Source organism: Pocillopora verrucosa, chromosome 9, assembly GCF_036669915.1.
Source record: "Pocillopora verrucosa isolate sample1 chromosome 9, ASM3666991v2, whole genome shotgun sequence".
Taxonomy (NCBI): domain Eukaryota; kingdom Metazoa; phylum Cnidaria; class Anthozoa; order Scleractinia; family Pocilloporidae; genus Pocillopora; species Pocillopora verrucosa.
The window spans coordinates 12,497,941-12,639,026 of NC_089320.1; the positions used below are offsets into that span (position 1 = coordinate 12,497,941).

Genomic DNA, 141,086 nt, shown 5'->3' on the forward strand with positions numbered 1-141,086 from the left:
TGCTCTCAATAATGGAAGCAGAGGACGATTATGTTGAAGTGCCCATTCTCCTACAAAAAATGGCAAATTCTGCATCCTCGACTCAATGTATATAATTGATAGTTCTGTTAGTAGTAAATTTGATTGTAATATCATTCTGTAAGACTATATATTTTGTAACTTTAGCTTGTTTTTTTTTTTTTTCAGTAGTTCTTATTTATCCAGATAGTTTATTTAGTTACTTTACAATTATTATATTATCTGTTATGACTGCTGTAACCTTTCCTCTCCGCCTGCCTCGTCTAGCTTTTGCTATTTGCGGGTGGAGATGGCAAAATGATTTGCATGAAATAAAGTATAGTGTGTGAGACTAGTGTGAGCTTAAATGTTTGGTTGCATATTCTCCACACTGTTCTCTTTACATTTCCTATGATATTAGAAAGAGGAATATGTTTCGTGATCAAGAAATTATTTATAAGCAGGCGATAGTTTCCTTTCTTCTCATGACCTTAAAGTTTGATTCAGTAGTGACAGTCACTAGTAGTGGTTAAAGGGGTAACATCCCCAGAAAATGACATTATTTACTAGTTTTTCAAACTTAATATGGATGGAATCAGGGAATGGAAATCTAGTTACATCTTTTTGTATTCCAAATGTAGTTTTCGATTACCCCCATTTCTTCTATTCATAAACATTCACCTACCATTTTTCTCAGACTAAATGAGGTTATACCAGATATATCATACATTATACTGGGATTCTTTTCTCTTTTTTTTCTTTGGAAATTTCTCTTGCGTACTTATTAGTAGAAATCTCGGGAATGGAACGCCACATGGAATGGCTCAGATAATAGCTCATTCTTAAAACGAAATGCGAGTCTTTTTACAGCTAGGCTCATTCAATATCATGACTTTTTCGTTCGCCATGTATGAAATGTACCATATATCTTTCCCTTTTCTCTTTTCCCGCCATATCATGTCGGCAGTACAAACTGTATAGCTCAACTAATAGAAAACAGCTGCATTTTCTATAGCCTCTAAAAACCCTATCTTTTTGTTGGAGGTTAAAAAACAAAAGGTAACTTCTTTTTGCTTTTTGAAGGTCGTTCATCGGGATTTAGCAGCTCGAAATGTGTTAGTTGGAGAAAACAGAGTGTGCAAAATTTCAGAATTCGGACTGTTACGTGGTTTGCAGGAAGATATCTACACGAGACGGACTCAGGTTACTAAAATTACAAGTACTAAGATGCACGATGAAGGATACTGTGATTCTTCATGAAATGTTACCTTTGAAATTGACGTCTGTAAATACAAAAAGTACTGACGAACGAAAGTACAAAAGTCTGACTGAATGGCTCTAACAATTTGCTGATGAGTTGATTTCAATTTTCAGGCCTGACTTCCAATCAAATGGATGTCTCCGGAATCCATTTTCAATGTTGAGTCGACACGATGAGTGATGTGTAGGTTGATGCATTTATATGAAGTATAAGTATAAGTACAGTGTCAAGTTCAAAACGAAGTGTTTAGAACTCACATCCTTGATTCATGATTTTACTTCTTTAGCGGGCTTCTTGTTGTTTGAGTTTTCTTTGAAAGTTGTGTAAGCTTTAAGTCTGATTATAATTTCTTTATCTAGAATCAGCAATGATTAATATCTTCTCCCTTAAACTGTCATTTGGAAGTATGTAAATTATTACCAAATCATGTCACGGTTGAGTTGGGGTGTCACACGAACTGATATTTAGTTCGTGAAAACCGCTGAGAAACATTAGTTATCATGAATATTAGCTACGAAGAACACATGGATTTAGTTTGCTGATGAAGACAACAGGAAAGTTAGACAACCAGCGTTTTACTTAGTGTCCTTCCCGTCAGCGACATCAACTGCATATATTATTTCAGTCGCTCTTTAGTGAACATTAATGCACATGACCTTTCGTCGCTGAGAAACCACCGCGGAAGCCTATTGCTATTACGCCAATTTGTCCTCAACCTGTTGTAACGGTAAATTCTTTTCGATCATCCATAAATCTCCGATCAACTTGGAACAATCAGTCAATTACTGGCAGCTGGTAAGTATACTCTCTGTTAGAGAACATTAGATTACTCTTCAACAACGACAGTTAATTGAGTCAATCAAGGGCCACTAGCTTTGTTTCATTGTTTAATCTTTTAAAGTTTTATTGTCGCTTCCTAAAGAACGCTGTTTCCATCTATTCGTCGTTTATAATCGTAATACCAACTCTTGGGCGTTTTCTAAGTTTGAATCAACGAAAGCAATAGAGAAAACACCGTTTCTCAAAGGGAACAACACCGAACACTTTGAACATTTCCTTGTCAGGAAGTCGATCTGTCTGATGCAAAATATTTGAAAACTTTGTTGGCTTTTGACAGTATTTGGATTGCCGCATTAACAAATAGCTGTTGCTTTAAGGTTTTGGTTGATTAAAGGCATCGCCATTACGGTTGTTCTCTTCACTTTCTTGAAAGTTCGGACCTGAGTAGGTGTTTATTTATGGACCAGAGTAGGTATTTATTTATGTACGTTCATTCAGACTTCGAATTCGACACTAAGGACAGGTCAGTCTAGGTACGTACATGTAGATAATTGATAAGTAGGGTTCTCGCTGACCACTTGTCTATGGAAAAAAATTGAAAATGAATCCGGTTGCTCTTTCATACGGCGGAAATGGAGAAAAGCTTGGACAGAAGCATATTAATGAGTGATTTAAGAGAAAGCAACATGAATCTCTGTCACGCCACCAGGTATCCGTTTCATGAAGTCACTTCTCGATCATAATTTTAATTTGTAAAATTGTCGTGGTTTTTGTATTCTGCGTGGCCCGTCATTTTGAATTTAAAACTGGATTTCTTTCTGTAATATCATTATCAAAAAACGTTACAGTTTAAGCAACTTCCATTGTCTTTTCCTTCATTTAGTTGAAATTACCGTGGAGGAATGAAATTGAAGTGAGACGTCTTTCCGATTTTTGGAAAGCATTGTAGAATTAGTTTCATTCCGACCTATGTGATGCTATGTTAAACCGACAGTGCAGAAAGGAAATTGTAGGGCATATCTCTGACTGCTAGGTAACGATTTGTCCGTAAGTGACTTTATGCAAACAAGCCAGACTTTAAACTGATACCAGTTGAGACATTTTTAGAGAAATTGAGGCTCATTTTGATCAAGACGTCAGGCGACAAAATATCATTACTCAGGACTGAACGTCTTATTTACATTGACGACGACTTAATTCGATCGTTACCAATACTGTAGGTAATAATTTTTTTTTTAGCTGTCAGCTTTTTAGGGACACAAAGAAGAAACAATCTGGAAATGAATCGAGTAAGTCAAAGGCGATTCTTCGAGTTCTTTCATGGGTTCCTTTAATGAAAAGCCTGTACTTATGTCCTCAGGACACTTTGCCGATTTTAAATATTGCCAGATGAAATTAAGTTTTTCAGTTTTATCGTCAAACATCGTATAATTTTGACTTATCTGAAATACACCGTACCACAACCAGCCATTCACAGTAACTCAATAGCGAGATGTTAATGTACATTACGAATCTAACATTGTCTATCGGCCCTCGGCAATTTACCTATTCCAACTAAAATTTAGTTGGAATAGCCAACAACAATTGCTTGGCGTGTGCATGTGCGATTAAAAGTTACCAATCAAGCTTTCCGTTTTTACAAGAATGACTTGGGTCGCTTTTAACTACAATTTTTAACCAGAGCACAACCCATGCTTCAGAATATCATTTACGTGGGTCTAGTTACACCGGCAGGCAACGTCCAACACCCCATAGGGCAAAACATCTTTCTTCAAATATTTTAGCGTTCTGAAAACTCACCATGTTTCTCCGTTCTGATAACTCACACGAGACTTTCGACATTGTTGATCATAGCATTTTGAAGGATGCGTGTCACATACTAGTTTAGTCCTCAGTAGCTCACCCGTAGAGTCTCTGTGGTCTAGTGGTGGAGCATCGGTACGCGGCATTCGAAGGTCTTAGGTTCTATTCCTAATGGGGCGTCAGGTTCTGTTCCTCATCCCAAGCTCGTGACAAGACGAAAAATATCTGTATTCATGTTAAACAAGTGTTTCCATCCTTTGAGACAGCCGCCTATTGATAGGTACCTGTTCGTTGGTATGTTCGTATGTAGCCCAAGCAAAGTTTTGTAAAGAATCAAAAAGGCTCACTCAGATATTCATGCCCAACTTGACCTTACGCCTCCAATGAAATGGCCCCCATTTTATATTCATGACTATTTTGATGCAAAAGGAACGATCGAAAGAAGCGTCCAGGAAAAAAACTATGCCAACTTCACGGACCGTCCACTAAACCTCTAAAACAGTTAAACTCAATCAACAAAATCCCTTCATCTCCTTGATTGCGTTTCTGGCCTTACATCATTTAAAAGCTTATCAAGATCTTAGCCCTCCTCAGGGGATCAAAAAAACTGGTTTGTTGGGTTTTCTTTAGTTGTATGTAGAGATAACATATTTCATTTTCTTGATTCACAACAATGCACAACATATGCTTTATGGACCACTCGTTGGTCGCAGTTTTCACTCTTCTACTCTTTGTTACTCTTTCATCAACTGATCAAAGTATGGAATTAATAAAGCCTCATGTTAAACTGACTGAGGCCATAACTTGATTAATTCTGGAGCCCTACACTGTAGGACCTGAGGTCTCGTCAATTCCGTTTGCAATGTGGGCACTTTGAATAACGGTCTTACAAAAAATCGACGCATTTTCTAACGAAAGGGTGATAGTTTTTTCTTTGTTTTACCTGAGACCGCGTCGTTGCTGAAACCGAACAATCTTTATCAAAACAACTTGGCTACTACGCATGCAGTCGTTGATCAAAAGGGGTGTGTAGTTGTGACTAAGTGAGTGCGTATGTGAAATTTTTTACTCACACACCATCATTTTGAAAATTATCTTACACCAGCTAAAGAGTACTATCTTTGTGTCTACGTGACCACGGGGCAGACGGTGTGGCAAATCTCGTGTCTATGTCTGCGGTTTGCATATTCTTTCGAATTCTCTCCCCGCCAACCCTCTTTGTGCAATAACCCTCTGTGATCAGTGACCAAGTTACTCTGTTCGGTTTGTTTGTTCAATCGTTTCGACTAGTGCAGGAAATTCATGAACACAGAATCAAACCAGAGTAAACTCAACACACGGTTCAGTGTAATTGTTAAGTTTTGTTGAATCGGAAAAAGTGTACAGTTTCACTTTTAACCTCTTCACATCTTTTCTGTTAAGTAATTTTAGAGAAAAAGCCAGCGTCAGGAGGAACATGGATTTGGGACCGATCAAGAATACAGACTGCAGCTGGTGGGCCGGCTGGGGTACGATTCTATCATTTATCTGATGTAAATTAAGAATGCAAGTAAAGAAATGATCCTCACAAGTGAGATGCAATTAAAGTAAAAAAGACTGAAAAAAAATATATGTAAAATTTCAAGCTTCGACCAGATACGAGTCTGCTTCTCCTGGATATATGTTAGCGGTGCCAACCAACTGAACTACGAAACAACGTTTCGTGGGCCAAGGGAAATTTGTGTGAGCTCTTCATTCCCGAAAAGTAATCTGATCACAGTCGTGATGTATTACAATAGATTATAAAGTTTAGAATTGTACCTAAATATTGTAAAGGTAATAGCATTCCTTTCAAGGTTTATGGGGGGATTTTAGCATCGGAGAGGCCTCGCAATGAGACTCAAATAGGTTGGCAAGCATTATCTTTCAAATACCTGTCACTCAATTTTGCTTATTTTGATTTTGATTGGTACTGCCTCCCTCGTTTTTAAATGTGAGAAAACCTTAAGCGGGACTCGTCTGGGTTTTAAACTCTTTCTTCTCCTCAATTTTTCTGTGAATAATAACCCTAACTACAAATGAGCCTAACTACAAATCTTGAACCAGGGAATATTAAACCACAAGGTTCAGACTGGTTGGCAAAAATTATATTTCTTCAACTGTAGGGGGTTGAGGGTTTAAATCTATACTCAAGGAGGTCTCAAGAAACAAACCTTTTTTTTTTCGTTTCCTTATCTTGTTTAAATTTTTAAAAAAATTATTTCTAATCAAAGCTAAGAGTTGTCTATAAGCAGTGTTACTTTGATAATTTTTTCATAATTTTTTTCTCTTTTACTATATTCACCTCTTGTTAAGCCATATGTTTACCTTACGTACTGTAGGAAATTACATACACCAAGCTCACAACCGGAACTGCTGCTAAATTCTTTCTACTTTATTGAATTTGGACTCAGTCATTGCAAAATGGCTTTTTCCTGGGGATTAAGCTAATTAAGCTCATTCTTTAACCACTTCACGATTGAATTGAATCATTTCAACTGGTTATTTCTAATAGTGGACGAAGCTGACATATTACTCAACCTGTGATATTTCTCTGGATTCATTTCCGCAACCAAACAACTGGCTTCGAAGTGATCCCATCGAAGTTCACAGTGGTGTTAAAACAGTCCTCGTTACCATTGAGGACAAAACAAATAACTGTTCGTCGTATTCTGACAAAGGAGGGAAATATCGCAAAAACTATTTCCACCTATACGAACATCAGTCCTGGCAACCAACGAGTCCCGACCCTCTAGCGAACAATGCTACATATGACAAGATTGCGAAAACAGCTGCACCAGCTCTGGGAATCAAAGTAATTCAAACCTTTCGTGTAGATGTTAAAAGAAAGTACATCGTTTTGGCGTTTAATGACCGGGGTTCATGTAGCGTCCTTTTCTCCGTCACCGTTTGTTATTATGTCTGCCCAAGATTGACTCATATAAGTAGCTTGGTTTTACTACCTCAAACAGTAGCTCCAGCCAACAACTCAAAGCCAGTTTAAGTTAATTGTGTCACTGCTGCCTTTCACAAGCAAGGCACTCTAAGTCTGGATTGTCAGAGTGATGGGGTCTGGAACATCAGTTCACTTAATGGAAGTTGCATATGTCCGGAGGGGATGGAAAATGCAGGAGGAAAATGCGAAGGTATACCACGTAATATGATAAATTTAGATAACGTGGCAGTGCGGTTTTAAATAATGATCTACAAACCAGTTAAACATGACAATTAAGTTATATCAACTGCATTGTTAATGCAAATTGGACACCCTAAAGAGTTTCTAAGCTGATGTTTCGAGCGTTAGCTCTTCACCAATCGCTCTGACGAAGGGCTAACGCTTGAAAAGTTAGCTTTGAAACTCTTAACTCAGTTTTTAAAACCAAAATTGTTGTTATACTCCCCCACCGACGCAGCACCACAGTTTGTTTAAGAACTTATCCCGTTTCATAGACTAGTTTACATTGGTGATATAGTGTCATTGACTTGTAGAGTATTTTAGGCCGACAAAGCGGAAAATTAGTGGGCATGCTTGTAACGCGCGAGAAATTGTATGCGCGCAAAGGTATTGTATGAACGACAATACCTCTATGGTAACCCTATTGTAAAAAAAACGGTAGCAATTTAAAATTTCCCACTACTTGTTTTCATTTTGCGAGTATAAGTTCAAACCAAAACAGATACGGTTGTCGTTTTCAGAAAATTTTTTTGGAACCCTCTCAAAAAAAATGTTTCAGAAACAAGTGTGAATTTAGGGAGTGAGGTAGAGCATCCGCAACATGGCTACGAAGTTCGTCGCGACTGCTATCGCTTAAGCTGTCTGAATTAATTTAAAACAGCTTACGGTGAACTATTAGTAAAAGAATGCTTCTTACCCTTCAGACCTATCCATAAAAACAAAAGAACATAAAACGATGCCCTTTTCATTCCCCAACGAAATTTATTTACGCTGGATCCATAAAACTCTCCTCGAACGCGCCAAATTCGCTGGGCATGCGCACTCGTTTTGCCACTGTATCTTTCAGACCAGGAAATAGATAAGAAATGCGCATAAGTTTTTTCAAAGTAATTCATTTGCATTCAGTGTAAAATGTTTCCATCTTTAATCATCTCTATTCCTTATTGGCTTATTCTTCCCATTTTAGTGTTTTACCGATTGTTTTTTTACACCGTGCATAAGCATAAACATAAGAACATGGACACTCTGCCTTGTTGTTTTGCCAACGCTTGTTCTTTCCTTGTTCTCGCGCTTATGTCGCCGATTGAAACAACATGCTTATGTTTATGTTTAGGCTCATGCTTATGTCGCAGTGCAAGCCAGCCTTTTAAACCGATGTTTTAACGCTTTACTCTCGTTTGAGTTAAGGTTACATGTCGCTGAAACACCTCTTAGAAAAGTGTGAATTAGAATTAATAAGCGCTTGGTGTAGAAGGTGACAAGCGAATTATTTTTTACGTCAAGGACTTTGTGATCGTCATTTGAAGCACAAACTTATCAGCATTCATCAGTATTATTTATGTGTCAATTTAATTACCAGAGTGTCCAGAGGGACGATACAACGATGAGAGTGGCTTAAATTGTATAGGTACAGACGCTGTTTTTCGTTTCTTTTTCTGTGAAGAGTTAAAATATTCGTAACACCTTTTTTTAACAATTTAAATAATAACGATTCCGTTTGAAAAGCTCGAAGTATGATATCTGTGAAAGATGAATATTTTGAACCAATGTCATCTCCAATGTCTGTGAAGTCGCAAAAAAGAGAGAGAAAAAAAAGAAAAAACGAAACAGTTGCTTGTGGTAAATCTCAAGCCCATCGAACAAACCGACGTCTTTGGAACGTTTCCATAGAAACTGCTAAAATAAGTATGAAAAAATTTTTTTTTTGATAATACGTTTTGACAGAGAAGCTGCTTTGTAGAAGAGTTAGCCTTAGTTACTGCGTGGTCGCCCAGTTAAGAAGGGCAGAGACAGATGTTCTTAGGGTTAGGCCCACGAATCTTTCGGCATTGCTGATCCTAACAGTTCGCAGAACGCATGTCAGAAATGAACCCAGTAATGGCCTGTAGCTAGCCCATAGATTCTCTGTGGCTCAGTGCTAGAGCATCCGAGCGCAAACTCGTAGCATCGTGGCGTGGAATCCGAAGGTATGAGGTTCGATTCCTCATAGGGACTAAGAATTTTTTCTTTGTCCCAAGCTCGTGAAAAGACCCAAAAACATCTTTCTTCCGTAAATACGTAGTTTCATACCTTAATAAACTCTTTGTTTAAAGGGTTTTTTTAAATTATTTTCTAACTACATTCGCTTATGAATGCGTCTGTCTTTAGAAATACCATCTGCCCCCCAAAACGTCAACGTTATCTTTGTCAACCAAAGCACACTGGAAATACAGAGGCAGCCTCCTGTAGAAACTGGGGTTCAGACCGATGTGTTTTATGAAGTTGAATGCCGTCGACCATGTGAAGGTGAAGACAAAAGCAAGTGCGTAGATAAAGCGTGCGGGAGTGATGTCATTTTCAAACCGAGAAAGGATGGCTTGAACATTACTCACGTTATTGTTGGAAACCTCACTTCATTTGTAAACTACACGATAACAGTCTACTCAAGGAACCGAGTGAGCGATTTGTCGAAAAGAATACATAGAATTCCGGTGAACTTCGCGGCAATTACCATAAGGACTAACGGATCACGTAAGTTAGCGAGCAAACTAAATGGAATACCATACAAACTCTTATCTGACTGCCTATTTCTCTAAATAATATGCACTTAGGGTTTGTTAGAATTTAATGGCCCCATCGATTTTATTCACAAATTGCACCATTTTTCGCTCTAAATCGTATTCGTTTCCCAGTCAATGAGAAATCTTTTCTGAATTAACTAATTAGAGGAAAATGAAAGACAACTTTTGCACCTTCTTACAAACCAGCCCATCACTGAATCAATACGATATTTGTACAACTGAATAATTATTTCTTTGAGCGACTGAATTTTGCGATTTCAAAATGAATGTAATAAGGTGGTAATTGAACTTCATGTCGTGCAATTTCTTATACAAATTGCTCTTACCATAAAATATCAGAGGTGATTCTACTGTCGAAGTTCATGACGGCTTATTTTTCTCTATTTTAACAAACAAGTTCCAGGTAAACCGGAAGTGACTGTTGGACAACCGGAGGAGACTGTTGTAGTATCTTGGACTCTAAAGGAAAAGAACGGCGTCATCAAAGAGTATCACGTGACTTATGTAAATGAGGATGATGCTTCGGAAACCAAGACTCTCACCACAAAGAAAATGGAAGCGCAGTTTGATTTGAAGGCGGGAAAACTTATCAATTTCAGGTCGGGCAAACTCTCTCATAAGTTTGAATTAACTTAAGCATCAGTCGAAATTGCTTCTTATGCTCGTGAGGAAGAAACCTTTTAGATAAATGCTTTACTATTACCTCCCTAGATATTTGCTGTAAACGACATCGGAAGGGGCCCTGCTGGGATCAAGACGTACACGCCAAGAAAAGGTTAGGTTGTTCATCGTTGTTGAGTCAATCGGCTGTAAGATTGACACTATCAAACTATCACCTAATGTATCTTAGTTTTCACATTTTCTTTCAAACCATTCCCGTCAGTGAAGTGGAAAATCAAATCAACTAAAATTGAATAAAGCTTATTCAAGTTTTTAGTTCACATACTGGTCTACAATGACAACAACTCAATCCAGTTACCGACCACTAGACCTTAATTAAGTTAAGGAAGATTCGTCTTGTGATCTTTTACAGTTTAATAGACAGGAATGATTGTGAAGATATTGCAAGTCTAGACAATCAATGAAGGCATGAGGATAAACCGGAAAGGAATGAGGAAGGTTACGGATTGAGAAGATCATCACAGCTTGTCAAGGACAAATTTTATAACTAATCCCTTAAATTGTTTATTTTGTTGTTGTTGTTGTGAGGCGTAAACCTTAAAGTGGCTCCTTTGAGCAACAATGAATGAACGAAAAATAAAATTAAATGAAAGAAATAATGACAGAAATGCGAAGAATAACGATTGGACGGAAAGATTAGAAATTATGTATTTGAAAACCGTATAATAAAATTCAAGCTAATTTTCTCTGATCGAAAATTATTAGATTTCATTTTTTCCCGAACATTCTGATTGAAAGATTGAGTAATTACTGTCGTGATTAAATGGTTACAGATAACTCGAAGAAAATACAGCTTATTGTTTACGCAGCTGGAGGAGGAGGAGCACTGCTGCTCGTTATACTAATAGTGGTCATTGTTGTCTTTGTCGTGTCTCGTAGAAGGTAAGTATTTTGCAGAAAAGGAGGTGTTTTTAATTTTACCTTGAGATCAGGTCTTGATTTCATTAAAATGGGAGCGAAAATCAGTTATTGTCTTTATCTAAAGTATGGTGCGATGTATATATTTATGTGTGTTAAACTAGGAGAAGTAAAAAGAGTGTAGAGGAAGCCTATATGCAGGCCCTTCAGCAAGGTAAGACTATTTGATATTAGTACAGCTAGCGTTGTACCTCGAAATCTGCGATCTGATTGGCTTTGTTACTCACTATCCACACCTAGCAGACAGCGAGTAAATTGGGCGGTAGTAAACAAAAAAAAGTAAAATTATGGAATTGTCGCGTTGCCCGGATCAGATTTGAACGACTAGCAGATTAACATTATCACAACTAGAACATTCGCTTTGATTAATTATCACCAATAATAATTTTCTCGATAGAGGTTTCGGTTCCCTTCTGAGAATAATCAATTTAAGATTATTGCTCAATTAATTTACAGAGTTTCTGCATTTTCGAGTGACATGATTAACGCTTGACCAATTAGCGTGTATTTACGTTTATAATCACCTGGCTTGTTGCAAATAAATATGTGTTTCCGCTCTCTTCTCTTTCGCTTCTACTCTGTCGAAGCCACTTATACAAATGGAACTGTGCAGTTACCAAATCATAATATCATTGCACTGAAAGCAAATCATTGACGTCTTTATGCCATATTGGCCATTCAAGGACAGAAAAGACATTACCTCCTTTAATTGCATACCGTAATTGAGATGGTAGTTTCAGAGGTGTGATGTAAGTCAATATTTCCTGAAACTTTCCATTTTTAGGTAATGAACTTCAAACCACGAATCTTCGAGACCAGCGAACCTACATCGACCCTAACGACTACATCGACGTACAAGAACATCTGACATCATTCACGACTGAACTAAAAAGAAGTGACATCAAACTCGAAGGAGTTATCGGACAAGGTAAATGTTTAACCTAGATCAATATTGACGATAAGTTGACTATTGTTGAGTCAGGGAAGGAGTAGGTTCGCAGTTGCTCAGATGCTTGGATTGATCTTTTAATTTTAGTATATATTGATACGTACAGGTTATTATATTTAGCTTTTGCGCAGTTGTAATACAAGTGTTTGTCAGATAACTTTTCGTTATCAAAGGTGTTTTCTTCTCTAAGGGAGTTTGCGGATGTCTACAAAGGAATATTAAAGTCTCGTGAAGGCAAAGGAGTGGTTGCTGTCAAAGTCTTGAGGGTCAGTCCCGTCATGCATTGCTTTGATAAGATGGACATCGTACAGCGTAGCTTAAATCATTCAGTCAGATTAACTCTACTTATCTTTTGCTGATACGTGTAAATTTGCGTTCGTTATTTCGTCCTCTCAATTATTCTTATTTCATATCCCACCACTGATGACGAGATTCATAAATCTAATATCATGAGAGAATGTCGATGTTACTATGATAAATGCACTATTTCGTTGAAATGTTCCTTTTTCTTTATTTCAACCTGGTTCCAGCGAGAAAAATCAGAAAGATTTTCTTTCCGAAGCATCCTTAATGGGCCAATTTGATCACCCAAATGTTATCCGCCTCGTCGGAGTGGTGACACGAAGTAAGAGGAGAACTGAACAATCTTTATTGAAGACTCGACAATGAAATCATGAAGCTACTTTGTGTCAGTTTTAACATACGGTTATCTACAATGATACTAGATTTAAAGTTGAATTGATTTCCATGCTTTCAGGTAGACCAACGATGATTCTAACGGAATTCCTGGAAAGTGGATCATTGGATCACTTTTTACAGGTTCGAGACTTGCATCTAGTTTTCTGTGTGCTTCGCTACGCTTCGTTTGCAATAGATAGGAATAACGAGTTGGTTCTTGATCTCGCCTGGCGAGGGTTTAACAATATTCTTCTGTAAAGAACAACAACAACATCAACCAAAAACAGTTACTCAAACCTAATCAAAATACAGAAACAAAGTTCTGATTGGGAGGCTTGCGCTTGTAACTGCTCATTTTGTGTCATAAACACCTTATGAGGCAGTAATTGTAGTGTTTTAAAATTGCAATAATGATGCACTTTACGGAAACCCTTTACATCTCTCCATCAACCTTCCTAACAAAGAAAAAAAAGAAGGCCTTGTAGTTCTTCCAAATTGTCCTCCCTTGATTTACGTTACGGCTACAGAGCAATTGAACATGTCGTATCTTAACCACTTGCATTCGGAAAAATCCAGGGTATTTAAATTTAGGTGGTGGACCCGGAGGACGCAGAAAGATCTTACGTTACAAAAAATGAATTGAAGTGAAAAAGCTCAGACAAAAGGGAAATTCAAGGCATTTTTAGTCCTTAGTTAAAAACGCTCCCTTAAAAATCGTTAATAATTTATTTATACATTATTCCAGTCCTAGTGCAAATAAAAATGATGACGAGTTTCCTACTTCTAACCTCGTCGACTACGCACCTAGAGTTAGCAGAGAATGGAGCCTCCATTGATCATTTGGCCGGGAGGGGGAAGGGCTTATAGAGGTACAACTGTAGCTCATTGATGTACCCTTCTGATTATATTTTCATACTTCTGCGCTACAAATTAACGGGAAATGTAACTTTAGCGGAACTAAAAAGCGTTCACAACATTTATCACTTCTGCAAACTCAGCTGAACCTCTACCTTCGCTATAAACTTTAAACCTCTCCAAATCTCTGGCTGCATTGTCAAATGAAGTCTCTTTTCAGAAAAATCTATGACGATTTTGTACCTGTATCCATGAAGTACCAATATCTAAAGAGCAAACATATATTAAAACTGTCAGGAAAACTTCGCTCTCGAACACATAATGGCAAGTTTGTTTTCAGTAGTTTCTTACCCTCAAGTTTTCCGCCATCTTTGATTTCCGCTGTACATACCAGCTACTTACCACTGGCTCAGTTACGACTTGGCAAAAATGGCGGACAACTGAACCAGGAAATTTAAAGCTCGTTAAATGTAATGTGATGCAACTATTTTAGAAGTATGTAGATTATTACAAAATCATGTCACGGTTGAATTGGGAAATCACACGAATTGATATTAGTTTCTGAAAAACGCTGAGAAACATTAGTTATCAAGAATATTAGCTACGAAGAACACATGGATTTAGTTTGCTGATGAAGACAACAGGAAAGATAGACAACCAGCGTTTTGCTTAATGTCTTTTCCGTCAGTGAAATCAACTGCATATATTATTTCAGTTGCACTTTAGCGGACATCGATGCACACGACCTTTAGTCGTTGACAAACTACCGCGGAAGTCTAATTGCTATTACACCATTTTGTCCTCAACCTGTTTTAATGGTAAATTATTTTCGATCATCCATCAAACTCCGATCAACTCGGAACAATCAGTCAATTACTGGCAGCTGGTAAGTGTACTCTCTGTTAGAGAACATTAGATTATTCTTTAACAACACAACGATAGTTTATTGAGTCAAGTGAGTGGTTTATATCATTGTTTACTCGTTTAAAGTTTTATGATCGCTTCTTTAAAGAACCCTTTTTCTATTTATTCATCGTTTATAATCTTAATACATACTCTTTGACGTTTTCTAAATTTGAATCAGCGAAGGCGACAGAGAAAACATTGTTCCTTTAAGGGAACAACACCGAACGCTTAGAACATTTCCTTGTGAGGAAGTCAATCTGTCTAGTGCAAAATATTTGAAAACTTTGTTGGCTTTTGACAGTATTTGGATTGCCTCATTAACCGGACCAGAGTAGGTATTTATTGATGCATATTCATTCAGACTTCGACGTTAAGGACAGGTCAGTCTAAATATGCACATGTAGATAATTGACAAGAAGGGTTCTCACTGACCACTTGTTTATGGAAAGAAATTGAAAATATATCCGGTTGCTCTTGCATACGGCGGAGAAAAAATGGCAAAAAACTTGGACAGAAGCATGTTAATGTGTGACTTAATTGAGAAAACAACATAAATGTTTGTCACACCACCAGGTAGCCGTTTCATGAAGCCACATCTGGATCAAAATTTTCATTTGTCAAATTGTCCTGGCTGCTTTATTTTGCGTGGCCCGTCATTTTGTATTTAAAACTGAAATTCTTTCTATAATACCATTACTAGAAACGATACAGCTTAAGCACCTTCCATTGTCATTTTTTTTTTCGTTAAAATTACCGTGGAAGAATGAAATTGAAGTGAGAGGTCTTTCAGTTTTATAGAGTCAGTTTCACTCTGACCTATATGTTGCTAGGTCAAACTGACAGTGAAGGCAGGACATTGTAGGGCATATCTCTGACTGCGTAGATTTGTCCTTAACTAACTCTAACTTTAACAGTAAAAGATATTCTAATGCAGCGGATATGCAAACAAGCCAGATTTTAAACTTATGTCAACTGAGACATTTAAGAGAAATCGAGGCTCATTTTGATCAAGAGACGGTCAGGGAACATAATATATGTGACGTAAATGAAAGTGATCCTCGCAGTTATGTGCACTACTTGGGCAGTAGTGAAAATAAGGCCTGAAAAAAATTCAGGCATGACCTTTGCGATACTGGTGCAGCGCTCTACCAACTGAGCTATCAAGTCAACTGGGAGTTGGCTTGTTAGCTCAGTTGGTAGAGCGCTGCACCGGTATCGCAGAGGTCATGGGTTCAAATCTCGTAGAGGCCTGAATTTTTTTTCAGGCCTTATTTTCACTACTGCCCAAGTAGTACACATTACTGCGAGGATCACTTTCATTCATGTCTTTATCGGAAATTTATCATCACTTTTCGAATAATCTTTCGTATAATTTGGATGAATCTGAAATGCGCTGTACATAATTGTAAGACTTCATAAGCAGTTGTTCATTACGTATCAAACATCCTACAACGGCACACAGCGATGTAATCCTTTCAGCTAATTCTCTTACATGCACCCAGTGCTTGCAGCGATCATTTTTTTCAATTTTTAGGGCAACATGGCTTATTTTCAAAGTTCCATCATCCTTTAAAAAGGGGAGGGGGGTGGGGTGGGGTATGAAACAAGCTGCTTCCTTGTAGTTACTTTACCTTTTTTCACACAGGTATAATGTATTTGATATCTTGATTCAACAACAGATCAACGTTCATCATATGCTGTATGGATCACTTTTTGGTCACAGTTTCAATTCTTCTACTTTTTGTGACCCTTTCATCCTCTGATCAAGGTATGTGGGATCAATAAAGAGGGTTGTAATGAGGTGATGGATTTCACGGCTGACGATTAAAAATTTGGCCATTTTACGGCTAACGGTTGATTTTTCCGTTATGGTTAAATTAAAAAGTTTTACGCGAAAATTTCTTAACGACTTATGGTTAAAAATTAGTCCATTTTTACGGTTAATGTTTGTCAGATCAGAAAAGCTGTCAAATTTACACAACTTCATTAATAACCTTTCAACACATTTCTCTGTAGTGATTTTAGAGAAACAGCCAGTACCAAGTAAGAGCTGGATCTGGGAATCATCAAGGTCACTTAGTTCATCCGGTGGGCCGGCCGGGGTATGATTTTATCTTTTAACTGTTGTTTAGTCATCTGAGTTTAGTTCATATTCTTCAATACTCTTTTAATATTTTTATATGTATTATTTCACAGTGGACGTGAATTTTACATGGTTCTTAAGCACACTTTTCTTTTAAATAAATACTGAAATGAAGCTTGAGAAGATCCTAAGAAAATAACGCGATCTATCACAACATTTTCTTTTCTTTCGTATTTTTTCCCTTTCCAATCAAAAACTATCTTTTTAAGCTGAAAATTTTCAATAAGGAATGCTACCGTCCCCTTTCACACGGTTTTAACCTCTCGTTTAGTCATAGGTCTACCGGTACTTCAAGCACTGAAGCTGGAAGTTAAAACATGGATGTTCTCAATTAAAACCCCCAAAACACAATGCTATAATGAATGAAATCCAGTGTTCCTCTGTTACAATCGAAAATAAGCTCTTTTTTTAATGGATAGAATCTAATAACCTCCTAATATATTATTTCAACTGACTAATAGTGGGTGAGGCTGACAAATTACCAAACCTGTGATATTTCTCTGAATGGACACCCACAACCAAACAACTGGCTTCGAAGTAAACCTATAGGGATCCACAGTGGAGTGAAAGCAGTCCACATTACTATTGAGTACCTAACTCGTAACTGTTCGTCCTATTCTGACAATGGAGGGAAATATTGCAAAGAGTATTTCGACTTATATGTACATCAGTCTGGGCAACCAACGTACCCCGACCCTCTGACAAACAATGCTACCTATGAGAAGATTGCTAAAACAGCTCCGTCAGCTCTTAGCATAAGAGTGCCTCAAACGTTTAATGTAGATGTTAAAAGAAAGTACATCATATTGGCGTTTCATGACCAGGGTTCATGTACTGTCCTTTACTCCGTCGCTGTTAAATATTACGTCTGCCCAGAGACAGTTCATGTTGGCGGTTTGGTGAACTTACCACGTACAATAGCTCCAGCAAACAGCTCAGAACCAGTTGTAAGTGGTTGTACTAAAAATTCCGTCCACGAGCAAGGTGTTTTAAGGGTGAACTGCCAAAGTGATGGGGTCTGGAACATGAGTTCACTAAACGGAAGATGTATATGCTTGGAGGATATGGAGAATACGAGGGGGGAATGCAAAGGTACACAATTACATAGAAGTGCAGTGCTGAATAATTCTTCAGGACTAAAACCTTCTCAGGCTGGCAACATGATTAGACAAAAAGATGATTAGTTGTTAGCTCGGTAATGAAATAGAGTGCCAAGAATAAAATCAGCGAAAGTCAATTGAAATGACGTTCCAATGATTCGTTTATCATTTTTCAAAGTCTGAGATTCCGATGAGTTTTTTTATTACTAAAGAAGCGTGTAAAAGTCTCGTTGCAAGTGATTAAAAACTCTACAATGCAGAATGTAGAAAGTGTTAATTGAGTACTAAATAGTTTTGCCATAATTGAGTCAGATTTAGTGTTTTGTTTAGGTTTTTTCCCTGGATGAAGAGAGAGCATTTCGTAAAGTAAGCATTCAAATTTCCCACGATATTTCTTGAGGATGGTAAATTGTTCGTGTAGATCTTTGTTCCTCTGATTGTGGGCGTTATGCAGCTGTTTTCCAGTAGCTAAGAGCTTGTGTTTACAATATGTTGGAAAAAGTGTCAGGTGAAAAAGAGGATAGGCGTTTTTGCGTCTGGTTACAAACGTAGGAGAAAGAGAAAATTTGGATTCCCCACGAGGAATCAAATCCCAGACTCTCGAATTTTGCATTCCGACACTCTGTCAGAGAGACTCTCTAAAGCGAACGAGCTCAGTACTAGTTTCATAGATAGTGCGAAACGCTTCCTGCACACTGCTAGGGTCAGCAAAGTCGAAAGCGTCAAGTAAAGAAATAAAATAAAAAACTATGAGAAACACGAGCCCAGTAATGTAATAGACAAAGTCTAGTAAGGAGACGAAAAAAGCACATTTCTCTACGATCAGACAATTAAAACAATTGGAATATGTATCCTCAAGACCTCTCGCCTATATGTTTCAGTTTCATCACTCAAAATCATTGCAAACCATCGCCAACCCCCAAACCTTCTTCGTTTCATTTTGATCTTCGTCTTCTGATTGAGGTGCTTTATCTTGAGACCAGCTCTCACTGCGACATAAGCATAAGTATTAGCGTGAGAAAACTCGATTTATTCTTAGCATAAATAATAGAATGGCGGAAGCTTTTACTCTAAGGAAAGAATCTAATCAACTGATAACTACATAGTCAATTACGAGCATAAGTTTAAACTAAATGAAATTCAAATTTGACAGGACCAATTTCCACTTGAGTACGTGAAATCCCAGTTAAAATGAATAAACTCTTTATATTTAGTCGTTTGGAAAGTGACTTGTTAGTGATAGGGATGGCTTGTAGAATGTAGGCTACGACCGATGGTAATGGCCTTTCCCTCCGTCACTGGTTATTGAAGAAAACGCTAAACTCCACAGTTTAGCTCAACTTATTTGTCTTTGGCTGAGATGGATGAAAATTTTTTAATCGACTTTATCAAGATATCGATATAATTTCCTTCTTCAGATTGCCCAGAAGGTAAATACAACGAAGGGAATGGCTTTAACTGCACAGGTACGGATGCAAATATAGCTTTGTAATTTGAATGGCGTCTGTTCGATTATAGTTAATTGGTTAAGTGGTCCCAAACTGTATCCAACTCTTCATATTTATTTTCAGTTGTTAGTGCATCACTTTACCGTGGATATCTCGAAATTTTGGTTCACTTACGATTAATTTTGTCATCTTCGTGTGACATTTATCCGTAAATTATATCTTACACATTTGTCATTTCTACTGTATGAGCATCTGTTGAACAAATCTCCTGTTGACGCAATCTCCTGTTGTAGCCATAAAGCAAACCAATAACACCAAATTCGTTAGAATGTTTCCTTAATCTTTCTCTGGCAGACAAGCATGAAAAATTTTAAATATTTAGGTGATGGCCTATTTTTTTCGGGTGGTCACTTAGTTTACAGGGTTGATTTTCCTAAAAAGATAATGGAGAAAATAGACTGTTAAATATAATTCATAAAAGATGATTCCTGAATAAATATTCTTGTGCTACCCTCACAACATATCCTAATTCAGTTGTACCATCAGCCCCGAAAAATGTCCAAGTAATCTACGTTAACCGAAGTGCGTTGGAGTTAAAATGGCAGCCTCCTGCAGTAACCGGTGACCAGACCCACGTGTTTTACGACGTCGACTGCCTTAAGCCGTGTGAGGGTGAAGAAGAAAACAAGTGCGTTAGTAGAGCTTGCGGGAGTGACGTCATTTTCATACCAAGAAAGGATAGCTTCAATGTCACTCACGTTATTGTTGGAAACCTTACTTCATATGTAAAATACACCATGAAAATCTGCGCTAAGAACCGAGTGAGCGAAGTAGCGAGAAGGAAACATAGAATCGAGGCAAGTCTCTCGGAAGTAACAGTGAGGACAAACGGATCAGGTAAGTCATGATCGGCTCCTTGACTAAAGAGAGTATCACACAAATTCCCATCTATTTATCTATTGTTTCGGTGTAGAGACTTAGGGTTACATCACAGTTCATTTCATGATTCAAAGTTTATGATTCATCTCTGTGAAAAAAAACTAGTTCCAGGTAAACCGGAAGTGTCTGTCGAACAGCCGGAAATGGCTGTTGTTGTGTCTTGGACATTAAAGGAAAAGAACGGAATCATTAAAGAGTACCACGTGACATATATAAGAGAAGATAAGAACTCAGAAACCAAGACTCTTGCCACCAAGAAGATGGAAGCAAGGTTTGATTTAAAGGCTGGAAAAACTTATCAATTGCAGGTAGAAACATTTTATTACTTATCCGAGTTAATAATCAGTTTATAATCTCTTTTAGAAAAAAAAAGTTTGTTTAAGGCAACTAAATAACAAAGTATTAAATATTTAAGATTGAATGTTTTGGCACTCTTAAGGTTCATGAAGTATAAGTGATTGTAAAATGCACGATGGCTGAAAAATAACGTCTAACCTTAGCTCCATAGGAAGACGCTATTTTTGTGCTCTTGAGGAACAATCCTCTCTGATGAATACTATGATTTCTCTTCCCTAAGGTATTTGCCATAAACCAGATCGGAAGAGGACCTGCAGGAGTGAAACATTTTACAGTGAAAAACAGTTAGTATGTGTACTTCGTTACGAAGTCACTTTACTTGTAAGATTGACTTATTGGGACTCTCTTAACTATTTCAGTTTGAGCATTTTCCTTCTAGTTATTCCTATAATTTCAGCCCAAAATTATATCAGTCAATTTTGTGTCCCTTAGCTCTTGGGTCCCATGACACCAAGAATCCGAAAAGAGGACTATCATGAAGTTAGAAGAATTGCATTACGACCTCTTTTTAGGTTAAATATAGGGGAATTTTGAAATGATAGAGCTTGAGTAGAAAAGCAGCAAAGATATCAGATTATATATTAGACCAAAGAGGAAGGTGGGTGGTTAAGTACGTTGGAGATCAACCAGTATTGTAAAAGACAAATCTAAAGGAATTCCAGTTTTTTTCGTAAGGCATAACGCTGATGTACTTGCGTCAAGCCGGAAATTTTGAACAGAAGTAATGATAAGAAATTTGAAGGAAGGAGTTTTTCGGAAAGGTACTATGAAGAAAGAAAATAAGAAATTAGTTAACTAGGAACGAGTAATGGGTGTTCAGCTAAGTTTCTCTGTTAGGAAAAGATAAATTCTTTAGGTTTTCGCAATCTTAAAAAAAGTATGGAAAAACGATCACAGATGGAATACACATGATTCAATGCCCTTTCACTTCAGCGTTTGGCATTTTAAGTTATACATACACTCTTAGCGGTAAAAAAAACAACACAATTTCTATTGACAGTCTTGGTGCCATCAATTCACGTAAATTTTTGACATCGTCTCCTAAAGAAAGTTGAACAAATTCTAATTTTGTTGTTGCTTTTATTTACTGTTAGAAACCAAGGTTGAGACCTATCTAGGGGTCGTCTACGCATTGGCTGCCTTACTCTTACTAGTACTTTGCGTCATATGTTTCGTCTGTTATATCGTGTGGAAAAGGTAAGTTTGGAAGGTATCTAGCAAAGAAGAACATGGAAATTTCAGCTCCGGAAGCCATTTAAGTTGAAGAATACTCTCAACAAATTAAAAAGTCTTAGAGCTGTACAAGAACTGACCAAAACACAAGAAATTCACCAAGTCACGAGTAAATATTAAGTTTGTGTTTTATTCAGTGGATAAAAGGTTAGTGTCAAATTTGAGAATTTCTGAAACATTCAGATGACCTATGTAGCTCAATTTTTTCTGGGCTAAAAGTTTTTCAAGCTAGCCGACTAAGTTTCCTTTATCTTCGTCTTGAGGTCATAGTTATCGTTTGAGGCAACAGAAAGTGAAACATATTTTAAACGTAGTCAAAACTGAATCACCACAAAGACGCTTGAAGGGATACAAACATTTCAACTAAAATGTGTAAAACTGAAAATGAAATTTTAACTGTCAGTCAATCTTCTGGCATGGCTTCATGCTTCCCTACCTTATTATATTTCTACATTAAAGCGAAAGAAGAGTTTAATAATTTCGTATTTGCGCCAATAGATGGTGCCGAAGCCGAATTGCTGAGAAAAGGGCAGCTGAATCCAACATTAGGGTATGTGATGGTAAGTCCAGTTTATATCACACTATATCATATACATACCAAAACATTTCAACCAAAAGGCCCCATTTATATGGTATTGGGTACGCGAGCCAACTCTCCCCCCGAGTTACCCTAAGCGAGCTAACTTTTCACTTATTTCTTTACAAAATTCAGCCGACCGTTTACATGAGGTTGTGAACTCATCTCGGGAAGGCGAGACAACTCGAAGGGAAGGGGGAGGGGGGAGGGGATGCGTGCGCACGCTAAGGCAAGGATGTTTACAGCTATTCTTTCCCCGTCGTCTGCCATTTTGTCGAATATGTAACCTGGCCGGACGAGGGTTAGCAGATGTCAAATTTCATATCAACGCCCCGTACACTTGTCTCTATCCACAGGCGCACAAACTTCCCTCTTGAGGAGATAAACATAGTAAAGATAAATAAATAATAATTATAATAAGGGAAGACTCCATAGAGTCGCTTTATTTGCCTTGTGCAGAAGAGAGACAAAAGCAGCAAGCAACTGCGGAGAGCCTTGGTTTGTTTTCGCTTTCTGCATGCTTACCATTGAAAATTTTTCCTTAGAAATTCCGATCAGTTCTCTTCATGAGTATCAAAATGTGGATGATTTTAAACTTGACCGTCAAAAGTTAACCACAGTTCAAGTACTTGGAAGTGGCAACTTTGGTCAAGTTTGTAAGGCAATTTACGGACCTTTGAGAACTGAAGTTGCTGTTAAATCATTAAAAGGTACGTTAATCACCATTTTTTATTGGCTGAAAAATGTTTCAAATGTCTTTAATAGATTGGAATGCATTAGTTTCATTTAATCCAATCTTGCTATCAAATGTAGCTATGTATGTACTCTTGTCCGAGTCCGTTATAGATATGATGAAGGTTCTCGTCAGCTTTCTTCTGTAAACCTGATCATTTAGTTTGTATCTTAACATTACGTTTTAGATAATGCCCTGCCGAAAGACGTGCAAGATTTTAAAACTGAGTTGGCCTTTATGAGCTCCTTGCAGCCTCATCCCCATGTGGTAAAACTAATTGGTTGCTGTATTGAAAAAGGTACATCCTGATGATTAACTGATGCACGTGAATGATTAATTGACTGATCGAGAATAACCTTGGGCTTTTGTTTGATTCCAGATCCCTCACTAATAGTTTTGGAGTATTTAGTGTATGGTGATTTGTTGGGATACCTGCGTAAAAGCAGAGGAATTGAGGATACCTATAACATAGGAGAAAAGGGACCAAGTTCATCACTGAGAGAGAAGGACCTCTTGTCTTTTGCGTGGATGATCGCTGATGGCATGAATTATTTAGCATCAATGAAGGTAAACTTGACATTTTTCACCACTAAAAACGAGGAAATCACAAGAAACCTATTTCTTCCTAGAAACTCGTATGTATTGCAAAAGGGTGGATATTAAAAGTAATGTATGATCGCCATACATTTTGCATTTTTCATCGTGCCTTTTAGCACGATGCAAAATAATCACCCTTAACGAAGGGTCTGTGTAAAAGAAGTTAGCGAAGTTTAATTAAGAGTATGTGGCCAAACTGGGAAAACTTTGATCGCACAATTTACATTTTATTTCAATACCAACTCGGCGCGGACAATGATAAATGGGGAATAATACATGGTTGTAAGACGACCTGACGTGATTTGTTTAATGTACGTTTCATGAATGTTGATTAATTATGAGGAACTCGCCTACCTGGGCGAACATTTGGGCGTGAACTTTAAATATTTTTATTGTATAAACTGTAGTGCTATACAAGGATTTCCAATCCTGAGAAAAGCCTTATCAACACAGGTGAAAAATACAATAATTTCACGTGTGTTTGATATCGCCAATCAGCTGCTGACACGTCACTCGCCTCTTCGTGCCACTCCGTGAATAACTTAGTCATTCTCAATCGAAGGTAGTTTGTCGAAATTTTTCGCCTCGGATCATGGCTACTAAAACGCTGAAAAATTGTCATGGCTAATGGGGGGAAGACAACCAAAATACGAAAAAAAAACCCGAAAGTTACATAATCAGTGGCTTTGCTAATGGAATTTCTCACGGCTGAAAACGAAAATCTACAACAGGAAGATTTGCCACCAAGCCGATTTTGGCCGTGTACCTGAAAAGATCAATAAAAATTGAATACTTGAGAACTTTGTAAATTGAAAGTTAGCCGCGCTCACTCGTGAGCTTTCTTGTTAAACGCTCGAATAGAAATTACATCTCTACTAGCAACCATGAATTGTTCCGTTTGAATTGCCGGAATTTGATAGTTGACCGCAAGAAGGGGGTGATCACTGAATGGTAGAGCACTGCAGAGGTTTATTTTTAGTAGCAAATGAATATCTGTACGAATAAGAGAGTTGAAAAAAGGGTTGAAAATGAAAATTGAGAACAAAATTAAAAGAGCTTATGTTTCTCTCAAGACGTCTCTGAACAACTCTCGCATGTTGTGTTTCAGATTGTTCATCGAGATTTAGCAGCTCGAAATGTGTTAGTGGGTGACAACAAAGTGTGTAAGATATCAGACTTTGGTTTAGCACGTGGTTTGGAAGAAGACATCTACACGAGAAAAACTCAGGTGAGCTCTAAATAAACTTTCTAATCAAATAATTTTATAAATAGCTTTCACTATCTTCCCTCTTTATTTAGTTGATCCTCTACTTTAAGTTCTTCGAAAGATAATATTTAATTGTATATTGTTTCAGTTCTCATAGCACTGTTCTTTTCATATATTTTTGCCGTTCCCCAATTTCAAGGCTCGTCTTCCCATTAAGTGGATGCCTCCAGAATCTCTATTCTATGGAACATCAACTACTATGAGCGATGTGTAAGTTTTTGCTACCTTCTTTTTCTCTAACCCGTTAAGCCTGAAGTTTTTAGCAGTTTTGTTAACCTCCATGGTGATTTGACAAAATTTTACGAGAACCAGTTGAAGAGCAGAAGTGTCTTATGTTCTTTCATCTTCACCCAACATTTCAGTTTTCCTTAATTTCTTGACGACACAACCGCATTGTATGAGACTGATACGTGCTGTTAACACTTTTCGGAAATAGTTTCACAGAGTTTGACGCGGTAGTATAGCCACTGCATGTCCAGGGAACCCGATGTATGAAAAACCTGTAATTATCAGAACAAGCTCTTTTCTTCGGCCAATCAGCACTCATTAATTTCAACTGCGTGATGAAGGGTATTATATGGAGATTGATCATAAAGTCCAAATAATAACTTACGGATTAAGATTATGTGAATATTTCTATATTCTACAGATGGTCTTACGGCATTGTGATGTGGGAGGTGTTTACCATTGGTATGTCTAGTAATGTGGAGAACTTCCCTCTGGCCACGGGACATAACACTTTGACTATAACATGTCTTTCATATGGCAGTTAAGGCTGAGCAAAACTATTGTAGATTCACTGACTTTAAAGATCTCTGGCAGGATTTTGAGGTTTAGGGATAATGGGTCGGATGAAATTGTACAGATACTTACCTGTAAAACCAGAATGAAGCGGCAAACTTGCTAAATTTTCTGCTCCCTACCTCAACCCAACCTCTTCCCCCCTCCCCCCCCCCCCCCCCCCACCCCTTTTCTCGTGGAGAGGCTATTCTAATGCATTTCCAACCGGGCAAATCGGATTGCCCAAGTTTTATACAAATTCCCTCACAATTTTCTCAAAAGAATCTTCCCTTTGAGGGACAGGATGTTGAAGCACTGTCAACTTTTTTGTTACACATATCGTTTCAGGTGAGTCACCTTATCCTGGAAAAACATCCCGAAAAACTGCTAATTTGTTGCAGACAGGGTACCGTATGCCAAGGCCTGCACATATCTCACAAGAGCTGTAAGTATACCTGCGGACTGCACTATCTTACCGCGCGAATAGAAAGATAAAGCAGGAAATTTACGATAAAGATTAAACTTTTGTTGCCGCCTACCGCCAAAGGTAAAGCATTTACATCTACCGAAAAGTGAGTACGAGTAGAATTCATTTTTTTAAGTACTGTTTTCCATAAATTTAAACTTAATATTTGTTATTTCTACGACTTCTCAGTTTTATTTAGCTAAAATTGAATACTGAAATACCTTTGACTAACCGATTTCATGGTCTGTACTGCATTTTACGGACTACATTAAATTTTCCCTCGGATTTAAGGCTCGCGCGGCCATAAATCCAAGCGGAAAAATCGAGGTCCATGACTTTCAACCAAGCATAGCGTACGTTCTAACTGGGAGATATAATAAGAATTCTGACTTAAAAAGTCATGCGAGATGCAGTTCTTGCTATTCAGATAGTGATGTTAATTGTTTCGGATGAACGGAGTAAATTATGTGAGTAATGACGTTATTCAGTAAATGGCACAGGCATACTCGGAAAAGAGAACTCCACTGAGCTACTGACAGGAGCCTCGAGGTAGACTAGGCGGTTTACTGAACTAGGCCCATGGTGAAATATTTCTACATGATGCTAGCATTAGGAATCGACATGTGATTCTTTTGCGCGATGATGAATGAAGATGGTAAATTTTAAGCGAGGTAGTTTGGCAAAAGATGATGTTATTTAAGCATACTCGGAAACATGAACTCAGAGTGCTAATACTGGGTGTTGAAAGTAAATTATCCTCTTCATTTTTTACTCGTTCTCTTTAAACTAGTGAACATAATATAGTATCAATGTCAAGAATATATAAGTTATTTCATAAAAGTCATTCCTATTTCAGGTATTCGATTATGAAGGAGTGTTGGGAAGAAGAGCCCTCAAAGAGACCAACATTCCAGTGGCTTTGCTCCGCGATGAAACGACTGCTGGATGATCATAAGGTTTGTTTGCAATTATTTCCCCCGAGGTTATATTTTTGGTCTGTCATTTTACATCAAAGCCCCTGGTTATAGCATTCCTTGACTTCCCCCTCCCCCTCCTTGACAGATTTTATCCCTCCCTCCTTTCGACACGGTGTTTTATTATGCTTGAAGGGGGAGGGGAAGGGTACCATACAAAAGTCTAGGGATGATTTCTAGCTCAGAAGGATTCACTCACTAAGCATCCCCTCAATATAATTTAACAAGATATTCTTTGACAGGTGTTGTCTTTATCTTATCTCTTCTCCAGACTTATGTGAACTTGGAAATCTACGACGGCAAGAACTATGTTAACTTTGATATGATGATGGACAAGGAGTGATGAAAGTTGTTCAATTTATTTCATTTAATATTGGAGGGTAGAGGTTCAATCAACGACATATACCTCATTTATGACCTTACCTCTTAATTATGCAAGTAGAAGTGAAATTGAAGAAACTCCTTCATATTAACGATGCAAAAGGGTTCGTTTTGGAAATATTTGTTAATAGCGTTTGTATCAGGAAGTACATTGCGTATTATTTTACGGAGAAAACCGTTTAGCGAAAATTTTGGACTTAAAGTTAAGTTTAATATTGGAATCTGTTAGAAATTCTTAATTTTCGACAAATATTCAAAGAAAGCTTTTTCTCAATGAATTGTTGAAATATAAAAGTAGATTTTAGCTTGCAGCCCAATTAAGCACGCTTTAACTATGTTTATTCTCTGGCTTATGTACTACAGCAGCATTAAAGTTGCAATACGGGTTTGAATCATACAGTCGGTCTCTGTATGAAAGTATTATTATTAAGAATGCCTTTAAGGACAGCAAAAGACATCGTGTATCAAACTTTCAAATTTTTTGGACCGAGGTTTTGGTGAACGGTTATTTCGACAGCAAGCTTAAAAAACAAAATTTGAAATTTTTAACATTCAATAACATCTTTAAAGATCAATTGCATTCTAATTTTTAGGATATTAGTTGGAATTATAGCTTATAGTGAATAAATCAATAACGTCAAACTAGCTTATCGGCTGACACGAAAGATTTAATTTCGCGACAAACATTTGGTGCTAACAAAGACACATTGCCAAACTCTCGCAAACATGTCTTAACTATTGATGAAACCTGTCTGTAGTTCTTCAACTTCAGTGTCATTCTGGGCTGAAATAATGGTCATAGCTAACTTTCACCAATGAAATGCACAAATTCATCGTGATACCACGATCATGATACCATGATCCCGAGCTAAACGAACTATTCTGCCCAAAAGCATCCGTAAATGAACCCATAAAAATAAAAATAGTTAAAGGCCAGACATTACTTGAAAGTTACATTTACAACGAGGAAACTCCTCCCTCCTGTCAGCCGAAAAAAAAAAACTCCAGATGCACCGGAGACACTTTTTCGAGGCACACCTTTCTGGGAATTTTTGTGCGACGCATTTATGAACAACTTCCAGTGACTCAGTGATTTTCCAGTAACGTCGCATTAAGGGATCGCTCAACGAACAAGAATGGTGGTTAGTACTTAATTCGTGGGCACAATAAAACCGAGAGCAATAAGTTATTAGTTACACTGTGTGATGTCTTTTAAAGTAAAGATCATAATACATTTAAAAGGTGTTGAGTCTAATAGGCATCCGAGTCCGTAGTTACAGTGAAGGGTTGATAATGATAGAATGAGCGAAACGGAGGGTATCTAAAATTCCATTCAACGATGCTCGAAACTCTCTCAGTTTCTTATTGATTCTTCTCACCAGCTTGTAAGTTAAACCGTACTATGAGAAATTATGACGTCTTTTAAAGAATTAAAGGTTAAGTTATGATACCCCTCAAAATGCTGCATTATATCTTTTTATTTCACTCTCAGTGAAACGGATTCTAGTCAAAAAAAGGTTTCAAATTGAAGCATTAATGGGAATTTCTCTTAATCACTTGGATCAAAGCATAGTCAACGGTTGCAAACTACGACAAGTCTACAACCGTACCAAATAATGGAGGTCACGCGGAATCAAACCCATGGAGTCGTTTGCCTGTGAGTTTGCTGTAAGTGTCATAACTAGCACGCTATTTGAAAACATTGCTTAAATGTCCTTTGATTTGCTGGCGATAGTTCGAAATTCCCTGTCTCTTATTTTGCAAAAAACTGGTACCAGAAAGCGGCTTGTTAGAGAGTCTGAGCCTTTCTGCAAGAAATTTAAGAATTTGTGGGTATTTCACCTGTACTTTGATATGCGTTTTATAACTTAGAATTAAAATACTCCATGACAGAGTGGTTTTGTAATTGACTATTTCAATTATTTTCCTTTTTTGATATTTGTACTCCATTGAAAGTTTCATCATTTTGAATTATTCCCTTCTTATCTCCATAATCTACGATGTAATGGTACTGTCCTAGGGGACGATTTTTTTGAAATTTAGGAAAGAATAATACAAATACAACATAAAATAGCAGGTTTGAAATCTGTTAAACGAAATCCTAAGACCGCGAAATGGTCTATAAAGTTATGAGAACGTATTTTACAATCCAGGTAGGAAAATAAGCTACATGCTTATAGAAAAAGCTTTTTTTGTGGTTGATGCAAAGTTTGTTCAGTGAAATTACACTAAGTTTACCATTTGAGAAAACTATGGTCATAAACGTAACAAGGATAGTTTACTGCAATTGCAGCTACTGTGACCACTGCACGCAGGAAAAGCTTAACCTAGCATTGCGTCACCATTTCGTTTAGTAAATGTATTAAAATTCGTCATTAGAAACCAATGAATTAGAATAAATATATTCCACACAATTCATTGGTTGTCGCTTTTCCAGTTCCTTTCTTGTTCTAATCCTCGGTGAAAAACGTGACTCCAACTTTGCCTATATTCATCAGCGAATATAAATAGGTGCCAGGTACTGTCAATAACTGGCATGACGAATTAGAGGGGTAACTTGATGTGGACAAAAATCCCATCCAGGAGGAATGATGACACTCCTCGTCATTTCATGCTTAAGACGCCGGGATGAGCAATGGCAGCTTAGGATAATGACTTGTTAAAAGTTAGCCTTTTTTTCCAACAAAGTTCCCTCAGGATCTTCTTCAGTTATTTTTATCGCTATTCAGTCTTTCATATTTCTCCATAAGTGTGCTCTGCATGTTTGAAAGTTGATCCCGTCGTTGTTTTCACAAAAGCAACGCTTCTTTCATGTTAAGCCTTAGTCGTCGTTGAGTAGAACATGATTCAATGTTACATACCGTCAAATGGCTTCACTCCAGGCGCACATTAAGTCTATGTGATACAAATTTGATTGTTCGAAAGCAGTCAAACCTACTAATTAAATTCTGCCTCTCGGGTGACCTCGTAAGCTTCATCTCAAGAATGCGTTATAAACCACTTCATCATTTTATATTACGTACCCACAGTGCCTGTATAATAGCGCAGAACGATGTTATCACTGGCGCAGATTTCAATTTCCGCCGGCAGAAACAACCAAAAACGTGTGGGAGGCTAAGAAAATTTATTTTCTACACTGGCCCATTTAGCTAGGGTTTATTGGCGCTCATTCCTGTTGTAAATGATTTTTCCACGAGTAAGGAGGTAATCAACTTGTAAATCGTTAGTGTGTACTCTACTTGTATTAACGTTAAGTACAATTCGTAACAGAGAGGTAATCACGTCATGACGACCCAGAGCTGCCCAGGTTCTTTGATATTTTAGCCTTCTTTTCATTTCACTAGGTTTAAGGTAAGAAGCGGTCTCTATGATACAAGACCGTACCTGCGTGCATGCAGTGTCACTATTCGAAACTTCGATCACCTCTCAAGTCGAACCAACTTCCTCTCTACACGGAAGAAGCGCTAGTACCAGTTCCGGTCTTCTTTCCAGCTCAATGAATTCAAATATTTATGATTGTATCACAGCGTAATACGAGAGAAGGTGTTTAAAGCAGAAAGAAGAACAAGCAGTGGCAGAGGCAGCAGGTAATTAATATAACGACCCTAAAACTGTCGCCGTCGCTGTTCAAAAAATCATCAGACTTTGAAATCACTGAATGCTAATAAGCGTTATATGGCGTGTCTGGCGTTCCATTTGTTCTCGAGTTGTGTCACTTCACTTTGTCTTTAATCGTCATTTCCGCTGAAAAAATTCGACTACTTTGCGACTGAACTCATCATAAACATTGGCTCCTTCGATATCTCCCCCAGCTAATGCTCTGGAAGCCTAAAACTAAAATAGCTCCTTTAAATGCTAAACTATAAATTAATTGTAACTGTACTCAAACTGTGTATCTTATTTCACTTAGTAGAGACCATGAATGTAATTTATCTGAACGTCATCTATGGATTTGTGGGGCTGATAGTTCTGATCATTTTATTATTCTGCTAAACCACTTTTGAAAGGTAAGGGTAGGAGTGATACAAACGCTGACAAGCTTTAAAAAGCTGAAAACGTGGTTGAAAAGGCTTTTCAACCCTGCGGCGAGAAATGAGGCAGATCATGTGAGAACTCCAACAAACGCGGAAGAGAAATGAACATTGCCTTTAGTAAAGTGGCGTGTTCATGTTGAAAAATACAAATTTTCAAGGGAGTTATTGCGAGAAAGAGGAAGAAAATGCGTTTTTATATTTTGTTAATCCTTATCTCTTCCCAGATGGCCCCTCCGAAGACAAGAAAATGATGTGCAAATGACAGCCTATTCAGAAGGCAGAGAGTACGACGGTAAATGTTACACGTATCAAGTGACACGCATCTTACCTTGCCTAGAAATATTTTCATAACGATAATCATCAGGATGAAAAACATTAGTGATGATGAAAATGATACAATAATGAAAATGATATAATGATGAAAATGATAACCATCATAATAATAGTTATGATAACAATGATGGTACTGATGATAAAGCTAATTATAATGATGATGTTGATGATAACTTAAAAGCCGATCGCAGTTACAGTTCATCCATAAAAATACATTTTTCTTAAAAATGGGTCTACTTAGCATGACGATTTCATGGAAAAGATGAGTCTTTCGGAGGGTAGGCTTATAGTTTCACCTTCTATGGGGTGCCCTATTATTGGTTCGGGGTGAAGGGGGCATTTGGCTCGATTAAATGGGCGATCTAAACTTCACAAACATTTAATGGTTTCACTTTGAAGAAAGTGAATTTATTTATTTTGGTCCTTAACTTTTTCCAAGCGGTACCAATGCTGCCTCTGGTTGTGGCTGAAGATCGAACCACAAATGAAATTTTGGATGGTTTTTAGCTCGACCGCGCACAACTAAAGCTCGTAAAATTACGTAAAAGTAATACAGGGTAAAAGAAATATAGAGATCGCAGTTGTAAGATGATAATAGGCTTCTCTAATAGTGTCAAAAGTGGAATAACACTCATTTCTAGCTGAAAAGCTTGACAGGGAGAAGACTGAATCGGAAATCTGCGGATTGGTTACTCTCGAAAGTTTTCTTCTACGGTTGTCTCCTACGAGTGGCCTTCCCTGATATCAGTAAGTCAAGGAACAGTTGCAATTCTGGATAAATTTTACGCAACACATTGAAACTCAGGTTTAAAAACGAACTCGTTACTTATTCTTAAAAAAAGATTCTTACCTTGCTTCCCGTTTCCAAAAAAAATCTTAAATCTGGTATATTGGTACTGTAGTGGATTAGGAAAACGGCTGTCTATTTGATTGAACAGCAATCAATAAAGATTCAATTGATTTACACTATTAATATGTTAATCAAGCAATTGTCACTTTGTATCCATCATATTCTTTTAGCATTACCTGCCCAAGGAGTCAGCAATTTATAATTAAACGAACACGACTTGTTTAGATCTTGCTCCACGCGCGCAAACACACCTGATATATAAGCAATTGTTTAGCATGTGTCGTTTTTAATGTGTCATAGACAATGCCGAAAAAGAGGACCTAGAAAGCATCATTATGGAGTTGGAAGTTATGAAATCTCTGAGGAATCATCCTCACGTCGTTGGTCTCATTGGTCATTGTATAGAGAAAGGTGCTTTGTTCATGTTTTCTTATCATATTTCATTTTGTTGTTCGTTTCTTTTTTTGGTGTGTTGATCTTTCTCAAAGTTATTTTAGTCATAGAATTTCTTTCTGTCCCCCTTTCTTCCCCTTTTCCATCTTCGTTCTTCTCCGTCTTTTAACTTTGACTTCTCTTTCTTGTACTTTTTTTTGTCGACTCTATACTTTGCATTCCGATGCAATTTTTTTAGTCGATAATCTTTCAAAGGTCGATGCCTCGTAATCTCCTTCTTTCGCCATCATGATTGATTGATCATCGTGCAATTTGAAAGAAGATTAGGACTATCAAACTTTGGAAGAATTTCAATGTAGTCAGCATTTCATCTTCAGTATTGTTACAAGTTTGTCGTCCTTAAACCAGTTTGCCCTCATAGCTTGGGAATCCTCTAATAACTACCAAACTACCACCACCACCGGCATCACCGTGGCTGCCGCCGCCACTACCACTACCACTTCCATTTTTCTCATCCCTCTCAACTTAAAGCGATCAGTTTACTTTCATAAATACAGATCCCGTGTTTATCGTTTTGGAGTATTTACCATACGGGGATTTGTTGGGATACCTGCGTAAGAGCAGAGGAATTGAAGACAATTATAACACAGGAGAAAAGGAACCAAGTTCAGCTCTTTCAGAAAAGGACCTCCTGTCTTTCGCGTGGATGATTGCTGATGGTATGGATTATTTGGCATCAATGAAGGTGAGAAATCTGGTGTCAAAGTCAATAACGTACTTATTTAGCCGTTGTAGACCACAAAGCAGTCTCATGTTTCATTAGTGTGAGCTTAAATGTTTGGTTGCATATTCTCCACACTGTTCTCTTTACATTTCCTATTACATTAGAAAGAGAAATATGTTTCGTGATCAAGAAATTATTCACAAACTGGCAATAGTTTCCTTTCTTCTCATGACCTTAAAGTTTGATTCAGTGATGACAGTTACTAGTAGTGGATAAAGGGGTTACATCCCCAGAAAATGACATTATTTACTAGTTTTTCAAACTTAATATGGATGGAAACAGGGAATGGAAATCTAGTTACATCTTTTTTTATTCCAAATGTAGTTTTCAATCAATTACCCCCATTTCCTCTATTTATAAACATTCACATACCATTTTTCTCAAACTAAACGAGGTTATACCTGCCAGAGATATCATACATTATACTGGGATTCTTTTCTTTTTTTTCTTTGGAAATTTTTATTGCGTACTTCGTAGTAGAGATCTAGGGAATGGAACGCCACATGGAATGGCTCAGACAATAGCTCATTCTTAAAACGAAATGCGAATCTTTCTACAGCTAGGCTCATTCAATATCATGACTTTTTCATTCGTCATGTACGATATATCTTCCCCTTTCTCTTTTATGTCGGCAGTACAAACTGTATAGCTCAACTAATAGAAAACAGCTGCAATTTCTATAGCCACTAAAAACCCTTTCTTTTTGTTGGAGGTTAAAAAACAAAAGGCAATTTTTTTTTTGCTTTTTGAAGGTCGTCCATCGGGATTTAGCAGCTCGAAATGTGTTAGTTGGAGAAAACAGAGTGTGCAAAATTTCAGACTTCGGACTGGCACGTAGTTTGCAGGAAGATATCTACACGAGAAGGACTCAGGTTACTAAAATTACAAGTACTAAGATGCACGATGAAGGATACTGTGATTCTCCATGAAATGTTACCTTTGAAATTGACGTCTGTAAATACAAAAAGTACTGACGAACGAAAGTACCAACGTCTACCTGAATGGCTCTAACAATTTGCTGATGAGTTGATTTCAATTTTCAGGCCCGACTTCCAATCAAATGGATGGCCCCGGAATCCATTTTCAATGCTGAGTCGACAACAAAGAGTGATGTGTAGGTTGATGCATTTATATGATGTATAAGTATAGTGTCAAGTTCAAAACGAAGTGTATAGAACACACATTCTTGATTCATGATTTTACTTCTTTAGCGGGCATCTTGTTGTTTGAGCTTTCTTTGAGGACTGTTTAGGCTTTAAGTCTGATTATAATTTCTTTATCTAGAATCAGCAATGATTGATGTCTTCTCCCTTAAACTGTCATTTAATTAAAAATTGTGTTTTGATTTCCTTTATACAGATGGTCATACGGCATTGTAATGTGGGAACTGTTTACCCTCGGTATGTTAATTTAATCAGAAAGAGATCGTTCTTTCACAGAAGAAAACGTCGCACATTGTAGAAAAAAGATAAAAAGCGTTGAAAAATAAAGAAACATACAAAAAAATAAAATATAACAAATCAATAATGTCTAGAAGGCAAAAAAAAATATTTTTGAAAGAATTGAAGCGAGTGCAAAAACGGGAAATAAGGCTGGAGCAAGAGGCTATGGAATCAATGTTGCACCCGTTTGGCCTCCTGTGCCTTGCGAACACTGATATAGACTGCTTTGTAGCACTCTGTCTTCCTTTATGTTTAATACTGACGGTAATATTAAATAGATACTGCAAACAGATGGTGATAACCGATGTTCTATCCAACAGGGGGATCGCCATATCCTGGTGTTAGTGTCAAAGAACTCATTTCATTGTTGGAGGGTGCATACCGCATGCCAAAACCGAAGCACGTCTCAGAGAAACTGTGAGTGAAATGTTTCGGTATAGTCGGAGCTATTCCGCAGTTCAATATTTTAAGTCTTAAAATGTTAAAATCCCACTCCACCACGAGTGTTTAATCTCGAGAAAGATCTGGGGATGAATACAAAGCGAATTTCCTTTCAGCCCAGAGACGCTAAGCCTCAAGCAACAGATTTTTAACGTGAACATACCACTTTGATTCACTTTTTGAATCATGATGCCCGCTGTCCACAATAGTGGTGGTAGTTCTAAGCTAGGGTGGCAAGTTTCCTCGGCCACTGAGCTGAATACTGTCGTGTAAGGCTCACTTCGCATTCATCATACTCTTATACATTTAGGTATGCCATAATGATGGAGGAGTGTTGGAACGAACAGCCCCAAAATAGACCAACATTCAAGTGGATTCGTTATGCAGTCAAAAGACTTCAGGATGACCAGCAGGTTAGTTTGTTGCGGATTTTCGATTTTTTAAAAATAGAGGAGAGCCTCGTTACACCGTGAACTTCTATGGTCCAAAAACGATTTGTCCTTCTATTTTATAGCCTTAAGAGAAGATTCAGATAAATTTTCCTGAAAGAGGAAAATATGATTCTTGGAAAGAGATAGAAAGGAGATACTTCTCCATTGTTCCTTCGTACATGTATTATGACTGTCTGTCTTCTGATTTTCTATTGGGAGGAATAGATCAATTCAACCTTGTTTTTATACACAACTTATTTGGTCTCAGGCGGATAACCATCGGCGACGAAACTATTAACACTACCGTTAATAGGTGTTATGTTTTTTATCCCTTATATCCTTACATTCACCTCCATCTCCTACTCCAGTTAAACTTCATTTCTAAATACTTCCTTAAGACTGGCTTCTTGGAGGTCAACTAATATGAGGCCTGTAATACCTGTACTTTATCGCTCAAAGTGATCCTAACACTTCATGAGAATGTTCTTCCCGAACACTGATCTTATCGACATCAATATCATTAATTTCTTTATTGAAGTATTTGGCGTAGTAAGTATTGGTTTCATTTTATTTGCAGGTCTACGTGAACTTAGAAGGCTATGACGACCAGGAATACTTAATTATAATCTAACAGAGAAAAAGGAAGTGCTTAAAATTTCAATGTGTAAGGCTTATGTTCAAACCACTTACTGGAAAAAATGTAAGGGGAACAATGACAAGGGTTTTAATATAGAATTTAAGAAAGTTAAAAATTATACCCAGGAAGAAAGATGAGAACAAAAAGAGCAAAGGAGTGATAATTTAATCTCAATAACAGAAATTTTCATCCAAAAACGTTTTGAAAGCTAATCTTTTGGGAAATTGTTGTTTAACTGGGTCGGGTTATAAAAAACTATACTTTTTTAATATAGTTGATACATAACTCGTTCGTTTGAATTCCACCTTAGACCGTACCTCAGTAAACAATTTTAAACCTTTGTTCATCGCTGTAAAAGGTTGTGCTGGTATTATTTTGATAAATCTTGACTGTAACTAACGAGAACAGTTCAACCTGGCATTGCATCGATCGTTCAGTTGATCAGCTTTTTTTAAAACACAATTCCCAATAGCTAATAAATTGGAATAAAGCACACAGTCTCCTGATTACTGCGTTTTCAGATCCTACTCCGCTACAAATGTGTTATTCTGACTACACTCACAAGGGGCATTACGTGTGAAAAGGTTAATTAGGATGAGCCAGTCAGTCTTCTAGCATACGCATCCTTATACAATCTTAACATGTGCACTCTGAAACTAGGGGTTCCACAAAAACGACTTGTAACCTCATCTAAAGCAGCAGCAAAATACCCTGAGGAAAGGGTAAACAAACCTGGTTGCTCTGCTAATCACAAAGATATTTTAAAGGGAGCTGGAATACCAAAATTACAGCAAATACAAAAAAGGATGATCTCTCAGATGCTTCTTTCGTTTTTTGGCATTACTGCTCAGTACTTAACTTTTCCTAGTAATCGTGCACGGAATACGTTTGTTGTTGCATTTCGAAAAGTGCATTGTGGTTGTATTTACGAAAGCCACATTTCTTTAATGGTAATCCACTGGCTTTCGCAGTTGGATTGAAGATGACTCATCGTTACTTTGTGCCGGATCATAGATTTCAATTTGCACGTAACGGATGAGTATAAGCAACATTTATCGTTGAAAAGGGTTCAAACTTTCCATGTACAATCAGCATCTTGGGTGACTTCTGACTTCATTAGTCTTGACTTGATGTCTCCCGTCTACTTTACTTATCTGCTAGCAAACCTACTCTGCTTACATACACGGTGCTGATTTTGCTCATGCATCTAAAATGTTTGTATAAGATATTACTTATACTTCTAAAAATACTTATGCATAAAGTAATTTGTACAAAGAGGGAATTGTGAATAAAGTCTTTCACTAAAATTTTTTTCTTTCTATCAAGTTATTTTCGAATGTTCAACTGCGCCCCGAATTAGCTTTACTTATGAGTTGATGTACCAAAAGGGACATAAAGTTATCATTATCATCATTACTTACACGACCTGAGTATGAGCTCAACATTTCTGTTCGAAATAGTGGATGAAGTCGAAGCTCGAATAAATAATCACCCATGCGCAGTAGTCTAGTCGACTATACCTATCAATTTTGTCTACTTTTGCGCTCAAACCTTTAAAAACTACTGTAGTTATTGTATTGTTAAGAATGACTTGTATCACTAATGGTATACTTTGACTGCCGTAATAATGGCCATCTCTACTGTATAAGATACTTTATTGAGAAAAAGTTTAGCTGACGAGTTCACATCACCTCATCCGTGTTTATATAGGGTGTGGGGAAATTTCAAGATCTAATTATCTTATTTACCTTTTCAGATTGTGCAAAAGATAAATACAACGACCAGAATGGCCTTAACTACATAGGTGCAGAGAAAGACATGTTGAGATCCTAAATTTCGTAAATTTTTCCGTTGCAGAGTGTAATGCATGGAACAGATTTCGCGTTTGAGAGGTATCTGTCGAGTTGAATTTCATCGGTTAATTCTAAGTATGTGGCTCTCTTCAACTTTAGGCTGTAAGTGCAACATTAAACTTATGAATATTTCGAAATTCCTTTTTACCTGAGATAGAGTTTTTTACATCTCCGAGATATTTGCCTCTAACATACTCATTTTGTAATACTATCACTTCTGTTGTATCATCAACTTTTAAACAACGCAACTCCGTATCGTAACCTTAATTACATATTACATATACCCTTTAAAATTGCTCACACAGACTAAAATGACAAACTCTTAATATAAATGTTAGGGAATAATACATTATGGCCCATTTTATTGCGAGTTCCCTAAGGAAACTGAGGCACAAAATTAACAGCTTTTTCCTGAAAAAAAGATTTTAAAACATCTAATAAGAATGTGTGTGTTCAGTCATACCATCAGCCTCAGGTATTCTCCTAGTTATCTTCGTTAACCAAAGCGCATTGGAGTTAAAATGGCAGCTTCCTGCAATAACTGGCAATCACACCCACGTGTTTTATGACGTCGACTGCCGTAAGCCGTGTGAAGGTGAATACGACGACAAATGCGTGGATAAATCATGCGGGAGTGACGTCATTTTCATGCTAAGAAAGGACCGCTTGAGTTTCACTCACGTTACTGTTGAAAATCTATCTTCTTTGATAAGCTACACCGTGAAAATCTACGCCAGGAATCGAGTAAGAGATTTGGCGGAAAGGAAACATGGAATTGAGGGAAACCACGCGGAGATAACTGTAAGGACTAGCAAACCTTGGGCCTGTTTCTCGAAATTCCCGGTAACTTAAAAGACCTGAAAAAGTGATTTTTGTTTGACGTGTTTAACGATAAAAATATTAGTAAAAGGAAAGGAAGGAACTTGTTTTGGCGCTAAAACATGGGCAAATCTTTTCCCTTGAATTCGATTTTCAAATATCATTTCAGGTAATTACTTTTTGTATTTTAATATTTTAATACTACTTTTTTGATTTTAAAATATTACTTCAAAACTCTTCGTGTTTTGATTAACGCGATAACCAAAAGGAGACAACGTATCACTTTCATTGTTGCGGCACAATTACTTTTGAGATGCATAAGATATCGCCCTCCCTTCAAGGCTCACTGAGTACAAAAATAAACTCGAAAAGTGACAAAATAAATCCCATTTTTCAGTGATTTCCACTCACATACTAAAGATTGCATTGGAGTTAGCCTACCAGTAGCCCATCATCAGAAACGCTCAATTCAGTTTTCTCTTCAGGTATTTGGTAGGGGTTCGGCTGGTGTGGAGACGTTTAAACAGCGAGGTTTATTTATACGTCGTTGATACGTACGCGTCTACCCTTAAGACTGACATAATGGAACTCTCATTTGAAGTGTTCCAGTTTAACAAGTTAGGTCCCATGACTGTTGTTACTTCAGCATAGAAACGAAATCAGCTAGGGCATTATCAGATTAAGTATCCTTTACAAGACTACAGTGATACCAACGAAACCTGTTCTAAGGAAACACTACTATATGTAGGTTTTGTCGCAAGCCTTTCCTTAAAATGAGGGTGTCTGCATAGTCAAAAGTTAATGTAGACCTTGGAATAAACTAATAGGAACATTGATGGGTTAGGATGCTGAGGATTAACAAGTATTTCAAAAGGCAAATTTTTTCGTAGATCCTAGTCCAGGTTAATCAGCTTCATTGTCTTAAATGTAACACTCCTTCCTCAGAGTTTTATTCCACAGATTCCAAGGCGACAATGTATCTCAAAATTATCTATGGACTGGTTGGTTTGTTCGCACTTTGGATAGTGTCTTTCGCTAGTTACATCACATACAAAAGGTCAGTGTGGGAACTTTAATGAAACTCAAAACTAGGTGGAGCTACAAAAATTAATGATTACCATCAGCTCAAGTGTCAAAAGCTCAGCAAGCATAGGGCACTGAGTTAGCATTGACTGAGATAATATTAACGAGTCTATTTTGTGACTTAAAATGTTCTTAATGCGTCGTTTCTCTCAGCTGTACCCAAATCATAACTTCTATGGTGGCATTAACGACATTTAAGATTTTGGCTATTTTTGTCAGATGGAACCACCGAGGAAATGTTCACCGTGAATTCACCAACGTTGTGGTGAATACGGGTAAGTTGCAATATCATGTCATTCACATCTTTTACAGCAGTATTACCTCGTACGATTTGCTGACGTTGCGCTTAATGTGGAATTACCAACGTTTAACGTTAATTATCATAACTAACAATTCTAACAATCTTTACACAGACGTCGAAATGAGTTCTGTAGCTAAGTGGCAAAAAGTGGATCACTTTAGACTTGATCGAGATCAAATAACAACAGTAAAGGAGCTTGGGAATGGCAACTTTGGTCAAGTGTCCAAAGCAGTTTACAAACCTTTGATTTCCGAAGTGGCTGTCAAGTCTTTGAAAGGTGCCTATTTTACTTTCTTTACCACCTCTAACTTTTCAGTAACTGGCACTGAAATTTCTTCTCTTACCAAAGGGTAAAGGATATAAAGAGGTTTCCTTTCTAAAGCTCCTGTCGTTTGAATCTTCATTTATGTTTTAGGCAACGCTTCAAAGAAGGACTTGCAAGACTTGCTGACTGAATTGGATCTCATGAAAACCTTGATGCCTCATCCTCATGTTGTTAAATTCATTGGCTATTGTATTGAGAAAGGTACTGGAAATTATGATTGCTTTTTATTTTCTGCTTTTTTTGCTGAATGACTAATTCTCTATTAATGGAACGTCTAGCACATTGAATTGACTGATTCAGCACCGTTACACAATTCTAGACCCACATCTCCTAGTGTTGGAGTATTTACCATATGGTGATTTGTTGGGATATCTGCGCAAAAGCAGAGGAATTGAGGATCCTTATAACACAGGAGAAAAGAGACCAAGCTCAACGCTCACAGAAAAGGACCTCTTGTCCTTTGCGTGGATGATCGCTGATGGTATGAGCTATTTGTCATCAATGAAGATAAACTCTACCATACCACACCCACCAAATTTCAATACGCTTTAAGGTCATGTGTGACGTAAAAAGTAATATCTTATACAACAAACCTTTAGAATACAACTGTATTCTACAATTCTATGAGGAATGGTTATCAATGGATCATCTCTTGGTCTGCCATGTTTATTCTCGAGCTGAAACCAGCCAACCTCCTCACTTTTCATGATCACTGTTATGTCTACCCAAAACAAGTGATATTAAGTAAGATGAAAAAAGAATAGCAAGTAGAGCTTATATTAAAACGTGGGCGAATAACATGCCCATGCTTGTTTCAGATCGTTCATCGTGATTTAGCAGCTCGCAACGTGTTAGTCGGGGACGATAAAGTATGCAAGATTTCAGACTTTGGTTTAGCTCGTGGTTTGAAGGAAGATGTATACACGAGAAAAACACAGGTGACTACAACCCGAGGCTATCTCAATATAACTACAATGCTTTGCGCCAATATTTAGAAATTTTTCCCTAGCCAATTTACTAAAAGTCATTTTTAACTCTCACTTTTCTTTTGCTCGAAATTTTAATCGAGTTTATGTGACGCGAACCCGAAGCTATCTTACAATACACAATAACTTCAAAGCGTTGCACCAAAACTAGTTTATCTTCCTATTTGACAATCTTCTACCTAATGCAATGTATATTTATTTCTAGTTTCCTTTCGTTTATATTTTATTCTAACTTTTCCTAATGATTAATTTTTTCAAGACTCGTCTGCCAGTTAAATGGATGCCCCCGGAATCTCTCTTCTATGGTTTATCTTCCACAGTGAGTGACATGTAAGTTGTTTACCTCTGTTACCTCTTAAATAACGTTAGCTCGGAACAGTCGGTACGCTAAGGAGATATAACTTTCGGAAAGGCTCAGGTTATTAGGTAGTCAGCGGTTCGTTTTCCTTTGTAAATGATTTTTGGAACAGAACTTGAAAGTTTCTCAGTTAAAAGCACCTTTTCTTTCGAGTCGTTTCGAGCGGGAAACCGAATGGTGCGCGTTCAGCTAATGGTATCAAAGAATCAAGTAATAATGTCTTTGATTGCCAAAGCTACCCTTGTAATAACGAAAAAAGGTTTCCATTGTATATATAATATTATTTTTACAGACTCATGCTAATAACAAAAAAGCATATAACGTAATTTTTTTCCTTCCGTCTGCTGTCTACAGATGGTCTTACGGTAGTGTGATGTGGGAGGTGTTTACTATTGGTATGTAGATTATTGTGAAGAACTCTAAAGCAGTTAATAATTAGAATCTTTATGCTTTCTTGCCTTCCAAATTTTCTTTCCAAGAGAATAGAATGGGTCTATGCCTTGGTAGCTAAATCTTAGATTCTTACATTATTACAGGTTTGACATTGTATAACCAGCAACAACACAGTTAACAATTCCAAAGGTTGACCAGAGTTTCTATCCTAAAACCTTTAACACGATTGAGATGCTATCTCCTCAGTCGCTATAATTTTGCGACTCCATAATAGTTACTATTCGAACAAGCAGGTAGAAACCAGGGGAGCTTTTGATTGGTCTGGTAAAAACCGGTCAGAATTTTCTTTAAAAAAAAATATTAAGGTTGTTTTTTTTCATGTACAAAATCTAACTTTTCATGTACAAAATCTAACGAAAATAGAACAGAATTAGTGTCTACTTGTGCAGACTCGACTTTTGTTTCTCTGCGAGAGCTAAAGTTCTACTATTTGCAACGGTAACCAAATGTTTCATTCAAAATTTAGTACTTTGTTATGGTAGTTGAGGGTTGCAACAATAGTAAAGTGGCTTTCTTGTGTGTGTTGTTTGATAATTCCAGTAAAAAGGGTAATGAGAATCAATTTGTATGTGTAACTTCTCAAGAAGAAACCCATAAAAAGACATATCATAAGGGGATGAGTTTTCCGAACCGAAAAAGGGGGCCCAGTCTTTATATCAGAGCCAGTCGTAGTATGCACTTAAAATAATAGCACTTCCATGGTTACTCTTTGTTAGCAAACTTATTATTCTTGTTGGACAGCATTTTTCCTTACTAACTTTTGATCCCAAAATATTTGACTTTGGACTTGTAATTGAAAACTATAGAAGTGTTTGGGTATCCTGCACCAAAAAAAAGTGGGAGGGGAGGGTGGAAATGGCACGATTATTACATTTTGGGAAAGGAAACGAGAACAGTTGAAATAACTTTATATTTTGCACTCACATTATTCTGTTTTTCTCGATAATCTTATCTCAATGGATGAATCTTTTTTTCACCAGTGTTTGGAGATTCTAAAGAGTAAAGAAACCACGCGTATATAGTCGAATTTTGGGTTTTGTTCAGTGAAAGATCTCTATGAATTTTTGTTTGTTTTGTAACAATGATTTTGGAACGCTATATTGTTTCGGATTCTTTATTGTCTTTATTCTACGTCACGCTTAAGCTTGGCAGGTTCCAACAAGGAGAATAAATACTGATCTTAGGCACAGTTAAAGACAACACTTAGTAGCTAAGTTTAGTCTTTTAAACCTCATTGTGAGATCAGTCATAATTTCTTATATGCTTTTCTGTGGCGGGGATAAAAATTACATGGTAGTTAAAAAGCTTGCCTTCTTTTTCTTCGTCATGTCCTGCATTCCTGTAAATAGCTTTAGTAGAAATTAACGTCAATGATATCTGTTGTAAAATTTCGATCTGTTACAAGAGTGGAGGAAATATCACAGGGCTCTAGATGCCTTCCAAAGCCCTAAGGTTGCACAACGCCATAAGTATGTCACTTTGAGAATTCTTGGTGGTCATATGTGAAGCTTTTTTGCATATTAACCGTGGCAAACTTTTTCCTTCAATCGGTTCCTTTTTTTCTAAGGAATCTTTTGGAAGAGATTTTAGTTCAGGTTCGACACGAAATAAATTAAATTTGATGTTAATCAATGATACATCTGCAGTTTCCTTAGTATTTTACTTCATAAGTATACGAAGCACTACTATACGATTGTTACACTACGTACCGACAGCGCCTATATATTGGCGCAGACCGACGTTACCACTGGCGCAAGTCTTTCCTAACAAAGGCTAGCGCTCGGAAGTCTAGTATCATTTGTTGGTTTTATCCAGCTCAGTTAACTAGGGTTTGCGGGCTCTCAGTACTGTTCCAGTCGGAGTAAGAGAGTCTTCAATTTGTAAATTATAACCATTGTGCTGGTAGGTACCTGTAAACACATTTAGCAGACATGCCACGTGTAACCGAGAGATAACGCTTTATGATAAAGTAAAGCTAGGCGGATTCTCAGAGTTTGCTTCCTCAATTTCATTCCATTTAGTCGGGGTACAAATGCCTCTGCATGTATGAAAATTAGCTGATAATTGGGTGACTTTACCTCCTTAGTATTCATGTAGAAGTGAAATTAAAAAACTGCTTGCTGCCCAAGATGCGTAAGGGTTCGTTCTTTATTGGTGTGTTTTACCAGAAAGTACATTTCGTGTCATTCTTACGGAGGAAATCGTTTGATTAGCGAAAAAATGGACCCTCAAGTTTAGTTTGATATTGAGATTGTTTAAAAATTCCTAACATTGATAATAAAAGCTTAAGCAAAAGCTTGTTCTCCACATGGTGTCAAAAAAAGGTAAGTAAACTGATTGTTGCTTGCCAGTAGTTTAATTAATACATGTAAAGGCATGTTTAAACTATTTTTACCCCCTGGTTATTTCAAAAGGCTGCATTAAAGTTGCAACGAAGGTTTTGTATCATTCATTCGGTCTCTTTTTCAAAGAAATAGTATTGGATTGTCTTTGAAAGAGAGCGAAAAACGTCCAATATAAATTTTGCTAAATTTAGTACGATGGCCCAAGTTTCGGTAGACCGTTGTTGTCAGCTGCAAGCTAAAACGTCAAACCTTGATTTCTCGCACTCTCTAATACCTTTGTACCTTTCAATAGACTCCTGGTCTTGCTTTAATGAGGAAGTTTTTTTGTATCATAATTTGAAAAAAACAATTACTTTAATATCAGTTTATCTGTTTCCATCTTTCAATTATCCATGTAATCTTAGGAATTTTATCAGTTTTAGTCATGGGGCCTCCTTTAAACTCAATCTCATTCCTTTGTTTGGGATATTAATTGGAATAACAGCTTGTGATGAACAAATAAATAAAATCTATCGGCTGACACGAGATATTTAACACCAAAATTTTGCTGCTAACGAAGAAACATAGCCAAATTTACGAAGATATGTCTTTGATATTTGGGAAAGCTGACCTAACCTATTCTACGTGAAATATAAAATGAAATAGGCAATGTTATCGCAACGCCATGTAACCATTCAACATAGGACAAAAAATGGATGTAAATCTGTGCCACATTAGCATGTCTTGAATGATTATGGAGTTTTCGCTGGTGTAAAAAATCTAAAATAAAATGCGTCAATATAGACCTCTTTTCATGGGAAACCCACCAAAGTTTTACTAATAAGCAAAGAATACTTTCGCAACCCTTTTTGCCATAAATATATCACAGCTACCTGGAATGCGAATGTATATGACAGCATTTATAATTGATCGAGCATGATACTTTTCCCATTCAAAATGCTCTTTAGTAGGTTTATTAAAGCGGAAGTATTAGTGATAGCAGTCTATTTCGTCAAAGTTCAAGAGACGGAGCTGAGTTAAAGCTGTCACGCCATCGGCAAAAAAGCATCTCGAAATCCAACTTCCACGCCGACCGAAACGAACGCCTCAAACAACAATATGGAGTTGATGATTTCGTTCTATTCATTAGCTAACTGTTAAGTATCGATGCATTACTCAATATTCGGTTGTGGCTCAATGAGAAAAACAGTTTAGGTCGATAAAGAAAACAAGTTTTCACTGGTCAGGGAGCATCCGAGTGAGAGAAAGTTAAACTGGGGGGCCTTCGCATTTCTCTTTTTCTCCTTCAACCCTTGAGTAAATTCTTAAAACTTTTTTTTTTACAGTTCATGGCGTGACACATGCAAAATGGATCACTGGTTGACTGCAATGCTCACTCTCTCCATGATTGTAACCTTTTCATCAGCGGATCAAGGTACGGTATAATTGCTTGTGACATTAAGTAATGAGGTAAATCAATTTGCGTAGATTTTTTTACGGAAGCATGTTTAAGAGCCGATAGGTTAAAGCATACTACGAAATTTACCAATATTTACATATACAAGAAACAAAAATTAAATAATAATGATAATAAGATTTAAAGTCACCTAAAGACTTATGTGCAATTCATTTATTTCTTTAAAAGATATTATTTATCTAAAGTACTACTTGTTATTTCACATCATCGATTCTTCATCACAATAAGTTGGGATATGAGCTAATTATGGTTGGCATGCAGTTTTTCAGTTTTTTTCACTGAGAAGTACTTTTTATGAGTGCATTATTGACCTGATTTTGACGTTTGTTCTCCAAAGTCATTTTAGAAAAACAGCCAATACCATCTGAGAACTGGATCTGGGAAACATCGACGGCGCGAGTAGGCGGACTTATTGGGGTAAGCACTTATATTTCAACTAATTTTTGTGAAAAGCTCCTTAGAGGTCACTAAGTTTTGACAGCAAGAGGTGATCAGACAGTATTTAATTGGCTGGCTAAGTTCAAATTTCCAGGGCACCTCCTTCAAGCATTTCTAAATTACGCTCCTTTTTCCGCTAACTGCTTATAATGCTAAAGCTAATCTATCCTTCAAGATTGAATTAATTCTTTGAAAATAGACAAGAATTTTTTCATGAAGGTTTTCTCCTTTGAAATGGTTCGTTTAGCTATAGGTTTACTTCATGAAGCTGGAAGTTAAAACATGGAATGTTCACAATTAAAACCCCCCAATCACTGTGCTATAATAAATGAAATCCAGTGTACTTCGGTTACAATCGAAAACAACTCTTTCCTTACTGGATAGAATCTAATAACCTCCTGATATATTATTTTAACTGATTAATAGTGGGTAAAGCAGACATATTATTCAACCTGTGATATTTCTCTGGTTGGACACTCACAACCAAACAACTGGCTTCGAAGTGATCCTATTAAGGTCCACAGTGGAGTGAAAGCAGTCCACATTACCATTGAGTACCGAACGTTAAAGTGTTCATCCTATCCTGACAATGGAGGGAAGTATTGCAAAGAGTACCTCGACTTATACGTACATCAATCCGGGCAATCAACGGAACCCCACCCTCTAACAAACAATGCTTCTTATGACAAGATTGCCAAAACAGCTCCGTCAGCCCTTGGTATCAGAGTGTCTCAAACGTTTAGTATAAATGTTAAAGGAAAGTACATCGTATTGGCTTTTCATGACCAGGGTTCATGTACTGTCCTTTTCTCTGTCGCTGTTAAATATTACTTCTGCCCAGAGACAGTTCATGATGGTGGTTTGGTGTACTTACCACGTACAATTGCTCCAGCAAATAACTCAGAGCCGGTTGTAGGTAGTTGTACTAACAATGCCGTCCACGAGCAAGGTATTTTAAAGGTGAACTGCCAAAGCGATGGGGTCTGGAACTTGAGTTCACTGAACGGAAGATGTATATGCATGGAGGATATGGAGAATACGAGGGGGGAATGCAAAGGTATATATAACTACAGTAACATAGAAGTGCAGTGGTAAACCATTCTTTAGAACTAAAACTCTTTCAGGGTGGCAACATGATTAGAAAAATAGATGATTCATTTTAGCTCGGTAATAAAATAGAGTATCAAGAGTAAAAATCAGCGAAAGTCCACTGAAATTACGTTTCAGTGATTCATTATCATTTTCAGATTATAAAAGTCAGATTCCGATGAGTTCTTTAGATACTAAAAAAGCGCGTAAAAGTCTCGTTGCATGTGATCAAAAACTCTACAATGTGGAATGTAGAGAGTATTAATAAAGTACCGAATATTTTTGCATTAATTGAGGCAGATTGAGTGTTTATTTTAGGGTTTTTTTTTTGATGAAGAGCATTTCGTAAATAGGCATTCAAATTTCCCACGACATTTCTTACGGATTGTAAAATGTTCGTGTAGATCTTTGTTCCTCTGACTGTGGGCGTCACGCAGGTGTTTTCCAGCAGCCAAGAGCTTCTGTTCAACAATACGTTGAAGAAGGAGTCTGCGATTGGAAAAAAGAATAAGTAGAGAGAAAGAGAAAATTTGGATTCTTTACGAGGAATCAATTCATAGACTTTCGGATTTTGCGTTCTGACCTTTTGCCACAAAGACTCACTAGAGTGAACAAGCACAGTACAAGTTTCATAAATTGTGTGAAACGCGTCCTGCACACCGTTAGGCTCAGTAATGTCGAAAGCGTCAAGTAAGGAAATAAAACTGGAAAAATGGTAAACATGAGCTCTGTGATGAAATAGACAAAGTCTAGTATGGAGACGAAAAAACACACCTTTCTCTACGATTAGACGATTAAAAAACTGGAATGTGTTTTCTAAAGACTTTCCCCAATTTTTTTTAGTTTCATCACTCATTGCGACATAAGCATTAGCGTCAGAAAATTCGGATTAGTCTGAGAATAAATAATAGAATGGTGGAAACTTTAACCTTAACTAAAGAATCTGATAAAGTGATGACACTTACGAGCTTAAGTTTAGAGTAAATGGAATTCAAACTTGACAGTATGAGAAATCCCAGTTAAAATGAATAGACTCATTACATTAGGTCGTCTGGAGAGTGACTTGTTTGTGATAGGGATGACTTGTATGATGAATGGAGGATGGTAATGGCTTTGCCTCCGTCACCGGTTACTGCGTAAAGAAAACGCTGAACTCCATACTTTAGTGCATCTCATTTGTCTTCCGCTGAGATCGAAGAAAATTTTTAAATCGACTTCATCAATATATCTATTTCATTTCCTTCTTCAGGTTGCCCGGAAGGTAAATACAACGACGGAAATGGCTTTAAGTGCACAGGTACGGATGCAATATAGTTTTATTTTTTAAATAGCATCTGTTCAATTATGCTTAATTGGTTAAATATTTGTGGTTCCCAGCTGTCTCCAACTCTTCACATTTATTTTCAACTATTAGTACATCACTTTACCATGGATATTTCGAGATTTTGGTTCACTTGCGATTAATTTTGACATCTTCGAGAGACGTTTATCCGTAAATTGCATCTTATACGTTTGTCATTTCTACTGTATGAGCATCTGTTGAACAAATATGACGCAATTGCCAGTTGTAGCAATACAACAAACCAATAACACCAAATGCGTTACGTTAGAATGTTTCCTTAAAACTCGCTCTAGCAGACTAGAAAGAAAAATTGTACATATATATATATATATATATATATATATATATATAAATATTATGAGAGGAAAAAAGGACGTAACTACATTTCCCGACAAGCCTGTTTCGTGAATCGCTTCACTCTTCAGGGGTTTAAACCCCGGAAGAGTGAAGCGATTCACGAAACAGGCTTGTCGGGAAATGTAGTTACGTCCTTTTTTCCTCTCATAATATTTATTCTGCTCTGCTTCAACGTATTGAGCACTGTTCCACGCGAAAATCGACTTTCAGACTTCCTATATATATATATATATATATGAAGGAAACATGTGAGATGGCTTATTTAATCGGGTGGTCGCTTAATTAACATGGTCTTTTTTCCTTCAAAATAATAAAGAAAATAGACAGTTAAAAATAATTCATACAATATGATTCCTGAATAAATATAGCTTGTATTCCTCTTATTACATATCCTAATTCAGTTATACCGTCAGCCCCCAAAAATGTCCGAGTTATCTTCGTTAACCAAAGCGCGTTGGAGTTACAATGGCAGCCTCCTGTAGAGACCGGAAATCAGACCCACGTGTTTTATGACATTGACTGCCGAATGCCGTGTGAAGACAAAGACGAGGACAAGTGCGCGAGTAAAGTTTGCGGAAGTGACGTCATTTTTACGCCAAAAAAGAAAGGCTTGAACGTTTCCCACGTTATTGTTGGAAATCTATCTTCATTTGTACTCTACACTATGAAAATATTCGCTAAGAACAGAGTAAGCGAATTAGCGAGAAGAAAATATGGAATCGAAGGAAACCTTACGGAAATAACTGCAAGGACTAACAGATCAGGTGAGTTTGAGGATGTGAATAGAATATCGCAAAAATTCCTATCAATGTGCTTATCTCTCTCACACTGAGCATGGGTCGAGTCACATAAAATTTACGCTATAGCACTTCTTTTCCAAAACTTTTGATTTAAAACTTGATCCCCGGAAATAAGCTCGTTCCATTTTTATGACATTAAGTTTCCGCAAAAATAAGTAACAATAAAGTAGATGACCCATGTTCGTGACTGTGTATTCATCTCTGTTGAAAAACTAGTTCCAGGGAAACCAGAAGTGTTTGTTGAACAACCGGAAACGGCTGTTGTTGTATCTTGGAGAATTAAGGACATGAACGGTGTCCTTAAAGAGTACCACGTGACTTATATAAGAGAGGATGATTTGTCAGAAACCAAGACTCTTGCCACCAAGAAAGTGGAAGCGCAGTTTGATTTAAAAGCGGGAAAAACTTATGAATTCCAGGTAGACAGAATTTTTACTTCAATTTAAGTTCAATTAAAACTTCTAAAAGAAACTTCAGGGAATAAAGGCATGAAGAGAAAAGTTATATCATGCAATTGAGTAATGGAAAGTATTTGTTTAAAATTCAGTTAATTTTACTTCGCAAAACAACAGAATTAAGTTTGGATGTAGATGGTTATCGTCGAATTAGTCAGTACTATTAAAGGTTTTAAAAATGAAATAAAAGAAGATTGTCTGAAGAAACTGAAAATCAACGTTGTTCATCATCTAAGCCTGAAAGCTCTAATTTAAAACTCCAAAGCCAATTTTTAGAAATAATTTAGTGCAATAAGCCCCTGTGATTTAATTTTTAAAATATAAGCCGTGTAACTTGTGATACCATTAAATGTAATGTTAGTATTATGATGTAAATAGTGTTAGTGCTTTTTATGTGACAGAAATGTAAGTAAAGTATCGTTGTAATTAGTGCAACCGTTGTAACGTAAGTATTGCCTCTTTTGTAACTCCGTGAGTAGGTTTTTGTTTGTGATGTTTTTCCTGGTTTTTTTTGTTTTTGTTTTTTGTTTTGTTTTTGTTGTGATTTTTCTTTTGTAATAAAATAAAATTTAAATAAAAAAAAAATTTAAAAGAAAACTGTTGTTCTTCTTTTAGACCTAATAGTGTTTTGATGCAGTTACGATACTCCTCTGTTGTTTTGTGGTTTTAATTGGACGAGATTTTGCACTCCACAGTTTGACAACACTCGAAGTAGCCGTTTTTTTGTTTTTTTTTGCTCTTGAAGAAGAAATCTCTTTTGATTCTTCTCCTCAGGTATTTGCTATAAACGACCTTGGTAGGGGTCCTGCTGGTGTGAAGACATTCACACTTAGAGAAGGTTAGTTTGTATATCGCTGATTTGCCAATCTACCTCTAATACCCCATTCACACCAGCAAAACATGTTTTGTTAAACTGGTTTTCATTGAATGAAAATTATAAACAGAGAACTGAAAAACTTGATTTTCCATTGGATTCAAGTACTTGCTAACTTGCATTTCCAATGTGCTACATTCAAGTCAAAAATATTCGGTTAAATAGTTTCTATGAAGAAAAAAAAAATTAAACCGTGTTTAACAAAACAACTTTTAAACATGTTTAAGCTTTGGTGTGAATGGGGCATAAGACTGATATAATTGCTGAGCAACAGTGTCACCGACCAAACCTAAGCGAAGACCACTATGAGAAGGCTTTGCCGCGAGGCTATTTTTTCTGAGTGCCTGCGTAAACAAACGTTAATATAGACTTTAGAATAATAAACTAACTGGACCACTGATGAGTCAGGATGACGAGGATAACCAAGTATATTTAAAGAAAAATTTTTCATATAAGGTATAACCAAAAAGTAGTTTCTAGTCTGATTTACTCAGCTTTACTGTAATAAACGAAGCATTCCTCCCCTTCACCCGACAGAACCCAATGTTGCCATGTATCTCAAAATCATCTATGGCTTGGTTGGTTCATTGGCATTTTGCATTGTGCCTTTCGCCGGTTACATAATGTACAACAGGTAAGTGTGGGAACACTTATGAAACTAAACACGAGGTTACTATTCCTGTACAGTACCACTCTTGGCAGGATTTCAAGGACCACCATTGGCTAAAGGGATGTTCAACAAGTTCAACAAGCATCAGTAGACTGAGTATTGAAAGTGGTAGTACTGACGCGTCTATATTGTGGCTTAAAAGGTTTTTGATGCTTTGTTTCTTATATATGCTCACAGAGAATTCAATTTGATGCTATTTTTTGTCAGATGGAACCGTCGAAGAAATGCAAACTCTGAGGAAATTCCTAAAACAACAGAACCCAGCGTTATGGTTTTTGAGGGTAACTTGCAATTTGATGTCATTTTAAGAGAAAGTACCGGGACTTGGTCATTTAGAGTTTTTAAAGGTCGTCAAACTTTTCAGTTTTGAACTGTGCGTCATTTGCTGACGTGTCAATTTATATGAAATTGTCGGCGTGTTTAATGCAAATGTAGTTTGTTCCATTCAATCTGCTTCGATAGCAGCCGATAGCAGCAGATAGTAAAGATAAAGTTACACTCAGAGAAAAAAAAACAAATAAAACTATGGAAAAATTGTAAACAGTATGGAAGTCTCCACATTGCTATTACTCTATTTTTTGCGTATATAACTCGAGCACATTAGCGACTAAGCAGCTTCTGTGGGGACTACAGATTTAATTACCGTCCTATTTATTTTTTTGATGTTACTATCGTTAATTGTTCTCACCAACAACTTTACATAGACGTCGCAATGAGTTCTGTTGCTGAGCGGCAAAAAGTGGATGACTTTAGACTTGATCGTGATCAAATAATAACAGTAAAGGTACTCGGGAGTGGCAACTTTGGTCAAGTGTCCAAGGCAGTTTACAAACCTTTAAACTTTGAAGTGGCTGTTAAGTCTTTGAAAGGTACCCTTAATTTTTCTAACACATTGTTATATTGCCACATGAAAGGCGACAAAATCTCTTGAATTCAAGTCTGACTCTCTTCTATCATATCTTTCAATTCTCTCTCAGAACCGAGGAAAAAGGCTATTATAATATTAGGTTAAGAGTGGAACGCCGTTTCCTTACAAACTCACAGTAATTGTTGGCATTTTAATCTTGACCAATTTTCAAGGCAATGCGAAAAAGAAGGACTTACAAGACATGCTGACTGAATTAGATCTCATGAAAACCTTGAGGCCTCATCCCCATCTTGTTGACCTCATTGGCTGTTGTATTGAAAAAGGTACTGGAAATTTTGATTGTAACCTGATTGATTGTAGTTTCTGATTACTTGCTGACAGACTAATTTAATAATTCGTTGAAAGACCATCTCATTAAATCGACTGATTCAGCACCGTTACATATTTCTAGATCCACTTCTCATAGTGTTGGAGTATTTACCAAACGGGGATTTGTTGGGATATCTGCGTAAGAGCAGAGGGATCGAAGATGCTTATGACACAGGAGAAAATAGGCCAAGCTCAACCCTTACAGAAAATGACCTCTTGTCCTTTGCGTGGATGATCGCTGATGGTATGAGCTATTTGTCAACAATGAAGGTAAACCAGACCACAGTTATTCTGTTTAAGCATCTAAAATCTTTAAGGTCATATGTGACATGGGAGTAGTGTGCTATGCAACAAACATTTACAATGCAACTTTTTTATATTGTTCTATGACGAATGGTTTCGAGTCGCCTCTTGGTCTAACTTGCTTTCTGAGCAAGGTGAAGAAGTGCTCTCTGAAAATATCTCAAGGTATCAAGCTTGTTTTACTGTGCTGTTTCAGATTGTTCATCGTGATTTAGCAGCTCGTAATGTGTTAGTTGGGGACAACAAAGTATGTAAGATTTCAGACTTTGGTTTAGCGCGTGGTTTGGAGGGAGATATATACACGAGAAAAACTCAGGTGATTAACGTAAATATCTTTAGATAACTACAAAGTTTTAAGTCAACGATCGTTATTTTTACACTTAGTAACTAACGAAAACGTTGCTTGTAATTTTCAGTTGTCTTTTGCTTGAAATCATATTCAAGCTTTATGTGATTATTCTTCTCAAGGCTCGTCTTCCAGTCAGGTGGATGCCCCCAGAATCCATTTTTTATGGCACATCTACCACTATGAGCGACATGTAGGTTTTTTAAATTTAACATTTCAAGTTATTACCATGGGAAACTTAGGAACTATGCGTTCAGCCAGTAAAAATAAGGTTCAAATACTAATACTTCAAAACTGCCTAATTAATTATGAAAAATGCTCTCTAACCAGTTTTCAATTGTTTGTCGAGAGTTACCAGGTATAACTTTGGTTTTATTTTCTTTGAGCTTGATCACAGAAGAGACACGCCACTTTATAAACAGAAGGATTTAAAATCAAAACAAATCGCGACTTGTTGTCTCGCGTTTTTCTACGCTTCACGTAGTTTTAAATTCTCATGGCTTTAAGTTCTCCTGGCTCCATGATATTTTCTTTTGCACTGATTGGCTGCTCTGATTAGTTTGTTTTTTTATTTTATGACCGTCAATGAAAACTACTCTTAGACAAAAGTAAAAAAGGCCATTGATGAAAATTGCTACTGCATTTCTGTCTTAAACAGATGGTCATACGGCATAGTGATGTGGGAGGTCTTTACCATTGGTATGTGGATATTTGTGAAGAAGAACTCTAAGGCTGCCTAAAAACAAGAAACGCACCACCTTGTCTTACACCTATCAAAACATATAATCACTACTGACATAACGACGGATTTTTTTTTATCAGGGTTTTCATGTAATTGGCCGAGACGTGTAGAACTCTCTGAGAATTTTTAAGATGATTGGGGCATTATCGCCCCAGTGGGCTCCATATATAATTGTCGGGATTGCCCTAGAAAGTATATAGGTGCAATGTCATAAAACATAAATGTCTTTACTATAGAACTAATTATGAGGGAAAGTGAGAATCATCAAGATCAGTTGATTCCATTGGCTTGATCGCCTGAGGAAGGTTCGATAAGTGTGTTAAAACTCATAAGTAGTGAAGTTTTGTGGTTTTGCGAAAATGATCATGTGGAAACCAGGGAGCCTCGCAGACAATATTATATGAAAAAGAACTATTAAGGGCATTTGCTTCCCTGTTGCATTAACTAGAACGTAAATTTTCCAGCCAGAGAAGGACTCTACTGGCTTTGCTGATCGGGGCCACTGATGGTACAGTGTATTTGTACTTCAGCAGTTAGTCTCTTATATTTTCAGGTGGCTCACCATATCCCGGAGTAAAATCTAGAGAGATAGCTGGCTTACTGGAGACAGGATACCGCATGCTTAGGCCACCTTATATCTCACAAGAACTGTGAGTGGTTTAAGAGCTCTTTCATTACATCATTTAAAATTAGTATTTTGACAAATGTCACTCATAATAACTACATATTTCACTGTTCACCTTTAAACCACAATGAAAAAGACAAACCGTGAATTGGAAGAAAAAAATGAAGTAAGAAAATTATGAATGTGATGCTTCTTTCAGGTATTCCATTATGGCCAAATGTTGGGAAGAGCAACCTGAAAGAAGACCAACATTTCTGTGGCTCTGCTCGGCGGTCAAACGATTATTGGATGATTATCAGGTTTGTCTGTTGGTCGTCCTTTAACTTATCCTATTTTGCTTTTTTTCTTTGTTTGTGGTATGAACTCCTCAAATTAGAGGAGTTTGGGAGCCACTAAAATGAGAAATTTTCTATGTGAGAACTGTTTAGGCCTGCTATAGATATCTTATAATCCTTATACAAGTCTTGCGAGCCTTGGTTTTTTATGTGTAACAAGACCACACATATATTTTTACCTTTTGAGTGATGTGTCCTTAACCGTTGTAAAAGGGCGCAATTCTTGTACGTTAATCGTCGTTGCTAGTTGTGCTTGGATCTGTCATTGACCTTGCTTACAACAATCAACGGAAAGTTTTGGTTAGGTTTTAGTTCTCGAAGATTGAATGTTTTCAAGTACTTTGTTGTTAATGTCGAACGTCGTGTGAAATGTTTTTGATTGGCGTTCTGAAAATATGTTTACTCTGCCAAGATCAGTTGTCCCGTAAGACCAAACATGCCCACCAATAGCATATTTAAGAGCCTGTACTTAGGGCTGAATAAGGGAGAGACACAGGGAGAAACAGGCTCGGAGAGTGGACAAAGGTTCCTAATCAGACTCTTGGTGCCTACGTTTGCACGAGGTGCTCAAGCCAGCCGACCCAACAGTCCAAAATGTATATTCTGCTTAGAATTGTTTCTGGTTTCATCTTTGTTTGAGGACATCCTTCTTTACAAACTTTCGTTCCAGCAACATCTAATTTGGACTAACAGTTTGCAACCATAGAAGTTTAAGGGTATTTTGGGATATAAAAAAAAGTGGAAGGGGAGGGCGAAAATAGCATAAATTTTTGCATCATTGGGAAATGATACAAGCTCAATCTGATAGTTCTGGTTTTTTTTTTTTTTTTGGCTTTTTTGTTTTTTGTTTTTTTTTTGGCTTTCTTTTTATAATCTCATCTCAGCGAGCTCGCCTTTTTCAAATGATGGCTGAAACATGCTGTTACTACAACAGCCTTCGACAGAAGCAGAATTGACGAAAAAATTACTCAACAAGCAAGATATATACAAAGTGGGAAATACAACCTAACATACGAACAAAAGAAGCGGACAATACGATACCAATTTTACAAAAAAAGCCACAAAAAAAGGGAGAACAAAACTAAGCCAAACACGAAAAGCACGAAAAAAGATTATCCTGGCGCCTACACGTCTCATCTATCTTATTTTTTTGCTAGAAAAATGTGAACTTGGAAGACTACGAAGGCGATAACTATATACACCTTGATGTGACGAAGAACAAAGAGTGATGAAAGATGTCCAATTTTTTCCATAAAGACGGGAACGTGGACGTCCACGTTTGAATTAGTTTCATCCTTCCTCTTCAATGTGGCAAATCAGATAAAATAAAATACTGTTAAAAATACGATATTATAAACTTAACACAGTTTTCCTCGAGATTTCTCACATACCGCAAACCTTATTTAAGGTTCTAAATCAGTACAATAGGTAACCAGACGCATATTTGCGTTCACTCGGGCTTTCAGTCAGAAAAAACCCTTCTTTTCGTGCCTGCATTTGCCCAATTTTTTTATGCAATTAATGGTTTATACTGTAACTATTTTCTGTCTTGGTATGCCAGAGATGCAGGTTTCTGACATTTGTATACAGGGAGCTGAAATCAGCATTTGTTATGTAGTGTGAAGATCCTAATCTTGGGTGGAGAGAGGTAGCGCGATATATTATTGGGTATTATTTCAATCGTTACTTATTACTTATTATTAGACATTATTTCCAGTTTTTATTTTAAGTTTTGACTTGATTAAAATTTGTTTTGTGGATTAAAGAGTTATAGGTTATGTTTTCTTCATCTTAGTTAACAAAAGATTCCAGGCTGAGATAGCTTTTCATTATAAACAGCCCCAAGCGCTAAGGTTAAGACGCTTAACTCACGCAAGAAAACCAATTGCTTAGTTTTCTTATCACCAAAAGAAAACAAAAAGTCACTTCCAAAGCTTATTGGCAAGTGAACTATTAATTTTATGGAGTTGTTAGAGTGGTTTTCATGAACCTGTGAAATATACTTTGGCATATTTTGTACTATTACCCTTCTATTTGTTTGCTTCCGCTTGGAGTTACAAGGCTGAAATACTTAAGTCAATTCATTTTGGTAGATTCGTTAGAGTGATTTCATTAACCCTGCATGGTGAGTACTAATTATCTGTTAGTGTTTAGAATGATTTTCATTCTCCTGAAAGAATAGGGTAACTAATAGTTAGCGGTGTACTGGGAATCTTTTGTTTTCTTTCGTTCTTTATCGACTACTACAAACTAAATAGTCATTTTTTAATTTCATGGGAAAATAAAAAAAATACTCGAAAACATGCCAAGAAACAAAAGTTGACAAAGCATTTGGCATCCAATAGCTTTTATGTGACTCACCAGCAGTACCCAGGCCTATTGAAATCACTTTAATCAAACCACCATTTTCATTTGCCCTTGAATAACCAGTTAGTTTGAAGCAGTTGAGACTGAACAAAAAATTCAGGCTCTAATAATTACAATAATTGCAAATTTTCACTTGGAGGACCAGGATTTTTTTCTACTTTTTTTAATCAGTGTCTGATCTAGAGCGCGCCATTGCAGGATTGCCACGGTTAGAGCAAATATATCCCCTTCAAAATATGTCTCATCCAAATACCTGTTCTGGGTCATTTAGGCGCTCTTCAAATTGTGTCTCAAAAGAAAAAGAAACAAGGAAATGTAATTCATCTTCGTACAAAATTTTCTTAAAACAATATTTTGGTTTAAATTTCAGAATATTAATTAAAAGTAAAGCAAGGACCAAAATCTAGGGAATATGATTGTATTGTATCGAACTTTGTTAATAATCTGGATTGGTGTCATAAGGATCCACAAAAGAACAAGCAGCTCACATTGTATTCCATTTTCAAGATGAAAGTTGAAAAACTGTATTGAAGCAAGTAAAATTCGGTTCAGATTTGATACTCTCCTGTTAATTAACTTATTTAACTTTTCCCTCCCCTTGCTGGAAATCCTAAATCAGACACTGCTTAATTTATAGTTGCAATAATATGCTACATAAGCCTCACTCTTGCAAGAGCACATCAGTTTGCTAAAAGAAAACAATGTTAAATATCGACACAAGACGGCAAGATATTTTATCTTTCTTATACTTTGACGAATTATTTCTAGACAGTTAAACTTACCTTCGTTTTATTTAATAGTTTTTAAACATATACATAACAGCACAATGTGGATGACATGGGCATACATGAAAAACTACATGCATAGACAAATTCTCTAACCTTTCTGCTATTGCTCCTTAAACTCTTTTCAAACTTCGCATCGATATTCTGCTTGCCAAGCATTGCCATCTTGCCCGCTCGGGATTACCTGCTTTGCTTCCGCGCAAGAAAGTAAAATTGCTTGGAACGAACTTACTAAAAAGTTCGTAATTTTTGGACTGAGTCGGAGATGAAGTCGCTAAAACCCGCAGAATACAGTCAAGACTAAGAAAACATAAACGACTCTCGGGGGTTTATAGTGCTAAAAAATGGTTGGCTTTCTTTCTCGTCTCTCGAAATAAACAGGTAATTCTTGATTCTAAATAAAGTGAAATATTTTGGCAATATATGAAATCCTTTATTGACCAAGCGTTCGGGCAAGATGGCTGCATATTCGTCTCGTTCTATTTTTGCCCAATATCTAGCCTTCTTGACCTCACACTCAGTCAATAACTCATATGTACCGCTCACAAACCGACGGGTTTCCTTTAGTGACTGGACAATAGCAAGGCCGGCACCTAGTGGACCCGTTGGTGTACCCTCCTTCCCTACAATAATCCTCTAGTTAAGATTGCAAACCATATGTTATTGTTCTAGTTGCCTTCTCAACAATCCATGTTGGAACGGGAGTTTGCCACCCGGAAAAATGTTTCTATTTTAAGACTTACTGTATCAGACCCAAGATTCTGAAACTGGAAAACTACTTGAAAAATACATATTAGATTTATACGCACATATCATTTTCCGGCTGGAAGGTGTATAACGTGAAAAATTTTGATATGGTAAATTTTTTTCCTAAACCAATTTTGTGCATGGACGCAAATGTTTCAATGAATCGGTTATACTTGACTTCCCATCAAAAAGCCCTTCATTATATGTATTCGGAAACCGGCCGGTTTTTGAGCAGTACATATGAGTTATTTTTTCATAATTTTATTAAATGGAGCACTTTAAAATGATTTTCAGTTTTCTTTGTTTTACTTTAAAGATCAGCCATCAAGTATGCAAATGCCGCGATAGGAAAATGACGACTATCTCGGAAGTACATTTGGATTTGGATCTACACACTGATTTGTGATTAAAAACATCAATAAAAAATGTTCTTCTAAACAAATGAGAGGTCATTGTTTTTAGATACGTTGTTGTCATGATTTAAGAAGTCGTTGGAGTTAAAGAAGTGCATATCGTTCTGGCTTTCCATAACCAGGGTTCATGTAACTTCATTTAATCTGTCACTGTCAGTTATCCTGTATGCCCAGAATTTACTGTTGTTAGTGGCTTGGTGTCCTTACCACGCTCCATAGCTCCCCCTAACAACTCGGTGCTAGTTCAAGGAAGTCGTGCTACAAATATTCTCAGTGTGTACTGCCAAAGCGATGGCGTTTGAAACTTCAGTTCACTTAAGGGAAGATGTATTTGCAAGTAGGGCATGGAGAATAGCCCTTTCCCAAGATATTTGAATCGAGAGGAAAGAGGTAACGCGTAGCTCGAAAGGGAGTATAGGGTAAGTAAATTTCCAATATGGCGGCAAAGGAAACAGTTCCTCGTGGAGTAAGTTATTACTGTGTGCCAGTTTGCCATAGTTATAGTGACAAAGTTGTTGATGGAAAGACGGTGAGACTTAACAAACCTCCAGAGAATAGTAAAGCAAGAAAGACTTGGATTGCTAGGCTCAGAGGTGTGCGTCAAAATTTTCTGCAAAGCCTGGAACAAGGGCGTGCAGCTTACATTTTAAAGACGAAGAAGGCCCGAAGCCATGGTGTCAGTTTCTAAGGTTTTTCCCCTCAAAGCCAGCCCCGAGATGTCCTTGTCGACGGAATAATCCTTTGCCCCGTAGATCCGGGGAATCGTTAAAATGTTCGAAACTACGAACTCGTCGAGAGTGAAAATACGGAGATTCATCGAAAACTACACAAGCTGCAGCTGCGTGCATTGGAAATAAATTTGATCACTGTTCCCATTACTATATTCCTGCCAAGGTATGTACGTTGGACACCAGTAAATAGCTAAGTTTACTCACTGTGCAGTCAGTCATAACTTCAAATTAATTTCAATAAAATTTCAATTTCAATAAAATCAATTTCATAAAAATTAAATGGTGGTTGAAATAAAAATGTATCCTTCATTTTCTTCGTCATGTCTTGCATTCCAGTTAAAGCTTTCGTGGAAGTTAACGTCGATAATTTCTATTGTAAAATTCTCGATCTGCTACGAGAGTGGAAGAAATATCACAGGGTTCTGGATGCCTTCCAAAGCCCCAAGGCTACAGAACGCCATAGGCATATCACTTTCAGAATTCTTACTAGTCTTGTGAAGCTTTTTTCGCATACTGATCGTGGCAAACGTTTTTTTTTCAATTGGTTCCTTTTTTTGTTAGAAATCTTTCATAAGAGTTTTTAGTTAAGGTACGACACAAAATAAATTGAAATAAATTTAATTTAATTACACCAGTAATCAACTGCAGTATCTTTAGTATTTTGCTACATAAGTATATGCAGTACCTCCATATGATTGTTACACTACGTACCCTTAGAGCCCATATATTAGCGCAGACCGACGTTACCATTGGCGCAGGTCTTAATTAACAAAGGCTAACACATGGGAGTCTAATATTGTTAGCTAATTTTATCCAGCTCAGTTAGCTGGGGTTTGCTGGCTGTGAGCTCTGTTCCATTCGGTAGTGAGAGATTCATCTATTTTTAAATTCTTACTACAGTGCAGGTAAGTAACTGTAAACACAATTAGCAGATATGCCATGTGCAACCGAAAGATACTCGCTTTATGATAAAGTAAAGCTAAAGCGGATTCGCTGAATTTGCTTCCTTCATTTCATTCCATGTTGTCTGGGGTACAAATGCCTCTGAATTGTGATGATTAGTTCTACTTGGGTGACTTTACCTCCTTAGTATGCATGTAGAAGTGGAATGCAAAAATTGCTTGCTGCCCACGATGCATAAGGCTTCGTTTTGGAAATATTTGTTAGTGGTGTTTTTTAGCAAAATTACATTTCGTGAGGAAACTGTTTGATTTGCCAAAAAATTGAACCCTCAAGTTTATTTTGATATTGAAATTGTTGAAAGTAAATTTTAATAAAAATTGAGCAAAAGTTTGTACTCCACATGGTGTTAAAAATTAAGGTACATTGATTGTTGCTTGTCGGTAGTTTAATAACGTGTAAAGGCTGCACTAGAGTTGCAACAAAGGTTCGTAGCAACCAGTCGGTTTCTATTTCAAAGAACTAGTATTGAATTGTCTTTTAAGGAGAGCCAAAAACGTCTAATATCAAACATTTGTTAAATTTGTATTGATGGCCTGAGGTTTGGGAAGACCGTTCTTGTCGACTGCGAGCTCAAACGTTAAACAATGATAATTTCTCAAACTCACGAAAACCTTTGTACCCTTTACGCATGTCGTTCTCTGAGACACCTGGTCTTGCTTTAAAGAAGAAGTTTTTTTGTATCATAATTTAGAACAACAATTTCGATATCAGTTTATCTCTTTCCATATTGCAATAACCCTTGTAATTTTTAAGCAATTTTATCAGGTTTAGTCATGGGTTCACGTTAAAACTCAATCACATTCCTGTATTTAGGATATTACTTGGGATAACAGCTTGTGACGAACAAATGAAAAAAATCTATCGTCTGACACTAGATATTTCACATCAAAATTTTGCTGCTGACAAAGACACAGCCACACTGAAGAAAATATGTTTTTGATATTTGGGAAAGCTGTTTGAAATTCTTTAGGTTCAATACTAACCTATTCTACGTGGAAATAAAAAAATTAATTACGCAATGTCATGGTGACGCCATGCTCGAATTAAACCAAATGTTTGCCCAAATGTATCCCTAAATGAACCCATAAATAAATGAATAGTTATTAAGGCCAAAAAACAATTTAAAGGTACAGCTCAGAGGAGGGAACTCCTTCCTCCTGTCCCAGAAAACCCTTTCGTACAAGAAAAAAAACAAAAACAAACAAACTAGAGAAAGAACAATATTTTATTGTTTACCTTACCTTTTAGAGGCAATCATTCAACATAAGACAAAAAAGGAATGTAGACTTGTGCCCCATTAGTATGTTTTGTATGGTTATGGAGTTTTTGCTTATGTAGAAATTCTAAAATAAAACTCGTTGATATAAAGTGCTTTTCATGGGAAACTATCAAAGTTTTATTAATAAGCAAAGAACACTGAACATCCTATTTTTGCCTTATAAATCATGACTACCTGGACTGAAAATGTATATGACAGCCTCTAAAAAGATAATGGATTACAAAACACGGTCACCACATCACAAGCAACACTAAATTGCTTACCTCTCAAAGTATTGTCTTGATCGTTATTTTCATGTAACAAAAAAACAGCAAAATGAAATGGGCGGTTCTATAAAAATCAATGGCCAGTCGGTAGACCTGTTGGAAATAAGAAATTGGGAGAGGCTCTAACATTATTAAAGAAGGGTGAGCGTATGCAGAAGATAAGCATGCTGATAATCTGATCGATACGTGATGCAATAGAAGCCTAATTTAGAATCAATGGGTTCAAAATAGATTTTCTTGAGGAAATCCTTTGTGCATGGCTTCAGAAAAAACGGGAATTCCTTGCATGTACGTCGCACTTCGGTCCAAAACTGTTCTTAAAATGTTTTTCGTAAACTTTTTTTATTTCTTTTCCGCGGAAAGTTTCCCTTCTATGCAATTGAGTCCATCACCATTAGAGCCTTCTTTCCCGTCTTTCCCAGCCCAGGCCCTGAAAAGTAACGCGAAAACTTAATGCTATCTGTAAAAGGCACTGAGAATGAACATTTGGGGTTCCTCAAGAATTTACATTCTACGGTGGCTGGGTCCTCCTCCGATTGTGAGCAGTTGTCTTAACCTTGTTAAAGGAACTAGTCAAGGGTCTGATCTAAGAGATCTAACAAGAGTAGCTTTAGTAATCAAAATATGGTGATAATTCTGTTTCAGTTGAAAAAATAGTATTATTCACTTCTTAAATAAAGCATACAAAATTAACCGACCAGAGTATTGCAGAGCTTTTCCTGTGTTATTATAAGCCTCATGTTTTCCTATGTAGCTCAAGGTGCAGTAACAACGACATGGAGTACTGCTCAATTACAATCGTTACCCTCTTACACATTTTCACCTTCTCATCGGCGGATAAAGGTATGAATGAAATGATGTAATACTTTCTGAGAAAGATATTCTTGCAGTAGTAGTTTTACGTCGATTTTCTAGTTAAAGAAAACCTGTGTTTTATGAAATTTGTCAACAAAAAAATATTTTGAAAGGAATATATCTAACCTTCGCCTATGAGCAATTATGGAAATTAGTCATAGGCAGAATCACGAGCCTCGAAGGTCAAATAGGTCCACTTCCACCCCAAGACTGTTGCATTCGCACATGATGTAGAATCATTTTTCACATAGATTTGTTACTCATATAAGACGACCTGTTTTTTTTACAGCGTATCTATATAAGAGGCCGACAGAAGAGAAAAGGTGGAGCGACTGGATAACCTCAAGTCCGGCAAGAGGAACTCGTGGGGTATGCTTCTTCCGTTAAACAATGATTCTCTATACACCGCGAAGGTTGCAAAACATATGTTAATATTGCAGTTGCTTTCTACACAAACGATTTGCCTTCACAGGGATTAAGAGTTAGTCAGTTGGCCGCAAAAAAATTTTTAGTTTCAAGACTTTTATTATATCAAATTTGTGATTCTGAAGATTGGGGAGTGCTAATTGAAAAATATATAGACATGTACTATAGATATATTTGAAAAAAGTAATATTTTTTGTCAGCTGGAGGGTCGTTATAGTGAAAAAATTTGAATATGTAAATTAATATCTAATCAGTTGAGGTTTGTGAATGCAAATGTGTCACCGAATGGGTTACACTTGACTTGCCGTCTAAGAACATTTCACGATGAATTTCCCAGTCATTCGCATTGCAGTAGCTCTGACAATGTAGCTAAAATGCGAAATTTATGTACATTTTATTGATCAATTTGACTATTATTCACTTCATTTCCAAATTCACACACACAAAAAAAAAATCTAGTAAAAATATTGGCGAAATTTTGTGCTACAAATACACCTAGAAACTTATCATAAACACGCTTTCGAGACTTCGAATGATTTTCTTTGTCATCCAAAGTGAACAGAAATCTGCTCAGATTTATTGTCTGACTTTCCACTGATCAATAACACGATTTGGCGATTCTCTACCGTTGACTATGGGCAAAGGTAGAAAAACTGAATGTTACCTGCCCTAATAACCCACCAGCTCGCATAATTCGTTAGCTTATCCTATTGAACCGAAAAGGGACTAGATTACATAGACAAGAAGAGCGCACCATGGAAAACTGCGAAAAGAATCTGCAATAGAATACTTTCCCTTGGTCACTTCGAGTCAGAACATAAAATTCACAATTCAATGAAAAACGTGACTTATTTTGCATTGTGAGACTGTTACAGTCAAGGGCGCAATCCAACAGAAACACCACTAAGAAAGCTGACTTGCGTAAATCCGGATGGAGTTAAGCGTGGAGAAGCACATTTGATCCTTTTAATTACCCACGATAAATGAACTGTGCTGTATGTAGACAGAAACTTATCAACTAACTTAGATGTAATCAGGAGATTTTCTCTCCGTCCAAAGCACATTCTTTAAAGATTGTTATTGCTACTAAATACACTTCAAGGAACTGTTCGAAGCCTGGTAGAACTATTTTCTGAAGAGGATAAATCGACTCGTATTTACATAAGAACGCCAAAAAAGTTTACCTGAACACCTTTTAAACCGTCACTGCCTGCAACATGTAATTTTAAATGCAGCACTCATTTTAGCTGTCATTATAAAGATCAGCTCATCAAGTGTGCAATGACAGTATAAAACAGTCATAACTGTTGTAGAAGCCTAGTTGAACACCGATTTGTGATAAAAAAACATCTATCTCAAACGTTCTATATAAAACATACACGAGAAGTCTTCGGTTTTGTAACGAAGCCGAGCAAGTGAATTTTTTCAGTGTTTTGGCGTTTTCATTTTGACTTATTCATGACTAGAGGTCAGGATGACTTTATAATTTGTTGATAAAGTGTCTCCAAAACTGACCAAAAGAACTTTCTCGAGTCCCCTGTCTGTTGTACAAGAAAGATAGCTCAGTGAATTTAATATCAAGTATGTTTTAAATATGGGTTCAAATTCTAATCGTTTCCTGGAAATCCCCATATATCACTTTACTCACTACTAAGCATAGACTAGCCGAAAAATCCATTGGATTGAAATATTGTTATTTTATCATTGTTTCTGAACAGTGGTACCCGTTACATGATTTTTATGGGAACCCAGAGTACCGCACCTGTGATGTCGGCCACCAACAACCAAATACCTGGCTTAGAAGTAATCTTATCTCAGTCCCAAACAAAGTAAAAAAAGTTAATATTACCATTGAATACAGAACAGTGAACTGTACAACATTTCGTACAACTAATTTCTGTAGGGAATATTTCGACTTTTACGTGCATCAGTCTACTACTTTATCGGCACCTGACCCTTTACAAAGCAAAGCCACTTACGAGAAGATTGCTGAAATAACTTTGCCGACCCTTGGTATTAATGCAAGGAGACATTTTGGTTTTCAAGTGAAAGGAAAGTTCATCGTTCTAGCGTTTCATAACCGAGGCTCATGTAGCAACATTCACTCTGTCACTGTCAGTTATCTTGTTTGCCCAGAGATTACTGTTGTTAGTGGCTTGGTGTCCTTACCACGCTCTGTGGCTCCCATTACTAACTCAGTGCCAGTTCAAGGAAGTTGTGTTACAAATGCCATCTACAATAAAGGTATTCTTAGTCTGGAATGTAAAAGCGATGGCGTTTGGAACATCAGTTCACTGAAGGGAAGATGTACTTGCAGGGAGGACACGGAGAATAGTGGCGGAGAATGCAAAGGTAATATGATGACTAAAAACCTCGCGATAACAAGTGCAACTATAAAGGTTTTTGCACATTAATTCTCAACACGATTAATTATGCCGCATATTCAAGATACATAGAGTTAAACCTAAACCTAAAAGTTGAGCCCTAAAACTGTATTTCTTCGAAAGTCAAATCATTTCCCAATAGACAATTTTTTTCAGATCGGTTGATTTTTATCAGACACAGATCATGCGTCTTTGATTAACATATTTCCTTATTATTAAGTTCTTTTAGAGTTGATAAGTTAAAAGGGAGATAAAGTTGAACTTGGTTATCAACTATGCCAATGTCTATGCCTTAAAAAGTTAAGTATTGTTCTGAATTACTTATTCCTCTGATGAAGCGCTTTGACTTCTGCGATGATTATTGGCTTTGTCAGCTTCTCTTAAGAGTATTTAGATTCCGTATAGAGAAAAAGTGAAACGGTCGAAATCATCTCAACTCATCCGAGAGATTGATCAAAAATTTTAATTCTTTTTATGCGTTTTCTCCTTTCAGATTGTCCAAGCGATAAATTCAACGACCAAACTGGTTTTAATTGTACAGGTACACAAGCAAAGATAAAGTAATTCCCAATTTCGTCTATTTTTTTGTGTTTTGAATGGTACCTTTCCAGTTAACTTTATCGGTACTACTTAGAGGTAATATTTACACGTCATGTTTTTCCTTTCAGTACTATAACTTAATTCTATGAGCATCTCCTTTAAATAAAAATGACACAATTCCTTATTGCCACCATAGCACGCAGATAAAACCCGGCAAATACCTCAGAATATTTTCCTTAAAACTTGCTCGGACAGATAAATATTCTGAATATAAGTTGAGGAAACGTGTCAGTACATGCTGAAGAAAAGTGCATTTTGCCGTATTTTATTGCAAGTTAGCTTAGTCTCCGAGGGTTTTACTTAAAATCAATAAGAAAATAGACTACAAGGAACAGTTTGACTCCTGAACAAACATTGTCTGCAATCCTCTAATATCATCTCTTAATATATGTGTGTTCAGTTATTCCATCCGCCCCGAAAATTGTCCAAGTCATCTTCATTAACCATAGCGCGTTGGAGTTAAAATGGCAGCCTCCTGCAACTACTGGTGATCAGACCCAAGTGTTTTATGACGTTGAATGCCGTAAGCGATGTGAAGGTGAAAACGACAACAAATGCGAGGATATATCTTGCGGGAGTGACGTCATTTTCATACCAAAAAGGGATGGCTTGAACATGACTTGCGTTACTGCTGGAAATCTTTCTCCATTTGTAAAATACACCGTGAAAATCCACGCCAGAAACCGAGTAAGCGATTTGGCAAAGAGAAAATATGGAATTGAGGCAAACTTCGGGGAAATAACTGTAGGGACTAACGGACCAGGTGAGTAAGTTCGTGGACTAAAAAGGATATCACGCCAATTACAATCAAACGGTTTATCTCTTGTGCATTGTGCTCAAGTGAAATCATATTTAATTACATCCCTTTAGTACTAAAAGATGTAAATTGTACATTAATGTTCTGAAGTTTAGATTTACTCATCTAACACTTAAATTATTTAGAAGTAACCTCAAATATAATAACAAAATAATTAAACTTGTGCTTTCGACTGCTTATTCCTAAACGCCGAACTATAGCAACATCAACGAATCCCGTCGAAGACCACTTGGAGCCTGAATTCAAACAGGAACTAAATGTTTTTTTCAGTTAGTGATACAAAATTTTAAAAATATTATTAAAAAGTGCTTCCGTAGATATAGCCTATATCTCCGCCAATTCATTTCGCGGCATTCTGCGCGATGGACGTTCAATACCTAAAAATGATCGAGGACGGGTAAGAATGTTGCCGGAGGATTTAAAAGTGTTTTAGAAGAAAATATTTTCGTCACGCACAACCATGATTAAGATCCAATTCTGATTGAATCAGCTTCATTATAATAAATAAAGCAATCCTGTCTTTTACCCGACAGAATCCAAGGTAACATTGCATCTCAGAATTATCTATGGACTGGCTGGTTTATTTGTAGTTTGCACTGTGTTTTTTGCCTGCTACATCATATACAACAGGTGAGTTTGGGATCATTAATGAAAATCAAAATGAAGTTGCTATTCTTGTATGAGTTGCAAATGTCTTGGCGAGATATAAAGAAATACCATTAGCTCAAGGAATTTCAAAAGTTCAACAACTGACGTACCAGGATTAACAGAGATTATATTGATGCTATTTTATGGCCCAAAATGTCGCTAATTTGTCGTTTCCTTTCAGCTTTACCGAAATAGTAATTCTGTAGAGCCATGACTAAAATCAGTTTTGTGCCATTCTTTGTTAGATGGAACCGCCAAAGAAACGAACACCGTGCATTCACCAGCGTAATGGAGAATGAGGGTAAGTTGCAAAATCATGTAATTTACGTGTTTTAAAGCAGTGTCACTAAATACAATTTGCTGACAATGAGCTTAATATGGAATTACCGATGTGTTAAAATGCAAAGGCCATTTGCTCAATCTATTTCGATACCAAAGACAAAGCCAAATTAAGAAAAACGGAAAAATACATTAAATTGGTAACAAAAAAAATTAACAAAGCAAAGACTGTCGGTGCGTAGTGTGAAACTACTGGTAAACGGCACACGAGTCTCCAAAAAGGTCACCATCCAATTTTTTTCTCTGACTTAAGCACATTGGCGAGATCAACACAAACTGCCTTTGCATGGACCATCGAACCGCCGAAGGAACGCACACCACAAGAAAATGACAAAACTAAGAGACTCCCGCGTTGTGGTGAACGAGGGTAAGTTACAATATCACTTCATTTACATATTTTAGAGCAGTGTTACCATGTTCGATTTACTGACGTTGCACTTGATATCAATTTACCGACTTCTTAAAATACAAAGATGGTTTGTTAAATCGTTTTCGATATCAAAGACAAAGTCAATTTCAGAAAAAAACAACAAAAAGAACATTGACCTTTAGGTGGTGTGAAACCACTGGCAAACAGCGCAAGAGACTCCACATAGTAGTAACTTTTTTTCTGTATTTGACTCAAGCACATCGGTGGAATAAACACCATGTGCCTTAACATGGACCACATATTTCATCACTAATCATAATTGTGTTGTTCCTCTTATCACCATCGATTTTCATAATTAACAATCTTTACGTAGACGTCGCAATGAGTTCTGTTGCTGAGCGGCAAAAAGTGGATGACTTTAGACTTGATCGTGATCAAATAACAACAGTAAAGGTGCTTGGGAGTGGCAACTTCAGTCAAGTGTCCAAAGCAGTTTACAAACCTTTAAATTCTGAAGTGGCTGTTAAGTCATTGAAAGGTACCCTTCATTTTTCTTATCACTTCTATATATCCTTATGAAGAACAAAAATCAAGTGGAAAAGTGGAAAAGCACTTTCTTATTTTACCAACCACTTTATTTCCTTTTAGGTAAAGGATGTAAAAAGGCTTTCTTTCAAATTCATTGTAATTGATGTCGTTTGAATCTTCACTTATGTTCTAGGCAACGCTTCAAAGAGGGACTTGGAAGACATGCTAACGGAATTAGACCTCATGAAAATTTTGAAGCCTCATCCCCATGTTGTTGAGCTCATTGGCTGTTGTATCGAAAAAGGTACTGGACATTTTAAATTGATTTCGGTTGGTTGATTTCTTGATGACTGACTAATTCCACATTCATCGAATTTCTTATTTATTGAATTGACTGATTCAGCACCGTTACATACTTCTAGATCCACTTCTCGTAGTGTTGGAGTATTTACCATACGGGGATTTATTGGGATATCTGCGCAAGAGCAGAGGGATCGAGGATGCTTATAACACAGGAGAAAGGAGACCGAGCTCAGCACTTACAGAAAAGGACCTCTTATCCTTTGCGTGGATGATCGCTGATGGTATGAACTATTTTTCAGCAATGGAGGTAAAACCTACAATTCATATTCTGTTAAAGCTAAGTACCTAAAATCTCACTACGCGTTAAGGTCATGTGTGACGAAACAAGTTATTTCCTATACGACAGACATTTACAATAGAGCTCTGTTATACCATTCTACATGGAAAGTTTTCGAATCATCTGTGGGTCTGTTATACCTGCAATCCTTGTGAAGTTAGCTGCTCTCCTAACATTTCAAGGTCAGTTCTGTACCTACCCAAATCAAGCGATATTAAGTGAGATGAAAACGAATAGCCTGTAGAGCTTATGTTAAAACATCTCGGGGTATCAAGCTTGTGTTATTGTGCTGTATTGCAGATTGTTCATCGTGATTTAGCAGCTCGCAATGTGTTGGTTGGGGACAGCAGAGTGTGTAAGATTACAGACTTTGGTTTAGCCCGTGGTTTAAAGGGAGATATCCACATTAGAAAAAAACAGGTGACTACAACATGAACATGAAGCTCTGCGCCAACACTCTTTATATGGTGTGTTTATATACATAATTTGATAATAATGAAAAACCGCTAAATCGCGTTAAGACTCAATGACGTCTTGTACAAGCAAAACCCCTCAACTCGTGAATAAATCATTCGCAACGTGACCGTTCGTGGCACTATTCTTACAATAATACTCAGTTTTCCTTAGTTTGAAATTTTATTCGATAGTTATTTGTTTTTTTCTTTTGAAGGCTCGTCTTCCAGCTAAGTGGATGCCCCCGGAATCTCTCTTCCATGGCAAATCTTCCACCAAGAGTGACATGTAGGTTGTTTACATTTATCCCAAATTTCCCCAAGATTTCGACTAATTTGCCAAACCGATTGGTCGATTGTCTCGTTAATTAGCTGCTCTGTCATCCTTCAAATAACGTATAGCGAAAATTAGTTGACCTATTATAGAGATATGACGTCCTAAAAAGCTGAGGTCGTTAGGTAATGAATTGTTCATTTTTTCCTTTTTCAAATAATTTTGGAAAAAAATTCACCGGAAACAGCATCGACATGAAAAAAACAAATTTTTCTTTAGGATGATAGGCAAATTGGCCTGCCTATTTACTTAAGTTGTCATGACTCTTTCAGATCAAGCGAAGTACCACACTTTGCGCCACACTTATTCATTCTTAAAAGACTTTTTGAAGTGATCACATTCTGATAAAAAAATGGATGTATTCTGTTTCTTTGACTTGAAACCCGTTTCAAGCGGGAAATCTAGGCAATGCACAGCTAATAGTCTAAAGTTATTATGCTTTCGATTATCATAACTACCTTTTTTATTTCGACATGCGACAGTCGGTTATTGCAAGTGTACATATATAATCAGAGTCATGGTGATATCAAATAAGCTCAAATTGTTCCTTTTCGTCTGTCATCTACAGATGGTCTTACGGTATTGTGATGTGGGAGGTGTTTACCATTGGTATGTATTTATTGCGAAGAACTCTTTAAACTATTTAAAAACTAGAAACTTTCTCCTTTCTTGCCTTTGCTAAATCGTAAATAGTTACTTGTTCTTTTAATCACACAAATGAACCCCTTATTATCTAACATATATATCGATACTATGTATTACCGTTGATAATGCAGAAAGCAACAGTATTGGTTGACCGGGGTTTCTATATAATCGGCCTTTTTTAAGACTTTTTAACACGATCGAGATACTATCTCCTAAGCGGCTTCATTTATAATTGTCTGGCTCGCCCGAAAGAGTGTAGAGATGCGCAGTCATCGAAAAAAAGAGGAAGGGAACTTAGTATAAGGGGAAACGAGAATCGCCGGAATTAGTTGATGTTATGGGGTTTGATCGCCCGCGGGAGGTCTCGATATAATCTGTGCTAGAGAAGTCTTTTTTTTTTTCATTCAATACGATAATGCAGAAACCTGGGGAGCCTTTCATTTGAATGACAAATATCATCTGGAACCCTGTTTTGATTGGACGAGAATTGGTGAAAACTGTTTTTCTTAGGATTTTAAATTGGAAATTTCTGATAAACATTTCGGAAGAGACAGCCTTCACTTTTCCAATCGCTTCAGCAATAATAAAGTCGAGTAGGCCGAAATCATCTTTTAGCCCCTTGAGACTTTTGCCTTTTTCCGAAACAAGCAACTAATAAAAGTGTTTACTTTTACATTAACACTCGGGATCGAAATTGAATGAAATAAGTGATTATTAAATTACACGTTGATTATTGCAAATGGCACATCTGGAACAGCCGTAATTGAATTGTAAACCCAAATATTAATTCATTCAGGGGATTGGCTAATCTGAAATATAAGACTGAACAATTTATTGCAATTAGATAAAATGCAGAAGAGAATATTCAGGCTAGATAGAAATTTCTCATTAATAATGGACTTCCATCTACCAGAATTATACGACTTACGTATATATTAGGTACGACATAGCTTAAATACATATTTTTACTTACTTAAAGACGTAAAAATGTGGAAAAGTCAAAACAGAAAAAAAAAAGTGGGCTATGGTTCTACAATTTACGATAACAACAACGTGATTCGCGCAAAATTTCATACCATTTTCACGCCGTGGCACTTGAGGGTTGAAATATTGATATGGTAACGTTTTGTGAGATAACTGCGACAAAAAAAAAAGGAAAAGACCTTAAATTATAATAATATCCAAGAAACACCCATGGAAAGAGCGATTCATTTGGTTCCCTTTCGGTGCAACGATTGCGTAAGTTTTCCGAGTCAAAGATGGACGCCCTTGGTTTTATATCGTGACCAATTATGGCATGTTTTTAAAATAGCTTGTCTGTTTTAGCAAACAATGTCATTCAATATTTTCAGGTGAATCCCCATATCCCGGGGTAAAACCTAAAGAGATAGCTGGCTTACTGCGGACAGGATATCGCATGCCTAAGCCATCTTACATCTCACAAGAATTGTAAGTAGTTTAAGAACTCTTTTGTTTCACCCACTATAAACATCAGTGATTCGATAAATAACACAGATCACATAACTAATTTTCTATTACCTTTTAGTTCACTTTTAAAATATATAGTAAAATTGACGTGGAATGAAAAATTTGTAAGAAAAGCGTAAGTGTCATTCTCATTGAAGGTATTCCATAATGTCTAACTGTTGGGAAGAGCAACCAGAAAAGAGACCTTCATTTCAGTGGCTCTGCTCTGCAGTTAAGCGACTTCTGGATGATCACAAGGTTTGTCAGTCGGTCTTCCCCAAACATTTTTTCATTTCGTGATATGTTTTTGTTTACTATCATGATTAGTAATGCTTTGTTTTTCTTTCCTTTTTCTTTAAACAAAAGCTAGTTAAACTAATCTTTTGCTCAGTAATTTTTTACTTTAAACTCGAAGTTTACATAACCATATAGAAGTGCAGTATTCCTGACGCATAAAAAAAGTGGGAGTGTGAGGAGAAACTGGTGTGATTGTGAGATTTTGGAAAGGAAACGAAACAGAAGAATTAAAACTTTACACTTTTCAATCACAAAGTTGTGTATTTTTGGATAACTGCATCTCAAAGAGTGGAAAAATATTTCGATGGTCTATTTGATGTCGTCTCTTTTAGTGATCATTTTTCGGGTCCAGGTATCGCTCTCCAAAACTTCAACACTTTGAATCCTCGCACTGTTATGTTCATCGCAAGCTAAATTGGACGTCTATGTTTATCCTAAGCTAACTTGGATGCGTTTTGGGGAAAGAGGCACGTCGGATAACAGCCGTAGAAACATGTAAAAAATAGGACTTTTAAATCAGGAACTAAACCTAGTTGATGGATTGAGGAATAAATATAAAGCAAGGAATGGGTGTGTAGATTTTCTTGACAAAGAGTTTTAACTTTTTATTCGAAACATGTCTCATCTATCTAATCTGCTCACTAGACATATGTCAACCTGGAAGTCTACGATGGCAAGGACTACATCAACTTTGATATGATGATGGACGAAGAGTGATAAAGGATGTCCAATGTTACCACCAAGACTAAAGGTCAAGTGTAATTGACATAGATTAAAGCGATATTTAAGTTTCATCTTCTCTGTTCCAAATAAGATAAGTTAAAATAGTGTTTAAGATGTTTTATGTTCTAAACTTAACAGAGTAATTATTAATTAGTCTATCTGCTTGATTATATATGCTTATTGAAAAAGAAAGTTATTTTCAGTCTTAGTTTTAACTGAGAGATTTAAATTAACAAGAACATGAAGCATTCCTTTTTTCAGTTTAGTGAGGGTTTCACACTCTAATTTAAAAATTAACGGTCATTTAATAGCTTTCAAAGCGGAAATTATCCAGATACTGGGCAACAGTGCACCTAATCACACAAAAAAAGGAAATTTCTGATCAAGTAATATGCTTCATCGATCTTTTCAATTTCTATCTCTGCCATTGTAAAGTGTAAGCTTCAATTTACTTCTAGCCGCACTTTAAAATTCCAAAGAGTAACGAAAATTTGCGAAAACCATCTTTATACGAGCCAAAAATTCGATTCACGATGAAAGTCGCCATTTTGAAAACAACCTGTCGCACATAGCAAACTACTCTCGCAGTGGTCATCACAAAAAAAATATTACATTTAATCTAAAATGCCCTGTCAAAGTTCCTCCTCATTGTTCAAACAGATGGAAGAAAAATGTCTCGTCACAGTTAAGCAGCAGTGCTATTAGGTTAAATAAAAAACGGCAGCGTATATAATCGAATTTTCCAAAACTTTATTGGTTTGGCTTTTTTGTTTTTTTTATTCTAAATCACGCGAAAGCGTAGCAGTTCTTACGATGGGAATAATAAGAATTTTAAGTTCATCTTAAGACAACACTTCGAGGCTTAGGTTACCCTTTGGAAACTAATCAGGAAGTCAGAGTCATAAGTTGTGATATGCCTTTCTTTGGTGAGAACAACAATTAAACAGTAGTTTAAAACACTGGGTTTCATTTCCTTTGTGTCTGCATTCCAGTAACAAAACTTTAGTAGAAGGAGTAAAGTGAATGACGTCTGCTGAAAATGTACGTGAACTTTGCAGCACAAATATTTTTGAGTACGCGATATCAAGGTTTGTGTTATCAATAGTACATTTTTATTCCAATATTATAGTTTTGAAAGATTGCACTATATCACAAATTAGAACATCAACGTAGTTGTAACTTACTTAAGCCATGTTTATTCCTGGCATTTTAAATAAAATTACATTTTAGAGTTTGAGGTATTTTGTCTCTCTCTGCTTTAAAGTGAGATTAATATTCGTTTCAGCAGGTCGTGTGCAACGTACAAATATACGATTTCTTTATTTTTCTAAATGTAGTTTGATCACTTGACTCTATAAAGTTCACTTGCTCCACTGAACCCAGAATACATTTTGGATTTTTTGCCCTTAGAAATCCAAGTTCGGCTGACATGTTTGCAAATAAAATTTCAAATAATTTGGTTCGTGTAAATGGTAAAGATGCCCTTATCAAAAAAGTATCGCTTGAGGAACACATATATCTTTGTTGTTGACGGTTTAAGAATCCACAATTTGTGCCGTTATTGCCTCAAAACATCTACCACCGACTGTCGGTGTCTTTCAGGGGCGTGACCTGTTGAAATATACATGTATGATTGATCTGAGCTTATTATTCATATTTTACCCCGAGATAAAATATCCATTAGGCTGTCTGCGATCAGTCTATTATACTTAAAGCATCTCTCAAGCACCGAGAGGGACGTGTAAACCGACTTTACCGAGAAATAATATATACTGCGGCTACGAAATTGTTTCAGCAGGTACGTAGGAACTATAACGTATGGCAATTCTATGTTATGATAATTGACAAACAAACTGCCTTGCGCGCAATACAAACAGATAATAATTTTCACCCCAATACCGTTGCAAGCAGGCCAAGTCGCTAAAAATGTTAAAACGAAACTCTCAACTTCGTCGTGGACTTAACGAGGTTTTAATCGTTTGCATCTCGCCTAAATTAAAATATAACTGGCTGCTAACTTAAAAAGCGTGTGCAGTACTTACGGTAAACGTTATCATGAACCCACGAATAAATAAAGCAAATAACAGAAAAAAAAAAAAAGAATTATGTTATGGTCCATTGGCGGGACTCTTGATTTGGGTCAAATCTAAATTACTACACAAACACCACACGAATGCAGACTAACTTTCATAACCTAATTGTATGGTCATTACTTGGTTGACACTCGCATTGCTATATCCGTTAGAGGATCAAGGAGAGCACATGATAGATAAACATTTACTTTTATCACGTTTCCATAGAACATAACTCCAAATATGGGTGAAAGAAATTTGCTGATAGAACTTAATTGTTTAAAATGCTTCAATGGCCTTAGTGACACGTCACAGTAAACTTTCTCGAAACTAGACGCATTTCCCGCAAAGCAATATCAACGGAAGTTGTCCTCTATGAACGGAAAAGGTGAAATCAACTTGGTGTTTTTTTCTGCTAAAGCTGGGTTTTTCTTGTGGCAATACTACAAGGTGACGTTGTTAGGTTTCAGGGGGCGACAATATCACCCTAACGTAATATTTAACGCAAAAACCCGTTGAAAATACGCCCAGTTTTTGCGGTATCGCTTGATGTTTGTGCTGTGTCTCGTTTCGTGAATAAGCCAGAAGAATCCTGTTGAAATTTCCATGACTGCTTTAGACTTGCAGGCGAAGGTCACTGCCTTAAGTAGGAAGTCTTACTTTATTTTCCAATTCTTTATCTTTAATGCCATAATTAGCATCTTCGAATATTCACGCTCTGAAATTGACTACACTAAAGAGCTAAAGAAGATTTTCAAAGTACGATAAATTTTGACCTGTCGCTGTATCGGTTCTTTTCTAAGCCGCTCTCAGCGATGCACCGATACTTAATGGTTACTCAATTATTTTCAGTTAGAGCTGGGCCCATGGATCATTTGTGGAGCAATTTCCTTCCCATCCTTATTCTTGTTGCCGGCTTAGCCTCGTCGGACCAAGAAGTTCTGATAGAAAAGCCTGAGTGTGATTCATGTTCATGGAATTGGACGATATTACAGACTGCTGAACCTGGATACACAGGGGTTAGTGTTCATGTGCGAGGAATACCTCAATTCTCCATTGAATTCATCTAATGAATGGTTTTTGAGAATGGTGTGTCTATTATTTCTAGTTTCATAGGTAAAAAAATGCAATCCCTTGTTAACAGCCAGTAGGTCTCTGTTTAAGTATATGGCATCAGCCAATAGTTTCAACATAATTTTAACGACATCGGCCCGCGTAAAATTTGATTTTTCGCGTGAGTTTAACGAAAAATTGCGAGGATGCTCCTCTTCAAAGTAATGCCAATCAACCAACTTGAGTTAATTGCTGCACAAAATAGAAAGCGAAAGTTCGTTTTTTGCCGCTCGTCGTTTTCCATAAACATCTGCTTAACCTCACTTTTAATGTATTGGCCCCTTGACAGACCTGACAGTATCACAGCACTGAGAAATTCTTTATTTTCTTTCTTCATTCATTTATTCATTCATCTTGTAATCCACTTGCTTGTTATGTTTTCATTATTTTTGTCCTTTAACTATTAATTTATTTGACGTTTATGATATGATGTTTTTATTTTTTGTACACTGGTTAATTTGTCTTTGTTTAACTATGCTTCGACGTTTTTTTAAATCGCAGTGGTACGAAAAAGGCTCCTCTCTTAAATGTTTAGCGTGTATCAATAACTTCAACGCATCTACATCGAGACCAAACAGTTGGCTGAGAAGTGACAAGATCACGGTTAATGAAGCTAAGAGACTTGATGTAACTGTTCGGTATCTCATCGCAGATTGCTCTTCCATGTGGAAAAAAGGAGAAAATAAATGCGTGAATGCTATCGACTTGTATGCCAAACAGTCAAACCAGGATATTATAGACAAGTCAAACTATCCAAATCCTCTATCACACACAACTTCATATGAAAAAATAACAGAACTGGGACACCCAACCAATGTGGAAACATCCAAAACAGTACCAGTAGTCATAAAAGGAAAATTTCTCTTCCTAGCATTCCATAATAATGGAGCGTGTAGTATCTTGTACTCTGTCAAAGTTAGTTACAACTTTTGCCCTGAGAAGATACTCAGCAACAACTTGTTAGTGTTACCCAGAACAGCAGCACCAGCGAATGAATTGGAAATCTCACGAGTTGAGGGCAGATGTAAAGAAAATGCGGTTCAATTGCTTAGCAGTCTGCACGCCTATTGCGATAGTAGAGGAAGTTGGAACAAAACTTCGTTTGAAGGGAGATGTATTTGTAAAGAAAACATGGAAGATACCGACGGAAGATGTCATGGTAAGGTTGTTAGAGTAGTTTTCAATTGAGTGTCGACTAATAAAAACAAAGATTTTCATTATCAGCTAATAAGAAGTCAAAGTTCAAACAAGAAAACTGTCGCGATTGTTTGTAGTTTTGTATCTGATCGGTTGAGAGGATTGCGGGAGTTTTCTTGAACAATCTTGAAGTAAACTCACTTCCTAAATGACCGAATCATAAATTACTTTCGATACTTGATATTTCCAACCTGAATCCATGTTATCCATCCATATCTATTCTTTGGCCTTTCTGACCACGTTGCATGTTCAATTTTCTTTAATTTCCTGCTGAGTGTTTGTAATATTGATTTCCTGTTTAGGTAGGGCGGTTTCCTAAAATACTTCTCACAGCTGTACCATGACTGTATTTACCGATGACTATATCTCATTTTAATTTTAATAATGTTGCTGTTGTTGTTGTTGTTCTCGCTGACCACGTTATTACTGTTGATAGACACATTGTATATTATTTTGTGTTTTCCTCTCATTTGACTATAGATTCCTGGATAAATAATCATTTTCAAATATCGTTTCATTGTCCTTCTAATTTAAAAAAACTCTCTCAAACTAGTTTCTTCCTGAGGAAAATGTTCTTCTCGTTTCAGCCTGTCCAAATGGAAAGTATAACGACGAAAAAGGTTTCAACTGCACAAGTAAGAAATAATTCAAACTATTTAACTGGGTTGTATTGGCTACATGGCAATTTCTTCTTAAATTGATGACTTTTCCACCGAAATAGTTCTATTTCCTCCCTAATAATCTTCTGATTATAGGTTTACCATCAGCTCCAAGGAATACCACTGTTGCCTTTGTTAACCAAAGTGTAGTCGAAATAACCTGGTTGCCGCCTGCCGAAACCGGCGATCTTACGCTTGTGTCTTATGACGTCGAATGTTTGATAAGTAAAGTATGTATCAACTCTGCCTGTTTATATGAGCCTTGCGGGGATGACGTCGCATACAGACCAAAAAAACAAGGCCTGGAAATGACCCATGTGACCCTGGAGGGTCTTTCGTCGAAAGTGAATTATACTCTTAGAATCTACGCCAGGAATAGGGTGAGTGCAGTGGCGAAAAGAAGATATGGAGTCGAAGGAAAGTTCGAGGCAATCAGTGTACGGATGAAAGAATCTGGTGAGTAACAGAGTCTGCGCAGTTTACATAAAATTAATTAGAATTGACCGCCTCACTATCTCGAGAAGCTGGGAAAGAGTGTTTAACAATTTCAAAGACTGTTTTCTAAAGTTACAAAGCAAGATCGTTCGCTAAGACCTTTTAATCGCTTCCCTAGCATGGTGCGGTGACATGTTTATCAATGTGTATAAAAATAGTTTAACAAGACACGTATATAGTAAAATTCCCTTGTCAAAAGTTAATTTCGATTTCTTGATTTTGTTTCATTAAACTATGAGATTTCTTTGCACTTGACAAATAAGAGACAAACTAAGACGACATGGACATAAGCGTTTTCTCGCGTTATAACTTACGCTTCTTTGATCTGATCTCTCATTAGCATCTTGTGATTTGCATCTGTTCTGAGTAGAAGCTAAAATTCAAATAGGTTTGGAAAATTGCATAATTTTTGATGCGTAATCACTGCATGGTTTGCCTCTTACGTTCACGAAAACGATAGTGGAATTTCAAATGCAGACAGTTGCCATCGTTATTACGTTATATTTTTTATAAAGTTGACAGTGGTTGTTGTTATGGGCTAACATGTGATTAAGCACATCCATGAGTATACTATCCAACCTCTTGAACTGGGGAATTTCGGAGGAAGCTTCATAGAGTGATTTAGTTAGAGCAAAGCAATGAGATGTGTACCGTAACTTGCAACTCAGAATAGAGTTCTATATCGAAGAAAATCCTGTCAATTTTTCATTGGTAGCATAAGACAAGAATTTCTTACAAGCTAAATTTTTATCCCTTTTAGTAGCTCCATCTATGAAAGGCCTGAACACGGAAGGTAAGTAACTGCAAAAATATAAACTTGCAACTTGCTCCTCGACAGTACACGATCTTAAAAGTATTTGGCTTTATTAATTGTTGTCTTAAAATCGCCAGAACATCACATTCTGGAGTGCTTTGCTGCTTTCATAACCAGCCACGCTAGCACTGTCTGCTTAAGGAGATTTTGTTCTCCCTTTCAGAATGGTTAAACACATGGGCTCGATGAGCTGTCGTTTCTCACGGGACTATTTTCAACAGAGCAAAATTGGGCCAGGCCTTTTTGCAACACACAAATAACAGTTTAAGTCTATCTGTGTGACCCCAAAAAGCTCAGTTCTTTAAAAGGGGAACGTGCAATAATCTTAATGTAAATTTATTACAAGAACCAAAACATTCGGCGAAGACTGGGTAAAAGAGTGCAGCCATTCCATGGTGAAGCCAATGACATGGTAACAATAGGCAGCCATTCAATGGTGAAGCCGGTGTCATAGTAACAATAGGCAATGGTAAAGCCAGTGTCATGATAACAATAAGCAGCCATTCAACGGTGAAGCCAATGACATAGTAACAATTGGTAAATATGTAAAAATAAATAATTTCTGGTAACTTTTCTTACTAATACTTGTTATTATAAATTCTTCTGCAATAGATGCTTAACCCTTTGACTCCAAAGAGTGACTAGCATCTAATTTCTCATTACTCACCCTTTCATACGCGATAAGGTCACGAGAACAACGAAAATGATCACCAAGTAAAGCGGTGCTTGATTGTTAAAAACACATTCTCCTTGTCGGCACCTTTATAAATGTATGGGGAACAGAATGGAAAATATGCATATACTGATATTAGCTAGGGTGTAAAGGGTTAATTCCTTAACGAAATCATTGAGCTATGTTCCCAATATTGTGTGCTTTTTACTCCACAGACTCAAAGGCTGTCATGTATCTGAACATTATCTATGGATTTGTTGTCTTATTGGCACTTTTCATAGTTGGCTCTGTATGTTTTATCATTTACAGAAGGTCAGCAAACTCTAACTGCAAATAAAAGCCACAATTAATTCTAATAAATTTCAGCTGCGGGAAACTGTTCAAATAAATAACTGCCAGACAAAAAATTGTGCCTAAACTTGAACAAAACTTCTTCCTGCCGAAATGAGGCCTGGATGTCCAATGCTAGAGAAGGTTCACCTCACATTGTTTAATGATACGATCTTGTATCGACCTCATCGCTTAGATATGTACCCTGTCTTAACAACTTTTGGCATATTCTGTGCCGGTTGCTGGTTGCAAGTGAGAGTTAATAAAAAGCACATCTTCTTACAAGAAAATGTGAATTAGCCCTTGTAATGATGTGCACTAATTATGCATATTATGAGAGTAACTGTAATGAGCTTCAACGTCTAATTACTTGTTCTTGTAAAGTAGATGTCGACACCACAGAAATAGAGACCGTTTTGAAGAACCTGAAACAGCAGAGCCTTCAGGCACCATGAGTTTAGAGCCCGGAAAAGCAGAATCTACAAGTGCTATAAGGGTAGAGCCAGAAAAAGCAGAATCTCTCATGAGTGCGTACGATAGTAAGTTTCAATCGTTTTACCGTTTTCCACGTTTTTGCTTGATTTAATTGGTTTTTCTCCCATGAGATATCAGAAAATCGTTATAATTTCATGGCAAAAATCAAAGACTTCTTGACGATAGCTTTTTAAATATATGGGTATAATGAACTTTAATATAGCTCCGTTCAACTGTTAGCGCAATTCATAATTTAAAATATAAATTAAAATTTTAAAAAAAGATTATCCGAAGGACAATTCCTCTCGTAAAATAAAATTGTCCTTCGATTTCTTAATATATATCACGAATCATATCATTTCTAGATGTGGCACTGCGGACTGTAGCCGAGGGTCAAAATGAGGATGGCATTCGACTTATCCGTGATCAGATCAAAACAATTAGATTTCTAGGGAATGGAAACTTTGGTCAAGTCTACCATGCAGTTTACGGACCTTTACGAACTGAGGTGGCGGTGAAATCACTGAGAGGTACTTTCCATTTTGCTTACAAGTTTTAGCCTCTGAAATACTTGTCTGACTGGATTCATTACAAAGTTTTTCGAAACCACAAGTTCTGTTGTTGCGTTAAAAACCTCATGGAACGTTTGTTTGTCACCTTTTGAAGACGATGCCACAAAGAAGGACCTAAAAGACATACTGACAGAACTGGACCTTATGAAATCTTTGAAACCTCATCCTCATGTTGTAAGACTCATCGGATGTTGTACAGAAAAAGGTACTAAGTTTGATTTATCGATGAATTCATTGGCTGATTGATTATTTACTTTGATGTATGGAATGAATGAATTAATTGATTAATGAGTGACTTATTTATTGATTAGTTTGTGCATTATTTAATTTTTTTCAATTCTAGACCCAATCATGATAGTTTTAGAGTATTTACCATACGGTGATCTGTTGGGATATCTGCGCAAGAGCAGAGGGATCGAGGATACTTATAACTCAGGAGAAAAGAGACCAAGCTCAACACTCACAGAAAAGGACCTCTTGTCCTTCGCGTGGATGATCGCTGATGGTATGAGCTATTTGTCTACAATGAAGGTAACCTCAGTAGTAACTTGAAAGGTCAATACAGTCTTACATAGTCTTAATACATAGGTAGAAGCTGAACCTTGTTGGCTTAGTATTATACAATAAGGGCCGACAAGTTATACTTTAGTGACAAGGTGACCGATGTCAAGAACAACTTTTGAAACGTAGAAAGGAATAACAAGGACGCATCCAAACCAGTCGCTAGACACTTTAATTTCCCTAATCATTCTAAGCTGCATTTGGCACTCTGCGGCCTTTCCTTACATATGGGTAGTTTGGAAAGCCGCAAAACTCTAGAGCAAAAATTTATCTTTCAAAGCGGCACTCTTAATCCCCAAGGTATGAACGAATGCCTTTTTAGAAGACTAATTTCTTCCTGTTTTTCTCCTTATCAATAGCCTAGATTCATTTTCTTTATATAAAACCACACATCCCACAATTCCTCCATTTGCTCCGGGGAAAGGCTAACACTCGAAACGTCAGCTTTGAATCTCTTTACGGTGGCTAATTTACATCATCAACTTAGTTGATAAAACCAGATTATCTTAATGTAAGGTCAGTGATGTCTTGTATACATAAGTATCCATGCCAAAGTGATGCTACAATCAAATTACCTCCTGCACTATAATGTTAAATCCAGCTTTATTTTAGACACTCCTCCTCGTTTAGTGAAACATTGCACTTACATGTTTATTATCCGGCTTAATGCAAATGGCTGGAGTCTAAAATTATCCGTATTTAAACCCTTATTGACTGTTTATCGATCGAAAATATCAAATATGGCGGTATGACAAACACTATGCCATTACACTCTTTTTCCTTCTCAGGTTGTTCATCGTGATTTAGCAGCCAGAAATGTGTTAGTAGGTGACAATAAAGTGTGCAAGATATCAGACTTTGGTTTGGCACGTGGTTTGGAGGGCGATGTATACATGAGAAAGGCTAAGGTGATTCTAACTTCACTGTGAATTAGCTTGAAAACATTTTTGTAAAAGTTAGACTTATACAAAAATGTTAGATTGATTTTTGCTTTTTCCTTTCTTCCTTTCACACTCTATAACAAATCAAGTTTTTCTTTCATTCAGGCAAGGGTCATATACAGTTAGCTACCAATTTATGCATAAGTCTCAATTAGCACGTTACGAAAATCTAAGATCAACGCAAATCTTGCAATCAGGAAATTGACATTCCTAGAACATTCAAATTAACAATTCTAACAGTGACTAAGGATACGATAGAAACCCCAAACATAAAAAAAAGAAAAAGAAAGATAAGAACAACAACTTTAAAAAAGGTCAATGATTAAAACACGCTGAATTTCCAAAGAACAGATGACTACCGAGGTGTCGTTAAGGAACACTGTGCTTTACATTTAGTTGCTTTAATGTTGATCATTTCATGACGATATATACTTGTCTTACAACTTGAAGGCTCGCCTCCCAATCAAGTGGATGCCCCCAGAATCTCTTTTGTATGGAACCTCTACCACTATGAGTGATATGTAAGTTGTTTCAAATTAAGCACAAGACTTTTTCTCACACTGAATCATGAGTTCATCAATCATCTAAATAATACAGTCCAAACAAATGTCTAATTTTCCCCATTTAAACGCTTTCTGATTAAAAAAAAAAAGAAAAAGAAAATAAGGTCCCAAAGAGTAGTCAGAAACGTTAAAAAACGTAACAGGTCATGATTATAGTTTACAGTAAAGTTTTAGTTCTTCATAAGAAAAAATTAACATCTGAGAGATTGGAAAACTGAGTCATGCAGTTAAACATCTTTGTAAGAGACCATGACACATGCAATTTGAAAGAGATGGTTTAAGAAAGGTAATGGAGGTCTGCTTTACGCAAAATCCAAACCGAGACAACAATACTAAAAGTCTATGATAGACCTCTGGAAAAACTTTTCAAACAAAAATATCATCTCAAGTTTTGTATGAGCGTGATATTCCTTGAAAGTACTTCGTCAAATCAATGGTGTAATAAAAACCCACTGAGAGGTTGTTATTGACGCAAATAAACCTCATAACGTAAAATTTTCCACTTTGTCTTTCTTTTACAGATGGTCTTACGGCATTGTGATGTGGGAAGTGTTCACCATAGGTATGTGGAATACTTTATAGAGAGGGAGTGGTTCTACAGGTCAGCAAGAAGCTTATTACTCACAATTTTCGGTCAGCTCATACATGCTGTTCTCATGAATGAAAGAAGGTCAAATTCTGTTTTATCCAACTAACACTGTAGCTTACGGGTTCTGAGTATTCATGAGGCCACTTTCTGAAATTCCTGTCCATATTAATTTTTCTTGGATACATGTGCTATCATCATCATTATTATTTGCATTATCATCAACATTATCACTGTTATTTTCACCAGTATTATCATTATAACCATAAATTTTGAGTTAAAATAAAAGCTTTTTGTTCCTTGGTACACAAGCAAAATAAAGTGAAGGAATAATTCCCCCGTAGGAAAAAGTGATTTTAAAATCAGAGACGTTTTCTAGAAGAACATTTTCTCATCAATTGCTTAGAAGGAGCATGCTGTCTGGCTAAAAGTAAGATTAAATAGCAATACATAAATAACCAAACGTCGTTTATGCCTAATGTTCACATAATGCTAAGCTTTAGAGCGGAGTTCTCCACATTAGTCTCATTGCAAATGACCTCAGTCATCACTTTCAAATTCACTGGAACGTCCTAGCAGTGTTCGGAAGGAACTACTCGACAAAAAAGCGTCTTACCTCTTGAAAAATAATCATGCCTTTTCTTTTCTCCTCAAAACTCTTGTGAGCGATTCATGTACACACCTTTGCGACGGTTGAAGTGCTAAAACTGGCTCCAACATTCCAAAAAGTGATTAATTTTAAACTTTGAATCGGGCGCTATTCGCACTATTGTGTTTTCTCGCCAATTGAATAACGCGGGCGCACTGGTCAGCTGTTCAAATAAACGTGGTGTAAAACTGTCATGTAGTTCCGCACAAACGGAAGTAATAACTTCACCTTTCTTTCTCATTTTTTCTGTCCTTTCCCTTTTTTTTTTCTTTCTATCTTTCTTTACATTTTTCTTTTGAAGTTCACACTTCGGTTTAACGTTTATTGTGTTTTTCAGGTGAATCACCTTATCCTGGGAAAACGAAATCAGAAATAGCAGGTTTACTGGTAAAAGGATACCGCATGCCTAAGCCAGCCCACATCTCTCAAGAACTGTGAGTAGTTCAAATGATTAACTCAACCCTTTAAAAATTTTGCAACGCGATTACAGTTACTCACATGCACTTAGATATTCCTTCTCATTTATAAAGACCTATTTTAAGGTTTCGAGTGCTGTCCTATAAAACAAAACAAAAACAAAACAAAGAAATAAAAAAAACTACGCGGTTTTTTTTCCCCTTAAGATCTTCACTTCCAAGTGTATTATCTGGAGCTTCTTCTTATTGATTTCTATAGAATCTTGCGCAACTGACTTCACTTTTGGGACCTATGACCAATTAAACCCAATTGACTTTTGGCATCGTGGCATGTTTAACGTGTCACTTTCGTGTTCCCGGCCTTGAAAATTCCAAAAGATTTTTATCCATGAAGTGTAACATTGCCTGCTTTCTTTTCAAACATTGTAGTGCTGATCATGTGATACGCGTCATAATTTTGTTTTCAGGTATTCGATTATGACTAAGTGTTGGGAAGAGAAACCTCAGGAAAGGCCAACATTCCAGTGGCTTTGTTCTACGGTTAAAAAACTCCTTCATGACCGAAAGGTTTGTTCGTAATATTTCATCGTGCCTCGTTTTATTTTTTATTTCCAAGTTGCTTTCATTAATTTTCGTTTACATCTCTGTTATTATTCTGTTAAAAAAGAAAGGAACTTTAAGTCTAGAGAGTATGTTCTATTGAATTCAAAACTCTGTGGGTTCGAAAATTAGAGAAATTACGTGATTTGCGTGTTAGTGGAGTCTTCTGTTCCGATTTCGGATCTGGCTCTCTGAAGATTCAGATTGTGAGTCATTTGCACTCGGGCAGTCTTGGTCGGTACTTTAATGTTTTGTCCACGTAGGATTTCCTGTTTAAGACCAAATTTGGAAACTTTGTTTGACCTGTAGGCCTGGCGGTTTCCCAATACACTTTGTTATCGGCCATAACACAACTGCTGAGACAGAAAACTTCACATTAAGTCTAGTTACGATAAAAGTAGAGCAAAGGAAACACATATACATTCACATGCAGCAAATTTATGCAAAAAAAGTTTTATATGCAACGATGATCCTTATTTGGACAAGAATGACATTGCATCGTGATCAGCAGATAGCACCCAAAATTGGCGCGGATAGGCGAAATTGTTTACCTCTTTGCACTCTTCTACTCGGAAGAAAGCAAAACAATTTAAAGAAAAGGATAGTTTATATAATTGTTAGCAAAGATAACTAAGTGTTTTAACAATCTCATTTCTGTATCTCTTTGGCCAGAACCACGTCAATTTAGAAGTCTACGATACCAAGGATTATGTTAATTTCGATATGATGGCGGGAAAGGACCGTGAAGAAGAAACTGCATCGAATCATGATGACTAAAACATTGCACATTCTAAAACAAAAGTGGCCTCAAGCCATTTAACGAATTTGTAGGGATACAGGAAATTCTGAAATTTCTCAGTACGTGTAGACAATGCACCTTTTTATAAAACTTTGTTCAATGTAATGTTTTTCAAACATTAACGTTTCAGAGTAATTCAATTTGATATCTGTTCACACACCTGTACGTGTAGGTCTTTACAAGTAGAGTATGCCTTATAAATGCATCAACATTTCACAATTGTAGATTTTGAGCTAAAATAAAATAATAATTGCACAGCCGCTGAACGTTTGTTTTCAATTTCAAAAGCACATGACAGCCCCTACACTAACGAACGCACACACGAGCAACAATCAATACTATGTCGGCGTTTGACATCTGCAAAAATCTTAAGTCATTAAAGTAGTAACAATGTACAACATCACATTAAGAGTTGAATTTCTCTTTGAACTGCTATTCAAAAGACTAACAAATGGAAAATAATACTTATATCACAACTAAAACAGAGATATGTCGATAGAACTTAAGAAGAAATACACGGGTGGTCCGTTAAAAGTTCCCAAGTACTTCATTGCACAATTGCTGCTTTCTTGAGAGTGATCTTTCGTGCTTGTCAGAGACGGCTTCCTTGCAAAACATTTCTCACAGAAACTGCACTTAAAAGGCTTCTTCCATGAGTGTGTGATAAGATAGCTCTTTAGGTATCCTGACCGACCGAAAAACTATGCCACACTGCCTGCAAACAAATGGTATCTCTCCTGTATGAGTTCTTGAGTGCAATTGAAGTACATCAGCGCGACTGAAGGGCTTCTCTCTATACTGGCACTGGAAAGGCTTAACCCCTGTATGCCTTCTCTTGTCTCTGGAGAACCTCAGAATGACTGAAGGACTTGTCACACAAGTCGCACGGATAAAAGTCTTTTCATCGGTGTGTATTCTTGTATGCTTTTGGAGATCTCCGGATTGACTAAAACATCTACCACAGTGATGACGTCCATATGGTTTCTATCCTGTATATGTTCTGTAAGGTGGCCCAAGAGGGCCTTTTGGGCCACCGTGGTTCTGATATGCCTCTTCAGATCCTTGGACTGGCTAAATCGTTTTCCACAGTGGTCACATTTCAAGGGCCTCCCTCCTGTTCGTGATTCTTCAGGTACTCTAGGCGACCGAAGCAACTGTCACGACCTCTCCTCAATCCAATCCCATAGTTAATTAAAAACTTTCAAACTGTAAACCGTATGTCAAACACTTATCACAGTGGTTGCTTTTAAAAGGTTTCTTTGCTTCTTACATCCTTGTCTGCCCATGAAGCACTGTGAAGCAAGAATTTCAGGAGAGGGGGGGAGTTATTTGGGAAGACCAATATCTAAATAAGAATAAGGAAGAGTTCTTATAACAAAAGAAAAAGAACTGGCATTGTACAAAATATATGTATGCAATTTGGCAACAATCAATTTGACTGGAACCACAAATGAATTTCAAGGCCAAATGACATTGAACCAAACACAATGTATACAACACCTTCCCATAACAAATGAAAATTGTGGTAAAGGGATCAACATAAAACAAAACTTTAAGCTTTATTTAAACATTCAAGGTGAAAATTTATTTTTCCTATCACTGTGAACACTCCATTAGACATGATTCCTCACTCTAAAAATCATTCAAATATTGCCTTTGTGACACAAATTTCAACTACACTTGACAGAATAAAAACAGTAATAGCAAATTAACATAAAAAGTAAATAGAGCTAAACATCACATTACATGAGATGTGCCATGATCACTTTTATAGACATCTTGAGTGAATTTTTCTGAAACTATAGATTGGTTTGCTTTGCAATCATTCCCCAACAAAATTTACTCATAAATGTAAGTATGCTACATGTGTCTTACATCAACAGTATGAATAAATCATTATTACATGTAGATTAAATTAAATTCATCCGTTGTATTATTTTTTTGCAAATCAGAATCAAACATGTTTGAATTGAGAAGCACATATCCATGTATTTAACAGGAGATGAGAATAGACAGAGATACAAGGAGTACAGTATAAGCTAAAAGGTGCTTGCCTGGTTTCAAATGTCGAACATTAAATCTCTTTGCTATTTTACAAGGAAATGTGAAACATCTAGAAAGGAGAATTGCTTTTCACATATTAGCAGTTCAAGGGTTAAGAGAGTAGAATAATGCTATACATGTACCATCTTCATGTAACAGATAGAATCATCTCCAGGTAATTGTACACGGCTAAACAAAAGCAGCTTGTCAGAGAAAAGGGTATGGTGTGGTATGAGGAGGTTGAGGTGTTCCTCTTCTTTCTCTGTCTAACACCTGAAGACCATATCTGAGTGTGTGACTTCTGTTTAATAACTCCTCTGTTGTCTCAGTAGTAGAGCTAGGGAAGTTGCCAGCTCGAGATGCATCCTATAGAGACATTTTAGAAATGTTTAAAAATAGTGCAGCCATAATAAAAAGTTTTAATTTTTAGGCACTGTCAATTACCAAGAACAAGATCAAGTCTGCATAAAGTTGTTGAATAAAACTTTAAGAGCCTGACATCACAAAGACAGCACTAATACTTCCTCCAGGTGCCATGCACATGTACCTCACCCTCTGCCTTTACTATCACCCTTGATCCTGCATTAAGAAGTTTGCAACACAGTCTCATTAGACTTTTTTATACCCAGATTTTTTATACGAGAGAAAAATTAAAGTGCCTTGCCCTTGATCACAACACAGTGACCAAACTTGATACTCAAATAGAGCTGAACAATACATGAAATGTAAAAGAGAGATTACCCACAAACAACAAGAATATTTTCAATATCAACCTCATTACACGTACAGTATACACTGTACTTGTAGCTTCTAGATAAGGACATACCAGTGTGGTGCGAGACTTGTGAAGCGATGTTCTCAGATCTAATGATGAAGGCATTGGAATGACTGTGGGTTTAGAACTCTCCCATCCAGCCAGACAATGTGATGACAAACCCACTGAATCAGTTGGATCAAAGCTTGCTCGTCTATGAGGTTTAAACTTGTGGGGTGAGACAAGTGATGACCTTGGTACACTCACTCTGAAGAAGAAAAATAATGAAATGTATCAATCCAAAAAAGAATATGAAAGGTTAGAAAACTATAAAAATAAAAGAAAAAAAAGTGTAACTATGATTTCATTCACAAAACCAACATGATCTAAAAGGGAAAATGACATGCTTGTTATCTATCAGTTATATTAAACAATAAAGTTTTACATGAATAACATTCCATATAAAAACATCAGGCTTTGAATTTTAACTTAAAATTGTAAGCATCGTTAATTTTAAAGAGGCCAAACCAAGATAAAGGAGTTCATATTTACACAAGATTTAACTTTTCTCTGACTTATTCCAGACACATAAATTTTTCTTAACTCAAAGTGAAATTCCCTTGACCTCAAAACAATATTTTTTCCTGTAGCCATTTCCTGACCTGTGGTAACCATGTTAAAAAGTGTATTCTTGACTTCACTATATAAGTATAACAGCTGTATTTTATGGCTAAGATTGCAAAAGCCCTCACCGAACATAACTTCCCTCTGTTTCATACTCTGACTCTCGTTTTGTATGACAAACTGAGCATGATGCCTCTGGGCCATGGATTGGTACAGGAAAGAGCCTCTCATTTAAAGTGTATGCATTTTCACCTGTAAGAAAACATCATTTACCCTGATGAATCTGACTGCAATAAATTCTAGCAATGGTTATTATCTAGAATTCAAGGATAATTGAAGATACACCATGTAGCTGTAAACAGCAGTTGACACCAATAGTTAATTGTACAGCATCAAATTTTGGGCTTAGTTCAAATTACAAAGTAAATTGTCTTTCACTTAAGGGTGAGGTAACTAATTCATAGGAATTAATGAGTTCAAAACCAAGGAAAACAAATTTATCACTGGCTGTAAATGTGGGATGCTAAATAAATAAATAAATACTTACATGTGACTGCATCCTCTTCCTTGCCTGCAAAGTTCCTGGCTGGAGTAAACTTAAGTGGAGAATATGGCCTCCTGAGGTATCAAAATTAATAGTGAGTAGCATTTCAAATCAATTATTATTGTAGCTAAATAGACTAAGTGACTGCAATTCTTGAGGCCAGTTATTTGCACGAGATCTAACCCAAACCACAGGCCTAACATATTCTTTTTAAAGGGGGTTGTTTTCATTTAATAAATGTCCTTCCACTTCTAGCTTTCACTTCCTTTGACATTGTTCACAAAATTTAATGTTCAGATGAAAGATTCAGCTAAATTTAAGATCACTTAGTACATAGTTTTGTTATACAAAGGCTAAATTTATCTAAGTGACTGGCCCTTTAAGTTTGGTAAAATACACAGTGGACCTTTAAAACAGAAAATGCTACAAAGTTGGACCAGAAAAGAAGGTTAAACCAGAATACATTCACATGTTCACAGTGCACATCTATCCAACTGAATGTACATATTGAGTTATCAAGCAAATTGACTGTACAGCTGTAAGTTGTTTCCTCTATTGTTATACAAATACAAATGTACATGTACATGCAACGCAATGCACTGGAACATGACAAATTAGAGCTTTTAACAGTGATTATCTCCAATCCACATGTAAAGCTTGAACTTAACATAGTGTCTTGAATCTTGTACAAATGTTGTTAAAAATACAACAAGATAATTTGCTTTTATCAACTGAGTAGATAATGTAAATTGGTCTCTCATCAAGAGTTTCAAAGCTCACCTTTCAAGTGTTACTTTCTTTTCAGTTCTGACTAAGGGCTTACACTCCAAATATCTTCTTTAAAACTCTTTAGGGTGGCTTATTTACATTATCAACTCAGTTAATAAAACCAAATCATCAGGTGCTATACTCTCCCACCAACACAGCACCACAGTTTCTTTCGAAACTTACCCCTTTATTGTTCAGGAGAGATTGGCTGGAGTCACTCTCCTTTCCATGTATGATCTGAGCTACAGTAACAAGCTACATATACAGAAGTTATTGGCTTCTTACCATTTCCAAAACTGGAGTACATTGTGTCCCCACCAAAACTATCATTCTTAAATACCCCATATATATGTCATTGTTAAAAGTGTACACTTACTCCAAGAGAGTGGTTCCAAAGCAATCCTCCTTGTTAACTCTTCTAAACTCTTTCAACTCATCAAAAAAGTCATCTGGTCTTTCTGACAGGTACAAAGTGTTGTCTAACAGACCTGCAATCCAGTCATACCCAAGGAGAGACCTTCTTGCATTGTTACCACCAATCACATTACGCTCTTGATGAGGAGAAAGTTCAAAGCTAACATGCAAAGATTTTTTGGGTGTCTGAAAAGGAAGAAACACATGAACTCAAAAAAGGGTATCCTTGAGAGGGAGCATCATCAAGAAATAGGCTTTACATGTATGCATCACCAAGTCAGAGGCAAAGAATGTGTCCTACACGGCATCAGCAAGTTTTCCAGAAAGGTTTAGATGAACAATCATGTCCATGTATATGTTACATTTTATTTTGATTACATTGTAAACCAGGATAAATAAACCAAAACAATCTCACCTGAAAATCCCTTGTTTTTAGAAGATCTACAATTTGAAACATCTCTTAAACTCGATTTAACACTACTTTTTTTTTTTCTTCTATAAATTGGTGAGTTACAATTAACGAGATTGACTGATTAAAAATTGATCCAATTTCTTTTTACAATTCTAGCTTAAACAATTTCACTGAAGTAAGCAAATAAGGTTTAATTAAAATTTGATTCCAACTGACATCGATATTTAATTGACATGATCAGGCAATAACAAAGTTCATCGACTGATGACTGATTAATGGTACCCTGCATAGTAATGTCTTATTTCACACTGACCGTTTCCATGTTCAGATAGATAAGACGTATAGTATACGAACAGTGCTTACACTGAACAAGAGGTATTCTAACTTTTTACGTCTACTTACTGTAGTTATATTACTCTCACCAGTAGTATACAATGCTAAGGACTTGCATCTGCTTTTGCTCTCACATTTAAATACATTTTATCTCACCTTTTTGCGGTTACCAGGAGTAGTTAGAATAGAAGCCGGCATAACTGGGGTCCTGCTTCTTCTATCATTACCACCAGCGACCAAAGCTTGCCCATAGCTTTTCGGTGTGCTTGCTTGATCCGTATTTCTGATGTTCTCGTGCACTTTTCGAGATACCTTCGATGGCGTTCTATCTCTTCCTCGATAGGTAAAACTCGTTTCTCCGTATGTTCTGGTCGGATATGAAACCCTTGTGGATTGCATGTTCTTCAAAACGTTCCAAATGTCATCCTGTCCGTGTCTTAGTTGTTCAAGCAACAACTGATTATCGTTTCTAAGTCTTGAAAGCGGTGAGTAAATGTTTACACTGGTGGCCGCCATTTTTTAAAACGGTCAACTGATCACGTGACTTCTTGTGCAGATTCTGTCCCAGACTCTGCGCAGAGTGACACTCAGAAGCTTAAAATTAATACTACAAAGCAAAACGTACAAGCGTTTCGCTACGGAAATTATTTATTTAATTTTTACAATTACACACATATATACATATTTATCAATTGATTCCAATTAACTCTTCTTCGCAAAAAAACAAGACTGAACGTGAAAGACAAGCAAAAGAGTCAGTGTACTCGTGTAAATTAGACAGTATGCCGGTACAAACATCGTCTTGGTGCAGTGGAACGATCAAGACATTTATTATTTCACAGTTCAGGCGATTTTTATCGACTAATGCTGCTTGGATGTTGGCATTTGTTGTTTTTCCGGGTCAAACGCAATAAAAAGGGTTGTCGTCATATATCGTTTTTTAACGGGAAGTAAAGTTTTAAGGTAATGTCACCGCTGGCAAATGGTTAGTCGCACACAAAACGCTTGATAAAATTGGCAAATTTTTTCAGGTTCCGTCGTGATAAATGACCGTGTATTTATATCTGAGTCGATTTTAGTCATCCTTCGTTCTATTCGCTTGAAAGTAGTTGTACGTTCAAAAATAGAATTCTTTATAGAGTTGTGTATTTCAATGTTTGTAGAAATTTTGAACAATTTTGTTGTCCATCCGCTGCCGGCTTTGTCGGGCCATAGCGGCCAAAGATCTGGAAGCGGTCGCAAACGGATATTCGCATTACAGAAGCATTGCAGCTAAGTCTGGCGGAGAGGACACCGAAGAATTTTGCTGGACAACATCAAATACTCTTCGTGGGTCTCCATACTCATCATTTTAGATCCTTTGGTATCCAAGTCTGATTAAATATCCGTGGAATTTTTTTAGTGCTGTTAAAAAGGTACTCACTATTCTGATCTGAGTCCTGGATGTTTCGAAAAATTAAATTATAAAACATAATACCAAACCAGGGAATCTTGACGGGTGGCCTTGACAATTCTTGCATGCTAGGTGAAATCTTGAAACATAATAATGTTTCAGCTGAGAGCTTTAACTTCTAATGCTTCGTATTTTTGGAATTTTCAAATGTCAAAAATGTTATATGCGTGCAAAACAATCTTTAGACCACTGTTGCCTGTTTTTATATTTCTATCTCTCAAAGTCGACAACAATTCATCCAACAAAGCTGGCCTTATTTGGCATGAGGTTAAACATCATTGTTCAAAATAAATTTAAGTTTCAAAAACAGGCATGTATGCCTCAGTTACCTCATGTCCTAGTTTTACCGACGTCACTACTTGTGGCGAAGTATAAAGCTCTAGTCATTAGGAAGCCGGGCACTAATGTAGGTCTGCCAGCACTCCTCACAACAATGGTATCCCTCAAGCATGCTTGAAATGCTTTCATTCTCGTGTTTAAATAAAAAGATCTTCCTTTCCTGCACAAATTAGGTGAGCCAAAAAAATTTGGTAAGACATGGTAAGAATAAATATTTCGTACTCATTGTCATCCATCGCATTCTACATTCAATTAAAACAAAATTTTCCTGCTACGCATCACAGGCATCTAGTTAAAAGGTTGCACTTTAGCTGATGCGACTTGATGAAGAGAGAAGTTAAAGAAAGCTAAAGGACAAAATATGCGAGTGCACTGGTCTCGTTTGCACATTGCCCACGAGTTCCATGGGCAGGTGGGGAAATCAAACACTTAACTATGAAGGGATGTAAGAAGTCTTAGCTTTATGACTCGTTTCACGTATGTATTAAGTTTGCTCGGATTCGCATGACAAGTCGTAAGAAGCAAACTAAGCCTCGACTGCTAAAGCTCTTTTCCTATAAACGAAATGGTTGGAGGTCTAGTCGAACGCGGGGTTGCAATGTCTCTGTGATGATCTCAGGAAATCTAGTTCTTACTGCTTTCCGATAAACAAGAAAATCGATTGATTCATGAGAACACCATCGTAAAAGATCAGCCCCAGAAGTTGCTTAAAAGCTCTTGCTCAGTTAAGACGTTGTCTTTGCGTAAAGTATCATGCACTCAACTTTTTTCTCGAAAACTTGCCAGAAAGGTGGCTTTATTTCTTTTTTTAAGGCCCTTTTAGGAGCAAATACACCAGACAAAAGAGAAAATAAATTTCGTCTAAACGATCGAGAGAGTACATTTTTACTAACTAATCTCTTCAATATAATTTGAAAGGTCAGTTAAATTTTCTTTTTCTGAATCGATGTAGATTTTTTTCTTTAGACGCAAATACACCAAATGAAAGATAAAATACATGACGTCTAGACGAGAGAGTACATGTATGCGAACAAATTTCTTCCATATTTTTCTTTTTTTTTTCATTGATGTAGATGCTATAAGATGGTTATAAAATAGTACTTTGGAAGAGGCGTTAAAAGAAAGGAAGCAAGCACCTGAGAGCTTCGAAAATGATACCCACAATAATAATCAGTAAAAACACACTTGAAACAATCTTAATTAGCTACAGACTTCCGATTGATTTGTTTTACTGGGAGAGAAAAAGTATTTATTTCAGTGTGCTGCTCTTGAGTTAATGGATAGGAAGTGGCTCTTTTTATTTCCATCTAGCAACGTTTTCTTAAGTTACTGAGGCTAAAAAAAAAACCGGTGTGAATTACTTAAAAAAAGGAAGTTATGACATTTCTCGAAGTTAATCACGAGTTTCCCATCTCGAAGTATTTCGACAAAATTGATTTATTTTTCGGTCTTCTATTTTGAATTCCGCCTTTCGAACTGAATCACTGAAGTAACCCGAGCGCTATGAGTTTCGATGAAAAATAAACAGGAATTGTTCTAGAAGGTGATGCTTGATTTAGTGCAAAGGGAATGGTTATTTTTATTTCCTTTTAGCCATAATCGTATTGAAAGATACTTAAAAATAACAAATTAGTAAAGGTGACTGAGATAACTAAAATATATTTTGTAATAGAAGTTCGCTTATTATTGCCCATCTCCGTGTAGTTCGATCATCTTTATTTCAGACATGTTGAATTGTCACTCATACTATTGCCAACTAACAATATCATTTCGGCCGGTGTCCGGAGGAAGACATTGATATAAGTTACAATCTTACCTTTCACGTTCAGCTAATTACTGTTTCAGAAATATTTTACCCGTCTTTGTCTTGAATCTCTAGATATTTTAGGATTGGAATACGAAAATTGTTCTTTGTCAATGCATTTGCCTTCTAATATCTATATTCCTCGTTGTATGATAGGAAACAATGAAAAAATCAATGCTATTTGGCAAAAAAGATAATTGTAATTACAACTCATTCTCAAGAAGTTTGAAGGTACCGCCGGTTTCGCGTTTATAGGCCCCCACTGACTGTTTTGGCGTCTTCAAGAACACAGTAAAAAGAGGAAACATTCAATTCTCGTATGTAAATAAATCACAATGTCTATTGTTCACAATCAAAGCAGTTTTAAGAATATTCTGGAAAATGTCAACACCTTTCATCAACTCCCGGCGGCTAAGGTTTCACCCCTAATTCCCAAGATCGCATTGTTCATTCCCCCCTCGAGCTGCTACACATTTCCTTGTAAATTAGTTACAAGAATTTGGTTTTACATCAAGAAAATAATCCGACCTGATAAGTTTGAGTGATCTCATTAGCTGTTTACTGGATAGTGTAGGAATATTCAATGGAGAAGTTGCATTTTAACCACGCCAGTCTAGGATTTAAAGGGTCCAAGCCATGGGCTAGTTCTTTTGCATCAGAGTATAGGAAAATAAAAAATAAATATTTAAAATTAAACGTACTATTTCTGACATGAACTTTAAATGCAACAAGGAAATGTGTTTCTCTTCCATACTGTTCGGAAACGTCTTATTAAGCTTTCAATAACTATTTCATAGTTTGCAGCTAACTCAGACCGACTTTTAAGCTTTGTCAAATCGAATATTTCGAGTGATATAAAAATAACTCAATGCACTTCCCGAAAATGATCTTAATAATCCGGGAGGGAATTGAAGGGGGCAACTTCAACGATCTTAAATTCCATGAAGTGCTCCTTTACTCAAAGGATGCCCTTATTTTCAAGAACCAGCTTCTTTAAAATAGTAAAAAGTTCTATTTCAGTCTGAAGATGTATATAGGAACCATTTCCTCGGAGAGGTAACATTTAACGTTTAGCCAGTGCCCGCTGGAGGCTAAGAATCTCAGCACCACTATCAACGATGCGAAAAGCATCTCAATTGTTGCGGTTGTTTCTCCTTTTTCTGTCTCTGCGTTGTTCAAATGGTGCTCCAGTAGATGAAAAAGAGAAACAATTTGCCCTGGTACGTACAGCTGATTTGAAATTATTACATAGCAAACATCCGTTTTAAAAAAAATTCATCCCTATCTAACCAGAGCTAGTGCAACTGACGGGTAACCGTGTCACCAGATAGAAACTGGGCTAATTCAGGTTTTGCGGCTAATCTCTTTGCATTGAATTATCACTAATTTTCAATGGGAAAGAAAGAACATTTAGCTCACAGTCTAGTATAAATTTCATAGGGTCTATCAGATCTCTATTTCTACTTTCATTATACAAATAAACCGATTTTTATAAGATTTTAGGTGTCTTATAATTTGTTTCGCCAGTTTTGATATGATATTTGCAATCCTGTAGCTTATGCTGCATCAAGTGTGTTTTGTTTTGTTGTTGTTGCTGTTGTTGTTTTTCAATTCGTGTCCATTACTTCGCCTTTGATTACTGCTATCTGCCAGCGAAAAAACGAATTTGCACACCAAGAACTTTAGATAAGCATAATAACTTCTACTATATAAGTTTGAGTATTCTTATCACCTATTTACTGGACATTGTGTGTTAATCATTTATGGGAGTTAGAAAATTAAAAAAACTTGCATTTTAGTCTTTTACTTGTGGTCGAACTTGTCTTGGAAACAAAATCTCTTTATCTACTTTAAAGCTAAGGTAAGAAATCTGTTTTATCTCATAGGATTTTCTGAAGAAGTATCATTACCTGTCCCCCTTAAAAAATGGAAACCATAACTTCAAGGACGCCGTGAGAATATTCCAGGAATTTGTGAATATTCCAAACACAGGTCAGCTGGATAGAAAAACAATAGCCGAGATGCACAAGCCAAGATGCGGTGTCCCGGATTTTGACGACGATGACAAACCCAGTCCGGGTAAAACGTACTGCAATTTAAGGGACTGGTCATTTTTTATCCCCTGTGGAGGGAAGGTGGGGGGGGGGGGAGGGGGGGAGGCGCGAAGGATATTACGGGGATCACATGTCAGTTTCAGTGGGAGAGCAGGGTTATCAGTCGTGATAAGAATATTACAGACCCTTTTGGGGGAATCAGGTAAATTTTATCGCTTCACAGAGGTGACCACTGAATAGAGGCTAACATTACTGTGATTAGGGGAAGACAAACTTGGGACTTTGACAACCCGCTGCTTAATACCGTGGTGACCGCTTTTAAAATACGGGGTTACCGGTGACAAGTTCGACTGTAAAATCAATTTCTCACAGGCGTGGGATAAAGAAAAAAGTGGTCTTTTACGAGGATTCGAACCCTGAACCTATGCTCTACTGAATGAGCTATAAAGAACTGGTTATTGAGTCAGATAATATAATAGTTCTTTGGTGTGTATTGTTCATCTTTGATCTGATAGTTGCTATCTTTTAGGGCGGGTTAAAAGGTTTTCTGTCTCCGGATATCGTTGGGAAACTATGCATCTCACTTACAGAATCCATAACTTCGCATCAAATGGTGGGTTGACTGTAAGTCAACAGCGAGGTATCATACGGAGAGCTTTTAAGGCATGGGAAAAAATTGGTCCAGTTTCATTCAGTGAGGTCAATAACTCCAGCTCAAACGCGAACATCAGTATATCGTAAGTAAACTGCTATCTACACATGGTTTATATAGGTGGCGGCTTTTAAATCGAGTCGAAATATTACGACTCTTTTCGATAACATGTCTTTTCTGCGCGCAGATAACGCACCTTGTTTTCACAGGTGACTGATATTAATATCGTCTTGGTGACCGAATTTATAAACTTTTCACGAAGTGATTTATTACATAACTGGACGTAACTAGGGTTGAATTATACTTTGTGTCAGAGGAAACATATCTAACAATGAGAAAATCGACGAAGGATGACGCAGCCTATAGCAAGTTTGATACACCTTTTAAGCAGACCAAATGTAGCGATCATCAGCACGTGCTGATGATCGCTACATTTGGTCTGCTTAAAAGGTGTATCAAACTTGCTCCTTGATTTAAACATGCATTCAATATCTATGTAGTACACAGAACATTACATACCACCTGCAAAAACCAATCATGACAGCATCTTTCATTCGTTTGCCTTTCTATCTCACGAGAGATATATAGCTCACACCCGAAGATAAAATTCTTATCAACGCGCGCTTATGTAAGATCCCCTGTATCAGTAACTATACAACGACCAGAGAAAGTGCATGTAATTACATCGTAAATAGTGTAATCAAAAGCATTGCGAGAGAAACAGTTTTTATCTACGACAACTAATTGAAATTTATGTAAAAAAAGAAAGGAAAGGAAAAAGAAACAACGATTTACACAAGGATATTATTTGGCCCTTGATGTGGGTCGAATACTTTTTCATATATGTAAAATACATTAGTACTGAGAATCATGTGAGTAATGCCAATCAAAATGCAGTTAACATGGATTGCCTTGCATAAATATGTTGGCTCCTTTCCACTGCAGATTTGTTGCAAGGGTTCACGCCAGCTGTTGCTGCAAATTTGATGGTACGGGAGGAAGCATTGCTCATGCATTCTATCCGAAATCCGGCGCTCTTCACTTTGACGACGATGAACAATACACCAACAGTAACACGACTGGATACAATCTGTTCTCAATTGCTCTTCACGAGATTGGACACCTCTTGGGGTTGAAGCACTCTAACGATCCTAAAGCTGTTATGTATATGGAGTATAAAAACAACCAAAATCTCACGGACGAGGAAAGACATGGAATTGAGTATATCTACAGTGAGTGGGATAGTTTTAGGTCTGACAGGGGAGAGCAGCGAGTGACAAAAGCCTTATCCGGTATACACCTAAGATTAGCGCTTCAGCGTTTCTTTGCCAGTGAGAAAGTATGAGACCTCGGGCGAACCAGGCGAGTCGGCGAGAGGTACGCTAACTAGTAATGCCAGACTTCCGGTGAATCTCTCTGCTTCTCGCGGGCGCGAGGAAACGCGTGTCTCGCAGCGCTAATAATGAGGGCCTAGTCGCAAGCTAACCTTAAATTAATATGCTACAGTTACTGCTGTTAGAAACCTAGCAATCACAGTGGAGCATCATGGGTAACCAGGATAAGTTCTTGCCTGCTATGAAAACACAAGATGAAGAAAAAAACTTGTGCTAATGACGACTTGAATATGTCGTCACATGCAAGGACCAATCATATATGCTAAAACTTTATCATGATGAGCGAATGAAACGAACACTTGAAGGGAAGCATCAATTTCAATATTGTTCTTCATTGGACACTTCCTAGAGTGTTACGCAGTCTGGTGAACTATCTTTTCACAAATTAGGTTTTTTTGGGGGCTGATGTACTCTTAATAAGTCTCTTTCGTTAAAAGTTGCAAAGCTAACGTTTCTAATCAACTTTTGTCGCTTCAGTGCAGGGAACTGCTCAACCAGACTCCACTGAGCGTGAGTATGTCAATGTTATTTGCAGTTACAAGATTATCTAAGCAGTCATTACGGCAAAAAGAAAGATTTGAAAACCACCAAACCGTCTTCTCGTAGTTGTTCCTGTTTCACAACCGCTCACATTGCACGGATCCAAATTACATTACAATAACACTAATGCAGGAGGATTGAGCGACCTTATCATGGATAATTAACATACTGGATGAGTCTAACTAATTCATGAATTTCCGTCCTGTCTGAGTTAGCCCCAGGGAACTGCGCTGATGACGTGCCTTCATGCCAGGATTATGTTGACGAATGCACGGGTAACCATTTTGTGAGGAAGAGTTGCCGTAAATCATGTGGAATTTGCGGTAAGCTTTATTACGCCTATAACTTTGGGTGTGTACTTTGGTTATGGGAGATAAATAGTAATTCGGAAGATCTAGAAAAATCAAGTGTTTGACTTTTTAAAACCAATCTTTTACTTAATTCATTATTTTCCCTTTTCTTCATTTCCAGGTGGTCACAGCGTCGGTGAGTAAAGTGTACTATTTAACTAGCCAATATATGTTGATCCAATCTTATGGAAAAATCGTGGTAGAAATGCAGAAACTAGCAGATCTATTTGCACATGTTAAAAAAGGTTGCATCTAATCGCTCTTTAAGGGCTAATTCAAAACTAAGCAGTCGAATGGATTGATAAGTAGCCAAAAATTCAAAATATAAAAGAAATAAACAAATGATTTCAAATGATCTCAACTGGCTGAGGTATCAAAGAATCCATTTAAACATACTTGACACAGCGAAATAACAACTATACAATAACAAGGCCTTTAACGATTTTCGTTAAAATAATTTTTGAAATAGGGGTCGAAAATAATCCAAGAGTATATTGCTTTTCCTTTTTTTTTTTTCCTCAGTCATTTAGACACAAACTAAAACTAATCTTTCCTTATTAAGTCGCAGTCAGTAAGTTTGCTCGTTTTTATTTCGAACTCACGTGGATTTCTCGTAATATCTACCACTATTCTTATTAGCTTTGTGACTACTAAAATCAAAACAACTTTGCGTCGATCAATTCAAAGCTTCAACATCCCCTCCCCGGCAACGTATTGGGCATTTGAACTTTTGAAGACTGGTTCAAATTCAAGAGGCCAAAATTATGTTCAAATGCCCAACTCAAGTGCCGGATTTCATGGCCAATTTTTTTTGTAAAAGGCAAGATTAGCGACCTAAAGGTAAAACAAGTTTATTCCGCCGGAAGGACTCGACAGTTCCGGTTCAAATTCCCACCCTACCCAGGCATGGTTCAAATTCCCCACCACCCGGGCACGGAAGACAGTCAAATGTCCGTGGGTTTCACGTAGGAGGTTTTCTTTTTTTAAGCTTCGAATTGACCGGCGCATTACTCGTTTGATTCTCATTCTTTAGTTAAATTACCCTGCGTTGATAAGTATACGTCGACTTCGTGCAAAATGCTCAAAGGATATAACTACTGCAGTAATTATAAGGCCTTCATGACCGATAAATGCAAAAAGACGTGTGGACTTTGTGCTGGTAAGTGTTTTATTAATACCTGTTCACACCTTTTCTTAATTAATGAGACCTTGCTGTCACTTACGACTGTTCACACTACATTGGTGAGAAAATATTCATCCACTCTCCAGTGTAGACGGAAAAAAGTTTTAGCGTTTTCACAGAGAATATGACCGGTTTCAAATCGATCGTTATTCCTTCTTCAGTGTGAATTGATCCGTTTAATAGTGGGAATGGGAAACTTAAGTTTCGTTTTCCCAGTGGCAACAATGGAAATAAATTAATCGTTAGCCGTAAAATGGCCAAAAATTTTTACCCGTGTTAGCCGTAAAAGCCATCACCCCATTGAGACCCTCTAAAAGTACTTCTTTGGACCGCTAGCCTATGAATCCATCCAAAACAGTCATTCATCTCAATAGAGTCATTAAAATATTGGAAAATATTTACCTTCAATTCAAGGAAAATTTTATGTTTCTTATTTGGTTGATTTTTTTTCTGTTCTAATTTTTCTCTATTTGTTCCTAGCTGGATAACTTATCATTGGCCCTGGACCGGACATCGTTTTGACGAGAGGAGTAAAAACTGCTTGGTAGAAAATCACAAACTTAGAGAGATTACTCAGTTACTTAAACTGTCTGAAATATATGAGAAAAAACATACACAATAATAAAAGTAACTCGGTAATTTATATAGAAAATTAATTGACATGGCATAGTATGTATAAAACTAATGCCGTTTGATTGTAACTGAGTTGTAGAAATTTGGTAGAAAAATAAAGTTAATCAGAGAAAATTTAGTCTCATATTAATCATCAAGCAGAAAGATTTAATAAACGCTTAATCGTTTTTCTTACGATGTAGGAAGGGTCAGGCTATTAATTTTAACACATCAAAAGTACAACTAAAAGCACGACTCTTCATCGGAGACAAACGATTAAACGTTGATTTACTGATTTCTCTACATACAAAACTGCGATACACAACAACATTTTATAACAAAAAGTAAAATTTGAAGAAACATTATTTTTTTTTGTCTTTTCTTTGAGAAATTGAATGTCAAACATACGTACTTCGAGCTCCAACGCTCCACAGTTGAGCCACAGAGATTCTAAGACCAAAAGACTGCAAGGATCAGTAATGTCAAAAGAGCCTCTTTTGATTTAATAGAGTAGGAAAGATGGTGAAATGAAGGCGTGAAAAATAAATTTTATTCATATAGTAACTGGAATCGCATTGTACAAAATCTCATTTGCATGTCGAATGATTTTTGAGAATTGCTCTATTCCTTAGATATTTAAATTGTTGTCTTTTAAATGTAATTCTCTCGTTGGAAAAACAAATGGGAATTAAGAGTTTTGGTAAGTTTCGCCACTGCGAAGTTACTCATGGAGAGGACTTAAATATGGAAGCGATGACAGAATAGGAGCAAAAAAGCAAAAGGAATGACAGTAATAAAACGGGTAGAAAGCCTTGCCCAAAGATACTCAGGTTTGCCATAACTAAGTAAACTGAGGTGACCTAAATTTTAGTTTTCAAATATCATCCTTATTTGATATTTCACGGCGGTTATTTATATAGGTCAACAAATGATTCATCATGCATGCAGTTTGGTATGAAATGACACGATCAAAGTTTTAGAAGACTGAGATCTCAGATTCCAAACTGATAAAGGCTTAACATGTTTCCTCGGGCCATTCATATCTCCCGCGCGAAGGGAAAGCACAAAGTTTTTGAAAGCCACTCTACATCGTATCGGGATGACATCGAGGTCAAAGCTCATCATAGCAAAATTTTTAAATGACGACCACTGCGGTATGATTACCGAAGCTAGAAATAATTCTGTCTATCAAGGTCACGGTTTTTACGAACAACAATTTTTAAGAGCAGTCGAAAACTTTTACGCCTATCAAACATCATTGCCGCTAGTCAAAAAGTACGGACGCTTAACATTTTTGCCATAAATAAATTAGGTTCTGTGAAACAAACCGCAGGTCAAACATCATTTATATGTGGTGATGTAAAGATTTTCACAGTTTACGAGCTTTCTAACGTACCACTCGTAAAAGAGTGCAGAAGCTTAGAAATAAAGTTCTTCTCGTTAGCTTATTGAAAGAGAAAAAATATCAAAAGATACCTTTCATCTGACGAGTTATTTTCTTCTTTGAAATTTTGGCACAATCCCGTCCACTGGAACTCCGTAAACACTTTTAAAATCATGGCCAAACATCACCTCTTCGCCTCCATCAGCTTCGTTTGGACCGCCATTTGCAAATCCGACAGAATCACCATAGTAACAGTAGTTACCAGTTTTTTCTTTAAAGGGCATGTAAACCCAAAAAACGTTCATTTTCTTTTCACATAGATGTTTTGTAAATATATCAAGTACACCAAAGGTACCATTCGTTTATTCTCAAAAGTCCATTTTCACTTTGTAAAAGCTCTTCCAAATTCGAAATATTCGCCATCTTGAATGGCGCCATCTTTCCTGTGACGTCACGGGTGGACCCTCCAAAGTCTCGTTTTATAATCGCGTGAGGCACGAAGGAGTCTTTCGTTGTTTGCTGGTCTCGTCATGATTTTTTTACTTACAGTTTGCTTCAATATATTCAATTTTTTCGTAATGGTGAAGCGTTGTGTCGTCCAGTTTTGTACTGATTCAAACAAAACTGGGCATACAATGCAAATATTTCCAAATGACGCAAATTTGAAGCGACAATTTGTGAAATTTGTTCAAGTGAAAATAGCCGATTTCGTCGAGCCGTTCGAACGTTCTGTTGTTTGTAGCAGTCATTTTTCTTCCTAGTGCTGTACCGACGATTCAGGCCTCACCAGAAGCAAATTATTCGCAAGTATAAAAATGACCCATACAGTCGGCAGACGACGAGGATTCGGAAGTGGCCGACCGAACTGAGAAAGAAGTTGAGCTCTTCAAAAGTTAGAGGTCAACAGAGAAAGTACAAAATCTATTTACATGAAAACGTTTTGTTAATTAAACAACAATAGCTTTATTGGTTCTCTAAAAACATCTTTTTTCTCATCTAATGAAATATTATGGGGAAGCCAGTTGTTCGGGAGCCAGCGCTGAGCCCGTAAAAGACACTGACATGTCTGAGAGAGAAGAGAATTCGTTGATATCAGTGTGTAATAACGTGATCTGGAATTTTGCCGGTTCGATAAAAAGAATTCTATACAGGATCCCATAATCAACCCTTATGTTCTATTAGAAAATCCAAGCCAGCCCCACTTGGTGCTTCCTTTGAGAAACCCTGCAGAGAAACAGCAAAAGAATTTGTGTCACGGTTTTTACAGCAGTGAAAATGCATTCAAAGGTCAGTAGGACAATATTCATCTTTTGAGTACAACTTAAAAGATCCTGATTTCAGCTTGTAAAACTATCTTTTCAATATTTCAAATCGAAGAAAACACAAACAGGGTTGGATAATTATGAAGGGCACACAAGGAAATGTACGTGATACACCTTTTTTATCGATGGAAATGCTTCTGAGATGAAGGATATTGTTTACCGCACAAGATAGCACAGCGACCCTAAAGTGTTTGCCGAGATATCCCCAACATCAACGAACAAGCTATCTGTAGGCAATTTAGCGAAATTTCCTGCCAGGAAAGAAGCGAAAAACAACTAGCTCTAGTACTGTATTATTAAATCAATGGCAGAAACAACTCAAGTAAATCGATCTCAAAATGTAACAAAACAGATGAAACAGAAAATATTTAGCTTAGTCGTTTCCGATCTGATTATCTGTGCTTTGCTGCTGCCTGTACGCGTACTTGTCCGTCTTCAGCACCCAGAAATCGAGGCAAATTGACTGAAAACCTGGATGCTCAGTGATACAACTTATCTGGGTTTAAGGCCATTTTGCCACAATTGCCCGATTTCCGTACAACAAACACTTTCATGAGTTGTCGGCATTGGTTGACAAGTTCCACACTCGCACCTTTGATAATTTTATATAAAACACTTTCAGAAGCTCAAGTTAAAAAAAATTCTGCTGCATTCCTTTAGATTGTACCCTCGCCTTATTGCATTTTCATGTTAAATACAAATAAATCACAAAGTAAATTAAATACCAGTCTGAGTTTCCGAGACGGTCGCATCGCTGTCGACATGTTCTGTACTGTCTTCGTGCGGATCGCTTCGGTGAACCCTACGCGGCTCATATTGTTAAGGACGTGGCCCAGACTCTCCTGAAGATTCTGGATTATCCCCAGCGCTGTCATGTGCTAAGCTTAAGGCATTCGAGTCGCTATCTTCTGAAAAAACATCTTCCGAACTACCGCTACTTACACGAACTCCCACACCAGTTCTACTGGGGAATACGTGTTGCGCAATATTTTGGTTCCACCGCTTACGTCACGACTTCTCGCTATTGTTTTTACCGGAAATGGAATTTCAGTTGAAAATGCCGATTTTCTCCTAAAATAAGTCGAATTGGACAAAACTAATTTCAAATTCGTTTTCTACGCCACTTTTTACATAGTATAAGAAAAACATGTATTTTTGGGTTTAAATGCCCTTTAAATAAGTCATGCAAGAGGAGTGGTTACCTGGATTTTTAAAATGGCGGCAAAATTGAACTTGATCGCCGTTCAATTGCAGTAGAAATGTTGCACGTGTGCAGGCTTAATTTGGATTCGGTATTGACATTCCAGACAACGAATAACGAGGAAATTTCGAAGACATAAAGATAGATATTGGATGAAAGGTACCTTTTATTCCCTCCATCTTTTCATCGTTGAAAATTATTCGCCTTGCTACTCGATTGCTACTGTTGCAGGCGCATTATTCTCACCTTTGTGTCTTACTGGGAGGTTTTACATTTTTTAAAAAATCGCCTCAGTTAATTGTACTCCTTTTCGCCATCTAAATATCAGTAAAGACGATGGCACGAGTTTAAGTATTGGGCATTTAAGCTAGTTTATTGGACTTTTCTACGTGACAAAATCAACAATGTTTCTTCATTCTGGTGAAAGAAGTCCATTCCGTGTTGTGGCGGGTCCTCACTCTCTATCTAGCCTGCAAAGAAAATAAAAAAAAGCTTCCTAAATTTTGAAAAAATAGCTTCATGTCTGTGACGAGACGACATACCATCATATTGGTATCAGAATAGATCAGGTTTGAACTGAAAATTCGTTGACAAGAACAGTATGTTGATGTTAATGAAAGCAAAACTAGAAATGGAATTTATAACGGTAAAAGTAATCAAGATAGTGATAGTGGCAACTACAGTAACATTTATAGTTGTGATGATAATTAAGGTAGATGGGTAGTGATTTATTTTAAGAAATAGATTCCATGTTGCCGTGCGTCTGTTCCGTACTACATCATAGATGACGTCAAAATGAAGTACCTATTTTTCTATATGATAAAAAAGCAAAATATTGTTAATGGTGACGTCATCTAGGCGTCTTTCCTCGAATAGATCATAAGTAAGAATTGATCAAAATGTGTGTATAACTCAGCTTATCATATAAGCACTGTTTGATCCACTTACAAAGGCGACACGACTTAGGGCACAATCGTCGAATGTTTTGGTCCCATCTGCAGTACTGCAGATAATGACGGCAGTTTGGATTCCTGTCACTGCAGCCTTTCAGATCAAAATAACACATTTGCGTAAGAAGTAATTCCCTTCCTTAGTATTGGAAGGTCATTCTGAGTCACTTGCCTCTGCTAACAGGCGACAAACATCAAGGTAACCTTCTTGATGTTAAATCATGAATCTTGCTTTGAACTTTTAGAAGGTAAAAATCTAACCACAAAGTTGCAAAATAGAAATAGAGTATGGGTAAGCCGTACCATTTAAATTGTTGTGATTAAGTGATATTTACATCAGCGATGAAAAAGAAATTGATACTCGTGAACGTATGGTTGGAATCCTTCTGGAACAGGGGGCCAGGTTACTAATAGCTTAGATTCGCAACTGCGACTGTAAACGCGTTGGCCGTTATGCCAGCCCCGAAATAATTTTTTCACAAGTATTTGACAATTTTTTTATCGCATGAAATAAATATTGCAGTTTTTTCCCTACTATGCTCCTTGGTTGGTCCAGAAACTCGCCCAACCTCCCACCAATTAGATGCAAACCTTAATCGAAATTCGACGACTCACTATTTCCGCCTTTAAGCAGTTGAGGTGCATTCACTTTACAACACGTAATCTCTTTGAAATATTTTCCTTTATTCCCATCGGCTACTGAGATTTCTTAATTTTTGTTTTAGGTTAGCCAATCAGGCCGTGCCCCACTGTAAGGAGTTTGACTCACCTCCTCCTCCACCTCCGCCGTTTCCACCGCCTCCGCCTAACGAAGAAATAGGAGAGTGATAATGAAGGCATACGGTCTTTCCTCTGCTAACGGAAACCTTTCTTCTTCCAGTGTTTGTTACAGTCAAAGCCACACCTTAATCCTTTTTCGCTTAGCGTAGGTTTAAGAGTTGGTCTGCGGCCCACCCCTTTGAGAACGGGATGATTGTGTGTCTGTCGCTTACGAATCCACAATAACTTAATTAGGTGGTATCAACATGACATTAGTAACACAAGTAAAGCCTTCACCTGAAAACTAATACAGATGAATAGATGAATGCAGACTAGAAATTGCCTTCCCGTTGCAGGATAACTTTTCTCTCTTTTCAGAAATTCCTTTTTCGTAAGAGAATTAAGAACTTACTTGATTGCTTTTGTTTGATCCAATCCACGAAATTGCTCACACGAGCAAACACTGTGTAATGATCTGTCCTGCACTTTCCATGACCCCAGCTCACAGCACCTCTCAAAACCCATCGCCCTCCTTCGTTGCAAACAAATGGGCCGCCACTGTCTCCCTTGTAAGAATGGGGAAAAAAAAGAAATTACTTCTCGTTCAGAGGAATCTAGGCAGAATGAAACCTTTTTCTTCTGAGTCATAAATTTCCACTAAAATTTGGTCGCGTGAACGAAGTGGGGGTACTTGTCGACGTGGGTTTGTGTAATTCCTTTGCGAGTAAAAAGCTCCGTCGGAAGTCGAATAAGTAAATCAAAAGACCTTTTTCCGCTGTTCATGTGAAAGGGATCAAGATCAATCTTTAAGACCTAAAAGATAACCGCGATTCAAAATCATGACCATATAAATTTTGATTTGATACATTTACCTGGCATCCACCTTTGCCTTCACCTCCAGCGCACACCATGGAGTCTTCATCAACACTAACCATATAACCGTTAACACTTTGGCAGCTTTTGTGATCGGCGACTGGCAACACAGCCTGTTGGAGAGTTGAAGCGGCTTGTCCACCTCCAACCATTCTTCCCCAACCTGCAAACGTTATTAATTAGATTTAGTGACCATACATTTTCAAGAACACTTGAAGGAGAATTGTGCGTCACGGTGCTGCGACAGATACAATTTGAAAAAAGATACCAAATATCACTCATAAAACAGGCAGCTTGTCAGCTTTATCTGAGCAATAGACCGCACTCTCTATCAGTTTACCAGGGTAATAACCTACGCAGGATGTTGGAAGAACACAAGAAAAAGTTCCTATTTTCTTTGTGTTGGCGGTGCAATAAGCGCTAACCTTTTGACCAATGAGGGCGCTCGTAATATCTCAATTATTCTATAATAATTTACACATTTTACATTTTGCCATAGAAAAAAAAAAGCGATTTCGTTACCTGTAATATAACATCGTGATCCAGGTGACACCTTGTCTCCTGGCTGTGGCATGCAAACGGTATTTACTTTATCGCTCAGTTTCACTCGCCCATTCAGCTGTAGAAGAGCTATATCGTTACGGAGCTCTCTCATGTTGAAGCTTTCATGTTTGAATAGTTGCCGTAAATTGAAGGTCTGCTGCACGGAGGTTGTTCCAGTTCTTATGTGGGCTCCTGTCAGAAAAGTCATTTCTTAGGCTAAGTTCAATTTTCTCTATGACATGGGTGTAAAGAAACTAAGATCCACTCCATCTATTGATTTGTCTTTCAGAGTAAATAGATCTATGAACTGCTTGTTTGAGCTTCTTTAAATTGTTTTCAAGTAGGTAATGTTTAAAGATAAACCGAACGCCAAAACCAAAACAAACAAATAAAGAAACAAACAGACAGAAACAACAACAATTACAACAACAACAACAAAGCAAAAAAAACAAAACTTGGAAATTGTTTGCTAATAATTTGGATTGTTACTTAACATCCATTACACTATTTTCAGCGGAGAATCGGCCTGACAATGAATAAGAAGAGGGGTAATTATGTTGAGAGATAAACTTGCTTGTTTGTTGGCTAATTTATCAGCCTTCTTGCATCAGGCAAAAAACAAACAAGCAAACAATAACAATAGCAAACGTTAAAGAACAATGATTGATGTCTATGTGTAAATTATACAACAAAGGGGAAAACTTTATGCTGGCAAAGGTATTGTTAAAATAGCTGATGTAGCAAAATTTTTCAATCATAATGTTGAAAGCTAGCGTGAAACAAGCAGAAGAGCAAGTCTCCAAAGCGTACCTACGACTACAGTGTAGCCACTCGGCGATGGGTTCCTGTCCACACAATGAGCAGCAGTTACAACCCAGTCATCTTCAATAAGTGATCCTCCACAGATATGTCGACCATTCACTCTGAGTGAAATCTGCCAAGGCCAAGCGTGAGGCGCAGCATTTTCACCATTCACAACTCTTGCCGAAAATGGTTTTTGCCCACATCCTGAAAATCATTTATGCTTGGTTCATTCATGCAGAAGCAAGAATAAGAAATGAAATCTAGGCAGATGGTAATTCAAAGATTCATAAATTGTTACAGCGAATCAAAACGAAAAGAGGCTGGTCATAAACAAAAGAAAGTTTCAATTAACTCAGTAAGGAGTAGCACCTTTAAGCGAGTCTCAGTTTGTTTTCATTTTTGGATCTAATTAGTTGAGACTTTAGCACTTTTTTTTCTTTTTTTTATCATAGGGCAAATGTAATCATGAATTACTTTCGACATTCAATTTATAGTTACTCCTATTATGGTGAATCAGTTAATACAGTTTTAAGTCTGAGAGGTACACTAAGCTAAGAGAATTTTTATCGTTACATCAAACATTATGAAGAAGTTTTCTTGAAAGACATCTAGCTCAAGTAATACAATTTTACCTATTGTTCTTAAATTTGTGATGTCTTTCCTCTTGTCAATACAACAAAGGAAGCCTAAAAAAGTAAACCTGAAAGACCTACTAAGAAAAACTACCTTGAGAATGTGATACGCCAAGCAGCAACAGCACAACTCCGATCCAGAGATTCATCATGAAGGAATGGATCTCTAAATGTGGTAACAAGATGAGGCTGACACTTTTTTTTATAGACAATATGTAATATCAGTTGCTTCTCACCTGGATAACCTATTCACACAATACACACTATTTTTTTTAAACAACTTTCGCATACAGTCTGGCAACTGATTGTTCAGACGTCTGAGAGTATTTTTCAGCTGGGGAAAGAAAAACAGGAACAAAAATTCCCATTTTTTGGTACAAGAGGTGACGTAAAGGTATAACTAAAAAGTCAACATTGCCTACCAAACACGGCAGTATAACCACAAAGACACAATTCGTTCCACTGACTTGCTCGTCATAGTCGCCAACCAAAGAATTCTTTATTTATACAACCTACATACTCAATTTGCCCAAATTTTACAGCCATAGAATGATATATTTGCAGCCGTACAGGTTTCATAAACATATTTGAAGTATTTTTTGGATTTAAATAATCTTTCCAGTTCAAGAGCTGATATTTTTCAAGGCAGCCTTTATTGTCACTTCCGCTGGGAACGCTATGTTGAGCCTGGTCATTTTTATTTTTGGCAATACTTGGAGATGTACGGTAACTGAACTTTAGCATTTTATCGACGGTTTTCGAAAATCTTTCTCACCGGCAAAAATCAATTATTACAATATTCCTATATAACTAAAGATATATCTTCAGTACATTTTATCTTTAGAAATAAAGGGTCTTAAGGATACGACTGCTTTTTTTTAAAACGGAAACCATCTACAAATAACTAACGAATTAGCAAGTGTCTAAATTTTGACAGAGCTTCAACGCAATCATTTTAACAGCTGTTCTGGCGAGTCAAATATTTGGTTGAACAAAAATAACCCCAGTATTCTCGCATGATCCAAAGGTAAAGAACACCTGGGGCAGATTTTCTTTTATTCTTCGATGACAAATTTCTGGAAAGAGGGAAAGAATGTATCCAAAAAGAAACGTTTACACCCAATGGAGGCGCATTTCGTGCTTCATTGTTTTGATGGGAGGTTTGAATCAACCCCTGAGGCAAACTAACCGAAGAAATAAACAGATTACGGCGTGTGAAAATATACTTCCTCTAAGGAGAGAAGGCGTTGTCAGCGGAAATAGAAGTTTTTTTTTACCGAGCGGAAGATTTTCGTAGGGATGAAATAAGTGATGAGGCACATGAAGAAATCCTTACGTCAAAAGATATTTTGTTTGAGAAAAATCGAAAGGTTTTTGAGCGACCACTCTCCTCCTCAAACTTAACTCCTTGGAGGATCTCATCAGGAACAGGAAGATCACGGGAAGTTCTGCAGGCAGAAACTGTGGACATATTTTCAGTTGTGCATCGCTCCTTAAGCGACCCATTTGTACCTACTAATCGTGAAATGGTCCAGATTTGAGCTGCTTATCAACGCTGATTCATTGTCATCGATCACAACAAATAAGCAATGTAGGTGTTTAATCACTTTAATGTACCACGATTGATACTATTATGCTCAAGGAAACAATTTCAATCACCTGCTGCATTGATCGAGGTAGCTTTTGTAGCGCTCTTCTGCAAAACCAAGTCAATAAAAGAAGGTAGAAGTAGATTTGATACACGTAAATAAAACCCAAAAGACTCCATTGAGTTCTATCTTAGCAATTTACACGTTAAATTTTTAAATTTCGAGCCCATTACGCGATGTCAATTCCACGCAATAAACCTTACACATACGTGCGTAGAGAAAAGTTTATCCTTCGGTAGGTTTTGTCACATATTTCATTGCTATTCAAACAAAAACTTACGCTCATAAATTTTTCCCTAAATCCACTTCTCATAAAACAGTTGCGAAAGAGCGATGACCAATCTCCAAAATCGTTTATTCGAACATCAAAACATTTTTTTGCCATATATATATTTCCTTTAAGCAACTTGTAACATTTGCTTCGTGCCGATCCCGGAAATCTTTGCGTGAACACAGGGATCCGATTACTGAGACCTAATTCATTTCGACGAAACCCTTGTCTTTCGAGTTTTGATCACGTGCCTCATCAATGAGCGATTCTACCTTTCTTCCTCTTGTTCTTTAAAAATATAATCTTATCTTTTCAAAGGTCTAGCTTTTCGTTTGAAATCTCGATGTCAATTGAGCTATTTATACTGAATTCCTTTGAATGAACATCAAATTTAAATCAAAGCTTAACTTTGGGAGAGTCCTAAGTACATTGCTTGCAAAATGGATCTGGCTAATGCTTTATTGAGGAAACATTTCATAAAATGTGATTTGATGATTATCGAATTGTTTCAATGCATATACAACCGGGGTAATTCAGTTTTACGTTAATCTCCTTCCGAATGTTTCGCCAGCGTTTGTATGATTCAGAATGTTCGCAGAGCGAGAAAAACTGCAGATAAAGCCTCAATCAAAGGAATCTAAATCCTTTTTTCAAAACCAGTCCCGCAAAATTTTGAGAAAAGAAATAAATTCTTCGCCAAAAGAGAAAAGCTAAAGCTAGAGAGGTCTATTGCCCACCGAACCAAGGTAATTGAAAATGGCGACATCGCTGCTCACTGCATTCCTATTTGAGGGTGACAGAGGTTTTTAGACGTGATGCGTGACTTAGTAAGGCCAACATTAATTATGATGCGTGGATTTTACAGAAAGGGGAACGTCACGTGGTTCGTGAATTCTTATGTACCAGTGTGAGGCGTGATTTGCCACCTGAAATTGACATTATCCGTGAGCTTCTTTCATTTTGTGAAAACTTCAAAATTTCCCTGAGACCTTTTACACAAGAAGAAAGAGATAAGGTTTTCTCCTTTATCTTCAAGACGCATGAATGTTATGTGCATGCTTAAGAATTTCGGGAAGTGTTTATGCCGCTGGCGGTGACCATGTCCCCATCCATTTTCTAAATGACCCGCTTTCCGGTACATGCATTAGAAAGGTTCTGAAGCACAGGATACGTTGCTCATTTCTCGTACTTTACAAGCAGATTCATTGCAATAAATTGGACGCTATGTAGTTTGCTGTTTAAAATGCTTTAATTTGCTCTTTACCAAATACTTAAGTGGGAGCTTTGCCTTTAAGAGTTCACTTCACATCTTGCTGCTCTTTCTCGCTGTAAAATGTAGAAAAAAATACAAAGATATTACGAATCAAGAGTGTCCTTTGATTAAATTAAAAGATAATATTTAATAATTGTTCACTTGCGGATAAAAGACTTTGATGTTTGTCAATGCCAATGTACGTGTAGTCTTGTATTTACTTCTATCAAGAGAATATAACATGAATTTATTTTCTCTTCCTTCTATACTCCTTCCCTCGATAATATTTTTTGCAGATTTATTTTTAAATGGAACAAGTCTACTTTCGAATAAAATAAACACAGATCACGCTAAACGTATGGTTATCAGGGATTCCTTGTGACGGAAGCTCCTCGTTTCATAAACAAGAACTAAAGTTTTTCTTTCAATGTTTTTACTATTTTTTCGTGTTACGAACTAAAGTTACGAACAAACCATACTTTCGACAAAAACACAATTGGTTTCGTTGATATGCAGATACCTGAATTTAGCAACGTTTACATGTCTTCTTGCAAGTTGCCTGTACCCACGAATGCCATGAGCAGTACTTAGTCCAATACGGGCAGTAACTGTGCCCATCGACACAACCTAGTCACAAAAATTACATTAATTAGTATATGCCACGCAGGTAAAAAGGGCTTAATTTTTCGCGCACCTTGATTCGTCAGTTTGACAGTGATTAAAAAGTATTATTCACCTTCGAGCCACCAAAGAGACAAAATCGGTCTTTGAGTAGAACCCCTGACCATTTTTCGGTATATTGACAGATAAAATCTAATACATTGCTTTGTGTTTGGTGTATTCTAAAACAATTAGTAACCTCAATATTAATGATAGTGATGGACATTTAACTCCCTGTTTTGCGGTTCGGTAAATATCCACCACTATTCACCTTTACTGAGGTGAATGATTGTTAATTAATTTTAATTCAGTAAAAGTTATAAAGATAATAAAAGCAGTGATGATAATTATAGGAATAATGATAATGATAATAATAATGACAAGAATAATAAAAACGAACATCATCATGCCCCCCTGCGAGAGTTTTTCTTCCATCTTAACATTTAAATTGGCTTTACCAATAAAACATATGATTTGTGTGTGCCACGTTAATTTTAAAAGCTCCATTTTCACAAGCACCACAAGACTATGTTTTGCATTAACGTGTCACAGCGTATATTAAATCGTATCCAATAAAGTAATTCTGCTGGCCTGAATTTCTAAGAATTTATAAAACACTCTAATAATTAATCACATGAGTTTGTCGCACAATTTCTATTCCATGTATCATACTGACCGATGTACACATTATAATTTGAAGTTTACTTACTAACACTGCCCCCTCCACTGGTACCTTAAAGAAGTTAACAAATCATAACAATGTTAGCGCAATCAATCAACCGAATAGGTGATAGTTAATAAAGTCTGTGTTAGGTTACTTGGAGAATACAGAAAGGGAAAGTGATCCAATTTGGGGAAGCTTTGTGGGTTCCTCTTAGAGATAACCTTAGTTCAACGTCTTATTCTCTGAACATATTTCAGTACGGGGTTCAAATCCCGTATGATATTACTTCTATGAAATGGAATTATAAGACCCCCAGCATATACAGGTAAGGTAAAATATTGCTTTTTCGGGTAGAATATATAGATTTTACCATAGCAAGTTACTCAACTCTCACTTATAATCCTTATAGACTATAGCATTTTCAAAGAGTTAAACAGTTTGATAGTAAAATGTGAGGACATTGCTTTTCCACACGACCTTGGTCAATTTATTTTCCCCTCTCTCTTTCATACCAAGACTGCAAACTATATGATTTTTTTCAGATGCAAAATATCATGTTCGCTTGTTAGACGCCTTAAGATTATGCGTGGCTCTCTCCCCACTAAAGCCATGAAATTACCTGACTTCTTCCTGTTGATCCATTCAATGAAGCTACTCAGACGAGCGAACACAGTGTAGTGATCTGTTCTGCACATCCTGTGACCCCAGCTTACAGCGCCACGCAACACCCATCTCCCTTTCTCCGCGCAAACAAAAGGTCCACCACTGTCGCCCTATAGTAAATCATATGTTAAAACGAAAATCTATATATGTTGTGTTTTTTCGGTGTCAATGGAATCCACTGTTTATTTAATATGTGTTTATTCACTTAGTTGCGAAATTTTGACGGGGGGGCCCACTTCAGCTTTGAGCTTTGGTTTAAATTGGGGCCTGTATAAATAATAACAAGGCCAAACACAACACGGGGAGCTAAATTCCCTACTCTTTGCAAGAAGTGCATAGGTCCCACTCTAACGTTTCCTGCTAACTAGTGTAGAGAAGATGCAGGAGACAGGGCCAAATGTTAAATTTATCGTCCTTATCCGTGAAGACTACAATGTCTATCCAGTTACGGATGTTGTAACAAAGGCGACAAATTCTCCTCGGTTATTCTAAGACCCTGACAATTGGTCCGGTCTGGGGTTTGACTACTCAACCTCCCGCAGGCAGCTCGGCGCTTTACGGTATGATTCGACCCAGTAGGAGCAATAAGAAAAGCTTAAAGATGTTTTACTGGTGGAAGTGTTTCGGAGCAGTCAAGTGCATTAAAATGAAGAACCCACCGTGCTTGTATAGATAGTGCACGGACAAGCTCGTAAGGCCAGCAGGGGTAAATTGCGCCAATTTACGTGCAAAGGATGCCTTTATTATACCTGTTACTGCGCATTTCACCAACACCACCAAAGTTCAAAATTGATCAACGAAGATTGATTTTGCGATGGTATCAATCATGTTGTAAACCTCATGTGAAGTAGGTGTGATGTTCCAGAGAGAGAAGATCAAAAGATTATGTGTGGAGTTGCAATTAGAGCAAATCTATCCATGTTGTTTATCTCAGGTTTTAATTGTAGACTGCAAGTTTGACACTGGGCTTCAGAGTTGACATGTAACGAAGAGGCTCGGTGGTTTTTGTTCAATCAAAGGGATTATTTAATTACCTGACATCCTCCTTTTCCTTGACCTCCGGCACATATCATTGAGGTATCATCAACAGGAAGCAAACGTCCGTTGATTCTGCTGCAATCACTGTGCGAAGCAACCGGCAGTCGAGCCTGCTGGAGAATGTTCGCTGCAGTTCCACCTCCAACAGTTCTTCCCCAGCCTACAAACGTAAACGATCATATTGCTGTAAATATCCTGATTGTAGTGTTTCATTTAGTGACAATTTTAATCAATAACCTCTAACATGTTACTTCTAGATAACTTCGAGCTGACAAGGAAAATTTCTACAGTTTCTTTGGTATGAAACGATTGAATTTAAACACACCAGGTTTGGTAGTACAGCTGAAAATGAGTGCTACACGCAGATCTCAATTACCAGTAATATAGCATTGTGTTCCTGCTGGAATGCGGCTCCTAGACTCTGGTAGACACACCGTATTAACTTTAGAGCTGGCTGATATGGGCCTTTCAAGCTGAAGAAGTGCAATATCATTTCGCAGATGTCTCCCACTGTATCCTTCATGTTTGAATAATTTCTTTAAGCGATGGGTCTGCTGTACTGCTGTGGATCCAAGCCGACTATGAGCACCTGACAGAGCAATTTTAAATTGAAAAAGTTTAGCAAAAAATGTATCCAAAAGCAACTAATTATTTCAAGTAAAACTGAGATATTGAGATCTATATTGCCAAAAAGCTGGGATGGTAACAACAGAAACATATAAATCAGATATAAATTCTCCAGTTTTCGTTTTCTTTTAATTTCATTCCTTAAGTAGGCAAAACATCGCGAAAACTCTTTTTCTTCTTCTGTTCAATTTGCGGCTTGCTTAGTTCCCCTTTTCTCTTCAACTGTAGTACGTATTCTCTTTAATTTCTGATTTACATATTGTAATCCAGCAATTGGGAAACTAGTTTACGCAGACTTACCCACGACTACAGTGTATCCACTTGGATTCGGGTTCCTATCGACACAATGGGCGGCAGTGACGACCCAGTCCTTGTCTATGAGAGATCCTCCACATATGTGACGTCCATTTACTCTGAGTGAAATCTGCCAGGGCCAAGAGTGTGGAGAGGCATTTTCCCCATTAACGACTCTAGCCGTATATGGTTTGACTCCACAACCTACACAATGAAGAAGGCTTTTAATTTTATGGTGATATTACTAGATGAGAGGTAGAGATTCAGCCATGTTGGTTAATGCAATCTGACTAATCATTCAAGAAGGCAAGCACTAATGCGTAATGATTATCATGATGTGTAACCCTAGATATTTGCCTCAAAACACAGCAACCAATTTGTGGTATATATCAACGCTTATATATGAGCTTTCGATGGGAAACTTGTTTGAGATAAGTACCGTTTGGGTCGCATAATCGAAAAGACTTCGAAAGACTGAGTATTTAGTGATCATATGCGAGTTTGATTAATACCTTTAGAATGCGAAACTCCAAGCAACAAAAGTGCAGCTCCGATCCAGAGATTCATGCTGGCTGAATGATATCTATTTGAGATTGGTCCTTGTTTTATAGACTATATTATCTTTGATGGTGTTTCTCGCTTGGAAATCCTGTGCAAACATTACTTCTTTTAACTTTCGTAACGGTCTTTAAGATCTTACCCTATCGATGATTCAGGTGGAGAAGATGTTTAACTAATGACATCCAAACCTTTTCACTTTTAATTTGCGCTATCGTCAGGTTCTCTTTAAATGCAAATTGTTTTCAGCTATTTTTCATTAAAATATGTGAGTTAAAGTACCCATTATTTGTCTTAACCTACATGGATTACACAGGTGGCTAAGCTGCCTTTTTCAATAATACCTATTTCTTTCTTGTTTCAATTAGCAGTGTTAGCAAAAATTATTCACAGGCAGTTGTTTTGAATAATTATATATATATACATGCCATAAGTTATAACTTCGAATACAAAGAGCATTTGATTCTAAAGGATTAATCAGGTGGCTAGAGTTGAAAACACTTTGTTTTGCGCTATTATGAAATAATGGTCGATTTCAGATGGAAAGGTTTTTCAAACGTTTCTACCTGGAATCATCTTGTTTGGGAATGGTGAAAAAAAACCTGCGTATTGTAAGTCGCAAACGGAAGATGGGCTTAGAAATGGTTCAGTAAATATCATACTATCGACTTCCCAAATTTCATCTGGGCTTATCAGTCTAATTTCCTCACAACTAATTTTATGATGGCAAATTCTGACACCCCACTTACACTTTTGCTATTCAACAAGGTTGAGTTCTACCGTCCAGTTCATTTAAAAAGCGAATCTTGTTTATCTTGCTCTGTATTTTCTTTTATATTCTTTTTCATTTCTTTAACATAGGTCTGCCTTTTCGCCTGAAATTTTTATTTCATTTGAGGTATTCATACTGAACTGCATTAAATAAACTTCGAACTTAAATCAAAGGTTAACTATGAGAGAGAGTCGTCTGTTTATTTGCTCATAAAATCAGGAAAATGCTGTACGGAAGAGTTATCGAAGTAGTTTAATTAAATGTATACCAAGAGTAATTCAATTCTATTTTAATCCCGCTCAGAATGTTTCGCTTGGCTTGGAATAAATTAGAATTTTCGCAAAGTGAACGAAACAGATCATCATTAATTAAAGGAGTCTGAGTGTTGTTTTAAAACCAGACCCAATAAAACAACAGAGGAGAAAAAAAATTTATCAAAGGGAAAGTGTCTTTTGGTTATCGAAATTTACCTGGTTTCTGCCTGGCTTCTACGTGGTTTTACCTAGTTTTCGCTGAACGTTTGGCTGTTTCTTGAAGCCTGAAAAGTTGTTGTTTTAACCGTTTAAGAACAAAAACAAAAAAAAATAGAAGCATTTTAAGTAATGATTGGGCATTGCTTTGATACCATATTAACCAAATTTTAGGAGGAAATGTGATAGTATCGAGCAATATCGAAACCTTTTTGAGTAGCCTCGAAATGCACCGGAGTCACCCAAGGAAACAAAATTTGAGGCATCATTTTTTAAATACGTCGCAATTGAAGTAAGTAGCCATTTAAGCAGCCAGTAAATATTTTGCCTATCACATGTACAAATCAATTCCGATAGAAGAAAAAAGTCGTTTTTTTCGGGCCTGAGAGTGCTCTTATTTTGTCTTTAGAGTGTCCCGTGAACTGGTAACGAATTAGCGGGTGATGACGCAGAAAACTGTGAAAACTCTCAGTTGACACCTAAAAATCTCTCCATCTCTTGCATTTTGTACCTACCTTCAGCAAGCTCTACCGAGGGTTGTAATATATCGTACTCAAGTGGTAGAGAAGAAATGGAAGTTACGAGTACGGTTCAGCCCTAAGAAGCAGAACTGCGTGCATCAAACGAAGATTTCGACGAAGTCTGACAAAGAAGGTTTCTCGCCTGCAGTTTTTAGGTCAAGATAAGGACAAAAAATTTCTTTTACTGAATGTTTACTTTGCTGCGTTGTGTTTTTTTTTTCCTATGGTGAATTAAGAATGTTCGTTTCTGTTGCCATAACATTTTATTCCTTAGCAATATGTGTGGGCAAAGTTCCCCTCGGTCAGTGCTCTGAGGTTTTGTCGCTGTAGAGAAATTTCCCTAGTAAACCGAATCGGCTAACTTTTGACAAAAAAATCGGCTGTATCACGAGGCACGATGATTTTTCACTGAGGAGTCATCGGGCAGCTTCACTGCAAGTTGCTCCTTTCCTCACAGATTGCGAGGGCAGATCGTCGCGATCGTCGAGCCGGTCAAACCGAACGGAAAACGAGTGAGTGCTTAGTCATCTGATTCGAGTTAATTTCATATGGGGATTTTAATAGAGAGACACTTCTTTAGTTTAAGTGCAGCGTTGCCGTATGACCCATTCCGCTCAAAGGAAATAACTGACATCAGTATTATAATTATTTCTTACGCATCGACTTTCACACAACACTTGGATTCGCAATCATCTAATCCAATAAAATTTGTGCTTCTTTATTTATCTCGTTGAAGCGTTGTTATCACAATGACATTGCTGCTGTTGATACTTTTAGTTTCTTTAGGGAAGGGGAAATTGATGGCTCGTGGGATGGATTTTCGGAAACCTCGGTTAAGAGAATACATGGCCTCTTCGAGCTTGTGTACATGCCAGTATCCGCCAGAGGTTTTGCACTGTTCACGCAGCAGGTTATCGGTAAGCTTGAACTTCATTAAAAATGATGTTTTTCTTTTGTTAAAATACGATGGAAATTACAATTGGTAGGATTTTCATACGATAAGAAAAGTGCAAATGTAGTCATTTGGAAAGATAGTACATCTCAAGTGCGTGAAATAAACAATAATAAGGAGCTCACTATTCTTCGCTTGCAAAATGTCAGCCGAAAAGAATCTTGAACAATCGTGTTCGGTGTGGGAACAGACCCCCTAATCAGCATTTCTTTTCAGCTGAATTCATTGGAAATTTTCCCCTGATTTGACTAACAATATGTGTTCGTAACAGGCGCCTTCGAAGCCGGTGTGGAGCCGACGACATTGAAGAGCAAAAGCTCGACGATCGCAACGCGTCCATTTTGGCCATACAGCTACATTCTTTGAAAAGTAATGTATAGAACTACCCGGTATATGTGTATTATTCTTGTAACTAACATCATTTGGCTCTCCGGCTACGCAATACGTTCGTCCTTTCTTCTTGATTTCTCCTTTCTCCACCATTGTTGCCGACATGTCTTTATAGTTTTCTACGTCACAGCTATGTAACATGATTGTTTTGGCCGCGCGTTAAATAATGACACTTTTTGGCCGCCAAATCGTACTTTCAATACACAAAAAAAGTCAAGGAGAACTCGTTAGCTCCTAAGGTTGATTATTCCTAATTTTAAAAAACAGCTATCAAACAGAAAATGTAAAAAAAAAATTCGTGTCATGGTGACAATTTCTCTTCAAGAAGCTTTGGCTATTTTTTTTTTAATCTAACCAGCCTAGGTCCCAATAGTAACTGAATAATGCATAAACGGAAATTACTAAAAGACCAATAGTTTAAACTTTTCACCCGGCTTAACATGAATATGTAAGTTCTCCATACTGTTCTCTATACATTTCTAAATGTACTGAGGAGATTTTAGATATATGAAAATATCTGAGGAGAATCTGGCTAACAATCAAGAGCTTAATTCTTGAGTTCACGACTATTTCCTATATTCTCTTGACCTAAATATTTGATTTAGTGGTGATATTGTTGGGAGCAATTATAGATCCCTATCACTCGTAGGGGGTTAAGGAGTTAAAATTTAGATTTCGCACGCGGCATTTGATTGACTGTATGTGAACACGATGTTAGTGATATTCTGATTTCTTCCCTCCCATTGGTTCTGGTTACTCAATGACCCCACTTTCATTATATGCATTCAAAATTTTATGTGGTAAATGCTACGTTGCTCATCACTATAAATTGGATACTACGAAGTATGTTGTTTAAAACACTTTAATTTGCTCTGTTCAAGTACATAAGTGAGAACTTTGCCTTAAATTCAGGTCGCTTCGAGCCTCGTGGGTTTTGATGGCTGTGAAATAAAGAGAAAAATGCAAAGATATGAATCATGTCAGTGTTTTCTTTAATTCAGTCAAATTGTAATCTTATATGATTGTTTACCCGCAGATAAAAGTATTCGACCTAGCAAATCTACTTCTGAAGAAAATAAACACTAAGATCACGTTTAGCTGGCCGAGAACTCGTGTGATGGAAGCTTCTCGATTCATAAACAAGAAATGAAGTGTTCTTTGATGCTTTCTAATATTTTTCTTTGCTTGATTTTAAGGTCGACAAGAGGTTTACGATTTACTAACTAGACTAACAAGATGATATGCTCAATAGAAAAACTAAATTAGATACCTGAATTTAGCAGAGTTTGCATGTCTTCATGCAATTTGTCCGCACATACGAATGCCATGGGCAGTACTGAGTCCAATAGCGACACCTTCGGTCCTTATCTATGCAATCTAGTCACAATAATTACATTAATTAGTACACACACAGGTGAATAGTGCTTTTCACGCTCGCTGATTGGCTGTTTCGGAACGTGATAAGCATGCAAATACCATTCACCTCCAAGCAGCCGAAGAGACAACATGGTACATCGAGATTAATTTAAGACCATTTTTTGGTATATTGACAGAGATAAACTGATTTCTTTGCCTTTTTTCTGATCCATTCTGAAACAATCATTCACCTCAGTGTTTGTGAGAGTGTGAGATTATTACGAAATTCAAAACATTTTTCTCGTAACATCCCGGAACGTGACAAAAAGTGAAATATTTTCTATTGTCCAACTTCAAAAAAGACTTTCAGGAGCCAATGGGTATATATAAAAAGCCTTTCACAATTACATAACCTATTATCTACTGACTGCTACGTATATAGTCCAGTTTGTTTGAAGGTCTGCGGTAACGCTTTGGCTGGTAATTCAGTAAAGCGAGCCCTGCCAGTATTGTATTTAATGGCTCGCGCGCGCCTATCGAAACAAAATCGGTAAAACGTTATTTTGTTTTCAAGCTTTTTAGTGATATACAGTTTTTAATGTTTTCTTTGAAAGGGCGTGCGTTGGACGCTTTTTCCAGGAGGCACCCTATTTTGTTGTTGGTAAACATACGAAAAGTTAATCAGGGCGTCACCTATGGCCATTCCAATCGAAGTTATAAGATGGTAACGAATGCCTACTTCATTTTGAGAGTAACTTTAAACTATGACTTCCCTTCTCTTTCTAAACCGTTTTCGTCACCACTCAAATTTCCAATGCATTAATTTAACTCGGAAGAACTGGTCGGTGTTAGCATTCTTGTGGAAGTCCGGAAACATACCTCCGTTCAAAGAGCTATCTGTAAATACTTTCTGGAAATTGACATATCTAGAGGCCATTATCTGAAAAATTTACCCCTTTTACTAATTTTCTCCTGATGTGTTATATATCATGCATTATATATTATATTGAGGTTTGCTTACTTCCTCCGCCTCCGCCGCCTCCGCCTCCGCCTCCACCTCCACCTCCACCTTGAAGAAAATAAAAGAAGGGATGATACTGTTAGTGTCACCTATAATTTCCGTAAGACCTCAGGAAATGCTGCAATAATAATGTCAAAGCATCAATAATAGTTGATTACAGGTGAAGATTAAGAGAATGAAAACAGGGTAGCCTTCCCTTAGTCCAAACAAGGTTTCTAACAATAACAAAAGGTCTTTCAAATACAAATTTTGCCGGAATACTTTGACATTCTTATTAGGTATGTCGTAATATTTGTATAGAAAATTATCTGTGCAAATGCAAAATTGCTCAGAATCAAGTGACTTTGAATGCTTTAAAACTCGTTATGAACTGGTTTCTTATGACGTTTTGTATGATATCCTCAGAGAAGATTGATAATTTACTCGTTCGTGATAGTTTTTCTAAAACCAGCTTCGTATCAATTTCTCGACATTTCGTACTGAACATAAAGCATTCTTCTGGACTGGACTCTAAGTAGGCTTACGAAGTTTTACCTGACTTCTTGCTGTTGATCCAGCTAATGAAGCTGCTTACACGAGCGAAAACCGTGTAGTGATCTGTCCTACACTGCGAATGACCCCAGCTCACAGCACCTCTCAACACCCATCGTCCACGCTCATTGCAAACAAAAGGCCCGCCACTGTCACCCTATGCAATTTTGTAGCAATAGATATAATGATAAAACATAATTATCCGTCAATCCAATGACTTCAAAAAGAAAGTCAATGAAAAGTGAGTTTATTTTTACTTCCAGTCACGGTTGATTGTGTAAGCCAAACTGGCCATTCATTTTGGGCTACAACTGTGTTCGGCCACACTTCAATGCAGGGGTGACCGCCGTTTCTAATTTTAAAGATTAATGTGTTATTCAATTACCTGGCATCCTCCTTTTCCTTGGCGTCCAGCACATACCATTGATCTCTCATCGACAGGAATCAGTCGTCCATTGACTCTGCTGCAGTCACGGTGTGAGGCAACTGGCAGCATAGCCTGTTGGAGAACGTCCGCTGCATTTCCGCCTCCAACAGTTCTTCCCCAGCCTACAAACGCAAATATGACACGTTTATTCAATTTTACCATGTATTTGATTTAATGGTCCTCAAAGCTTATATGTCTCAAAACAGATCGATGCCTCTGCAAAGCAGCATTGAATCAATTAAATAGCGAAAAATGAAGCATCGATAAAACTGTCTATCAAGTTTCACTAACCATTGAAAAGGGCAGTGACGGTGATGGTGTAAATACACAGAGCCTTTTCCATAATGTGGTTTTTCCCGCATTTTAAACATCATGAATTTACGGTTAAGACTGCCTATCGTCAAATTTCAATTTTTATACCATGTAACCTACTTGACAAATGAATGCTTTAGAGAAAACTTAACGAGATTTTTTTTATCAAAATAGCATACTTCTGATAGTTTTAATTGAAAGGACAGATATGCTGCTACACCGAACAAAATACCAATCTTCGTCTCCGCAATTTCAAAGTGTGTATGAAATTATATCGCTGGATTACATTTTGAGGTTCAAAAACAAATTATTTCCAAATTTACTCAAAATTTATGTGCAAACGAAATTACGGTTTGAGAGTTAAACTGCAGAAACTTGAAAATACCAATTTCATCAAGATATCTAGAATTGAAGTGCGAAATCTATAACGGAGAAGACTAAGAAGCAAATGCAGTCAACTCTGCACGAGGAGTCCTAACCATTGGAAAAGCCCATCACAAAGGAAAAAGTCTGCTTAATACGGCCGGCAAAACAAATTTACTAGATCTGGTATAGGAATAATTATGTTCAAATCATTCAAACAAATTCTAGTTACCTGTAATATAGCATTGCGATCCTGCTGGAATCCGACTCCCAGAAGCTGGTAAACACACCGTGTTGACTTTAGGACTGGGTGATATAGACCCAGCAAGCTGCAGAAGTGCTATGTCATTTCGCAGATTTCTCATACTGAATCCTTCATGTTTAAACAGTTGTCTCAAACGAAAGGTCCTCTGCACTTGTGTTGATCCTGTTCGACGGTGGGCTCCTAAAGACGTCATTATTGCAAAAACATTTATTTTAACAGATGGTAAGTCAGCTCAAGTAAAACTGGGAGGTTGAAAAGACAAGGAAACGGGGATGTTAGCATCAAGAACATTTAATTTGATTGATCAATAAAGTGATTGTGATTGGAAAAGTCTTTTTCGAACACTCTTTTTCTTCTTCTGTCTAATTCTCAACTTTTCCCACATCTTAAACGATGTTTCCCCTTCTATTACTGAGTTGCAGAATTACCCAAGTTTGTAACTTTTGAAAATGTGAAAACCAGAGGATAAGTAACGAGTTTAGTTTCTCCTTTTTTACTGTTCTTTGGTTTTTTCTTGTTTCTTTAATTTGTTTGTTTGTTTTCTTCTTGGTATACCATCGACTTACCCACGACTACAGTGTATCCACTCGGTCTCGGGTTTCTATCCACACAATGGGCGGCAGTCACGACCCATTCCCTATCGATGAGAGATCCTCCACATATGTGACGTCCATTTACTCTGAGAGAAATCTGCCAGGGCCAGGAGTGTGGAGTGGCATTTTCCCCATTCACGACTCTAGCTGAAAATGGTTTGTTTCCACAACCTGCAAAATACAGCAACATCTAGACGAGTTTTAGTTATTCAAGTTCGTCAAGTGGCCTAGGGCTAAACAGTTTTAGATAACTAATCCTTCAGATATCAATAAGCATTCAAAAACACAGGCCTAAGAGAGCGCTAATTGGAGTTAAAAATGATTTTTCACTCATGAAAATAAGTGAGATACGTTATTATTCTGCTCGGCATTCTCAGATAGATGCAAAGAAAAAAGATCTGTAATACGCACCTTGAGAATATGAGAATGAAAGACACAAAAGTGTCACTCCGATCCAGAGATTCATCTTGACTGAAATGATCTCCAGTTTGGTACCAACCTTGGGTTGATGCCTTTCTTATGTACTTTAGTGTGATCTCAGCTACCCCTCACCGGAAATCTTTCTCAAACAACAAGTCGTTCGAATTTCCAAAGGATCATTCTATTTGGCTACATCTGATGACTCAGTTGGCGGCTACGTTTTTGAAAAGATCATCCTTTTCTTTTATGTCTGATATTGTGTTGTGTCAAATTCAATTCGAATGCAAATGGCATTGTTATGTTTATAAATGCTGTATCATATACTTGACAACAAACGCATTTCTATTTAACCTCATCGATGGTTCAGGTGGAGAACAAGCTTTTTAAAGAATATCCATAATTTTTTCTTTATTTTGCGTAGTAGTTAAATTTTATTTGAATGCAAATGCTAATTGTTCAACTGCGAAAAAATTCAATATGGCCGGACATTCTGTCCTCGTTATTATCAAAAACGTGAAAGAGTTACATACTGGTCTTTAAACAATCGTTTCTTCGTGGTCGCGAACAAAAGATCGGTTATGAAAGCAGCTGACTACAAGTACAAAACCGTAAAATCCACATTTGACGATCCTCAATAACTTTATTGGTCTACTTTAATTCTGCTTGTCGAAACTTTATCCGAAAGACAGCTGCACTTGCTCCTTTTCTCAATAGTTTTTTTTTTTTTTTTTTTTATTGCAACACGAAGAACACCTTTTCTCAATAGTTTACTTTTTTAACGCGGTTTTATGAGAACAAACCCATCGTTACCCAAAATTTACGCCCAAAGGAGCAATTCCTCTTCATTAGCCTTTTTGCAAAAGTTTGTAGTCTTCTTTTTTTTCTAGATGTTGTTATATTGATGTGGAAAGGCCTTTAATAAAAACAAAAAGGGCTACTCAGTATAGACCACACAAACAGAAATAAATAGGAAAAAGGAATGGGGCTACACCTGGGAAGATGTTTGCCTGATCTCCTCATATAGATATGCAATTCATCTCCCACCGAAACCATGATATTCATCTTATACATCCTGAAAATGTTCCCTCAAAAAATTGAAATGTCCTTTTTTTTATTTTCATTAAGAGCAGAGTGATTAAAAAGGGATATTTGATTTAGATACCGTTAAAAAGAGTGTGTAGTGTTGAGTGGAGTGCAGTTTTTCCATTTACTTTCATTCCTGTAATATGCCGAAAAAGGGATGTTTTGAAATATTAAGATTTAAGTTTAACAAAACGGCAAGCGACAAAATTAAACTTCGTGCTTTTTTCTTTCATCCGTTTTAACGCGTTAGGTGCCTTTTACCATTAATTTATGCTTCTTGCGCAGGAAATAGTTGAACCTCTGCGCCGGCCTGAAAGACATTGAGTGGCAAGAGACCACGAGCATGCACTCTTTGTAGTAGTAAGACATATAAATGCGAGGTGACGTGAAAACCCGAGAAGGGCATCAATCTTTTTTGTAAATCAACTACATGCATAAAGATCAGCAATATTTAGGCTAATTCCATTTATTTTTCTTCAACTTGTGGTCACTACATTGGGTTTGATGCGTTCTCTAAAATACTGTGATTTGATGATAGGTTCATTGCTCTGAATAAAAGGGAAAAAAGAGATAAAAAACAATGAGCAATAAGTGTTCAACACTACTAGAGGTTTCCCTCAGATGTAGATAATGTTTTTTTTCAAGGGGCATTTTCAGTAGTTTAATGTTAGGCTTAATTGTAGAATTTCAGAATTTTTCCCACAAGTTGTTTCGAGGATAACAGTCTTTTCAAGTTTTTTTATCCCATACATTTGAAATTAAAAAAACGATACCTTCATGTACATAATAACGTGAAAATATGACAAGTAAAGAGACTAGCTATTTCACAAATTTGGATGATTTCAATTTTCAAATTTTTTTATCGCTTTTCGCGAGCAGTCTTATTTCATACTTTCCGATCTTTTCTTAGGCTACAATTAGCTCTTTTTGAACCGTATTGAAATCACCGTCATGGAATCAATTTTACGCTGAGTAGATTATTTAATTAGGACGAACAGATCAACTGGCGTCTCCCCGCAACATTTTGCTGTGCCTCAATTTTTTGAAAACAGTTTATCATCAGTGTACGGCTTGGTTTATAATAGACTTACTGATTAATTAAGGTATTATTTTCTATAAATCCCATATAAACTGTCTGACTCTAATGGCGGTTTTTCAAAAATCATTTTTCTTTTCATTGTCCCCTTGATCCCATTTTGAAATCACTTGTGATCCTTGCAATTTGATTGGCTCTCTTGAGAAATATTCGCGCCGAGATCATTGGTGCGATTTTTTTACAAATCGCTTCTAAATCAAATCTTTTTCCCAGCCAGTAAGACAGCTTTACTAAAACACAACAATCAATCAGATTTCAAGGGTTTTTTTTTTTAAGAAAGCAATGAAATTGCGGTAAAATTATATATATAAAGACAAATTATGCAACTTTTTACAAATCAGCTCAATACTAGATCAGCAAAATATTGCGCAGACTACAAAAACCTGTATTTGAACGACTGAATTTTTTTTATTTCAAATAGATGTATTAAAGTGGTAATTGAACTTCGTGTAGTGCAATTTTGGTCTGAAATCATACTTGTGATTTCAAATCAAACCTGCGCCGCACACTCCTTCTATTTTGAAATCACGTGTATAACTTCAGACCAAATCGCACTCCACCCGGTTAAATTACCATTATGAACCTCTGTGTTTAAAGCTTTGAATGAAAAACAAGATTAAATATTAATATAACAGATTTGCCGAATAAGATGTGAGCCATTTGATAAATTTCAATATTTTATGGTATTTTGTAGCCAACACGAACCTTAGACCATACATCACTTCTTCAGAACCTTGGGATCAATTTCTTGTTGACTAGAACCTAAAGACTGAGTCTATCAAAGTTCTCCCCTGTATCTGTTGTTTGCCTATAACATTACCCCCTAACTCCCACAAGTGACCAACAGAATTTCTCCTAACAATATCAAGACAATATCAAGCAGAAACGTGAAGAAAAATATCAATTAGGGGATTATCAGTTGCTTCAATACCAAATTCTTTGAACTAATATTAAAAGAATTGACAATAGACAATAAGGAGAATACTACTGATGTCTTAAGAGTGTAACGGTTATTTACCTTTGATCAACAAATGCCACAAAACTTTTTGCACCCCTCTCTCACGTAACCATGGTGACACATCCCTTTCCATCGTTCACAGTAGGAACCCCACTGATCAAAGCAGCCTTCAAGGAAGTGAGAACAAAAAACGATGACATGGAAAATCAGCGAACAACGAGGATTGGGCAATTGTCATGACGCAATTAACACTTTACATGTACTGAACTCCCATAAGCGACTGAGACAGAATCTCCCCTTACAATATCAATAAAATATCAAGCAGGCAAGTGATGAGAATAAAGAATTAGTTCATAATGGTCCTAAAAAGCCGCATTTGGAGATTATAATCAATTAAGTATGCAGGACTCATACATAGATATATACATACATACATAAAATCTTGACTGCAAAATTTCGTTAGAATTCCCTACTCTACTTAGAGAACATCATTAGATGACAAGAGTTTCTAAGATGTTTCACTCGCTATTTCGATTGAAATATGAAAAAGTAACGCTCGTTTGCTAATTTATTATCATGAACTATTTAACATGGTTTGACCTGCACTGCGTTCACTCCTGCTTGAGCCATTTTCAGTTTCTGGAGATAAAAGCAAAAACATCGGTAATGACACTGACACTGTTCGTATCCTCTCTCGTATTGTTTTAATTTTATAGTTACTGTAGTGTGGATAAAATGTAACTTTTAAAATAGAACGAGCTCTTGTGAAGCCGTGATACTGACTAATAATGATGATGTTGATAATGATAACAAAAATTACGATGCTGATAATAATGATAATAGTTGTGAGAGTGAAAAACGTTTTTTTGATAATGATACTAATAATTACAATTATAACAAAGATGAAGACGACGATAGTGAAATTATGATACAAAAATTCTCTCTTCTTTTCATCACCGTATCCGTACGTGAAATTTAATTGCAAGGATTATATACTGTTAACAGAAAAAGCTGCGTATATTGTTTGATATTTGAAGATTTTGTGTACGGCTCACTTGTTATTCGAATGTGGCGAACCCAGAAGAAGAAAAAAAAAGCAATAATAACAGTAAAGTTATTATCCTTGCATTTTCTGCTCCAAAGAATTACGTACATCAACTGATTAAAGTTGTTTTTTGACAATTCTGCTTCTTTAAAAACTAGCAAGTTCAATTTTTTTTTAAAGATGAATTTGCCGTATTTTTGCTTCTGCATTACCAGAATTAGAGAATAAAGATTTAGATAAAAGGAAGTCAAGATATAAAAAACTTGGTTGTGCAAAAGTAGCTCAGAGAAAGCGCTTCTTGGGGTTTCTATAATGTCCATTAAGGCGTACGACCGATTAGATGCGACATAAGTAAATTCGGAGGTGCTAAATTACTGTTCCCAATCGAAAGGATTTTCACTTCTGAAAAATCGTTCGTCACCGTAAACACAGCTGATCTGAGTTTTACCTCTATACATTTTGCATTCCTCCTACACAATAGTCTGAGAGAGTTCAGTTGAGACATGAAAAATTTTTTTTAGCCTTCCAAGATTTCACAAAGCCAATGATAACACTGGGATCTGCTGTGTTTTAAAGTTATTATGTTCCTCAGAGCCGAGAAAAATTTGCGCTTGATTAGTGCATACAATTAATCAGGAAATAATCGTAGGTAACAAACATCAATGCATTTTCCTTTCAAAAAACCCATCATTCACGCGAAAGCGCTCGAAAACTCTGATGAAATGGAGACTTTCCAAAACGGTTTCAAGGGTGGAGCATTGTGGAAAAGCATTATTTTTAAAATGGTCCTTTTTAAGAGTGGGTGGGTTGAAACGGGAAGCATTTTAAAGTTGTATAGATTTATGTTGCTAATTTCAGCGTTTTCGGGCGTTTTTGATCGTCAAAGACGCATCAAAAATGTATGCGTTCATGAAACGCATATAGATTAGTGTGGATACCTGAGGGAAAACGTCGATGTGGGTGAAATATTTTACTTCATTTTTCTATAATTAAGAAAACGGACACTTTTGAAACCATCAGGGCCCCAGAAGAAGGCTAAAAGTATTAGTTAAATTATATGCGCGAACACACCATAATGTCCATTTTCTCGCCTTCTGGTGCCACAAAAAAGAATAGAACACGTAACTCGCTTTTAGATTAATATGCCGCTCAATCTAGTTCACATCAGCTTTGTAGCTTTCGGTTTCCATTGTTATCTCATTGACCAAAAACATGTAGGGGTGCACTGTATGTAAACAGTCCCTACATGGAAAAGGCTTATCATTGAATACCGGTTGTATCGCGCCTTCCCCTACATTTTGGTATGAATGTGGCACAAGACTAATACATGTGAGCCTTTTTGTCCCTTGTTTCATATTTCTGAAACAATCATTGGATTATGGACACGTCATAACGCTTGTATCAAGATTGATTTTACTTCGCATGTTTGCATAGGAGCCGATTCTAGAGAATTTAGCTGAAAACGGGGCGCAGTGAAGGTGTCTGGTGGCTTACCTTCTGTTGCAAAACTCACGTTCAGGAATAGAAAGAGCAAGAAAAAGGAGCTGATCTTCATGACGATACACTTAATTTTCTATGGCACCTTGTATTAAGGGTGATATAGGCCTTATTTTCCGGCAGGCAGGTTTTTAATATTCTTTTAAACAAACACAGCTTGAGCTGAACACATAATTGTGTCAAGCACTGACATAATTTTGAGTTTCTCTTTGGCAAACTGAATGACTTATTGCTGCGTGATATGCCACTTTGTGAACATTGTATAAAATTAAAATGAAACTGAAATGAACGATACATTAATAATGAATATTATACCTTGCTAAAAACTCATTTTCCTCGTTCCATGTTAACTTAAGTATTAAAAAAGAAACATAGATAAATATTTTTTCACTTTGTGAACATTGTATAAAACTGAAATTAAACTAAAATAAACGATACATCAACATTGAAAGTAACTCCAAGCTAAATATTCATTTTCCTCGTATCACGTGGACTTAAGTATTGAAAGAAACATCGGTGAATACTTCGCCTAATTTGTAGAGATGTTAATTGGAAGAAGCTGATCGCAAGGCGTTCAAAATATATGTCTGACTCTTCTACAAATTCTCTAATAGTTGCCATCGTTAGGTGTTGCCGATGTAAGGTTCCCTGCTTACAGCAAGTTAAGCTGGTGTAACTGTAACCCTCTAAAGAGCTACCGTACTGTTATGTATTTCTCACTGACGCCCGCATACACCAGAGGTTTTAGGGTAATACTTTCAGATGTCGAAGTATAAGGGAGTCAAGCCATATATGAACGCTTATTTCCTTGAGTTACTTCTTGGGGTTGGCTGTTTCTCAACTCCTTATAATGATCCAGTTTATACTCTTTACCTTGTAGACCTTCAGTAAGAAATGTTTCGGAAGCGTTGGACCGTGATATTACGCTTTTACTAATACAAATATCAGTGACATCGAGAACATACTGAAATTAAATTTATACTTTAATTTTAAAAGTGCTAATTTTTGGCATTTGGGCTTTGTTTTCGGAGTGCGGGTGAAAGTTCCAGTTTTGACCCATAACATCGCTACGATTGATCTTAAATAGTCAGAATAAGGTGTAAAATAGAAAGCAACTATTTCGGTCATCGAAGTTTATCAATTTTCATGACAAGCGGAAATATTATTCCATAAGAAGATCAGGATTTTTTTGAGAGTGCTTCGGAAAATCTTAGCTTGATGATTTCGGGAAATTTCCAGTTGTTAGTCATTTTTTCACTGAAGCTCGACCAGAAGACGTCTGAAACTACAGCTAAACCCGAAGATTATATCCCTCGGTCAGAGACCGAACAGAAGATATTTCTCTCGAACCAGAGTCTTCGTCCCTAGGTTTTTTTGGTTCTGATTCAGACCTTGACAGTGAAATATCAGGGTTACATTTCAAATCAAATTATTATCATTTACAGTTGATCTATTTGCCTGAAATAAGTTTTTTTCGTTCAGGCTCTTTTCACGCGTAATGAGGAGATCGGGCTTAAAAGAAAACATTACATCCCAAGATCATGCGCATTGAGGTTTATGAGAATTAAAGAAATGATCGCGAACTCGAGAATCTCTAGATTGTTCGACAATTTTCTCCTTGTAGGAAAAGTATATAGAACAGTATTGAGAACTTGCATCCTGAAGTAAAGGGTTAAAGCTTTATTCTTCCTTCCTACTACAAATATCAACTACTAGTTCTGGTTCTTTGGCCTCTTCAGTCCACCGCTAGAGGAGAAAAAATAAATATGAAATTAGGGTCACCTGTCACGGAAATTCAAATGTATGTGACTCTGAAAGAAAAAGTGTGGCTTGAAGATTATTATGTTTCAACTGATGGAAACCTATTGGTCGAAAGGCATGTGCGCAAAGTTCTGGGGGTTCCCCAGAGAGCATCACAGTTTTTTCAAAATTGCATTTTTTCAGACCCGGAGGATATTTCATTTGTTTCTCTTACCATCATAAACCAGTCCTGTGCCTTATCCAGTTGGTAAAGGTACTGACTCGGGCGAACACTGTAAAGTAGTCGGTCCTACAGTACTCGTGACCCCAACTTACAGCTCCGCGGAGAACCCATCGCCCGCCTTCATTGCATACAAAAGGTCCACCGCTGTCTCCCTACAGATATTGAGAGAAAATTTATCCAAAAAGAAATAGTCATAAAAACCAAATGGAAGCAAATGAATAAGGAAATGAAAAACTAACAACACAACTATGGTCTCACAGAACGAGAAATAACAACAAACGAACACACAAAAAACCGGTGGTAGGAATCGCATACACTTGCGATAGCTCGTCGTCAACAACTAAGTTAGCACTTGGTGCCTACGTTAGAAATTCCAGCCGAATATTTTCCGAGCTGGCCCCTTTCATAAAAAGTGAGTACTTATTAAAATAATTCGATTTGTCGATTGATTAAAACAGTGTCTGTGCGGTTACCTGACATCCTCCGCGTCCCTGTCCTCCAGCACAGATCATGGTGTCACTGTATACGCGACCGAGTCTTCCGTTAACATAAGAACATCTTCTGTCATCAGCAACTGGCAGCATTGCTTGTTGAAGAATGTTAGCTCCGTATCCTCCTCCAACTGTACGCCCCCATCCTTATTTTGTAAACGAAAGATAAAAGAAAGCTCATTTATTCAGTTGATCTATCAAGCCGGCGTAGCGCCGATGGAAGCGATACAATTTACACAACGTGCGTCCTAATCTCAAAGGAGCGAAATTTCTCAGACCAAATTTGAACTCTGTCATTCAAGTTTATGAACGTTAAATGGTACAAAAAAATTACGATTTATGTGTTCCGATTATAACCTAATTCTACCTGTGATGTAACATTGTGAACCAGGCCGAGCTCTACTTCCTTGTTGTGGCAGACAAACAGGTTTTGCCTTGTAACTCATCCGGATTGGCCTGTTTAGCTGCAGAAGAGCTACATCGAAATTCAATTGTCTATATCGCTCATGCATAATCACTCTACGTAATCCAAATATTTGGTCTTGACCCGGCCGCTCTCTTTGGGCATGTAGTCCTATGAACAAAATGAAGTTTAAGCCTGTTTAAAACCTTGGAAAGAAGGTTAACTTCTACAGAGAGATTAAAAGGATTGTCAAAGCAGAAACCTTTCTAGCCAATTTCAGCACAGGCTACAAATGTGGGTGTAAACCTTCATTTCCAGTTGGCGAGCAGTTCACTCTAAAACGGTTTTCAGAAAACCAAATAATTATTTCCGCGGTGTTTTTAAAATTTTAAACTCCAGATGACCAGTCTTAATTCAATTGTTCATCAATTCCTGTAAATTAAAGAGGCATTTTGTGTTCGGCCCAAATGATGTTAAAGCTAGCAATAAGGGAGCATTAATAACTCCCTTAAAGATTAATTTTAGCTACTTCTTGATTCTGAGTAGTAAAAGAGATTTAAATAATTATCTATAGAAGGGAAATAAAAAGAAATATCAATGTGCTACCTACTGAAAACCGGTTGCAAGTCAAGTGCGATGTATTTTGTGTAATATTAGTGACAAATTCAAAAGTAATTTTCGTATAACTAACTCGTGGCTAATTACCCACAACAACAGAATATCCCCTGGGGCTCCGATCCTTTTCGACACAATGAGAAGCAGTCAAAATCCACCAGTTACTTATGATTGATCCCCCACAGATGTGCCCACCCCTGTACCGTAGTGAGATCTGCCAAGGCCAGGCGTGGCGCTGAGCATTCTGTCCATTTACCACTCTAGATGCCATGCGCATTCCGCAACCTATAAGAAGAGAATGTTGTGAGAAACATAACAGAGAAAATAACCCCTTCCACTGAAACTTTTGACAAAATTCCACTAAACTAACAAAACCTTAGAGCAGCCATCGCGTTCGAAGAAAAACAGTGATCTAAGAAATAAATAAAAGATTCATCTATCTGCATGAAGCGTTGGTCTAAACTCCGGCTGGATGGGACACTTGGCTTGAAAACATACTACATTCTTTTTCATGCAGCAACAAACAAAAGAAACAGCATTAAAAAAATTTTCCCCATAAATACACACTCTCTTATTTAAGATTTAGAAACTACTGGCAACTTTGGTGTTCAAACAAGTTATTTTTCCCAGAGATTCATTTCGATGAAAATTTTGGCAACGACACCATAAGCACCTGCAGAGTTTCCCAGGAAGACTACATAAATAAGCCCCTTACTTTGGCCGAGAGAAGGTTTGAGAAAAACAGCAGTTACAGCCAATAGCACGTATATCTTAAGGGATATCATGTTGACTGTCTAAGCGTAGACGATGTACTGCTTTGATGCAGAGAGTCTTTTGGTTTTACCCAAGATCGCTCTGCAACATCTGTGTATGTGCATAAACATTGCAACTATCTCATGAGAACTGTGTATATTTCCACAAATAATATACTCCACTAACAGGGCTGTTTAAACCAGAGGCATGGCTTTAAATTGAATTTGCTAGTTTTTGATGGACGCTTCGCAGCCTATTACAGAATTTTACACAACATACAATAACAAATGACATCTATCTTGCTCCGTCCTCGTCTAAACAAACAAAGCTGCAGACGCGATATTAAATACCAAAGACTCTTCAATTTGTATCGTAATATCACTGTTTGAAAATCTCATTGAAAAATATATCAAATGCTCTTTTTTCTTTCAATCTTTTCTTTCCGCCCGAAATCACTGTTTGCTCGAAGAGGTTATTTGCACTGCTAAACAAAATCAATCAATAGTTTATTTACCCACGTAGCGTCTAGTGAGCTTGAAAGCTCGTTCAAAATACCTACGTGCTAACATAAAATAGCCTTAAAAAATACAGAAATAAAAATATAGTATAACAACCGGCTGGTTTATCACAAAAAAGCTAAAATGTACAACTACGAATGTCGCTGTATTAGGATTAAGATGACTAATAATTGCTGTAACTAAGAATGGATTATATAGAAGCTGATTCTAGTATACAAGATAAAAGAAAAAATGGAATTGAAATGATTTATTCTTAATCGACGTCGCAAACTTGAATAGGTTTCATTTCCTTACTTCGGGTTCAAGTGAGTTTCAGATTTTAGCGGCTTGGTAAGTCAAAGAGTTCTTCATCCAGTTAAGATTAAGCCTTGGCATGCTAAGATTAACACCACTATCACTTGAGTTATAAGTTGAGTCATTTAAATTAAAAAAGTCACGAATGTAAGGTTCGTTGCAGGGTAAAGATTTATAAGGTAACAAAAGCGAACTGCAAATCCTCTTATGTTTTAGAGTTTTCATGATCACAATGCCAAGTAATTCTTGATATGAGATAGTTTTACCGTAACCCAACACAGATCTTAAAATGTAAAAGTTAGCGTCCTCAAGACGACTTGCTTGCACTTTGCCCACACCCAATAAAAGGGGACAGCGGTATTCTGAGTGCGGCAAAACAAAGGAATTGTAGAGAACTATCATTATCAAACTAATATATAACCAGATAGTTTGTCC

At 36.9% G+C, this 141,086-nt stretch overlaps 12 protein-coding genes across 22 annotated transcripts; 7 read left to right on the forward strand and 5 right to left on the reverse strand.

The window, feature by feature from the left end:
- Positions 1-10,050: 10,050 nt before the first annotated feature.
- Positions 10,051-28,769, forward strand: LOC131798853 (ephrin type-A receptor 4). Of its 6 annotated transcripts, none has more exons than XM_066171814.1 (26): positions 10,051-10,194; positions 10,307-10,370; positions 10,629-11,348; positions 11,979-12,122; positions 12,334-12,409; positions 12,901-12,962; positions 13,567-13,690; positions 14,392-14,562; positions 16,228-16,350; positions 16,599-16,684; positions 17,187-17,817; positions 19,244-19,291; positions 19,808-20,170; positions 20,318-20,520; positions 20,790-20,853; positions 21,664-21,766; positions 22,301-22,362; positions 22,925-23,089; positions 23,300-23,410; positions 23,492-23,679; positions 24,818-24,937; positions 25,116-25,186; positions 25,626-25,666; positions 26,105-26,201; positions 27,079-27,178; positions 27,468-28,769. In XM_066171814.1, the coding sequence occupies exons 9-26, from the start codon at positions 16,284-16,286 to the stop codon at positions 27,537-27,539; spliced, it is 2,592 nt and encodes an 863-aa protein (XP_066027911.1). In that variant the 5' UTR covers positions 10,051-10,194; positions 10,307-10,370; positions 10,629-11,348; positions 11,979-12,122; positions 12,334-12,409; positions 12,901-12,962; positions 13,567-13,690; positions 14,392-14,562; positions 16,228-16,283; the 3' UTR covers positions 27,540-28,769. The 6 variants fall into 6 exon arrangements, with proteins under 6 accessions (XP_066027911.1, XP_066027909.1, XP_066027910.1 ...); XM_066171812.1 differs by having other exon boundaries at positions 16,262-16,350; XM_066171813.1 differs by having other exon boundaries at positions 11,050-11,348; positions 16,262-16,350.
- Positions 28,770-29,218: 449 nt separating this feature from the next.
- On the forward strand, positions 29,219-37,354 carry LOC131798890 (fibroblast growth factor receptor 2-like). The gene is made up of 12 exons (XM_066172453.1): positions 29,219-29,234; positions 30,922-30,928; positions 31,105-31,164; positions 31,836-31,903; positions 33,095-33,205; positions 33,745-33,932; positions 34,724-34,843; positions 35,015-35,085; positions 35,331-35,371; positions 35,734-35,830; positions 36,165-36,267; positions 36,863-37,354. Exons 1-12 carry the CDS (start codon positions 29,219-29,221, stop codon positions 36,914-36,916), a joined length of 936 nt encoding a protein of 311 aa, XP_066028550.1. The 3' UTR covers positions 36,917-37,354.
- A 3,214-nt stretch (positions 37,355-40,568) lies between these two features.
- Positions 40,569-43,050, forward strand: LOC131798891 (tyrosine kinase receptor Cad96Ca-like). Its single transcript, XM_059116556.2, has 8 exons — positions 40,569-40,651; positions 40,897-40,952; positions 41,091-41,255; positions 41,394-41,504; positions 41,623-41,808; positions 42,120-42,241; positions 42,549-42,619; positions 43,002-43,050. The coding sequence occupies exons 1-8, from the start codon at positions 40,569-40,571 to the stop codon at positions 43,048-43,050; spliced, it is 843 nt and encodes a 280-aa protein (XP_058972539.2).
- Positions 43,051-44,918: 1,868 nt separating this feature from the next.
- On the forward strand, positions 44,919-89,092 carry LOC131798892 (angiopoietin-1 receptor). Of its 2 annotated transcripts, none has more exons than XM_066171809.1 (19): positions 44,919-45,002; positions 46,771-46,859; positions 47,239-47,318; positions 47,766-48,396; positions 49,678-49,725; positions 50,529-50,891; positions 51,144-51,346; positions 52,157-52,220; positions 52,794-52,890; positions 53,134-53,207; positions 53,631-53,795; positions 54,007-54,117; positions 54,246-54,433; positions 85,339-85,458; positions 85,942-86,012; positions 86,576-86,616; positions 87,627-87,723; positions 88,173-88,272; positions 88,978-89,092. In XM_066171809.1, exons 2-19 carry the CDS (start codon positions 46,793-46,795, stop codon positions 89,080-89,082), a joined length of 2,625 nt encoding a protein of 874 aa, XP_066027906.1. In that variant the 5' UTR covers positions 44,919-45,002; positions 46,771-46,792; the 3' UTR covers positions 89,083-89,092. The 2 variants fall into 2 exon arrangements, with proteins under 2 accessions (XP_066027906.1, XP_066027907.1); XM_066171810.1 differs by lacking the exons at positions 85,339-85,458; positions 85,942-86,012; positions 86,576-86,616; ... (1 more) ...; positions 88,173-88,272; positions 88,978-89,092 and adding exons at positions 54,663-54,782; positions 54,935-55,005; positions 55,471-55,511; ... (1 more) ...; positions 56,379-56,478; positions 57,672-58,259.
- On the forward strand, positions 62,364-76,814 carry LOC131798893 (ephrin type-A receptor 3). 4 transcript variants are annotated; one of them, XM_059116559.2, is made up of 18 exons: positions 62,364-62,462; positions 64,820-64,908; positions 65,210-65,289; positions 67,065-67,698; positions 68,224-68,271; positions 68,731-69,093; positions 69,681-69,777; positions 70,041-70,096; positions 70,388-70,501; positions 70,878-71,042; positions 71,226-71,336; positions 71,455-71,642; positions 71,973-72,092; positions 72,343-72,413; positions 73,027-73,067; positions 74,456-74,552; positions 74,729-74,828; positions 75,513-76,814. In XM_059116559.2, exons 2-18 carry the CDS (start codon positions 64,842-64,844, stop codon positions 75,582-75,584), a joined length of 2,424 nt encoding a protein of 807 aa, XP_058972542.2. In that variant the 5' UTR covers positions 62,364-62,462; positions 64,820-64,841; the 3' UTR covers positions 75,585-76,814. The 4 variants fall into 4 exon arrangements, with proteins under 4 accessions (XP_058972542.2, XP_066027919.1, XP_066027920.1 ...); XM_066171822.1 differs by lacking the exon at positions 71,973-72,092; XM_066171821.1 differs by lacking the exon at positions 62,364-62,462 and having other exon boundaries at positions 63,398-64,908.
- Positions 78,529-84,541, forward strand: LOC136283290 (ephrin type-A receptor 4-like). Its single transcript, XM_066171853.1, has 10 exons — positions 78,529-78,681; positions 79,277-79,934; positions 80,560-80,607; positions 80,728-81,087; positions 81,887-81,919; positions 82,829-82,925; positions 83,331-83,482; positions 83,783-83,947; positions 84,084-84,194; positions 84,333-84,541. Exons 1-10 carry the CDS (start codon positions 78,529-78,531, stop codon positions 84,539-84,541), a joined length of 1,986 nt encoding a protein of 661 aa, XP_066027950.1.
- Positions 89,093-90,688: 1,596 nt separating the features above from the next.
- On the reverse strand, positions 90,689-95,512 carry LOC131798918 (migration and invasion-inhibitory protein). The gene is made up of 6 exons (XM_059116582.2): positions 95,153-95,512; positions 94,214-94,437; positions 93,073-93,143; positions 92,654-92,777; positions 91,974-92,169; positions 90,689-91,513 (listed from the first exon to the last, which is right to left on the reverse strand). Exons 1-6 carry the CDS (start codon positions 95,510-95,512, stop codon positions 91,355-91,357), a joined length of 1,134 nt encoding a protein of 377 aa, XP_058972565.2. The 3' UTR covers positions 90,689-91,354.
- Positions 95,513-99,635: 4,123 nt separating this feature from the next.
- On the forward strand, positions 99,636-105,522 carry LOC131798883 (matrix metalloproteinase-24). The gene is made up of 9 exons (XM_059116551.2): positions 99,636-99,812; positions 100,479-100,671; positions 101,176-101,383; positions 102,244-102,530; positions 103,170-103,202; positions 103,448-103,555; positions 103,704-103,718; positions 104,616-104,741; positions 105,246-105,522. Exons 1-9 carry the CDS (start codon positions 99,711-99,713, stop codon positions 105,251-105,253), a joined length of 1,080 nt encoding a protein of 359 aa, XP_058972534.2. The 5' UTR covers positions 99,636-99,710; the 3' UTR covers positions 105,254-105,522.
- Positions 105,523-109,630: 4,108 nt separating this feature from the next.
- On the reverse strand, positions 109,631-114,004 carry LOC131798895 (chymotrypsin-like protease CTRL-1). The gene is made up of 8 exons (XM_066172708.1): positions 113,940-114,004; positions 113,220-113,417; positions 112,389-112,601; positions 111,866-112,029; positions 111,406-111,559; positions 111,004-111,039; positions 110,233-110,328; positions 109,631-109,754 (listed from the first exon to the last, which is right to left on the reverse strand). Exons 1-8 carry the CDS (start codon positions 113,995-113,997, stop codon positions 109,750-109,752), a joined length of 924 nt encoding a protein of 307 aa, XP_066028805.1. The 5' UTR covers positions 113,998-114,004; the 3' UTR covers positions 109,631-109,749.
- A 3,019-nt stretch (positions 114,005-117,023) lies between these two features.
- LOC136276845 (chymotrypsinogen B-like) lies at positions 117,024-121,530 on the reverse strand. The gene is made up of 8 exons (XM_066172709.1): positions 121,476-121,530; positions 120,970-121,167; positions 120,419-120,631; positions 120,039-120,202; positions 118,961-119,114; positions 118,387-118,410; positions 117,538-117,644; positions 117,024-117,091 (listed from the first exon to the last, which is right to left on the reverse strand). The coding sequence occupies exons 1-7, from the start codon at positions 121,528-121,530 to the stop codon at positions 117,544-117,546; spliced, it is 909 nt and encodes a 302-aa protein (XP_066028806.1). The 3' UTR covers positions 117,024-117,091; positions 117,538-117,543.
- Positions 121,531-125,472: 3,942 nt separating this feature from the next.
- Positions 125,473-130,061, reverse strand: LOC131798859 (chymotrypsinogen B-like). Of its 2 annotated transcripts, none has more exons than XM_059116522.2 (8): positions 129,906-130,061; positions 129,468-129,665; positions 128,869-129,081; positions 127,920-128,083; positions 127,538-127,691; positions 127,004-127,039; positions 125,897-126,003; positions 125,473-125,567 (listed from the first exon to the last, which is right to left on the reverse strand). In XM_059116522.2, the coding sequence occupies exons 1-7, from the start codon at positions 129,958-129,960 to the stop codon at positions 125,903-125,905; spliced, it is 921 nt and encodes a 306-aa protein (XP_058972505.2). In that variant the 5' UTR covers positions 129,961-130,061; the 3' UTR covers positions 125,473-125,567; positions 125,897-125,902. The 2 variants fall into 2 exon arrangements, with proteins under 2 accessions (XP_058972505.2, XP_058972504.2); XM_059116521.2 differs by having other exon boundaries at positions 127,004-127,051.
- A 7,192-nt stretch (positions 130,062-137,253) lies between these two features.
- LOC131798850 (chymotrypsin-like protease CTRL-1) lies at positions 137,254-139,931 on the reverse strand. The gene is made up of 6 exons (XM_059116509.2): positions 139,802-139,931; positions 139,177-139,371; positions 138,436-138,642; positions 138,051-138,214; positions 137,569-137,729; positions 137,254-137,339 (listed from the first exon to the last, which is right to left on the reverse strand). Exons 1-5 carry the CDS (start codon positions 139,869-139,871, stop codon positions 137,571-137,573), a joined length of 795 nt encoding a protein of 264 aa, XP_058972492.1. The 5' UTR covers positions 139,872-139,931; the 3' UTR covers positions 137,254-137,339; positions 137,569-137,570.
- Positions 139,932-141,086: the final 1,155 nt, after the last annotated feature.

Coding starts and splice junctions, on each gene's coding strand:
- LOC131798895 (XM_066172708.1), bottom strand. CDS start 113,997: ATGATGAATCTCTGGATCGGAGTTGTGCTGTTGCTGCTTGGCGTATCA. Junction 112,030..112,388: donor ATCACGATGTTATATTACAG/GTAACGAAATCG, acceptor TAACGTTTGCAG/GTTGGGGAAGAATGGTTGGA. Junction 110,329..111,003: donor CGGCGGAGGTGGAGGAGGAG/GTGAGTCAAACT, acceptor TTGATCTGAAAG/GCTGCAGTGACAGGAATCCA.
- LOC131798890 (XM_066172453.1), top strand. Junction 33,933..34,723: donor ATTATTTGGCATCAATGAAG/GTGAGAAATCTG, acceptor TGCTTTTTGAAG/GTCGTCCATCGGGATTTAGC. Junction 35,086..35,330: donor TCGACAACAAAGAGTGATGT/GTAGGTTGATGC, acceptor TCCTTTATACAG/ATGGTCATACGGCATTGTAA.
- LOC131798859 (XM_059116521.2), bottom strand. CDS start 129,960: ATGAATCTCTGGATCGGAGTGACACTTTTGTGTCTTTCATTCTCATAT. Junction 129,666..129,905: donor TTCATTCTCATATTCTCAAG/GTGCGTATTACA, acceptor TGTATTTTGCAG/GTTGTGGAAACAAACCATTT. Junction 127,692..127,919: donor AAGGAAAAGGAGGATGCCAG/GTAATTGAATAA, acceptor AAAATTGCATAG/GGTGACAGTGGCGGGCCTTT.
- LOC131798850 (XM_059116509.2), bottom strand. CDS start 139,871: ATGATATCCCTTAAGATATACGTGCTATTGGCTGTAACTGCTGTTTTT. Junction 139,372..139,801: donor CAAACCTTCTCTCGGCCAAA/GTAAGGGGCTTA, acceptor CTCTTCTTATAG/GTTGCGGAATGCGCATGGCA. Junction 138,643..139,176: donor GGGATATTCTGTTGTTGTGG/GTAATTAGCCAC, acceptor TTTTGTTCATAG/GACTACATGCCCAAAGAGAG.
- LOC131798892 (XM_066171809.1), top strand. CDS start 46,793: ATGGATCACTGGTTGACTGCAATGCTCACTCTCTCCATGATTGTAACC. Junction 52,221..52,793: donor GACATTCACACTTAGAGAAG/GTTAGTTTGTAT, acceptor TTCACCCGACAG/AACCCAATGTTGCCATGTAT. Junction 85,459..85,941: donor TATACATGAGAAAGGCTAAG/GTGATTCTAACT, acceptor TACAACTTGAAG/GCTCGCCTCCCAATCAAGTG.
- LOC131798853 (XM_066171814.1), top strand. CDS start 16,284: ATGGATCACTTTTTGGTCACAGTTTCAATTCTTCTACTTTTTGTGACC. Junction 20,854..21,663: donor ACATTTTACAGTGAAAAACA/GTTAGTATGTGT, acceptor ATTTACTGTTAG/AAACCAAGGTTGAGACCTAT. Junction 26,202..27,078: donor GCACATATCTCACAAGAGCT/GTAAGTATACCT, acceptor TTCCTATTTCAG/GTATTCGATTATGAAGGAGT.
- LOC136283290 (XM_066171853.1), top strand. CDS start 78,529: ATGGATCATTTGTGGAGCAATTTCCTTCCCATCCTTATTCTTGTTGCC. Junction 81,920..82,828: donor GAAAGGCCTGAACACGGAAG/GTAAGTAACTGC, acceptor TTTACTCCACAG/ACTCAAAGGCTGTCATGTAT. Junction 84,195..84,332: donor CGGATGTTGTACAGAAAAAG/GTACTAAGTTTG, acceptor TTTCAATTCTAG/ACCCAATCATGATAGTTTTA.
- LOC136276845 (XM_066172709.1), bottom strand. CDS start 121,530: ATGAATCTCTGGATCGGAGCTGCACTTTTGTTGCTTGGAGTTTCGCAT. Junction 120,632..120,969: donor TGGATACACTGTAGTCGTGG/GTAAGTCTGCGT, acceptor TTGCTCTGTCAG/GTGCTCATAGTCGGCTTGGA. Junction 118,411..118,960: donor GATCAACAGGAAGAAGTCAG/GTAATTTCATGG, acceptor AACTTCTTTAAG/GTACCAGTGGAGGGGGCAGT.
- LOC131798883 (XM_059116551.2), top strand. CDS start 99,711: ATGCGAAAAGCATCTCAATTGTTGCGGTTGTTTCTCCTTTTTCTGTCT. Junction 100,672..101,175: donor CGATGACAAACCCAGTCCGG/GTAAAACGTACT, acceptor GCTATCTTTTAG/GGCGGGTTAAAAGGTTTTCT. Junction 103,203..103,447: donor TCAACCAGACTCCACTGAGC/GTGAGTATGTCA, acceptor TGTCTGAGTTAG/CCCCAGGGAACTGCGCTGAT.
- LOC131798918 (XM_059116582.2), bottom strand. CDS start 95,512: ATGGCGGCCACCAGTGTAAACATTTACTCACCGCTTTCAAGACTTAGA. Junction 93,144..94,213: donor TTTGGAACCACTCTCTTGGA/GTAAGTGTACAC, acceptor TTGATACCTCAG/GAGGCCATATTCTCCACTTA. Junction 92,778..93,072: donor GGAAGAGGATGCAGTCACAT/GTAAGTATTTAT, acceptor GTTTTCTTACAG/GTGAAAATGCATACACTTTA.
- LOC131798891 (XM_059116556.2), top strand. CDS start 40,569: ATGTATCTCAAAATTATCTATGGACTGGTTGGTTTGTTCGCACTTTGG. Junction 40,953..41,090: donor CAACGTTGTGGTGAATACGG/GTAAGTTGCAAT, acceptor ATCTTTACACAG/ACGTCGAAATGAGTTCTGTA. Junction 41,809..42,119: donor GAGCTATTTGTCATCAATGA/AGATAAACTCTA, acceptor CATGCTTGTTTC/AGATCGTTCATCGTGATTTA.
- LOC131798893 (XM_059116559.2), top strand. CDS start 64,842: ATGGAGTACTGCTCAATTACAATCGTTACCCTCTTACACATTTTCACC. Junction 72,414..73,026: donor TCTTCCACCAAGAGTGACAT/GTAGGTTGTTTA, acceptor TGTCATCTACAG/ATGGTCTTACGGTATTGTGA. Junction 74,829..75,512: donor GACTTCTGGATGATCACAAG/GTTTGTCAGTCG, acceptor TCTGCTCACTAG/ACATATGTCAACCTGGAAGT.